At 46.4% G+C, this 142,544-nt stretch overlaps 4 protein-coding genes, 1 long non-coding RNA gene and 1 pseudogene across 12 annotated transcripts; 4 read left to right on the plus strand and 2 right to left on the minus strand.

The window, feature by feature from the left end:
• Positions 1–15,558: 15,558 nt before the first annotated feature.
• On the plus strand, positions 15,559–54,064 carry SYNPO (synaptopodin). Of its 3 annotated transcripts, none has more exons than XM_070793857.1 (3): positions 15,559–15,970; positions 43,673–46,020; positions 51,352–54,064. In XM_070793857.1, the coding sequence occupies exons 1-3, from the start codon at positions 15,574–15,576 to the stop codon at positions 51,982–51,984; spliced, it is 3,378 nt and encodes a 1,125-aa protein (XP_070649958.1). In that variant the 5' UTR covers positions 15,559–15,573; the 3' UTR covers positions 51,985–54,064. The 3 variants fall into 3 exon arrangements, with proteins under 3 accessions (XP_070649958.1, XP_070649959.1, XP_070649961.1); XM_070793858.1 differs by lacking the exon at positions 15,559–15,970 and adding an exon at positions 21,275–21,428; XM_070793860.1 differs by lacking the exon at positions 15,559–15,970 and adding an exon at positions 37,845–37,979.
• Positions 54,065–55,597: 1,533 nt separating this feature from the next.
• Positions 55,598–73,002, plus strand: MYOZ3 (myozenin 3). Of its 4 annotated transcripts, none has more exons than XM_070793864.1 (7): positions 55,598–55,905; positions 57,563–57,641; positions 64,954–65,108; positions 66,240–66,293; positions 66,371–66,506; positions 66,935–67,097; positions 70,280–73,002. In XM_070793864.1, the coding sequence occupies exons 2-7, from the start codon at positions 57,581–57,583 to the stop codon at positions 70,446–70,448; spliced, it is 738 nt and encodes a 245-aa protein (XP_070649965.1). In that variant the 5' UTR covers positions 55,598–55,905; positions 57,563–57,580; the 3' UTR covers positions 70,449–73,002. The 4 variants fall into 4 exon arrangements, with proteins under 4 accessions (XP_070649965.1, XP_070649963.1, XP_070649964.1 ...); XM_070793862.1 differs by having other exon boundaries at positions 55,600–55,905; positions 57,580–57,641; XM_070793863.1 differs by lacking the exon at positions 55,598–55,905 and adding an exon at positions 55,935–56,233.
• Positions 73,003–78,235: 5,233 nt separating this feature from the next.
• RBM22 (RNA binding motif protein 22) lies at positions 78,236–89,732 on the minus strand. Of its 2 annotated transcripts, XR_002181152.2 has the most exons (12): positions 89,596–89,732; positions 89,113–89,166; positions 88,186–88,215; positions 87,301–87,433; positions 86,140–86,240; positions 85,863–86,035; positions 84,507–84,707; positions 83,374–83,538; positions 82,428–82,516; positions 82,099–82,230; positions 80,433–80,615; positions 78,236–78,563 (listed from the first exon to the last, which is right to left on the minus strand). XR_002181152.2 is itself a non-coding variant. In XM_019965253.2 (11 exons), the coding sequence occupies exons 1-11, from the start codon at positions 89,647–89,649 to the stop codon at positions 80,485–80,487; spliced, it is 1,263 nt and encodes a 420-aa protein (XP_019820812.2). In that variant the 5' UTR covers positions 89,650–89,732; the 3' UTR covers positions 78,236–80,484. The 2 variants fall into 2 exon arrangements, 1 of the variants encoding a protein (XP_019820812.2); XM_019965253.2 differs by having other exon boundaries at positions 78,236–80,615.
• A 122-nt stretch (positions 89,733–89,854) lies between these two features.
• LOC139184201 (uncharacterized) lies at positions 89,855–92,227 on the plus strand. The gene is made up of 2 exons (XR_011567754.1): positions 89,855–90,020; positions 90,428–92,227. It is a non-coding gene; the product is annotated as an uncharacterized lncRNA (long non-coding RNA).
• Positions 92,228–99,650: 7,423 nt separating this feature from the next.
• On the minus strand, positions 99,651–132,382 carry DCTN4 (dynactin subunit 4). Of its 2 annotated transcripts, XM_070793861.1 has the most exons (14): positions 132,209–132,382; positions 129,608–129,678; positions 127,307–127,485; positions 122,386–122,429; positions 120,193–120,300; positions 118,994–119,014; positions 118,529–118,602; positions 118,196–118,308; positions 117,785–117,894; positions 113,695–113,768; positions 110,834–110,888; positions 109,710–109,817; positions 105,131–105,228; positions 99,651–102,238 (listed from the first exon to the last, which is right to left on the minus strand). In XM_070793861.1, the coding sequence occupies exons 1-14, from the start codon at positions 132,341–132,343 to the stop codon at positions 102,025–102,027; spliced, it is 1,404 nt and encodes a 467-aa protein (XP_070649962.1). In that variant the 5' UTR covers positions 132,344–132,382; the 3' UTR covers positions 99,651–102,024. The 2 variants fall into 2 exon arrangements, with proteins under 2 accessions (XP_070649962.1, XP_019820813.1); XM_019965254.2 differs by lacking the exon at positions 118,994–119,014 and having other exon boundaries at positions 132,209–132,381.
• On the plus strand, positions 103,203–103,403 carry LOC139184310 (U2 spliceosomal RNA; annotated as a pseudogene).
• Positions 132,383–142,544: the final 10,162 nt, after the last annotated feature.

A 142,544-nucleotide genomic window follows, 5' to 3' on the forward strand; every position in this document is an offset into this window, starting at 1 on the left:
TACAGAGAGATCAGCCCGGCCTGGGAGTGGGAGGTGGCCCTGATTAGCAGGGAGGACATGGGCTTAAAGAGCAACTTCTTCCTAAGGAAACATTCTCATCTGGAAAATGAAACTGTTTATATGACCACCTTGTGCTTAAACATATTCCCATGGTGGACTCAGCCATGGATTCGGATGGAAGGAGAGAATTGTAGTTAAACTTGTTGTAGCTTATCTACCCACAGGGATGCCCGAGAGCCCTGCTTCCTTAGATTTCATCTTGTTTTTCCTGGGTTTGCTGCACACAGGGTATGAAGCAGTGACAAAGCAGTCAAACCCAGATCTACTGATAATATTGACAGAAGGCAAAAGAAAGCTCAAGTTTGTTCTTGGGTGAGGAAAAAAAGAAAGGGATCAGGTGACCCTGAGCTCTTCTACCACAGCAGAAGTCCAGGCCCCTGCATCTCTCTCAGCTCGACTTTCCTGATCTGTAACATGGACTGTCACAAGGAGTCGGGGGTGATGGCACAGAAGGCCTGGCACACACTGTACCCAGCACTCAATAAATAGCATCTCCAAGGTATCAGGTCTGACCTAGGGAGGAAATGGCACTGCCACTCCACGGAGGGCAGGGGACACAGGGCGCGAGCAGCGAGACGAGGGAAGAGCACGGGCTCCCCCAGGCCTGGCTCCCTGGCTCTGAACCTTCCGGCACCTTCCTTCACGCTCTGTAAAGCTGGGCCACGGATAACACCTACCAACCTTGTGGGACAGCCATGGCGATTAAACAGGCCAACCTAGAACTCCCAGTGAGTAGCAGGTGCCCAGAGAACACTGCTCTAGCAGAGAAGGAACCTGGAGGCCTGAGGCCAGGTCCCTCAAAATCTTCACTTCAAATTGTCCCACTCATGCCTGGTCAGGGCCAAGGCGCCGGGAGTAGGAAGGCCAGGTGGCCAGAGGCTCCACAGCCCGGGGAAGGCATCCCCCTAGACGGTTTCAGAACCTGCCACGCACACCACCTTCTGGAGCTCTGGCCCGTCCCCGGGCGGAGGGTGGGCAGCAACAGGGCTCCTGTCCCTGCCAGCAGGGCTGTGGGGCAGGCTTCCCACCTGAAGGGTCTCGAGAGAAAGGAGGAAACGGAAAAGTGAGGCTTCAAGAAGGAAAGGGGCCTGTGTGGGGTCCAAGTGGGGCCGAGGCAGGAACTGGAGGGGTGGAGGCGAGAGGGTGGGAACCCTGCGGGGAGAGGGAGCTGGGGAGGCCCTGTGCCGACCCTGCCAGGGCCTCCTTCCAGCTCTGCTGCCTGGAAGCGGGAACCGGTTGAAGGAGAACCGGAAAGGAGAGAAAGAAAGCAAACAGACTCAGAGAAAAGCCTGGAGCTCCGAGCGCTGGGGTTGTTTGGTCTGGCGGAGCCACCTCCCGGGCCACTCCCAGCCGTTCTGCAGACAGACTCCAACAACCCCCGCCACACGGGGTGTGTGCACACTCACGCACACACACACACATACACAGATACGGATATCCAGGCATATAGACACGCACACACACAGACATATTTGTGTGTGCAGACACACACACACACTCACACACACGCATACATACAGACACAGACACACACATATTCACAAACACACACAAGGCACATAGACACATGCACAGATACAGGGCACAGAAGGTCTGAGGGTGAGGGTGGGTGCTGGGGACGGAGGGTTTCCATAGCATCTTCCAGCTTAACCACCTCGCTCCTCTCACCCCACAACATGCACAGCTCAGCCCTTCGCTGCAATTACAGTAACACCTCCCATGCACTTACCCTGAGCTCTAAGCTCCTTACTTGGATAAACTTGTTTAAGCCTCACAGCCACTCCACAAGGCAGGCACTGTAATTAGCCCTGGGGTACAGATGGGAAAGTGGTCTCGGAGCAGCAGGGCCCGGAACATGGTGCCCCTCACTGACTCTGAGGGCACTAAAGCCCTGGCTCTGTGCCAGGCCCTGAGACCAGCACGCTCACCCCCACGGTCCACACCACGTGACTGGCAGTGTGCTGCTGCCCTTTTCTCAGGCCCTGGGAAGAGAGGGCACAGAAGAGTGGAGGCTCGGGGCTGGATGTCTGTGTGCTGAGCAAGGCTTAGCGGGAGGAAAGGCAGGGGGTCGGGGCAACACAGACTCTCACATCATACTCAGTGCCCTCAGGCCTCTTCTACCAGCATCCCTGCCACAGCTCCGTGCAGTCACCTGCCTGACCCCTGACACTCAGTCTGCCTCCTAGACCTTACCATCCCGCATCTCTCACCCTCACATGGTTCAGCCAGCCAGCCACTGCCTCAACAAGTGTGTCCTGAGCTCCCTTAATGATAGCTCTGGATGCCTGTTGACAAAACATGTTTCCTTTCCATTATTTTATTTCATTTTTCGTGTGTGTGTGTGTGTGTGTGTGTGTGTGTGTGTTGGGGGGCTTATTATTTTCTTTCACCTTGGCTCCACCACTCACTGAGAATCCTTTCAGTCGAGAATCAAACTAAGATATATATACATATATCAGAGTCCTCTACTGGGCTCAAAATGCCAACTGCACAGGTCCAGGGTGTGGGAAATGTGGCAGAAAAATAGCAGCAGCTTAGTGACGTCTTTGTGAACCGTATGGATAATATAATCCAGCAGAGATATAACTGTTGAAGGGGGGAAGTTAATCTGATGTTGTTCGGTTGCTCTGATGTTTATGTCTGGCTCTGCGATCCTATGAACAATAGCCTGCCAGGGTCCTCTGTCCTCCAGTATCTCTTGGAGTTTGCTCAGATTCATGTCTATAGAGTCAGTGATGCTCTCTAACCATCTCATTCTCTACCGTTCCTTTCTCCTGTTAGGCTGCATTAATAAAGATAGAATGCCCAGAATGAAGGAGGTAATGGTCTTGCCATAATCTGTGCTGGTTTGATTTTCCTGGTTTATTGTGGTCATGTTAGTTCTGAGAATCTGACAGATAGGCTGACGGTAGAGGAGGGTCAACAGGCTGGAAGGGGTCAGAAATTCTTTCCTGTATGAAACAGTTGAAGGGACTGAAGTTTAGCCTGAGGGAGAGAATAGAAAATACTCAGAGGATGGGGTTAAGCTCAGTAGGATAGAGTGTGGGGAGATTTCACCTCTCTAGAAAAGGGACACTAAAGATGGAATGAATGAGCCGCCCCTCTGGAAAGTGAGGCCTCTGACACTGAAGATGTACAGGCCAAAGTGGGAGGCCTGAGTGAAAGAGGCCAAGATCAGTGTCTCCTGACTCCAGCTCTTTCAACAGGTTGTGCTGAAGGGAAGGGGTCCCCAGGAGTCCTGAGCACACCCGCTCCCCTGGTCTCTCCAGGGCCTCAACTCCTGCCCCTGCCCCATGGACCCCCAGGATGAGGACAGAGTCTCCAACAGGGTAGTCCACAGGGAGGGAGGAACCCCTGGGCAGCACCCTTTATGGAGGGGTGGGTGAATGGAGGCAACGGAGGAGAAAGGGTTTGCCTGAAGTCAGTGGCTTGGACAAGATGGCAGATCATAACCCTAGCTTGAACCCAGACCTCCAGCCCTGGTTCCTGCCTCCCCAGCCTGTGAGATCATTGGTGGACCAACAGTCTGGTTCTCCCCAGGGAAGGCTCCCAAGCAGAACCAGTCCACTCTTTTCCTCCGTCCACAGGGCCTCAGATTTGAGGTCTGCTCAACATGCATTTATTGAGCACCCCCTGGGTGCAGGCGTTACACTGGCACCTAGGGGTGCGATAGCAGCTGCGCTAGAGTAGGGGGTGAACTTCCTCCCTCTGTCCTCTACAGATCACTTCTCATTTTTGAAAATACTTGGTTTATTTATTCATCTGATGGCTTACTGTCTGTCTTCCCTGCGCCACCCTGCCCTGCTCTCGACCTATCCAAGCCCCCACTGTACTCCCAGATCCAACAGCAGTCCAGGCTCATAGGGTGTGTTTAAAAACTGCTTGCCAGGGGTTTCCTGCTTAGGACTCTGCAATTCTACTTCAGGGGGAGCGGGTTCAATCCCTGGTCAAAGAACTAGGATTCCCTATGCCTTGTGGGGCGGCCAAAAATTAAAAAACAAAAAACCCTGCTTGCTGAATAAATGAATGGAGAGTAAAACTCACATGATGCCAGCCCTTGTGGAGCCAGAGTAACAACCAACACTTCCCAAGCCTGTCCATGTGCCAGGCACAGGGCAAAGTGCTTCTCTTGCATCATCTCATTTCATCCTCACAACAGTGCCTAGAAGGTCGTGCTATCATTGACCCCATTTTACAGATGGGGAAACTGAGGCTCAGAGAGATTGAGGCCCTTGTGACCCTTGTCACCTGCCACCTTGTATTATAGCTGTTCACGCCCCTGTCTCATGCCCTTCTGCCCACGCTAGACTCCTGAGTGGCAGGAACCACATCTGCTCTCCCTCTGATATCCCCAGTGTCCTGCACAGGGCTGGCTTTTCATGGCACTTAAAAGCATTTATTACATTCAATTGGGTTGAGTGAAGATTTGTGAAAGGAAAGGAAGACATGTTGAGTAAGAGAGGGTGAACAGAGAGCATTAAGCAAGGGGCATGAGTGTGTTCAGTCGCCTCCAACTCTTTGCGACTCTGTAGCCCGCCAGGCTCCTCTGTCCATGAGATTTTGCAGGCAAGGATACTGGAGTGGGTTGCCATTTCCTCCTCTAGGGAAGCAAGGGGCAGAGAGCAGCATAATGCAGTGTCATGCTGGGAATCATCTTCAAAGATCTTTTCACCAGTGTCTCTCCTACCCACATTCAGCTTGGGGACTCCCTCAAGAGCAGCCTGCCAAGGAGTTTCCAGGCTCTGCTTATTTACCACCAGTGACAGGGAGCTCAGCACCGATGAGGTAAGAGATGACCCAAGGGTATCACTCAGCCCAGGGTCAGGTAGTCCCCCGATAGCTCATTTTTACTGAGTACTTTCTCTGTGCCAGGCATATTAAATCCACAAGAGGCAGGTACTATTATTATCCTAGTTTGACAGATAAGGAAACCGAGGCATGGGGAGTTGTATAACTTGCCAAGTTCTCACAGTTGGTAAGTGGTAGAACACAGAACACAATTCAAAGCCCAGGAGTGTGGCCCTAGAGAGCCTGCCCTCCCAACCTGATACCAGTGCTGTCCATTGAAATAAATGCAAGCACATATGTAACATTTTCTAAAAGCCACACTAAAAAAAAAAAAAAAAAGGTGGGAAAAAAGGAACCTGAGAAATTTATCTTAATAATACACCCACTTGAATCCAAAATAGTATCATTTTAGCATGTAATTAATCTAAAAAAGTCATTCATGAGACACTTTACATTCTTCATTGGGTTCTAAGTCTTGCAAATTTGGTGAATATTAGAGTACAGCTTAATCTGAACTCATCACATTTCCAAAGCTAAGAAGCCCTTGTGACTAGTGGCCACCGTACTGGACCTCACAACCGAATACTAGACTGCCTTTCAAGGTGCTTGCTGTGCTGTATCCTAGAGCATAGGAAGCAGCCAATAAATGTCAGGCACTATGATGATTATTTTTATCATTGCTTGTTGTTGGTGATGGTCCAGGGGGAAGCTGGGCTGAGGCCCCAAGCCCTTGGCATAAGCACTGCTGTTTCTATTCTTAATGTGAGTCCTTCCAGCCAGCAGCTTGATGTCTCCCAGGCTAAGCCAACTTGTGTGAGCCCTTGGCCTGTAGGTCGAGAAGAACCAGCCTCATTCTCTCTAGGATGGGAGGGAAGAACCAGGCTGAGGTCTCCATCTCCCCAGCTGAGAACCACATGAAGTGAGGCCTCCTTGGGGTTTGTAAGCCTGTGGTCCGTCTGCCGTGGTATGTGGGGTAGCCAGGCTCACATCTGGAAGGGAGAGTGCAAAGGCCCCTCTTTCTGGGTCCTTGGAAGGACCACACCTTCTGTAGCACCTCCTGTATGTCTTAGGCAGACTAGGCCTTTACACAGAACAATCAAACAAATCCCCACCATTTTTAAAGTTGTTTTTCCATGAGACCCCATGAGTTAAATGGAATAAGGATAAGGGGTCAGCATGGTCCCCATTCCTCTGAGATCCCTGGATAGTTGCTGAGCACTGGCAGAGTGGTTCCCAAACCTAAATTTCAAAACCTACCAAGCCTCAAAGGTTGTCATCAAATTGGCCTAGGGTGTGGCCAGGGCTCTGGGATATGTAAAAGATCCTATCTGCCTGATCTATCAGGCAGACAAGTTTGGAAACTGTTGTGCTAACCCTTTGGGGCACCAGCTCATCTAATTCTCACAGTAGCTAGGGTGCAGGTGTGGTTATAGTTCCCACTTTACAGACGGAAAGAAGCTCACAGAGGTAAAATAACCAGCCCAAGTTCAGACAGCCAGCAAACAGGCTGTCTAGGGGTTTACCAGCAATGGTCTTAGCCAGTGGTGTACAGTTAAATGTTTAACAAAATCACTGGACAGTGACTGCAGCCATGAAACTAAAAGACACTTGCCTCCTTGAAAGAAAAGTTATGACAAACCTAGACAGTGTATTAAAAAGCAGAGACATTACTTTGCTTACAAAGGTCTGTATAGTCAAAACTATGATTTTTCCAGTAGTCATATATAGATGTGAGAGTTGGACCATAAAGAAGGCTGAGCACTGAAGAGCTGATGCTTTTGAACTATGGTGTTGGAAGAGACTCTTGAGAGTCTCTTGGAAGCAAGGAGATCAATCCAGTCAATCCTAAAGGAAATTAACCCTGAATACTCATTGGAAGGACTGATGCTGAAGCTCCAATACTTTGGCCACCTGAAGAGCCGACTCGCTGGAAAAGACCCTGATGCTGGGAAAGATGGAGGGCAGCAGGAGAAGGGCCGACAGAGGATGAGATGGTTGGATGGCATCACTGACTCAATGGGCATGAGTTTGATCAAACTCAGGGAGACAGTGAAGGACAAGGAAGCCGGGCGTGCTGTGGTCCATGGTGTCACAAAGAGTGGGACACAACTTAGAGACTGAACAACAACTACTCTAGAGGGAAAAAAGCCCTGATTCTTAGCATTTGCCTATATCCATGGTGTAATGACTCCCACCACAGCTCACTTCGAGCTACCAAAGCGATGTCACTGAGCACAGAGTTGGGAAGTGCTTCACACAACTGACTTTTGTGTCAGTAATGAGATCCAGCACATGGCTGGGCCCAGGCGCATGGTGAAACGGAAGTCCTGTTGAGTGGGAGGCAGATATGGTAGCAATTTGCTGAATTTTTAGTCATGGAACACTTCCTCAAATGAAACATTTGAAAGCCCCAATATTTCCAACACATAAAAAACATATGTTATCAAAAGTAGAGGTTTATTTTATGAACTTAAATGATAATATCTTGCTTTTGTTAAACTAGGTGAGCCCCAGGGCAAGGTGAGGACTTGTGAGCCTGGGCAGAGTAGAAGGTGTAAAGAGCAGCCTCTTCTCAGAATCAGGAGCCTTGTGGGCCAGGCCCACTGCTGACCTCACTGTCCGTGTGGCCATGGGCACATCCTTGCCCCTCTGGGCCTCCATCTTCTTGTGTGTCCCGGAGGAGACTTGACTGCTCACAGGACCCCTGGGGTGTGGCCTTCCAGGCTGGCATTGGCTCTGTCGCACCCCCTGCCCAACCCCAGCCAGCCTTGCCCTGTATTTATAGCCATGACTTCAGTCTCTCCGGTTCCACTGAAGCTAGTTCCCAGGCCACATATTTATAAACCCAGCAGGGCAGAAATAGACGTGACGCACAGAGAACTTGGCTGACTTGGTGAGCAGGCTGGATTTGGTGTGTCCGATGGAATGGGCTCAAGCCCCCAGTATCCCGGGTACCAGGACGCACGGGAAATTCAGAGCTGGAAGGGCACTTGGAGACGCCAAGCCAAGCCCTGTGTGTGTATGGCTGGGGGTCACCAAAGCCAAGGATTGAAGGGCTGTGTCCAGGGGTGCAGAGGGCATGGCAGAACCAGGCCCATTATGAAGAGATTTTGGCTTTGTGCAAAATGGCTCTCCTCAAACCCTGGGGGACCTTCCCCCATCAATGAGCATGCCAGGTAACTTTCAGGTACCAGCTTGGTTTTTTTCCTGCTCTGGGACCATGAAAAGAGATTATCCTCTCTCAGCCTCTGTTTCCCCATCTGTTAAATGGGAATAGTAGTAGGTACCTATTTTATAAAGTTGTTATGGGAAATAAACAAGATCATACTTGATATCATATACCTGGATGGTGCCCAGCACACAGTGTTCAGTTAAATATGGCCCTTGTTCTAATTATATCCTCAGTCACCTCTTAACAAACTTAACAGTTATAACAACAGCAACTGCCTCTTCACAAGCATCTACACACATTAACTTATTTAATCCTCACCACAGCCATAGGATATCATTATTATTATCCTCAAAATCATGGGATAACATGTGTTTCACATACAGGAGACCCTCTATCCACTTAATGAACTTGGGAAAGAATTTTCTCAAAGAAATAAAGCTAATATGTGAAATTGCATTTTTATATACTGAACCATAACAATACTCAATCCTAAATGGTAGACAGGTTCTTAGCAGGACATGAAGGTTCTAAAGTGGTGAATGATCGAATAATCAGAATGTTAGCATAAGACATATCTCAGGGGCTTGCAGGATTTGTGTTCCTGAGTTTTCCATCTAATACGGATTGTATGTATTTTTAATTGCATATGAGAATTCAACATAATAGGGAACTTGAGGGACTTCCCTGGCAGTCCAGTTCAAAGCATAGTAAACTTGAAATACATATGCATATAAATAGAAGACAGCTCTACACGTGTGTGTGTGTGTGTGTGTGTACATATGTATGATAGCACTACATATATATGTTTTTGCCACACTGCCACGGTATGTGGGATCTTAGTTTCCCAACTAGGGATCGAAGCCATGCACTCTGCGATGGTACCACAGAGTCCTGACCACTGGGCCGCCAGGGAAGTTCCAAGATAGCATCATATTAATGCCCCTGTTTTTTCTGTCCTAATGATACACACACTCTCCAGTTCCCTTTTCTGCTTAATTATTTTTCCATCACACTTATCACCCTCTGACATATTTATTTATTTTTCGTCAATCTCAACTAACACGTGAGCTTCACGTGGGCAGGGTGCTTTTCTCTCTCTCTCTCTCTCTCTCTCTCTCTCTCACCGTGTACTGCCAGGACTTAAAATAGTGGATGGTGCAGAGCAGGCGTTCAGTAAATATGTGTCAAAAGAATGAATGAGTAAGCGACACTGTGCGTCTCCATCTTACAAGAGGGCGACTGGAATTCAGTTCCAGTTCAGAGTGGCCCAGCTATCATGGGGCTTCACTGGGGCCTGGCTGACACTCCTCTCTCCTGAGACTAGCCAGTGCATCTGGTTCAGGAGTTCTTCCCAGCCCCTCACAGCCACCCCTTGTCAAGGGACAGTTTCCTAATGCTTCTGGAGCTCTCCCACAGGATGCTCATCCAACACCAGCTCCTCATGTCCCAGGAGTAGGATGGGAACCTGGGGAGGAGGGAAATGGGGAGGAAGGAAGAGCAGTCGGAGCAGGCTGGGCAGCTAGAGTAGTGAGAGCTGCAGGTCAGACAGGAAGACAGGAGGCCCTGATTGGTCAGTCTGTCCCACAGGTCTGGAGGGACAGGTCAGTAACATTGGGTCACATTTGCACATCTTTGGGGACTGACTCTGCCCACTGGAAAATGCCTGGAGAGGGCACATCCAGTGAGGATTTGGGGACACCTACAACCTTGCATACTACCATCCCCACCAACCACTCTGCCTTTTTCTGTTGGGAAAACTGAGGCTTATTGAAAGGAAGTTATCCTTCCAGAACACAGAGCAAGATAACTTCAATTGGTGGGCTTCCTCAACCTCACCAGTTCTGGAGGTTGGAGGGGTTTGAGATTCTCCCTTTGGAGTCAATGGGGAAGAGACCCCACTCCAACCTTGGCTCCCACCCTCTCCTGGAGACAGAAGCACTAAGGCAGGAACATACTCTCAGCTCAGACACCTGCAGACCACAACAGCTCTCCTCCTAGTGGCAGAGAGAACTCAGCTCTGGACAGTCCAGACAGTAACCCCCACCTCAGCCCCGATGTGAGGTGCTGCCAGATGGGTGTGGCAGGTAGGTGCACCCTGAGCCATCTGGATCAGTACTGGATTACCCCTTTCCCCAAGGTGACTCCATTTTCATCCCTAGGCTGTACAGTTAGTACCTCAGTCACACTCATTATTACACTTGATAAATATTTATTGAGTGATTCCTGTGTACCAGGCTATGTACCAGGCATTAGAGATAGTCTTTCCCTTCTCCCCCTCCCATCCTTCCATCCTTCCTTCTCATTCATCCATTTGTTTAGTAATTACTTTAACCATTAAGGCAGCACATTCTATGGATATGAGTGATATTTGGAGCTAGACTATCAGGATATGACCCCTGACTCAGTCACTCACTAGCTGCGTGAGCTTGGCCAGTCACGTAAGTTCAATTTCCTTATCTGCAAAATGGGGATAATAATAGCATCTTCCTTACAGGGCTGTGATGAGGGTAACATGAGTTAACGCACACTAAGTGTCTGGAATAGCACCTGACGTAGTAAACACTTCATAAACTGCAGCTATCATCCTTGTCATTGTTATTATGTGCCTGGCCCTGTGCCAGGTGCGGAGGAAGTTCTTCCAAAATGCTGCTCTCACAGGGATGCCTGCACGCCAGCTCTAGTTCCAGCCTCCAGCTTCTGCTCTGGCCTTGCTGCCTCCAGTTCCACCCCCAGAACAGGGCCTTGCACTGGCTCCCCCAGCCCGACAGGGCTACCTCTCCATCACCTCTCAAGACAGCAGGAAAGAGTCCAGGCAGCTGAAGTCTGTCACAGTTTGACCATGTTCTGTCACCTCCCTTGGCCCTGCCACACATGCCTTAGCCTCTACCTATTCAGGCCCTTGTGGTTCTCCAGGTTCATCCTCAAATGGTCCTGCTTTCTGGCCTTCACTGGGTCTTGATGGACGGAGTACTCTCGACTCATCAGAATGCCAAGCACTTCCTGCCAAAGTCCGTCAAATTCAATTGAAACATCATCCTTCATCCCCAGGAAGCCCTCCTTCCTTCCCCTCAGCCAAGAATCATGAGACCTGCCTTTGAATCTGCATTTCCCTTTGTTTGCAACTTTTCTTTATCCCATGATCAATGGGGAGCCACAGAAGGTTCCTGAGTGGGTGAGCAGCACACTCAGAGATGTACTTTAGAAGAATGGACCAGATCCTACAGAGGATAGATGGAGACAGGGAGAGTTTGCAGATGGGGAGGCCAGGGATGGTCTTTCAGAGGAATAAGAGTTTAATCTTCCTAGACTCCTTCTCCCCTTTCTGCCTACTCTAGTCTCTTCCTTACACAACCAGATCCTGTGATTTCCCCAGCATTGACTTAGTAAGTCAGAGGAAAAGTCAAAAGTAGAACCCCAGGCCTGAGCCTGCAATGCATCCACTTAAGCCCTGACCCTCTGGATCCCCTCACTCCGTTTACTTCCTCTGCAGCTGCAAAAGCAGGCTGGGGGCCCTGCAGATGATGGAGAGTCAGGGGAAGCCAGACTGGGCTTTCCATTTACCCAGCCTGTGAGCCAACCATCCCTAGAGCCCCACAGGTGAGCAGCACACAGCCCTGGTCCCTCATCCACTGCCGAGTGAAGAAGGAGCCTGTATTTCCCTCAACGACCCTGGGAATCTGGCTGTGTTTTCATCTGTTTTACAGAAGGGGAAACCAAAGCTCACAAAGAGTCGGGCAGCCAACGAATGGAGGAGACAGAATTCAAACCCAGATCTGATTCCAAGGCCAGTGCCCTTCCCCCATGACACAAGGAACAGCAGAAGGGACTATGAGGCTCCGAGGGCATGTTCCTTGAGCCCATTCATGGCAGAAGCCAGCCACAGGAGGAGCCCAGGGAGATCCCAGCAGCAGACCCTCTACAGCCTTGGACAGAGGCTGTAGAGATCTGATGCTCAGCTTGGCTTCCGGTCCTGGGGGCCCTGCTTGCCCTCATGGGAGGTCAGGGGAAGGAGGACGGGACCACTAGGGAGGCAGCAGGGGTTATGTGAGGGGCCAGAAGCAGGTGACTTGACACCTGGGCTCTAGCACCAGGCCTGCATCTAGACTTTCTCTACAACCTGGGTGGTCCCTTTCCTGTTCTGGGCTCAGAGCCCCCTCTCCGAGGTAAGCACTGTGGGTATGCTGGACTGTCAGCTCTGTGCTAAGGCTGGATGGCCTAGAACCTCGGCCTGCGTCCAGAGCAGGGCTGTGGCTTTTAGCGAAGCTGATATTAGATGACCTCCTCTCTTGTCTGCTGAGACTGGAGTGGGCTGTCTCCTGCCCGTGGTGGAGCCCATACCAACAGTGTGCTATGTCTGAGCGCAACCTCAGGGGCCCTGTGGGGTGTTGCAAACTAGTCTGAATATGTGAGTAAGAGGACAGGGACCCAGCAGCTCTGCCACTCACTGCCCTGTGACTCTGGATGCTGAAGGTACCTCTACGTGCCTCAGTTTCCCCCTCTGTAGACAGCACTCACGCAGCTGACTCAAGGGAGTGTCAGGTCAAAGCCCTGGCCGAGCACCAGCAGATGCTCAGTAAGTGGTGGCTGCCATTATTGTTCTGGGTCCCAACACCCTGTCCCGGCCCCAGGCTCCCGAGTAGGGTGGGTATTCCAGGGCTTGGGCCCACACGGGGCCTGCCCAGACCCCCCAGCTGGGTTGGGAGTCTTCCCTCCTTGGGAGGGAGACTTGAATTGGAGTGCTCCTGCCAGCTCCTCCCCCCAAGCTTGGCAGTGTGAAGACAACGCCGGCCAAAAATATTTGTGTGGGTGGCGGAAAGTTAACTTTTCCGCCTCTCTTTTCTTTCCTGGAAACCGTGGCCACCGTCAAATAGAGCAAAACAGAAGCAGGCGTAGAGTGAGGCGAGGCCCCGTGGGGCGTCAGAGGGAGCCCTGCCCCCCTACACCCACTCCCGCCTCCTGCCATCTGGCTCTCTGGTGGGGCGGTGGCAGTGCTGGTGGGGAGAGCCGAAGACTTAGAATCATGGCATCCCATGATGCCGGCGTTGGATGGACTCTCCAGCATCATCTGGCTTAAGCCCACCATGGTGCCTTTGCAAAATGACTCCAGAGGGCAGAAAGCACCTGCCCAAGGTCTCAGAATTCTCCTGGCCCTGCATGAGATTCTAGATTCTTTGAAACTGTAGTGGCATAAATCTGGCAGCAGCTGGTGAGTGAGAAGGAATTTGGAGGCGAATGAGACTCTGGAGCCTCTATTCTCTGGGTCCATCAGGGCCAAGGTGCCAGATCCAGGTTCAGAGATCAGCCTTACCAGTTGCTAGGTGTGTGACTTAGGCTGGAAGTCACTTGGCCTCTCTGATCCTCAATTTCCTCACCTCTGAAATGGGATAATAAAAACAGTACCTCCCTCACAGGGTTGTTCTGAGGATCTCTTTCGATAACCTAAGAGAATAACCCAGTGTGGGATAGGTGTTGAATATCCTGAGTGCCCATTCTCCTCCGAGCAGAAGGTTGGCTTCTCTGTACTGATTTCCCTGCCACTGAGGCTGCTGTAACAGGTGTCTCTTATCTTTCTGACTGAGGTGCCTGTTGGCCTCTCCCTGGTTGGCACTGATATGCTGCAGCACCTGGGAACATACTTATCTTTCCTCTGGTCTACCACACTCTGCCAGCACAGCTCCAGCCAGAAGCCAAGGCCTTGACCTAGCCTGCTGAGGTGGGGGATGCCTGGCCCTGCCTGTGGACAAAGGCTTGGCCTCCAGGCCCTGCAGCAGCAGAGGTCAGCCCAGGCTCTGAGGTTGCCGATGTCCACAGTCTTTCACGATTCTCAGGATTCTCACCATCCATGGGCGTGCAAGGATTTTCCCCTCCCTGTTTTGCAGTAGGATAAGAGAGTTATAGAGAGTTCAGGTTCTCCCAAGTTCACACAGCTAAGCAGTGGTGGAATACGAGATCTGGTAACCAATATCTATAAACTTCAAGGTTTCCTCCCAATGCAACTGGTCATCGACCCTGTTGTAAGCTCTACCTGCCTGTCCTGGGCCATCCGGCCCATCCCTACCCGGGGCCTCCACAAGTGATTTTCAAATTCTTGTCTCCAAACTGGAACTATCGCCTGCTCTTCAGGCCTCTATGTGGAGCTGACCGTGTGCAGCTCCCCCGGAAATCCCAAACTGAATTCATCTCCCTGCTCCCCTGAACACCTGCTCCTTCCCATTTATCCCTGATCTCTATTAACGAAATCACGCTGTCACCAGAGTGACGAACTGGGCTGCATCCTAGCCTCCTCCCTCTTCCTCCACACCCACTCTCCATCTGCCTCCCAGCCCAGCCAATTCTTCCGCCCAAGTTTCTCTCCCATATCTCCTCCTTGCATCCCTATAGGAAGCCTCCATCCCCTCTCTCCTGGATTATTCTCATTTTTAACATTTATAAATGATCATACTGTTATTATTATTGGCCCTGTTGTCATTCACAGCTCCCCCATCCACAGCTCCATGAGTCAGAGTACCATATCTTCTTTATCCCCATTGGGTTGTCAGGACTTTTTGTGGTGTCTGAAATGTAAATAGGAGCTCAAATTTTTCTGTGTGTGGAATGAAAAGAATAGTTGATATGTATTAAGTTATGACTCTGAAACAGTCTTAAACCCTCTGCAACACATTTTCTCACTTAATCCTCATTGCAACACTGAGATGGAAATATTACAGTTCCTGTTTTACAGATGGGGATGCTGAGGTTCACAAGGTCATGTGGCTTGTTGCCCACCACACAGGTGGGATTCTAGCTCAAAGCCTGGGCAAATCAGGGCACCACATCCCTTGGTGCAGAGCCTCCTCAGGGGGTTGTGCCCCTAGTCTGTACCCTCTGCACCAGCATTCCTGTGATTCCTGTGGCACATGTACCTTTGGGCCACATGAGAGAAATTTTTCTAGGAGGTGCCCAAATAAATATTTTTAAATAACTAGATATTTATTTAATGGGTATTAAGGGGGGAAATGACTTAGCACAACATACTTGTGGTTTTCTGCAATTATTGCTTAAGATAAGCCTAAAATAGTACAAGTTATTTAAAGTTGATTTATGGGAAGATAATAAGCAAATAAAGTGTCAGGTGGCATAAGGGTATAGCAGAAATTGGGGATGTTGAATGACTAAAGCTTGGGACTTTCCTGCAGACACGTGAGACCGAAATCCCAGTCAGTTCTCAGGGTCCCCCTAAAGTGGACTCAGAAATTCCGCCTGTAACACCCAGTGAACCATCTCATGCACTGTTTCTTTTCTCCCTTTGCAGATAGATCGTCTTGAAGGGGAGGCCTCACAGACAAGAGACAGGTTAAGAAGGAAGCCTTGGGGGTCCATCACCAGCCCCCGTCCCAGCCAGGAAGGCTTGCAATTGGACCCCCTTCCAGCTCTGTGAATTGGCTGAGGAAGGAAGGGCAGCCAAGAGCCAGAGAAGGCCCCAAGAAGAGCAGAGACCAACAATCACTCAGGTGCCTCTGCCCAGCCCCAGTGCGGGCACCAGCTTCTTTGTGTCCGTGAGGAGAGGCTGAACCATGCTGGGCCCCCACCTCCCACCCCTGCCCCCGGCACCCAGCGAAGGTGGGTCTACCCCTTGCGCCTTTGGGGTCCCTGATGGCAGCTACAGGTGTCTGGCCTTGGAGGCCGAGGAGAGCGGCGGTGAGGAGGGCCTGCAGGGAGAGGCAGGGCTCACAGACTTGGAGGAAGACCAAGTGGCCAGCAGGAGTGGGGACAAGGCCTGCAGAGCCACCCAAGGGCCACCACAGCTTCCCAGAGCCCTGGGCACCCAGCCACCCAGCTGCTCCAGGGAGGCACGAGGGGTTTCCCAGCTTGACAACAGAGCCAGTCAGGCCGGGGACCCCGTGAAGTTCCGGCAGGTGATGACAGCCAGCCTCAGCCCCAGCCCGGGGCCCAGGGTTGCCCAGAAACCAGGTAAGCTCATGGCCCTTTTCCCCTGAACTGCCAGAGTCATGGAGGACCCCATAGGTGCTCAACATGTACACACACCTCTGGCCATATTTTCCCATGGTACACAAGAGTCCATCCGAGTCCTGTGGGCCTGCACAGACTAATAGCCGTGGAGACACAGGGGAGGCTGTGCCATCCGTGTCATTCCAGCTGGACCACATCTAAGCACACTCTTGGCTCTGCCAAAGACAGCACGTGAGAAGGCTGTGAGAGAAAGCCACGTTATCATGCTTAGTTAAAAAAAGCCCATCGTTCACTCTTGTCTGCCTGTTAATCGTTCGTGGTAACAAATGACCTTGGAGTGGGAACAACCGATGGGATGGGACCATCTCGCTGAACACACTGAGTGCCAGCTAGTTGAGGGTGCTGGGGACGCAGTACTGGGTCACACAGGTGTGGTCCCTGCCCTCATGGGGCTTTTGAGGTAGAGACTGAGCCTCTGGTCTAAACAGACCTCCTGATCTTACAGGTGGGAAACTGAGGCCCAAAGTGAGGAAGAGACAGCTCCTGGTCAGCCTGTGGGTGGTTGAGTTGAGCCTATATTCCTCATCCAGGCTTCAGTTTTCCATCTGTTAGAGGTGACAGAGGCACGTCACTTGGACTGCAGTGAGGACCCAATGACAGTGTGTAGGGGAGAGCTTGGTGAACGTGGCATGAAGGAAGGAAGGAAGGATGATCAATTTCCTATGGCGGCAGGAGACAGCTGAGCAGGGCGGGACAGGGAAACCCACACTGAATCACCTCCACTGCCAGGCCCATGGAAACGCTGAAGTGGGTCCAGATGGGAGGATGTGAGCCGGGCCATGCTCACTCAGGCATGAGATGCTGCTAACAGATGCTGGGGTGCAGGGCATGTGGGGGACCCAGGCCTGGGAGGGCTTGTGCGTCAGGAAACTGAAGGAGCACTTCATTTCTGTGCAGGCGTTGCTGACACCCAACCTGGCATCTCACCAGCCTCCTGCCCACTCTCTTTTCTGAAATAATTCTCTCCAGGGTCTGACCAACCCCCATGGCCACCATTTCCTATTCCCTTCCAACAGGGAGCAGGGAGGAGGGGACTTAAAACCAAGGAGGGGACTTCGATGCATCTAGCGCAGGAAGGGCGGAGGGTCCCAGGAGGATCCAGCAGCCTTGAACTTGGAGACAGGCCTCCAGGTCCCCTAGAGCTGGGAGCCCCAGGATCTGCTCCCTCCCCTCTCATAGACCATGGCTAGGGTCAGGAGACAAGGGTGGCAGTTCTGGACCCCCTCAAATCCTTTCCCAGTTTCTTCATCCATGAAAATAAGAACATGAGCCCCATCTACCTCACAGAACTATCATGAGGTTGCAGGGTAATTTAGATAAGCATGTAAGGGATGTTGATAGCAACTAAAACAATCACCATCAGTTCAACAACACAATAGCTATTATTTGTTGAGCCCTATGTGCCAATTCCACTGTGCTAAGAGCTTCACATGTATCACTTCATTTAATCACATAACAATTCCCTAAGGGACATACTGCTACTATCTCCATTATACAGATGAGAAGACTGAGGCCCAGAGATTATAAGTGACTTGTCCAAAACTCCCAGCTAACAAGCTCTAAGGCCATAATTCAGTCACAGTGTTTTGCATGTGGGCTTTGCTCTTGGCTACCACTGCATTCTGAATCTATATGGGAGAGTGTTGGGGAGAGAGTTGTCTGCTGACATCTTGGAGGGGAAGAGACCGTGTGTGGAGAGACAACGATTAATGGGTCCTGATGGCTTCTCACACGGAGCTGGTCCATTTCATAGTATCTCATTCTTGTTGATCTTACTCTGGCCTTTCATGGTAGGTTTTATTATCCCCATTGTACAGGTGAGGTAATTGAGGCTCAGAGACTTAAGCCCAAGGTCCTAGTCAGCACTGGAGCTGAGACTATGATCTTATTCTTCTTGCTCACAATCTGGTTCATTCTTCTCTTTAACATCCAGCCAGATGGTTATCTAGTTCTGTCCTGAACATTTCCTAGGACAGAAGAGGCAGGAGTGACCTCAGGAGGATGCAGTGGGCAGGGAAGACTTCTCAGAAGTAGAGGCAGAAAGGAAGCTGGGTCTTGCAAGAGAGCAGAAACCTGGGTGGTCTTGGGTTGGAGCCTACACTAGCCTTTCTGCTCCCTTGGGAAAGGGAGTGGCCACAGTCCCTTCTCTCTGCCTGGAGATCCAGAGGGAAGAGGCCTGTGGGGCTGCCAGGTTATTAGTGGATTAGGGCTTCCTTTAAAAGCTTCCTCCCATTATTGCCAAAGGATTATAAGCATCTTCAGACAATTGCATCCATCCTTCCACAATTATACCTGCCTCTCTTGAGTGCTCCCTGAAAGTTTTAAGCATGGGCCAAGGCATCTTCTGCATTGGGCATCCAGCACTTGGGATAGGTGGGACCCAGTGCCATTTCTCTAAGGCCTGGGTACCAACTGAGCAGGGTAGGATGGGGTCCTTAGCAGGCTGGAGGGTCAGGGGATGCAAAGAGATGAAGTGGGCAGCAGACTGCAGCTCATCTTTCTTGCCATCAACTACTGCCAACTTGAGAGAAGAAACGTGGGAAGGAAAGTTACCTAGGGCTCCTGATCAGCGCTGGTTAGTCTATAGCTCACCAGAGAGCCCCCTGCTGTCCTCTCCACAAAGTCTCAGCTGATCATAACTGGCAGGGCTTATTGAAATTATTCTATAGATAATCTTGTGGAGATTCTAAAGTCTAGAGATGGCAAGTAGCTTGTCCAAGGTCACTCAGTAAGCTGGTGGCAAAGCTAGAGCTGGAACCCAGGGTTTCTACCTTCCAGTTCAGCTGCCAGGCCCTGGGCTAAATGCTTTGTGTGGGCTATTTCGTCTTATCTTCTAAACAACCCTAAGAAGTGCACGCTTTTCTTAACTGTTTCACAGATGAGGAAACTAAGGCATAGCAAGTTTAAGTGACAAGTCAAAGTCTTAGGCTGGTGGGTGGAGGAGCTGACATTTGAACCCCGGGAGGTCTGGCCCATGCTTTCAACCACCCTCTGTGCTGCACTGTCTCCATGGAGACAAGGCAGCAGGCTGTTTTTCACCCACGGGGCTGGGGAAGGTTGGGCTCTGGGGGATGGTGGGGGATTCTGCCAAGCCATACCCTCTCCTCCCAGGGAGACCAGGGATCCACTGCCAGTCCAACCCCTCCTCTGCCCAGGGCTTTGGGAGACCCACCTTCCCTCCTCTTCAGGCATTGTTTTTGGGGGCCTGGGGTATCGGGAGGATTTGGAGACCTTCCCAACTCTACTGGACACAGCTCTGAGCCTCTGGGGTGGAGATGGGGGTATGGATCTGGGTTGTCAGGGTAGCCCTGCCCCTGGCCACGTCTATCCTGTTGAGGTAGAGGAGTCAGTGTCCATGATGAGAGCTAACAGTGGTCACTGGGCCAGGGACAAGGCCCTTGCTCCTCAGGCCCGTGGAAGAGAGGCCAGAGGCAAGGCCCCACCTACTCCCCTTCCCTCCCTTCACCAAGGTGACCATAATAGGGGTGATGGTATAGAGACAGGGATCACAGGTTCACGTATACTTCACACATGTACCCACACATACACACTCACACCCCCTGCAAACATAGGTACAAGCAAGTGATGTCTACACACCACGTTCTTATGCAAATACTCACGGGTATATATTCACATCTGCACACATGTGCATACACGTACTTGCTCTCAGATACCAACACACCCGTGCATAGGGTAGGCATTGGAACATACCCTCCCACAGACCCCTGCCTCACTCATGCAGGTCTAACTTTCACATGTGGACACATTCATCAAATTTGTATACATAGCAGTCCCATCAGCAAACATACAACCACACACATTCCTTCCCTTAGATACAGGTTAAAAGCATGTTCTTCTCTCCATTTTCTTTTGCTCACACACCTACACTGTGCAATCTCTCTTGCAGGCACACACGTTTTTTCTACAGGCATATCCACTCTGCACACCCACTGTCACACGCCCACATACAGACCGAACCACTTTCTGTCCTTCCTTTTCTCCATCTTTTTCACTTTCATACCCACCCACGCAGTAATCCTAGCCTCCCTCCCTCTCTCTCTCTGTCTCCCACACAGTTTGTTTCCTGGTTTCTCACAGGCTGGGCTGTAGCGCATGCACTCACAGAGCTGGCAAAATCCTGCCTGATGCCAATCCCCCAACCCCGTCAGTGCCTGCTCCCCCCACCATGCCACCTGGGGCAGCCCTGGCACAAGAGCAGCCACTGGGTCAGAGGAACTCTCTGTGGCCAAGAAGCCAAGCAGAGGGTCAGGAGAAGCTGGGGAGGGCTTGTCCTGTCTGTCAACTGACCCCATGCACTCTAAGTCCATCCGCTGAGGACAGGGGACATCTCAAACCAGGCCACTTGCGGCTCTGCATTTCACAGAACCTCAGGTGGGTGGGCTTACGTCACCACATTTCCAACTTCCTCTAGCAGAAATCTAAACACAGAACCCTGATAGAAAAAACATGCAAGTGGAATCATCCTGGGTAAGGGGGTGGGGTACTTGGAACCCAGGGAAACTTTGGTGAAAACCCAGGACAGCGTTTTCCAAGTGTGGTTTTGTTTCAGAATTGCTGGGGGAATGAGGGTGCTTATTATTCCAAGTCCACCGCCAGCCCTTCCACCACTGGGAGGAGGCACCTGATAGTGAGATCTCAACTTTCCACAGCATCCCTACTTGATCCTGATGCATGATGACCCCGTCATGGGCCTCTGAGCATCACTGCCTCTGTTGTTGCTGGCTCACCAGTTAAGTCAGCGGATGGCCCCAGACAGCCTGGGAGGTGACAACCTTCCTCAATCCCCCTTTGCCTAAGTCCCACTTGGCGGGCTGGTGATATTGGAGGTGCTGTCAGTTATGGGGGACAGGATCACAAAGACAGATTTAAAATGGAGTTAATGGGAAGGACAGAGGAAAGTGGGTGGGGGTGAATAGATGCGAGACAAGAAGAAACTGAGCGAAATAGCAGCAAAATTTAGGGACCGACCAAGAGAGAGAGAAATTGAGGAAACAGAGACACACTCAAGCAGTAGAGAGTGAGGCCAGGGAGAGGAAAGAGAGGAGGAGACCCGCGGGGAGACTGCAGGCCGAGCCCCAGGGGGAGGGAATCGCACCTCCGAGGGCTGGGCGGGGCGGGAGGGGCGGCGCTAGGGCCCCGGGGAGCGGGCGGCTGGAGCTCGGCTCGCCAGCCCGCCCAGCCCTCCCGGCTCCGGGTCCCCACGCAGCCCGCTAGGCGGTGGTGGAGGGGGCCGTGGCGGAGGCTCCGAGGGGCCACCGGTGTGGGGTGGGGGCGGCGGTGGGGGGTCTCGCTCAGGGTGGGGCGCGCTGATGGACGCGGCCAGGTGCGCGGAGGTGGCGGCGCTAGTGAAATCTGGGACCAGGCGCGGAGGCTGGAGGTGAGTGAGGGGCGCTGGCCGGGCAGGGGTGCCGGCGCCCAGCAAGCCTCTCCCCTTCCCACCTGTGTCGGTCCGGGCGCCGCCCAGGTGGAGGTGCAATCTGGGCTCCAGTCCCCACAGGCAGGGTGACCTTGGCCAAGTGGTTGCTACACGCTGGGCCTCAGTTTCCCCACCTGTACAGTGGGGCGGCAGAGGAGGGGGTCTGGGGAAATCTCGAAGCCTCGAAGCAGCTCAGCGGCGGAGGAGGGGGTCGGGGGGAACACCCCCGACGCCGGGCAGCTACTCCCCGAGGCTGCGTGGGAGATCCAGCCCTCGAGCCCCAAGCCGCCAGCAGATCATGGCTGGGATAGCCCCGGGCTCGCAGGTGGGCGACAGCCGGAGGTGTGAGCACCCGTACCAGTTCTGGGGAAGAGGGGAACGGCTGGTCTCGTGAAAGCTGAAAGCGGCGGGTTGGGTTGGGCTCCTTGCTGGGTTGACCAACATGGGCGCCTGTGGGGCAGAGGGAACGGCGTGTGCTGGGCCCGCGCCCCCGCCTCTTCTCGCGGGCCGGGTGCCCACCGCGCTGTGCCCGCTAGGTGCGCAGGATCTGGGCCCCGCAAACCGCAAACCACGCGGGGGGGTGGGGGGGGACCTGCTCAAGCCCCACCTGGGGAAATCGAGGCCTCTCCTGAGTGCCTACGGGGGCGAGGTGGAACTGCCCTCCAGGCTCTACATCACATTCTCACAATTCGCCCTGTGTGCCAAGGTGATTGCTGAGGCCGGACAGCTGAAGGGTGGGGCTCCTATCTAACTAACCACTGCACCGCCGCCTCAGCGGGCTCCGTCCAGATCCCTGACAGGACCTTTTGGAGAACTCGGAAGAGAACTTCTCCCTCCCTCCCCACCTCCACTCCAGGTTATAAGCTAATTCTGGATGGGGACAGGACTTTCTGTGTTCCGTGGGTCTGGGTTGTTCACAAAGGACAAGAGACAGTGGGGAAGCATCATGCGAACCGGTCCCCACCCTACCCCAAGTGGCAGGTGGCACGGGAATACACCATTTTGCTCTGTGATCTTGGGGCAAGCCCCCTGCCCTCTCTGACTCCCAGTGAGAGGGTGGACGGGTGGCCCCTGAGGGGCTACCTGCATTGAAGACAGCAGCCACTGGTAGAGGCTTTAGGGGCAGTCAGAGGTTACCCCACCCTTGTCATGGTGCAAGGATTAGGATGAGATAGGATGCTGTTCAGAGGGACTAGGGTAGGCTAGGTAAGGGACTGGAAGCCTTGCAGGTGCCAGCCTGCCTGTCCCCAACCCCAGGCCTGGGCCCCATCCTGTCTTGGGGGACAGCACCAGAGACAGACTGATGGCCTCTTCCTCCTCCCAGACCTGTTGTGTTAATGTCAGACAGTGGGATGGCACCTTGAGGGAGATGAAAACACTGTGCGTGGGGCGGGAACCCCTGCCTCTGTCTCCCAGTGGGATCTTGCATTGGTTCTTCCTCTCTTCCTTATCTGTACAATGAGGGCAATGGACACAAATCACCCTAGTCTGATATTCAGAGAACTTCCCAAAAGTGAATTGTTTGCTGCTATGCCAACCTTGGCTCCCAATCGCCACTTTGCAGGCTGGCCCTTGGGACCACCTCCCTTCTCTCCAGTCTAGTACCTAAATGAAACTGTGGTTGAAATCAGGATTTACATGGTTAAAATAAGGTCTTTAACTCCTTCCTTCGCTTGTTATCTGTTACTTTTCCCCTAAGGTGAAAAAAAAAAAAAAAACCTAAATAAATAAAGACAAAAAACCCTGTGGCATTTCTAGCCTGGCCTGGTTCCCAACTAATCCCCAGCCTCTTCAGTCAGCATTTTATCTAATCTCTCCATTTTAGAGCTGGGGAGACTGAGACCAGGGAGCAGAAGAGATTGGCTTGGGGGGTTCTGTGAGGAGAAGACAGCAGAGCCCCCTTTCCTTGGGACAGAGCAGCTCCTCGACAAGCAGGAGGGCCAGTGTAGCCGAGGAGCCTCTGGAGAGATAGGAGAAGTACAAGAGGAGCCTCCTTCACGTCTCCTCTCCAGCCCTAGTCATGTCCCATCTCCCTGGGTGACATGCGTTTCCCTGAGCCCACCCCACAGCCTTGGGCGCTGGGCTGGGCAGGGGTCAGCCCACTTTCTCCACCTGCCAGGACAGCCGTGGGCCAGGGAGAACACACCTCCCGGCCTAGGGGCCTGGCCTGGGAGGCACCTTCTCCTTCAGGGCAGCTCCCAGGCTCCCAGACATGAGCTCATCGGAGCTGCTGGTGCCAGAAAGGGAGGGACTGAGGGGGAAGCAGGCCACACTGCCCAGACTGGGGCACTGAAGGCCCCTGGGGCAGTGGAGAGGCACAGCGGCCCAGGCCTGGCAGGCTCTGGCCCCACTGTAGTGTGAAGGCAAGGAAAAGGCAGGTCAGCAGAGGGTCAGCTGGGGTGGGGATGGGGGCGGGCTACGTGCTGCGGGGGGTCCAGTGCAGAGGTGCAGGTGCTAGGCTGACCTCTGCCACTTGCCTGCCACGTGACCTTGGGTAAATCCCTGTATGGACCTCAGGGTCCCTGTCTAATTAGGGGGTGCACGGGTCCTTAGGCACTGGGGTTACAATAGTGATGATAGACAAGTTCCTGCCTTCAAATTGCATTTTAACTGGAGAGAGAGAGAGAAGAAAAAGGAAAGCAAAGAAATCAGCAGGACAGTTTCAGATAGATAAAAGTCATATGAAAAACAACAAAAAGCCATGTTGCAAATTTGGCGAGCACTTAAGAGGGGCTTCTTCGTGTTGGTGCGTAGGGAAGGCCTCTCATCGGAGGTGACACCTGATCGGAAACCTGAATGGTATTTGAGGGTGTGGTCATGGCAGGCTTTGTGGATTTGGCTTGTCCAGAACTTGGATCTAGAAGAATGGTAAGAATTTGGTTGGGAGGAAAGATGTTTCAGAGGATGGTAAATACTCTAAACTAAGAGCTGGGGGTGCGGAGTGGGGTGGGCATGGGCTGTGGGTTATGAAAATGCCTTCATCTCTCAGCGCTTCGGGCTGTGGACCCAAAGGAACCCAGGCCCGTGAGGGTCATGGGGTGGCTGGGCTCTGCTGAGTAAGGCCTGTGAGTGTGAGTGTGAGCTCAGAGTCTTTTGTGAACTGTCATTGGACACTGTGGCTCAATTGCTACCCAGTGCGGCCAGAGGAGGAGTCAGCATGGGGACAGCCTCCAGGCCCTGTAACTCCAGAGGTGCACAAAATCCCTCTCTCCGGAATGAAATCTTCACCAACTGGCCGCTGCCTGTAATTCCACCATCCTAGCTTCATCTTTTCCACTCAGTGAGGCAGTATAGCGTAGGGCTGTGTTGACCCAACCCTACCCTGCCCGGCCTCCCAGGGCTGCTGCAGGTGAAGCAAAATTCTGTCTACTCCTGTGCTAGCCACTTCCTGCATGCCTGATACACAGACCCTGGGGTTGGACCCCTGGACTCTCTCTGGCTTTATGGGAGATCTTGAGCGTGTTACATAACCTCTCTAGGCTTGTGTTTCCTTGTCTATAAAACAGAAACAATAGCAGACCCTATCCTGTACTGTTGTTCTAAAAATTTAATGTGAAGATAAAAATAACTATTACCTTTTAAATAGTATTATCATGTTTTGATCTCTGTTAAAATAGCAAGCCCTGGAGAAGACTGACACTCGCTCAAGACTCGTATCTCAGTGTATGTTACTTTTTGACGTTTAGCCAGAGACAGGTTTTTATAGTGGGAGGATGGGCACAGTATAGTGGCTAGGACCTGGATCGAGCTTCAGGAATAGATACTTGAACACTCTGCCTCAGCTAACAGGCTGGTGGTCTTGGACAAATCATTTGTTCCCTTGGGGCTGCAGGCTTTGGTTCTGAGCTACTATGGAAAGGACTAGGAAGGATGGAAGGGGATTGTGAGTGGGAAAGAGCTCGACAGACACGAAAACCACTGGGCTGGCAGGAGGGGCAGCCACCAGGGTGGGGGAGGTGGGGGCAGGCTGGATGCGCCCCAGAGATAGGAGAGGGGGCTGACGTGAGACTGAATTACGTGAGGCTGCACATAATCCTCTGGAATAAAATCTCTTGGAGACTAAGTGTTTGACAGATAAAAAGCCAAAGTTCTTGGGAAATAGTTATCTTTTAGGGTTACTGTGTGCCAGAGTGTTTTAAGTTCTTTACATGTCAGCAACTCTATGAAGTAAGTACTGTTATAAGTACTATTACTATCAACAGTTTACAGATGTGAAACAGAGGCACAGAGAGGTTAAGTGAGCTTCCCAAGGTCACACAGCTGGTGACCGGCCAGGTTCAAAATCAGGCCTTTGGCCCCAAAGCCTTTGTGCTTAACTCCAGTACAGCATGCTCTCTCCTGTCTTATGGAGTGCCAGAGGCTCAGAGGGGCCAAGCCACGTGCTTGAGAACATAAGTCATTCCCCTCTGACCCTCATCATCCCTGCCCCCTAGGTGCTGGAAGGAGGAGCCTCCCTGGGTCTGGGGTTCTGAGGTGCACCCTTGAGCCAGCTCAGCCTCTTGTCTTCCCCTCTCCCCTCCTCTGGGAGCAGGTTGGGGAGGATCGAGTGCACTGGGAGTGCTGTGGGCACGGGAGGCTCTGCCAGGGCCTGACGAGCGGGCATCCTTAGTGTCGGTCGTGACGCCTGAGTGGATCCCAAAGCTGGAGCTGTAATACACCCCCCCATGGAGTCTGGCATGACTCCCATCACTGGATGGACGGGCGAAACTGAGGTCAGAGAGTCCAGGGACAGGCCCAAGGCCCCAGGCCCCAGGCCTGAGCCTGTCACACAGGATCCCTGAGTCTCCTCTCATACTTTCCAGGCTGCTCAGGACTCGTGGGCTTCATGAGGATGTGGAACTTGGGGACCCTCCCACCGATGGCCAAGGTGGCCCCTGGTCTCAGCCAGGACGTGATTCCTGACATGGCACCTTTGAGGACGGCACATGAAGCTGGGGGATGGGGAGGGTGCTGATTAAAAAATAGACTGTCACGCGCATGAGGAACAGGCCTGCCACCGCCCAGTTCTCGCCAGTTGGCTCCCAATGCCCAGCTGCCAGGCCCCACTCAGGGCTCCTGCAGGAGGCCCCGCCTACCCCAGCACTGGCTCTGGGCCTGAGGCTGGATGCTCCCAGCCACCTCGCCTCTCCTCCTCCACCCCTGCCCCACCTCCAGGCAGATGGTGCCCTCACTGGGCCTGGGTGGGCCTGTTGGCTTTAAGCTGTGCAGTGGGTAGGGGGGGTGGAGGTCTGGCATCCCCACACACTGGCTGTGTGGCCTTGAATGCAGCCCTTTGCCACTCTGGCCTCAAACACGGAGGAGCAGTGTTACCAGCTAAAGCTCTTTCCTGCTTCCAGAGCCTTTCTCAGATTCCCCTGCTCATTTAGACGTGACCACCAGCGCTCCCCATTCAGAGAGGTGATGTGCCCTGTGAAGCCCACTCAGCCGGAGTGTAGCAGGGCAGAGGGTTAGAACCACATCATCTTCCAAGTCCTAGTCCCTTACAGCTTCTCCAGGGTAAGAACAGTCACTGAGAACCACGGAGGTAGATGTGAGCACTGTTTTTATTCATTTGTTCCCTCATTCAGTCAGCAAATGTTTATTCAGCCCAACTATGGCCTAGGCCATAAGTCATGGCCATAAGACTGGAAAAGGTCGATTTTCATTCCAATCCCAAAGAAAGGCAATGCCAAAGAATATTCAAACTACTGTAGAATTGCACTCATTTCACCTGCTAGCAAGGTAATGCTCAAAATCCCTCAAGCTAGGCTTCAGCAGTATGTGAACCAAGAACTTCCAGATGTACAAGCTGGATTTAGAAGAGGCCAAAGAACTAGAGACCAAATTGCCAGCATCCATTGGATCATAGAAAAAGCAATATAATTCCAAAAAATATACCTACTTCTGTTTCATTGACTATGCTAAAGCCTTTGACTGTGTGGATCACAACAAACTGTGGAAAATTCTGAAAGAGATGGGAATGCCAGACCACCTTACCTACCTCCTGAGAAACCTGTGTGCGGGTCAAGAACAACAGTTAGAACCAGACGTGGAACAATGGACTGGCTTAAAATTGGGAAAGGAGTACGTCAAGACTGTATGTTGTCACCCTGCTCATTTAACTTATATGCAGAGTACATCATGCAAAATGTTGGACTGGATGAAGCACAAGCTGGAATCAAGATTGCTGGAAGAAATATTAATTACTTCAGATATGCAGATGATACCACTCTAATAGCAGAAAGCAAAGAGGAATTAAAGAGACTCTTCATGAAGGTGAAAGAGGAGAGTGAAAAAGCTGGTTTAAAACTCAACATTCAAAAGCTAAGATCATGGTATCCGGTCCTATCACTTCATGGCAAATAGATGGAGGGAAAGAGGAAACAGCAACAGATTTTATCTTCTTGGGCTCCAAAATCACTGTAGACGGTGACTGCAGCCATGAAATTAAGAGACATTTGCTCCTTGGAAGAAAAGCTATGACAAACCTAGACAGCATATTAAAAAGCAGAGACATCACTTTGCCAACCAAAGTCCGTATAGTCAAAGCTATGGTTTTTCCAGTAGTCACATACAGATGTGAGAGTTGTACATAAAGAAGGCTGAGCACTGAAGAACTGATGCTTTCAAACTATGGTGCTGAAGAAGACTCTTGAAAGTCCCTTGGACAGCAAGGAGATCAAACCAGTTAATCCTAAAGGAAATCAACCCTGAATATTTACTGGTAGGACTGATGCTGAAGCTCCAATACTTTGGCCACCTGATGCAATGAGCCAACTCACTGGAAAAGACCCTGATGCTGGGAAGGATTGAGGGCAGGAGGAGAAGGGGGTGACAGAGGATGAGTTGGTTGGATGGCATCACCAACTCCATGGACATGAGTTTGAGCAAACTCTGGGCAGTAGGTCAGGGAAGGTCAGGGAAGCCTGGCGTGCTGCAGTCCGTGGGGTCACAATGAGTGGAACATGACTTAGTGACTAAATACCAACAAAAATGGCCTAGGCATGGGGGCAGGGATACAGCAGAGAAATGACAGTCGAGGTCCCTTCCCTGAAGGGGCTCCTGACCATGGGGCAGGACAGACTGACATTAAAACAAATATTGATGGAATTACAAATCTCATGAGAATTTGGAGGAGAGGTAGAAGGTGCTGTGGGAGGAATGTGACCTCCTAGGAAAGGTGCGTCCTCCCTGAGACCTGTCAACAGACCTCAAGGAGAGGTATAACCAGAAAGGGACAACTGAGGGACATGGGGAGAGAGGGTTCTAGGGAGGAGTAGCAGCCAGTGCAAAGGCCCTGAGGTGCAAAGTGCTTGATGCCTGTCTGAGTCCTTGAAGGAAGGCCAGCATGGCTGGAGTGTAGGGAGGGCAGACACCATGAGGGGAGCTGCAGCGCAGCCTGGAGGGGCAGTAAGGCTTGTCTTGCGGGGCCTGGAGCCAGCAAAGGGGCTTGAGGCCGAGCCTAGAAGGGAGGAGCTGTTCCTAGTGCTGGTCTTAGAGGCTGGTCTTGCCTCCTTTCTTTTCTGTTTTCCCTCCCATTCCCATCCTGACTGTGCAGCAGACCCCTGCACGCTCCCCCAACCACTTCACAGGATGACAATGCAGAGTGCTCACACCTGACCTTCCTCTGCCTGGATCTTGTTTGCATTCTAATAGTCCGTATTTTCATCCTGCCTCCCAGGAGGGTTCCAGTCCCTGCGGCCTTGAATGCAAGCTGAGGAGGGCCAGATCTTGGGCTAGAGGCTACTGTCACTCCAGCTGAATGCCTCTGTTCAGGTGGGAGCCTGTGGACCAGGAGGTTCAGCTTTTGGCTGAAGGAAGGCCTGCCGCTGGACCAAAGCCCACTGCCTGAAACTGTGGCCTGTCCCCTGTTCCACTCCAGGCACGTTCATTCAACCCCAAAGCCTTGCTAAGACCCAGCCCTAGGAGGAGTTAGGAGGCCTGCGTTGTGAGCTGAGCTCTGCTGTATGCTTTTGGGCATAATTGTATTCATTTCTGGACCTTGGTTTCTCCATCTATTTTATAGAGAAATACTTGAGTTTTCCTGCACGCAGTGTATGGCCATCATGGATGCAATATCAGCATCACCCAGAAGCTTCTTAGAAATGCAGACTCTGAGGCCCCACTCCAGACCTCCTGAATCAGAATCTGCAACTTAACCACATCCCTGAGTAATTACTATGCACATTAAAGTATGAGAATCACTGTTCTAAGTCAGTCGTTTTTAAACTTAAAAAATGTTTTAATTAAAAGCTATAGGATCTTCCTCCCTCTCCAAAGTCTTACAGATGAAATACATAAGAAGGGAACCACCCACTCTGTACTTATTCATCTCATGAATGAGGGGGGGATCGTGGGGGCTGGGCCTGGGGCACGGGCTTTATTGAGAGGGCATCAGAAGTGGGGAGGAAGAGGAGCAATTCTGGTGGGAGAGGGTGGGTGGTGCCTGACTGCCCAGGCCAGCTCTGACCTCCAGGGTCTTCAGACTAATGGGTTTGGAAAAGTGGGCTTGAAGAAAGGACGCTTGACAGTCCAGAGTCCAGCAATGCCTTTCCCCGCTTGTCCCCATCTTGGTGTCCTACTCTGTTCCCTGAGAAATCCCTGAAAGGGTAGCCGGTGCTATTCTTAGCGTGACAGGATGGTGAGGAGAGATCGTGCTGGTGCATTATTTATGCCTCTGAGTCAACAGGATTGCATTCAGGTCTCCCAGAACACGGCCCTCCCCGGCGGCCTTCATCACTGCCCTACCAGGACCCAGGACCCAGGGCCCCTCCCCCTCTGGCCCTGACCATCCCTGCCCCATGCCTCCAGCTCCCACGCTGGGCAATGGGTCATGAAAGACAATGGCGAGCTGGGAATCAGAAAGAAGTTCGCGATATCATCTCATTTCTCACCCATTCGGCGCATATTAACCGAGCATACGGCACGTGGTAGGCGTGGGTTCCTGCCTTCCAGGAGCTCACACTTAGCCTGCGAGTTAATGGTGCTTTGTCATCGCAAGAGCCTGTGTGCCGGGCCAGATGCTGCAAACTTCACATGGAAGATCTTACCTTCCCAATCACCCGGCAGGATAGGAATTATGAGACCCCTACACCAAGGAGGAAACTGAGGCTTAGCATATACCAGGTAGTGGTTGCTCAGCTGGGATCTGAACTCAGGTTGGCTGGAGCAGAAAGACCATTCCAGATCAAATGGTAGCATTGAGCATTAGGGCTTTGGGAAACCCCTGCATTACCTGGTGAGAAGGGCATTTCTGGCTGAGGTTGTCCCATTGTCAGTGAATCCTGAGCGACAGGAGAAGCACCTGGGGTGAAAGGATTGTGTTTGCTGTGTACACAATACCCACTGTGGGCTAGAAGGCAACGCCTTATGGGATGAGGTGACAAGGCCCCAAGGCGGCACATCTCAGAGGAGCTAAGCCAAGGACCCTGGCTGGGAGCCAAAGACCTGTGTTCTGTGAGATTCCAAACTTTCTCTGCCTCAGTTTTCTGGTCTGTAAAATAGCATCACAATCTCTGCTCTACTTCTTTCTCTGCCGATGTGAAGCTGCTAGGAAAGCTATAAAAGTGTGCACATATTCAATGATAATTACTGCATAGAATTATTTATATAAATATATTTTCTTAAATGTATTTTCTGTTGACATGGGGTCTATTTGCCAGACTCTGTTCCAAGAATTTTCCTATTTGTTAATTTACTTAAAAACATGTTTATAAAATCAGGAGCTCTAGGGACTTCCCTAGTAGTCCACTGATTAAGACTTCACACTGCCACTGAAGGGGGTTCGGGTTCAATCCCTGGTTGGGAAATTAAGATCCCTCATGCCACAGCCAAATTTTTTCTTTAATTAAAAAATAAGATAAAATCATTGCTCTAAAGCCCATTGAGTCCCCAACCTGGCAGTACTTCAGAACCCCTCAGGGAGACTGTTAGCATGAATATTCTGTGGTCCTGGCTCTGGGGCACAGCCCAGGAATCAGCATTTTGGACACACACACCCCCCACCCCAAGAAATTCTGCAGCACCTGTAGGTTTCTGATCTGGGCCAGAGAGGTGAAGGGACTTGCCTGAGGCTTCACAGTGAGTTGGAGACCAGATAGAGACTAAAACCGAGGCCTGAAGTTCCTGGTCTGGCCCTTCCTCCTACTCATCAGCTGCCCCTGAGCACCTTAAAGGGATGAAGCCAGGGATGCAGATGACTTTGATGAGCAATGATGCCAGAGCTGCTGGTACCGTTTACAATGCTGTGCTAGGCATTTTACATGGCTTTTCCATTTAATTGCTGAAGGGATATAAAGGGGGACATTTTCCACAGCAACACGATCCCTTAGGACATTTGAGCATCATGTGGCCGATTTTAATGTTGACCTGGAAATGGGAAACCATGACTGAGATGCAGAGATGCGGAGAAGGGAATTTGAAACCACACATCAGGTCATGTGCCCTCCAGACAAAGGTGGTCTGGTGACCTCGTTACCTGGAGACAGGGCAGGCTGGCAAGAGGGAGACACATGTGTCCGCCCACAGGGTGTGTACCTGTTGTGTCTGTGTCAATCTGTCACCTGAGTGCCTGTGTGTCTCCACGTCATGTGTATGGTTGTTCTGTGTGCACACATTGGTGTGTAGGCTCTGCCACCTCTGTGGGTGCACGTGTGTGTGGAGGAGGATATGCTGTTGCCGGCTAGGCTCTCGCCAGCATTAAGGAGGTATTGAGAACGTGAGTGTTGCAGGGTGTGTGTGTGCGTGTGTGCACGCAAATAGTTGCAATGCAGGGGGGTCCCCGAGACCCTGCAGGGCAGAGGTAGAAAGGCCACTTGAGAAAATGTTTTCCTTATTCATGTCCCACCTCCACATTTCATGCACCATCCTCAAACCTGCAGGGTGTGAGCCTGCCTCCGGACCTTAGCCCTAGCAGTTCCCTCTGCCTGGTCTCCCCTGACATGCACAAGCCTCACTCCCTCACCTTCTTCACTTCTTTGCTCAGACGTGACTCCCAGTGACGTCCACTTCGATTACCTTATGTACCTTTGCACACCACTCCCCACCCCATGCCATCTGTGTATCTCCTTTTCCTGCTTTATTCTTCTCTATAGAATTTACCATGTGACTTAGTTGTACAGTTACTCATACGTTTATTATTTGGCTCCCCTGCTAGAATGCAAGCAGGGATTTGTCTATTTCTCTTCATAGCTATGAACAGTGCCTGACCCTTAGCTGGTGAGCAATAAATATCAGTTGAATGAATGAGTTCATGCACCACCTGTACTTACTTGTTTCCTTTAAATTGTCTAACTTTTGTTACTGAGATATCCACTTTTACCTCCCCCTAAGTACTCTTGCCTGGAAAATCCCATGGGCGGAGGAGTCTAGTAGGCTGCAGTCCATGGGGTCATGAAGAGTTGGACATGAACGAGCGACTTCACTTTCACGTCTCACTTTCATGCATTGGAGAAGGAAATGGCAACCCACTCCAGTGTTCTTGCCTGGAGAATCCCAGGGATGGGGAGCCTGGTAGGCTGCCATCTATGGGGTCGCACAGAGTCGGACACGACTGAAGCGACTTAGCAGCAGCAGCAGCAAGCAGTAATATACCTTTGATGTGTTTATTATACTCCTTTTCCAATATACGCGTGAAATTTACATAACTAGTAAGATGTTAAGTATCAGTTCAGTTCAGTCGCTCAGTCGTGTCCGACTCTTTGCGAACCCATGAATTGCAGCATGTCAGGCCTCCCTGTCCATCACCAACTCCCGGAGTTCACTCAGACTCACGTCCATCGAGTCAGTGATGCCATCCAGCCATCTCATCCTCTGTTGTCCCCTTCTCTTCCTGCCCCCAATCCCTCCCAGCATCAGAGTCTTTTCCAGTGAGTCAACTCTTCGCATGAGGTGGCCAAAGTACTGGAGTTTCAGCTTTAGCATCATTCCTTCCAAAGAAATCTCAGGGCTGATCTCCTTGCAGTCCAAGGGACTCTCAAGAGTCTTCTCCAACACCACAGTTCAAAAGCATCAATTCTTCGGCACTCAGCCTTCTTCACAGTCCAACTCTCACATCCATACATGACCACTGGAAAAACCATAGCCTTGACTAGACGGACCTTTGTTGGCAAAGTAACGTCTCTGCTTTTCGATATGCTATCTAGGTTGGTCATAACTTTTCCTTTTGCTCCCACTCAAGGTATGGAGGTGCCACACTCTGGGGATCACTGCTTTCCCAGTGAAGGGGGTAACTTCACTGGGAATCAGAGAAGTCTGATGTCTTCTCTGAAACGCATGGACAAAATGAAGCTCAAAGAAGATCAGGAACTAGTCCAACATCTAGTCCATACTGTGACAGAACAGACACTAGAACCAAATTTTCTGATCTGCTTTCTGATCTCCAGTCTGCTTTCCTTTTGCAGTGTGAAGGACAAGGGGAGGGTGGGGCTGGATGGTTCAGCCTCTCCTCTGGCTGGAGGGGAGCCAGATACACCCAGTAACTGGCGAATGGCATGGGAGGAATTGGTAGCCTTCTGCCCACTCAGGGCTGCAGGACTACATACTGAGTGGTGGGAGCTTCGACCACACCTTCCCTCCCAGGAGTCTTGGGTCTGGGGGCCACTCCAAGGGGGCCTGGGCACTCAAATCCAGCAAGAAACAGACCTGGGATTCAAACCTGATTCTCCCCTGCCACAGCATGTTAGCTAGAGGTTGACACTAGAGCACCTTTGCTGAGAGGATGCTGGAGTGGGAGGGGTGTCAGGGGGAGGGAAAGGTTGCACTGTGCCTGATTGTGAACAGAAGAGGGAGACCAGACCCAGAGATAGCTGGAAGGGGGAAGGAGACATCCAGCAGCCTAGCCTGGGAGAATTATACAGAGGTAGGTTTGTGCAAAGGCTGAATTTAAATCCCCCTCAGGTATGCACAGTGTTTTATGCTATAGAAATAATTTCTGCATTTCATTTGCTCAGCAGTGACTCTGCAAAGCAGATATAATCAGCTCTAGTTTCCTAATAAGGAAGCTGAGACCCAGAGGTGAAGTGACGTACTAAAGGCAACCCTCACAGGATGCTCTGTTGAGCAGGACATGGGAAGGGAACAGGCTGCACCTCTGGTTGGATTTGGTAAAGGAGGGCTGTCTAAGGGAGGGCGGGCAGGCTGAATAGATACAGCAGTGAGAGGGTAGACCACTTAAGATTCCCAGCGCCTTCCTCAGCAGATATGAGTGAACCTGAGACCAAAAGTGAGTTGACAGGGCTAGGGGAGCTGCAGAAAGGCGAGCTGTCTACCCCAGGCCTGCAGTGAGGATGCCTCCTAGGGAGAGGCAGCAGCGTGCCCACCCTCGTCCCCAGGACAGGCTCTGCTCTACAGGGCGGGCAGGGCAGCAAGCTGGGACTGCTGCGTGCTGGGGCCGTCATTATCATTCCTCCAGGGTTTTTTCTCCTCCTTATTTATTTTTCTGTGAGGAAGGAATGTGGGGAATTTACCACAGGGTGCTGGCCTTGCTTTCGGCAGTGCGGCGGCCTCCTCTATGAGAGGGAAGCAGCACAGACAGATGGCTGGGGAGGTGGAGGCGGAGGAGGGTCCCGGCTGAATCTGTGGCCCCAGCAGTGGGGCGGTTATGTAACCCACCCGGAGGCCCAGGGAAGATACCATGGTGCTTCTGGGCTCTGAGCATGAGCCTGCTCATGTACATAGCTCCCTGGAGCTCAACCTGGACCATCCCAGTCACCATCAGCCTCTGGGCAAGCCTAATGAGTGGGGTGTATCCCCCCGTCAGAGGTGCTTTCCTCTCCAGCTGTCTTGACTTGGGTTATGAGTAGAGGTGGGGTAGGGGAGTCAGGTGGGGATTGTCTTGAGCTTTCCAGCCTCCATAAGGCTGCTCCATTGCTTGGAATGCTTCCACAACTCAATCTTTTCAGAAGGAGGGCATATGCCACTTCCTCCAGGAAGACTTCCCAGGTTGCTTCATCCTCATTCATCTCTCTTTTAGGCTCTATGTTCTCCTGGCACTCAATGGAATATTTTGCCTCTTGGATCTAACACTGCCATTTGAGTTTCATCTCCCTTTTCACCTACGGGCTTGTTACTACCTTTCTCTTTCCTTTCCCTGCTTCCTCCAGAAACCACTCTCTAGATCTGGGATCTAGGATCTCAAGGAATCTGAGACCTAGACAAATCTAGAATTCGTCTCCTGGGATGCCTGGTGGAGTAAAATGGGAGGTGGATTTGGATTGTGGGAGCCCTCCTGGGTGATGACCTCTGCTGAGTCTGGAGAGGATGGGAACAGCTATGGCTACAGGCTGCCACAGAACCAAGAGGAAAGGCTATATTTGGGCTTTCCAGTGGCATCAGTGGTAAAGAACCCTCCCACCAATGCAGGCAGATGCGAGATGTGGGTTCGATCCCTGGGTTGGGAAGATCCCTTGGAAGAGCGCATGGCGACCCACTCCAGTATTCTTGCCTGGAGAATCCATGGACAGAGGTGCCTGGAGGGCTACAGTCCATGGGGTCACACAGAGTTGGACATGACTGAAGCGACTTGGTACACCTGGGCTGGGTACTGGGGACCCTGAGATAGACTGGACCCCGCTCTACTTGTGGGAGAGGCACAGGTTGGGGGAAATTCTCTCTCCTCTGCCCTCGCTCACCACTTGTTTGTCTCCTGGATCAAGTGTTTTCTCTGGAAATGTAGGGTGCTGTAGTCCTTTCTGTACACTCAAGGCTCCCTGAGCAGAGAAGATGGAGGCTGCTGAAAGGAGAGGGCTTGGGGGTGGGAGCAGGCCTGGTTCAGCAGGGCTCGACTGGGAGGGGGAGCCTGGGTCTGAGCTTGGCTCCCTGGGAACCAACCCTTTCCAGTTTGCTGTGCATCTGGGGCTGAGCTTGCCTCTACTAGCTAGTAGAGTAGGTGGAAGAAGGTGATGGCTCCTGGCCTTCAGCAGAGGAGGACCACACAGCATCAACCAGCAGTGATCAGTGCCTGTGGACTACAGGGTTAGCTGCTCACCAAGGCCCATGCCAATCTGACCTGGGGGCCCTTGACTTGGCCCACCCATCCTGTGCTGCCTGATCCCAACCCCCTGCCAGCAGGAGATACAGGAGCTGGACCAGTCCCAGCCTCCTTCTCTTTGGGCCTTGGTTCCTTGGCTTCCTCAGTCTGTTTCCTCTAAACCCCGTCCTCTTGGAGGCCCCTGGGCCAGGTGGAACAGGGCAGGAGCATTGATCTAGGAGTCTGAATGGGTTGATGGGAGCTTCCTGGAGGAAGCAGCAATTGGGCTGGGCCTGGGACAGTAGGTGGGGAGACTGTGCTTTGTGGGCAGAGCTCTTAAGAAGGAGGGGCCCGGGCGTGGAATCAGTCCGCCTCCCAGCTCCAGCTCCACTCTGCCTGTCTCTGGCTGGATGGGAGACCTGGGGTGAGTTTGCCGATTCTCTGGTCTTGTTTTGTTCATCCCTAGAACAGCAGAAAGGGGGCCTCCTTTATGAGTTGCCGTGAGGATTCAACAAGAGCACACAAGCTACACCTTTGGCTTGGCAGTGTCTGGAGCAACTCCCTTGGCTGTGGCATCCTCATCGACTTCATCATTTCTGCAAGCCCCCAGGAAAGGTGCAGGGGACAAGGCAGAAGCAGTTGAGACCCTTGCCCCTAGGCTCTTGCGCTCTCTGGGGGAAATCAGACCCAGACCCTGACTGCTGCAAAGCAAGACGTTGGGAGGAGGCAGCACGGCCCATGTGATGGGTCCTGGGCTGGTGCTGGGCAACCCTAGGTTTGAATCCCACCTCTGCCTCTGACTAGCCATGCCACCTTAAGCAAGTCACTTCACCCCTCCGAGTCCATTTCTTCTCTAATGCAGAGCTGAGGGGACCACTGTCCTCCTGGCTGCTGTAAATGAAGGAAAGGCCTGGCATGGGGCATGTGGTGAGCATGCCCTGGAGGAGAACTCTCACTCAAACGAATAATATGCAAAGTGATGAGGTTGTTAAGTGGTGCAGATAAAACCTGGATGATCTGAGGACTGAAGCTATAGAAAGGACAGGAGACAGAGCAGTGTTCTGGGTGGAGGGGTCTGTGCAGACCCATAGCAGAGGCTGGAACTCACAGGGCAGGTGAGGGACATACGCGCCTTTGGACCCCCTGTGACCCTTGCTGAGGATGCAGGGAGCAGTGAGCAAGCTCTTGGGCAAGCCCTGACTGCCAGGATGAGGCCTGGCTGCTTGACGCCCCACGTCCTGGAGAGGAGGAGAGAGGCCTGACACAAGTGGAGTCAGGAGGGAGAAAGATGAATCTGGCAGCTTGGGGCGGGTAGATTGGCGGGGGAGAGACTGGAGGCGGAGAGGCCATTTAAAAGGCTGTTGCAAAATCGGTTTTCCTGATAAAGAGCTAGGCTGAGTCATCTGTGGAGGAGAGAAGTCAGATCCAGCTCCTCTGCGTTGCCGTCGATGTAGGATTTTCCTCTCTGTCAGCTAGTCGATGGGCTGCCTTTCCAGAAGGCTTTCAGAACCGAGGCCGGCTCGGCATCCAGGGGGGCGCAGGACAGCAGGGAGGACCCTGCCAGAGTGAGTAAAGCGAGTCTCGGTGGTTTGGGGTGTGTGACTCAGGGCATAGGGCATCCTTCTCTGGTCTCAGGTCCCCCCGGGGCATTAAGGGAGAGGCATGCAATGACTTCTGCCAGCCTGTTGATGGCAAGGCTGGAGCTAGGTCTGGGGCTCTCCACTTTCATTCCTATCATCTCCCATCTGGCAGTCCTTCTCACCTTAGTATGAATTATTCGCCTCTGAGAAGAGACCTGGCAGTCTGCCGGGACTCAGTCAGGTTGTGCTCACCAGGACTTTGGCGTGGATGGAGAACTCCCCAGGGAAAGGAGCCTGTGTCATTTCCTCCTTTCAGTAGGGAGGATGTGGGGCAGGGGCTGGCAAGGTAGCCAGGCCATTACTCAGGCCCAGTTCATCTTCCTGCCCCCAGCTGAGGCTGAAGTTGTGCAGCGGCCAGCCATTGGTTCTTTCCTGACCCCACAGGGGGGCAGTTTACCCAGCCTGTTTACCTGTCCCATTGCCAAGACTTCCAGGCAGCCACAATGGGCTGTCTCCAGCCAGTCTCCCTTCCTACCTCTGGCTTCCCGACCCTCTCCACCCTGCTTGGGGCCCAGGCACTCCCATTGACGGCAGCCGTGTGAAGAAGCATTTCCTTGAATTCTCTCCCTGTCCTGACCTTCTGCTCTGGCCTCCGTTCACCTGCCCCGCCTCCCTCCTTTGGATCCTCGGTCAAGAGGCCTGATGGTCAGCAGAACAGACAGCTGCCAACAGAAGTGATGGGGTGAGAGAAAGGGCTTATCGCCGCCTGGGCACAGCTCGAATTCAGGTCTCCTGACTCCCCACAGTGCTCTTTCCACTCCACTAGTTTTTTATGTCCTAACAGTCATTTCCCCCTTAGTAACAATGAGTTTATCAGCTCTTCTCTTGAGACGAAGAAGGGGAAGAAAGCATCAGCCACTTTAGGCAGCTGCATATGCAGAGGAGAGAACATCATGGTGGGTGCCGACTGTCAGATGTGGGAACAGAGGGGCCCGCAGATCAGCATCGGAGAGCACTAGAGCCTCTATCCATTCCCCTCCCACCAGAGTCAGGGTCCGGAAGGCAAGGTGGTTAAGAAATGAGATTCAGCAACCAGGCTTGGGAGTTTTGAATCCCAGCTCTGCTATTTACAAGTCATATGACCCTGGGCAGGTTTCTCTGAGCTCTAGTTTCATTTGCAAACTGGGAAGAATAACAGTACTTATTCCTCGTGATTGTTGGGCGGATCGAAGGAGATGATGGGCATAAAGTGCATGGCGCAGCACATTACAGTGGGCCGCTGAGGGCTCAGTCATTGCAGCAGCCACTGCGAGCTTCACTCTAGGGGTGTACTCAGGGCTTCTTATTCCCCTTCCCCACTTAGGGATTCAACCCTGTCAGACCCAGGTCTCCTGACCCTGGGGCAGCTCTGCCCTCATCCCTGCATCTCCAGAAGGGTCGGTCTTTCAAGGATCACCACTGAAGAGGCTGGGAGAAGAGGGGGGTGTTACGGCTTTTACGGGTGCAAGAAGACTGGGGGCTCAACAAGGGGACTACCCGCTGTGGGCCACAGCCATCTCTTGTGTCTCTGACACTGGGGACCACAATCTTGAACCCAGCTGGCTGGGGCATCACCAGGGGTGGCAGTTCCCTAGTCTGGGGAATTTGGGATGGAGCTGCCGCCCCTGATGCCCTGCAGTGGGGGGACCTGAGGTGCCTGTAGTTGGCCCAGCCCCCCATTCTCTCAGCTTTGTTTGTGCAGGGTGGCAAAAGTCGTCTGGATTGCTGGCTGGGCCTGGTCCAAGCCTCCTGCCAAATTCCTTTTCCATGGAGTCACTGCGGGCTTGGATGGGGGTACGGGAGCTCCCTCGGAGGCAGGGCTGTCTCACCCCCTGGCCTTTTCTGCTGGGTTCCTCTGGTCTGGGAACAGTAGCGGGGGGAAGGGTTCCAGGCTGGCTGGAGGTCAGCAGACCAGGTCCTGGCCCATGGCCTTCTCTCTGACCCTCTCCCTCTCTAAAGCCTCCCAGGCCAGCTTCTCCCTGAGGGCCCTTCATGCTCTGACACTGGAGCATTTTCTAGCCCTGTGACCCTGAGAACCAGCCTTGGGATAGGACTGAAACAGAGAAGCGAAGAGAAAAACAAAACAGAAGCACAGAGGCTTTGGAAGGTCTGAATTATACACACACTGAGGCCCTGTCTAGGAGCTTGGCACTGTGGAAACTGCTGGCTGGAAAGCCTGGTGCTCCCTAGAGTCCTGAGAGCCAGGGGTGAGCCCAGCCCGCCCCTGCTTTCCGGCTCTGTGACCTTGGGCATTATCTCTGAGCCTTGGTTTTCTCGTCACTAAAAAGTGAATCATAGGGGCTTCCCTGGTGGCTCAGTGGTAAAGAATCTGCCTGCCAGTGTAGGAGACACAGGTTTGATCCCTGATCTGGGAAGATCCCACATGCCGAGGAGCAACTGAGCTCATGTGCTACAACTGCCGAGTCTGTGCTCTAGAGCCTGGGAGCCGCAACTGCTGAGCCCAAATGCCACAGCTAGAGAGTAGCCCCCACTCCCCACAACTAGAGAAAACACACATAGCAACAAAGATTCAGCACAGCCAAAAATAAATAAAAAGGTTTTGTTTTTTTTAAGTGAATGATAGTAATTTGTGCTTCATAGAATCGTTTCAGAAATTAAATAAGATAGTATGTGTGAAGTCCATGTCTGGGTACACAGTAAGAGCCCAATCAGTATGCGCTACGATGGCTGCAGCTGTGTCATAAGAGCTGCTGGTGGGCCCAGGGATGTTTACCCTTACTGTGCCCTGTGGGATGGGACTTGTGGCTGAAGTCTCTGCAGGGCTGTAAGTTGGAAAGAGAAAGCTCTTTATCTGTGTGGCGGTGGGGGGCAGAGTCATGTCAAGAGGTGGGAGTTAACATAAGGAGTGACTTTAGAGCTGAAGAATATTAATTAGTAGAAGGCACATCCTTAGGTTAGTGAGCACCCTGCCAGTTGAGTGTGTAAGGTTTAGACACTCAGGGACGTGGTTTCAGGGGTGCAGGAATTGTGTGGGGCGGTGGACACGGTGACAGCCATCCCTGAGATTCTGAGGTTCTGTGACTTGGGGCAGTGATCCCTGCCTGCCGATCACTCTGGAATCCCCTGCTGTGTGACCATTAGAGAGTCATATCCCCTCAGGACTATGATCTGTGGAATGAATCTCTTTTGCTAGAAGCAGCTCTGACCCCTTCCAGGGAGTCACGTGGGGTCACCAACTGCCAGCTCCATTCCAGGGAAGCATGAGGCCTCTGTCCTGTCTACTTGGGCTGAAAGGCAATGACCTCCCTGGCATCTGTGACCTCATCATAGCTTCCAATCCCTAATGTCAGTGCTTTTATTGCCTTCTTCTCAATTAAGGGAACTGTCTCCGAGAGGAGCAGTCACTTGCTAAGGTCACACAGCTAGCAAATAGCAGAGCCTGGATTTGGCCCGGGAGGCCTGGTTTCTAAGCAGAGCAGAGGAGAGGGACATGGCATGAGCTGAGCAACTCCTCCTGTGTGGCTGGCCTGCCCCTACCTAAGTTCCCCCCCGGGAAGCAGCCTGGCTCAACCTTCAAAGCTGTCATCTTTTATCGATGGGGTGATCTAGGCAGGAGAGGAGCCCTACCACGAGCAAAACAGGTATCAGGGGCACATGGGGCAGGCTGTGTTATAGCTGTTCTGCACAGGTGGGCACAGGTGTATATGGTAGGGAGCCAGGTGGTGATGGGAGGAGGGAAGGAGGAGGCTGGGGCCAGAGAGCCTGTGGCCGCTTGAACTGGCTGTTGGCAGTCATTGTGCTCTGTGTGTGCCTCCCCTGGAGTGAGCTCCACCTTGAGTCATCTCCAGACCTTGATTTCTTCATCTATAAAATGGGGCTGATAGTGAAAAAGCTCCTTTGTAAGGGCCCTTCCAGCTCTGAGAGTCCATGAATTCTGAGCCTTGCTGGCAAGATGCCTAGGAAAACTGTCCTGGGAGACCCACTCAGCATGTCACGGCCAGTGCTAATAAGGGCAAGGTAGGAGGGAGGGCCAGGTCAGATTCCTCAAGAACTAATTAGCTTCCTCAGTGGGGAGGGGTGACAAAGGGAGCAACTTTCCCAGCCGCCGACTGAGCTGCTAGCCCTGGCCAGAGCCTGTGCCATCCATCTGTGCACGGGGCCATTTGTTCACGTGTCCATTTCTTCATTCCTTACTCAAGAAACACAAAGTGAACACTGACTTTGTGCCAGCTGGGCACTGGCAATAGAAAGAGGAATGGTGGCCTGTGGTGAATTTACAGATTACTAGGGCCTGACCCCACCTGATCCCTGACCTCAGGCCCCAGACTGAACCCTGACTTCCACCGACTCTGTCCCCTGTAATTCCCAAAAGGGACCTCTGGGACAAGCAGGCGGCTTGAGCCTGTGCTGTGGCCCACACAGAGCTGGTTCTGACTTGAGCCTTGCCACCCTTTGCTGTGTGATCTTGGGTGAGTTACTTACAAGTCTCTGGACCTCATTTTCCATTTCTGTAAAATAGGGGTTTCTAGGGTTCTTGTGAGGATAAGATGAGGTAATGTGCTGTTCTAGTATAGTCACTGCTGAAATTAGCTCAATTTATTACTTTTATAACATTAAAGTGTGAGAATTTTTAAATGATTGTTTAAATGAAAACGGGAAGAAATTTTTTCAAGGACTTGTAAGAAACCATTAACGGTTGCTACCTGATTTGTGACATGGAGCACTTGGAGGGAAAGGAACTTTTTTTCACCATATACCTTTTTATGTGTTTAATTTTTTTTTAGTCCATGTAAATGCATCACCTATTCTAAAAAGGGAAAGCATTAGTATTAACAGATGGCTATACTCTGAGTTTGAAAGTATAAACGGCCCTAAAAGATGCAGAGATGTCCTGCCAGTTCATTCATGCAGATAGTAATGCTTCCTGAGTGCTCACTTTTTGCCAGGCATTATTCTAGGGCCCAGGGTTAGGGGATGAACAAGTCAAAAAAGGTCATTTCCCCCTCAGAGCTTATGTTCTAGGCAGGGAGATGGATAATAGACAAGGAAACTTATAAAGAAGATAATACTGAATTGTGTTGAACGCTATGAAGAAAACAAAGAGATGGGTTAGGAAAGGGTAGGGCTGATTATAGAGGAAGACCCCCCCCCCCCCACCCCAGAGAGGTGAGTCCTGAGTGATAAGAAGGAACATGGAATCCCCCTGGGAAAAGACCATTCCAAGTAGAGGGAACCGCAGGCACAAAGGCCCTGGGTCAGGAGCAAACCTGTCATTTTCAAGGCCCAGAACGTCAACCTGGGCAGAGCCCAGTGAGAGAGAAGGGTGGCATAAGACACGTCCAGGATGTAGTAGGGCCTTGACTGCTGGGGTGAGGTGTACTTGCTGAGTCTGGGAAAGTGCCTTGTCAACAACCTTCAGGGGCAATCCAAACAAGGGGTCGGTGAATACTGAAAGGGTAATCCAGGAAGGTTTTACACAGTGGCATTTGAGCTGGGCCATAGTGGTTGGGTCAGGGATCTTTATGAGGAGAGGAGGTTCTAGGAAACGGTGAGTAAAGATCAAATTCCAGAGGAAAAGGCCACTTGTAGTTGGGCAGCACGGGTGACCATCTGTCTGTCTGTGTACCGCTGTGGCTCTGCAATCCCATATGCTAACTGGGCCTCTGTCCCTCCCGCAGCGCTGGGCCGGAGTACTAGCCTCACCGAGAAGGATCTAAAAGAGGCCAAGGCGAGGAGCCAGCAGATCGCTGCCCAGCTGACCACCCCTCCCAGCTCCAACTCCCGTGGAGTCCAGCTCTTCAACAGGCGCCGGCAGAGGGTGAACGAGTTCACCTTGGAGAGCCACGGCCAGAGGGGACCGAAGTCTAGCCAGGAGCCCCTCAGAGTGCCCCCCGCCAGCCCTACAGGCCATGCCCCGGGGCTCAGCCTGAGTTCCACCTCGCTCCCTGAGCCAGGCCCTCCGAGAAACCCCGCCTGCCAGAGCGCTGACACAGGGGTCCCCAGTCACAGCATGGAGGGCTGCTCGGAGGAAGCCAGCCTGCTCCGGCACCTGGAGAAGATGGCCAGTGAGGAGGAGGAGGTGCCTCTGGTGGTTTATCTAAAGGAGAATGCAGCCCTGCTGACGGCCAACGGGCTCCACCTGTCCCAGAACAGAGAAGCCCAGCAGAGTCCCCCAACCCCACCTCCGGAGGAGGTCCACAGCCCGGCTGCAGATGCCAACCAAAACCTTCCCTCAACCGGCACCACGCTTGTCACGCCAGCTTCTAATGGCAACCACAGCCTGCCAGCCACAGATGTCAATCAGAACCTATCGGCAGCCATCACCCCACAGAGCCTGCCGCTCTCCAGCGTCCAACAGAATTCTTCCGAGGTGCAGCTCCCTCCTAATGACGTGGTGCCAGATTTCAAACCCAGCACCCAGTGTGCTGGCGGGCAACCCCAGGAGCCAGCCGTGGAGGTGAGATCCAGCACGCTCCTAATTGATAAGGTATCAGCTCCACCTACCGCCACCAGCACCTTCTCTAGAGAAGTTACTCCCATCTCCAGCTCCAGGCCCCTGGGCCCAGATTTCATGTCCAGCTCCCTGCTCATTGATGTCCAGCTTGGAGCCCCAGTGGTGTCCACAGAGCAAGAGATGTCCGGGCGGACAACTGCCACCACGCCCACCAAACTGTACAGCGAGGTCCACCTCACGCTGGCCAAGCCTCCATCCGTGGTCAATAGGACGGCCAGGCCCTTTGGGATCCAGGCGCCGGGCAGCACTGGTCAGATGGAGCGAAGCCCCATGGTAGAGAGACGACATCGTGGGGAGAAGACCCCCGTCCCCCAGCCCCCCAGTGTGGCAGACAGGAGCCCCCGGCCACAGAGACACGTAATATCCCACAGCCCCATGCTGGAGAGGAGGCCCGTGGCACAGCGAAGCCCCGCCTTGGAGAGACGCCCCCTGGGAAACTTCACCCCACCACCCACCTATGCTGAGACCTTGTCCACAGCCCCTCTGACTTCCGGGGTTAGGTCTCCCCCATCTTATTCTGCCCTGTACCCCAGCTCCGACTCCAAGCCTTCTCATCTAAAGGGCCAGGCAGTCCCTGCCAGCAAGACGGGCATTTTGGAGGAGTCGATGGCCCGCAGGGGCAGCCGGAAATCCATGTTCACCTTCGTGGAGAAGCCCAAGGTGACCCCGAATCCAGACCTGCTGGACCTGGTACAGACGGCTGATGAGAAGCGCAGGCAGAGGGACCAGGGGGAGGCAGGCCTGGAGGAGGAGCCCTTCGCCCTTGGGGCCGAGGCCTCCAACTTCCAGCAGGAGCCCGCACCCCGGGACAGGGCCAGCCCTGCCGACGCCGAGGAGACCATCCCCGAGTGGGCCTCCTGCCTCAAGTCACCGCGCATCCAGGCCAAGCCGAAGCCCAAACCCAACCAGAACCTCTCGGAGGCCTCGGGGAAGGGGGCTGAGCTCTACGCCCGCCGCCAGTCCCGGATGGAGAAGTATGTCATCGAGTCTTCGGGCCATGCTGAGCTGGCCCGCTGCCCGTCACCCACCATGTCCCTGCCTTCATCCTGGAAGTACTCCACCAACACACCTGGCGGCACCTTCCGAGTAGCCTCCCGGAGCCCGGCTCGGACCCCACCTGCCTCGCTCTTCCACGGATACCTGCCCGAGAATGGGGTCCTGCGTCCAGAGCCCACCAAGCAGCCGCCCTACCAACTGCGGCCCTCGCTCTTCGTCCTCTCACCCATCAAAGAACCTGCCAAGGCTTCGCCTAGAGCCGCCTCGCCTGCCAAGCCCAGCTCCCTGGACCTGGTGCCCAGCCTGCCCAAGGCGGCTCTCCCACCGTCACCTGCCCTGCCTCGGCCCTCCCGCTCCTACACCACCACTGGCCAGGATGGCCTCCAGCCCACCGCAGTGAGCCCCACCTACAGCAGTGATATCTCGCCTGTGTCACCCTCCAGGGCATGGTCTCCCCGAGCCAAGCAAGCCCCCAGGCCCTCCTTCTCCACCCGGAATGCGGGGATCGAGGCTCAGGTGTGGAAGCCATCCTTCTGCTTCAAGTAACGGACCCCGCAGGGATCCCACTGCCTGTCCGAGCCCCTGTCCGGGGACCGGATGGAGAGCAGGAAGTGGCACGGGGCTGAGTCAGGAATACGGGGACTCAGGGCTGACGCTGCCACCAGCTAGGTTTGTGCCGTTTGGGCAAGTCACCTCCCCTCTCTGAGCTATCACAGCCCCTTCCCTCCCGCGAGGTGGCTGGACTCCACGTCTGAGAGATCTGAAGTCTGCTACCAGTGGGGAGAAGGGTCACAGAGAGAGGACCACTTGGCCGGCCCTAGTGAGACTGGGGGCTTCTTCACCTGGCCTTTGTGAGCTGTAGGGCTGCCAGCGTCTTGCTGAGGAAAGGCCTAGAGGGGCCCTAACAGGGGCTTCTGCAGCACACAGAGCTTGCCCTTGCGGTGAGACGGTCCAGCCCAGGGCCCGCCGCCCCAGTGGGCTGTCCTCGCCGTGGCCCTGGCTCCTGCCTCTTTCTGCCTGTTGCTGGATTCTCACCTGCACGGGTCTGTCTCTTCCACCTCTGCCTTCCGGACACTGTTTCCTCTCCGCTGCTTCAGAGACCTCTGCCTCGGCCTCCACACTATCTCCTCTCCCGGGTTCTGCTGGATGAGGACTCAGCCCGCCACTGCTGGCTGACGCTTTTCTTCTGCCCCTCTGCTCAGCTGCCTTCACGCCCTCTTCGAACATCTGGCTCTGCTTTCTAGACAGCTTATGCAGTTCATCCCAGACCTCAGTCCTGGTTCCACCTGGCTTGCCCTCACTGTTCTGGGGTGTGGGAGGTCCCCAGGGATCCCCAAGAGAGAGCCCAGGAGAAGGCTCTGCAGAGGTGGGTGTGCAGCTGGGAGAGAGGTCCCTAGAAATAGATCCATTGGCTATTTTGGTTTCACCCTCAGCCCAGATCTGCACGGCTGAAAGAACTCATCTACATGCCACAGAAAGGGGCCCCAAGGAGAGAGGCATCTCGGCCCCCCATTTGCTGTGTGACTTTGGTCAAGTCACTTTCCCTTCCTGGGCCTCAGCTTTCTCATAAACACAATGAGGGCCCTCCTAGCTGTGACAGTCTGTGAGAAATGAGAGAGCGGGACAGGCTGGTACTTTGGGAGAAAGGTCCTGTAAGTGACAAGAGAGTCCCCTGGGAAGAGAGGGGAAGGAAATTAGGACAAAGGTGTCCTAGGTGTCCAGAGATGTCCTAGATGGGAAGTAGATGTCTGTCAGGGCATCCGGGGAGGGTGTGGCTAGGAGGCCAGGAAATCAGAAGTTTAGGCTCGGGTTCAGGATTGCCTGGAGACAGACCATGGGAGCACAGCAAGGGCCAGGGCGGGAGCACAGCAAGGGCCAGGGCGGGAGCACGGCAGCCCAGGGAGGGGACCGAGGAGACCTTGAGGTCTGGAGGAAAAGGCTGGGACTTAGGAGATCTGGATTCTAAAATATGGCCTCCATGTGTATCTTTGGGTCTTAGTTTCCCCCTTGATACTGTGAGGGCTTTGAGTCAGGTAGCCTGAGATCCTTCCCATCTCTGACACCTTTGATGTGCTGCGGCCCCCAAAAACCACGTTTTGTGGGGGCGAGAAAATATAGACGCAAGAGGCAGAATTCAGATGGAAGCCTCCCAAGACCGGGGGCTGAGCGCCACCCACCCTCTCTTTCCTAGCCCTATTTCTGGGCTCCCCAGCGGATCAAGGGGTGGTGGAGGCGGTGCCTGTGCTGGGCTGAGCCTGCAGTTTTCGTGAGCTCTCCGCTCGTTGCCATGGGAACCGGGGGTGCCTTCCCAGTGAGTTCATTCTGCCCAGAACGTGGGGGCATGTGTGGGGGAGTCATGAGTGAGCTCAGCTCCTTCATGCCAAGCCCCTCCCAGGACAGAGTGAAGGCCGTGCTCCGGACCCCTGCTCCCTTCGACCCCCGAGGGCCAGCAATGGAAGAGCCCACCCTCCATCCTGCAGTTCCTTCGGCCAGGCTGTCTGAGCTCTGCCCTCAACTTTGTTCTCTCTCCTGTTCTCAATACACTCTGCCTCAAATCTGTCTCGCTTCTTCTTTTCTTCCATGCTCACTGGCTGGTGGTCTGGGCCCTCTCCCTCCTCCCCGATTCTGGCCTGGGAAGTGGGGTGGGACTGTCCAGTTACTGTGTGTGAGCCTGTGGTGAGAGTCCGCATGCTGCCTGCATCTGCTGAGTGTCTGGATCTGCTGTGGGTACAGATGTGTGCTGGCTTGGAAGTAAGGGCTCCCTTCTCTCTTCCCCAGGTCAAGCACTCAGGGAACCAAAATCCCTTGGAAGACATGTTCTGTTTCCTCCTTCCTTTGGAGTTTGGCCAAAAAGTCTGTAGATGGGAAAAACCCACACTCCTTATGGTCCAGATTTATTTGAAATCTTTATAAGTGCCTTTAGCCAGAGCATGTACACTTTTTTTTCCCCCTTAGTTTCCCTCAGCATCCCACTCTCCCATTATCTAAATCTGGGAGCTTCCCAGTCATCACTGCATACAATAAGTTTCTTCCCCTTATGGAGCCAAACAAACTGCCATCGAGAGCCAGAAAAAATGGGTTCCAGCCTCATATCTGCACCTGACTCCTTGTGTGACCTTAGACAACCCCTAGGCCCCAGTCTCCCCTTCCACGCAAAGAGAGGATTACAGAAGCTGTGGGCTAGCTGGCTGTCTTTGGTCTCTGATATTCCTCTTTGCTCTACTCATGCCCACCTCACACACATGCCCTGCTTTGGGGCTGGTGCTGGGTTAAGTGGGTGCTCATTTCTGAATTTTCACCCATGTGCATTTCCAGGAAGCTCTGAGGTAGATGATGAATTGAGATCTTTTTCAGAAAGTGAGTAATTCTGATTGCCTGCAGCATTTTTGTATTATGTACTCCCCCCACCCAGGTGCACATGCACACGGACACACACACAGTCAGTACCCAGCCAGGGCAGTCCTGATGAGGTCAGGCCTTGACCCAAAACCAAAAGCTGAGGCCTTGCTCGCCACTGCCCCCAACTTCCAACCCACACATTCTGAGAAGTAAGTTCTGTTACTCCTTCCACTTACTGGCCCTAGCCTTCCCTTGAAGCCACCAAAGGCAAAGGCAGTCCTTAGAGATGTCAGACAGTTATCATAGCTCCTCCTGCCTCAGCCCGCTCTTTTCCTGGCTGAAAGCCCTGGTTCCTCTGCCTTAGTGCTTGTTGATAGGCTTGGATCATGAACTCTTGGGCCCACTTCCCACAGCCCAGCTGATTGAAAGATTCCTGAGATGGCTCACAGACAGCAGCTCGCACTGTCTCTGGCTCATATACACAACTGTGACCCTGGAATAAAAGGGGTGGAGCCCATGCTGAGCTTTAACTTTCCTACTTGATGATTGGAGCCTTGGATGTCCCCAGGAGGTCCCTAATATTACCAATCCCATGAAAACTCTTTAGACTGTGATACATTCCTCTTTAGGTTAAAAGTCTCCATTTCTGAGTCTGGGCCCATCTAGTAGCTGCTGCCTTGTTTGGAGAAGACAAATAATTTACCGTTTCTTTTTAATTGAGAGAAATGAGATTCTGACTAGCTGAGAGGTTGACTGGTTAGGCTGTGAAAGTTTACTGATTGGATGAGAGAATGGAGCTTATGAGTGGTTCTAGATTTTGACTGGGTAGGAGACACTGAACAGACCAGCTAGTTCTGGACTCAGAGATGACTGCTGGTTAGTTTGGATTTGATTGCAGACTGATTGGACTGACTTTTGCTGGAATCTGATTGGCTAAACAGATGGATGGTTTAGTATAGTAGTCCTCAACCTAAACAGATGGATGGTTTAGTATAGTAGTCCTCAACCTTTTTGGTACCAAGGGCTGGTTTTGTGGATGACAATTTTTCCGCCAGGTGGGAAGGGGTGGGAGTGGGATATGGCTTTGGGATGATTCAAGGGCAGTAAGGTTCATACTCTTATGAGAATCTAATGCTTCTGCTGATCTGAGAGGAGGCAGATCTCAAGGGGTAATGTGAGCAATGGGGGGCAGGGGGTGACTGTAAATACAGATGAGGCTGGCTCGCTGGCCACTCATCTCTTGCTGTGTGGCCTAGTTCCTAACAGGCCACAGACCAGTACCAGTCCATGGCTCGGAGGTCAGGGACCCCTAATTTAGCAGATACATGCTGGACATGGGTCCCCAAGATCTGTACTCTCAAACCAGTTCAAACTACTTAAGCCCGCCTGCAGCCTTTGAGCAGCAGTCAGTCACACATACATTTCCTGGTGGGGCAGAACAAAGCTATTTATACCTCTGAACTTCATTTTCATCGCTGTAAAATGGCTTGTGATAATACTGGCTACCTCACCAGGCTGTTGTGAGGATCTGATGAGAGAGGAAGGACGAGAACAAACTTTGTAGGCTGCAAAGTCCCTAAGGAGGTAGGAAGCAGGTATGATTGTGCAGAGCAGACCAGTGCTTTATAACCTCAAAGAGGGTCACCAACTTGGCCTCACCAAATCTGCTGTCCCCTACCCCATGCTGGCAAGAGGTCCAGCGAAGGGAGCAAAGACCCAACTTCCTTTTATGTTTTATCTGTCAGTAGGAACTTACGTGATCAAGGATCCAAGGAGCTACTAGGAGGTGACCATGGCAACACAACAGGGGGATTGGGACTGAGAAGGCCTTTCTCTAAGTCCAGGCTTAGTAATAATGATCAATATTTTTGGTTTTAATTTTTTTAATAGATAGTATATCCATATCTATCCATAATAGATAGTATAACCATGGATATACTTATATGGATAAGTTCAAAACCTTAAACTTATATAAAAAGTAATACATTAAAAGTCTTATTCCCACCCCTGTGGCTGTGTACCCTGCCCAGTTCACCCTACTTCCCAACAGAGACGCACTCTGAAAGGATTTTCAGTGTGTCTTTATGGTAACTAACATCTGTTGCACACTTAACCTCTTCTAGCAAATCTTCTCATACTGTGATATTCTTTTACATAAGTTATCTATTTACTGCTCACAACAACCCTCTGTGGTACAGGTTGACATTATACTCCCATTTCACAGAGGAGGAAACTGAAGCCCAGAGGCTTCCAGTTGTTTTTGTTGCTGAAGCAATTTGACCAAGTTCATTCATTAAACAAAGGGGTCTATCTCCAAAGTGAGGGATCTTAAACCACCCGGCTCTCTGTGACTCACAGGGGCAAGAAGCATGGGCTCTTTCAAGCATCTGAAAGATGAAAGTTGGGCACTTGCATTTTACTGCAGGCACTACTAACTTCAGTCCAAAACCCCGGTATAGAGGAGCCCAGCACTAACGCCTGCCCCCAACCTCTCTGCTCTCTCTTCAGGACCGCCGGGAGAGCTTGCCCACCTCTCCGCCCTGGACGCCCGGCGCATCCCGGCCCCCCAGCAGTCTGGATGGCTGGGTGAGCCCGGGGCCCTGGGAGCCGGGCCGTGGGAGCAGCATGAGCAGCCCCCCGCCGCTGCCACCGCCGCCGCCCATGTCCCCCTCGTGGAGCGAGCGCTCCGTATCCCCGCTGCGATCTGAGACGGAAGTGCGGCCCCCCAGCCGCCAGCTGCAGGCGCTTCTGGCTCGAAACATCATCAACGCGGCCCGGCGCAAGAGCGCCTCCCCGCGGCCAGCGGGCGCCGAGAGCCTCCGGCCCTTCTCCCCGCCGAGGGCGCCGCCGCCGCCGCCACCGCCTCCGCCGCGCATGCGCTCACCGCAGCCTTCCCGTCCCGGTCCAGCCGCGGCCCCCGGGGCCACGTTCGCTCCCATCCCCCGGAGCCCATTGCCTGCACCGCCTAGGCCCTTCCCCTACCGCCGCTCGCCCACAGACTCCGATGTGTCCCTCGACTCCGAGGACTCCGGGGCTAAATCACCCGGCATCCTCGGCTACAACATCTGTCCCCGCGGGTGGAACGGCAGCCTGAGGCTCAAGCGTGGCAACCTCCCCACCGAGGCCTCCTGCACCACCTAATAAGCCTTCCCCGCCCGCACCCCATCCCTGCCCTGGGAGGGCCGAGCGGGAAAAAGTGTCATCGGGCTTGGGAGATCCCAGCACCATGTCCCCAGGGGGTCTGGCTACTTTGACAGCCCCAGAGATCAGGGGTCAGCGGGGGAGAGCTCTGGGCTTGGGGGTGGGGTGATGATCCAAATTTGGGTTCTAGCCCTTGTTCTATCATTCAGTCATTGTGGAAAGACCTTTCCAATGCTCCTCAGCTTTCCCATCTGTTTAACAGAGCTTTGGCCAAGGCGATCTCAAACCTCTAAATTACCCCTTCTATTAATACACACACAAGCAGGGCATTGTATGTATGGCCCCCTAAACTTGCTGCACTGCAGGATTCCATACTCCTCTCCCACCTTTCTGGCTCTGACCTCTGGAGTCTGGCAAATGAGGGGGTGTGTTCCGAGGATCTTATGCCTGAGTTGCCTGTCCAAGTCCTGGCTTGACCATCCACCTCCCTGGCACCAAGTCCCAGGGAGCAGCTGTTTTCCATCCCTTCCCAGACAGGCTCTATTTTTACCATGATGACCTTTAGAGAGGGTCTCCCAGGCCAGCTCAAGGTGTCCGGCTGGCCTCTCTGGAGAGAAGAAGCAGGAAGATTCCTCCTCTCAGATCCCTCTCATGTTTTCCCCGTCCCAGTTCAGACTGCCTGGGACATCTGTAGCCAGAGAAGAGAGTTGTAAAGTGATATTTCCCCCAGGCCCAGAACTTGGGCTTCCAGGAATGCTATAGGTGTCTGCAACTCATCTGTCCCTTCTGGGCCCTTTCATGGCAGACTCTGGGCTCAGAGCTGAGCTAGGGAGAAAACAGTTTGACCTGGAGCTATCTGTTATCCTCTGGCTTTACTTGATAGCCCTGAGTTTGAGGTTGCCCACTTGGAAAGAGGGAGGCAAAGAGTTGTTATGGGCAGTATGCAAGCCATGGCAAGGATGTATAGAAGAGATTCTAGTAGGGAATGATTTGGCTCAGATGACCTCTGAGGGCTCTTCCAGTCCTGAAATGCATTCCATAGTATTAGGAAGGAAGGGAGAGTAAGTAGTAGTGGAGGACTGGCTGGGCAGATGAGTCTGGGTGGGTGAGTGAGGGGTTAGACCAGAGTCTGCCTGTGTTTCTGGTTCCTTAGGAATTACCCCCACTCTTCAGTTTCAGGCTCAGCATCTGTATTGTGCCCAGATGAGTAGGCACTGTTCTGCCTCATCTCCTTCCTGTCACACTCTGGGCTAGCCAGTGTCTGGTGCCCAGTAACACTGGGGAGCCTGGCTGCAGGCCCTAGCCTGCCCCTTAAGCTGTAGTGACTCTGGTTGGGAAGCCTGGAAGGGACACAGGGAGGAATGTGCCTCAGTCCTATAGTTTCCAGAGCTGGCTCGTGGTGCCCTCTAGAGGTTTAAAATATCAGTTTCAGGATCCTAAGTGTGGGGGTGGGGGCTGGAATTGGCTGAGGATCAGAGGTATGTATGTAAGTGAAAGGTTACCAGGATGTTGCCAAAGGTGAGGGACAGAGGGTGATTTTGGGGGTTAGGGGTAGACTTACCCCACCCCTCAAGTTGATACTAGACCTGGAACCCCTTAGTGAGGCTAGGGCAATCTGGGGTCAGGATGGGAGAGAGAATCAGGGTGAGGTGCTTTGGAATAAAGGACTGATCCCAGAGGATTCCTCAGGCCTAAAGACTGGGAACATAGGCTCTGGTGGTAGGAAGTTGAGAGGGTGCTCCAGCTTGTCAGTGATGAGTGATCACATTACTGAAGTCCCCTCCTGCTTCAGGGACCCTTGTAGCATGGGAGGCTGGGGCTAAGGGCCCTTTTTAGAGAAAAGACACCATCAGGTTACGGTTAATGCAATGGCACAGAAAAAGCCACTTCTACCTGCATTTCCCACAGAGAGCCAGCAGGAGGCAGCCTTGGGAAGCTGCAGTTCTGTCTGGCTGTTCTCTCCCTGTCACCGCCTTCTCCCCTAGTCCTCTTCTCTAACCCACTAGAAATTGCCTGGTCCTGCCTTTTGCCTCCTGTAGAATTCAGCTCTGGCCCTCAATAAATGCTTCTTGCATTCTTCTGTCCCTTGTGTCATTTTCAGCTACGTCTAAAGCTCTTCTCTTTCCCCAACCATGGAACAGTCCATGGGCTGTGGGGTGGATGAGAATGTTTGATACACAAGGGATGGGTGCTTGGAGAGTAGCAACCCTGAGGAGAGATGGGGGACAAAGATAACACTCTGGGCCACAGACGAAGTCCCTGGGTTGAAGTTCTCATCTTATCACCTACTAGCTGGGTGACCCTGGGTAAACCCACTCCTTCTCCAGGTCCCAGCATCCCTATCTGTATAATGAATGAGTCAGTTGAGGGGATGTCTCAAGGTGGTATTGCCTGGGCCCTGACCACAAGACACTGTCACTGCAGTGGTCAGGGCCAGGCTGCATCAGGGCCCAGCACTCTAGGGCTGCTTCCTGATGACGGGCTTCAGGCAGGAGGAGGAGCTCCTACAAGAGGTAACATCAGAGTCCAGGCAACCCTAGAGAGCTCAGGACCCACACCATTAGCAGTGCTCCTCTTCTGATGGGGGCGTCCTTTGCAGAGAAGGGCATCATGGCTCTACTCACAGGTGAAGCCAAGCCTGCCCTAGGAACATCCCTCACCTTCCTCTAGCAGAGACAGAGCAAAGGACTCTGAGGATCAGGAAGCTGAGTTCAGGTGATCCAAAGCAGAGTCCAGGCTTCTTAAGAGAGATGCCCTTGGACAATCTATCTGGCACACAGGTACAGGAGATCACTTCCCTGGACCCAGCACATCCCTGCCCGTCCCACCTTTCCCTGGCAGCAGTTAATGCACCTCTGACACAATCTTTATCTTCAGCAGAAACCTCTCCTGAGCGGTGTCCCCATGCCTACTGGTGACTCTGGTGCCCAGACACCTCAAACCAATTTCATTCCAAACTTAACTAAGTATCTGCCCCCCAACCACCGTTGTTTTCCTTGAACGACTCAAGCCAGAAGTGGAAGTGGCTCTTTCCTCATCTCCTGCAGCCAGTCTATCACCACGACCTGATAATTCCCCGAACCCCTCAAGCCCCTCTCCTCCTCTCCATGCCCTCTGTCACCGCCCTGGTCCAGCTACCCACTGGCTCTCGCTTGACCACAGTGAAATCCTCCTGCCTCCAGTCTCGCTCCCGCCAACCCACTTTCCACAGGGCAGCCAGAGATATCTTTGGAAAATGCCATCTGACTGCTCCATTCCACTGCTTTAAACTCCAACAGCCCTTTATAAAACTTTGCTTTTGAAAAGCCTGCTGTGATCTAGCCCCTGCCCACCTGTCTGGCCTCATCTCTCAGCACCACCCCAGCCCCCAGTCCTAGCTGGCCCCTAATATCCTTATACATGATGCAGCCTCGGCCTGCAATTACCCGTGCCCCTCTCTGCCCCGTGAACTCCCACTCATGCCTCGAGGCCCAGCTCAAATGTCTCCTTCTCTGGGAGGCCTTCCCCACCCCCAGGCTGAGCGAGTGGCACCCTCCCCTGGGGCCCTCCCAGAGCATTTCCCATGATGCGCTGCAGAAGCTGTTTACGGGGCTGACACGGGCCTGGCTGAGCTCCTTGAGGACAGAGCCCTGCCTTATTTATTTTCAGTCCATAGAGAGAAGCTCAGAGAATGTGAGAAGGTAGAGGGAGAGAGAGAAGAAGGGAAGAAGGCAGCAGAAGGAAGAAAGGAAGGCAGGAAAGAAGGAAAGGAAAGAACGAGTCAAGCAAAGACATTGGGGGATAATTCATTCAATCACCTACCCACCCATTCCATCACTCATTCAACAAATATCCACCAAGTTCCTACCAGGCCCCACTCTAGGCACTAAGGATATCGTTAGCAAGCTCAGGATACCGGTGACTCACTCTCGGCATTTCCAGGTGACTTTGGTGTGTGCGTGTGTATGTGTGCTGTACGTGTGCATGCAAGGCCTTCTGTGTGCGAGGGCTTGCTGCCGGGGCACCTGTCTTCTCTGGGGCCTGGTGCTTTTAGCATCTGTCCCTGGATCCTATTGCAGCCCGAAATAAGGCTGTGAGCCACCACAAGGCAGGGGCGACTCTCGTCAGCTGAGGCCGGAGCTGGCTGCAAGGCACACCCAGCTCGCCGACCCCCTGCACAGACACTGACCATCGACTCTCAGCTTCCCGAAAGAGGTGTTAATCTGAGGGTCTGACACCCCCTCCTGCCCACTGTGCTTCCGTCTCTCAGGTACCAGGATCCAAGGGGAGCTTGAGGGCTGTGGGGAGTGGGTGGTGGAGAAGAGTAATTCCAGAGCCCCTTCCCCCCACAGCAAAGCAAGGACCCTGCAGAAGGGCCGGGAGTGTGGGGCCTTGTGGAAGCCTGGATCCTAAATTGGGAAGGGAGGGATCCTAACCTCTCAGTTAAACGGGGAGGGGTGGCTAGGATTCCAGCTGGAGGGTAGGTTATGACTCTGCTCAGACTTCAAGATCTTTCAGCAACAGAGGGAACAGGGTCCCTGTCTGTCAAATGAGGGGTCCTTCCCGATGTCTGTAAATTTCTGTAAGGAGAGTATTTGTCAAGAAACAGATTTGGAACTGTGGAATCCTAAGTGGTCACAGTGGAGCATGCTTCACAAGCTCATAGGCCTCACCCCAAATGCATGCACGTGTGCTCATGTTTGCATGCAGCTTTAGGTGGCACAGAGAGACACGGAGCTGGAGAGCTGCTTGCTCACACTTACCAAGGGAGTCAGAGAGACTGATTAGAATCCAGGTTGCCAAGCTCAGCACCCAATGACCTGGGGCCAGGTATGGGTACGGGAGGGGAGATAATGGATGGAGGCAGATTGTTTTTCTAAAAGAAAGAATATAGAAAAACCTGGCAGCAAAGCAGAGGGGCATAGAAGTGGGTAAGGCTGTCAGGAGGCCCAAGGGCTCTGCCTTCTCTCCTGAGGGCAAGATAGGGACTCTCGACTTGGGGCCTACAGGGCTTCTCTGGGGCTTTGGGCCTCATTTTATTTTAAATCACCTCCAAGATTCCTGGGACACACCATAGATGCAAATGGGGGACTGGTGGAGGAGGGAGAGAAGCAGAGCACCATGGAAGGGAGCCGAAGGATGGGGGCTACGAAGGGGCTGATGGCTCTTTCAGCTTCCTTGCACCAGCCTGTGCCCTCAAGCTTCAGAGCTGAATACTGGGGACATGAGAGGCACACCTTGAAGACCCCAGTGCAGCCCCAGCCTAACCGGCCATGCTCCTCTCCCCCAGACTTCAACCTTCAACCTCTTTAAGCCTCTGAGTAGAGCTCACCCGAGTCAGTGGACAACAACAGTCAGACACCCCCACCTCCCCTTCTAATGTCCCAGAAACTACTCTCGATGAGCCTTGTGCTTCCTTAGCAACCTGGAAGCAGATCTGCATGACCTTGAGCATCTCCCTTGCCCTGCATGGACCTCAGCCTCCTCTTTCCCACTTGGACAGCCCTTGCTTGAGACTGGAGTGAGATATGGCTATGTGGGGCTGAGGCTGGGTGGATCAAGGACTAGGAGGAACGGAGGCAGCTGGACCCATCTGTAGGGGTGTCTCCTCCACAGGATGATCCCCAAGGAGCAGAAGGGGCCAGTGATGACTACCACGGGGGACCTCACTGAACCAGGTAAGGCTGCCCCAGCCACTGGGCATCCCTCAGATCCCATCCTTTCTTGGTCCCAGGCTATAGCCACTCAGCCTGCTGGCCTCAGGCCTGGGCAAACAGGTGTGAGTTCCAGGCCAGCCTGTGGAATCTGCCGCCTGGGCTGGGAAGTTTCCCGAAGCATTGGGAGGGGCCTGGCCCTGATTTCGGGGCACACGAGAGCTGAGGTTGAGTGCCATAGACTAGGCCCTGGCCCCACCTGAGTCATTCCCTCAGCCCCAGATTGAGCTCTGAGGGTCCCAGATCGAACCCTACCAATGGCCCAAGCTTCCCACATAATTGCCTGTGCTTTAACTGGGGGTCTCACTGAGCAGCCACAGCACGAGACAAGGGGTCAGGGGAGAGTGGGGCAGTGGGGCAAGAGCAGGCTGCCCAATCTGAGACAAACCATTTCACGTAAAAGCTGATTCATCCAGTGGATAAATCATCTAAAATACATATTTATTAATTTTATAAGACCTCTTCCAGAACTCTTGGCAAAATTTTGGAGTCTTTATTTGGCCTACTTCAGAGCATTTTATGTATTTTAAAAAGAAATTCAGCTAAGTCAGAAGTCTCACACTTTTCTGTGAATCATAGTGACATGGCGCTGTTGCTTAAAAGTACAGATTACTGAGGGAGCGCACAGTTACTGAGGGAGTCAGGGGGCCGATCAGAATCCAGGTTGCCCAGCTCAGTGCCCACCGACCTGGGGCTGGGTATGGGAGGTACAGATAGAAGCAGGTTATTTATCTAAAAGAAGGACTATAGAGAAACCTGGCGGCAAAGCAGAGGGGCACGGAAGTGGGTGAGGCTGTCAGGAGGCTCATCCCAATATCCCCACCCAGGAGTTCTGATCCAGGGGACCTAGGGAGGAGGCCAAGCATTAGCCACTTAGACAAGTACCCGGATGGTTCCCATGCAGGAGAGCAGTGAACCAAGCTCTGATAAATCCCTGCCTAAGGACTTTGCTGCAGTTTTGCCTCCTTAGGTGAGGTGTTCTAAGAACTGTTTCATCATGTGTACAGCTTTATCTGTGAGGCATACTTTTAATCCATTTTGTGTGTTCTTGCCTCCTTTTGATGGTTTCATTTTTTTTTCATTCCATGATTTTCATGCTGAAATATGTAAGCTTTGTGAGATATCGAGGCTCTAAATAGAAGAACCAGGCAAAGCATTTTCTTTTCTTGTCTAATTAGTTACAGACCCCCCAATGTTGATGCACATCATTTATGCCAGACTGGAAATAAGTTTTTTGTTGTTGTTGTTGTTGTTGATTATTGCTAGAGTATTAATTAAGGACAATTTTGAAACTAAAGAAAAGTAGAAAGGGAGAAAAATCGCATGAGCTCATCACCAAAAGACAGCCATTGTAAAATAATAATAAAACACTGTTCTTGTGCACTTACTGTGTCTCAGATATGGTGCTAAGAGCATTTGAACTTTTTGTTATGTATATAACCCTCACAACAACTCTGTAAATTAGATACGATTATGCCCATTTTTTAGATGAGAAAACAGAGACTCAGGAAAGCCAGGAAATCACATCCTCTGTAGATGCAGAACAGATTTGACCCCAGATCTCTTTGTCTCCAAAACTGCTCCTTTACCACATGGTTACATAAATAAAACATTCATTTTATAAAATATTCAGACAAAACAGATATGAATGACTTTGAAAGCGAAAGTTCCTTATAATGAAACCATCTGGAGATAACCATTGTTAACAGATTTGTGTAAATCCTTCTTCTGTTCATATATAAACATTTATATAAGCACATACACACGTGGGCTGAATACTATACATTGTGTTCGTCATCTTAAATTTTTTTTCACTTTGCAGCACACCACATCTTAAATTTTTTTCACTCAGCTACATACCACATCTTAAATTTTTTTCACTTAGCAGCATACCACAGACTTCTTCCCATCTTAGTATAATTTATTTCACCCCTCCCCTCCCCCAGCATATAAGATATTATATATATTTATACACCCTCCCCTGACAAGGAGGCCATGAAGGCTTGACTAAGGTTAGGGGTAGAGCCTGAGGATTCCTGAACAAGTGACTTGTTGAGATTGCACTCCTAGGAGAAGGGAAGTGACAAAAGCAGGACTGGGCAGAGGAAATTGCTAAGGAAGGAAGTGGGTTCCAGAGCATAAATTAATTGCCCTATAGAAATCATCTCAGCTAAAAAAAAAAAGAAAGAAATCATCTCAGCTTTAGCAGGGGGGCTGTTGCAGCCTCTACTCACCGGAGCAGTTCTCTGCAGAGGTGGCCGTTGTGAGCTGTTAGTCACTGATAAAGGGTGTCCAGGCAGCATCCCCTGTAAGACTGATTCCCCGTTTTCATAATCTGACACCTCACTGCAGCAAACATCCTCGTACGTATATCCTTGGGTGTATTTATTCAACTTTTCTCCCCAGGGATGAATGCCTAGAATTAGAATTGCTTAGTCAAAATAGGTTTCATCTATAGCTTTTTTTTTTTTTGTCTTTAAATATTGAGTTCAGTTCATCTGAACAGCAGTTGAGAATATATGTCAGGGGACTTTTATTACATATTTTAGGTATGTATTTAGGTATTACATATTTAGGTCTTTCATCTGTTTAAGACAGAGTGCATTGTCTCGTTTGAAAGAAAACAAAAACAGTGCAAACAATTTCCAGCCCTCCTCCTTTGTATATCCCATAAATAGTCACTGCTCATATTTGGCATGTCTCCTTGCAGATTCAATACATGCATAAGCATATACTTATTTTTTTAAACATATGAGTGGGATCTTAGAATACAAATTCTTCAGAAATTTGCTTTTTTCCCCCCTCTTAATCTATAGTGGATTTCTTTCTGATTCTAATGTGTAGAAGTTTCTTTCTCTACATTTGCTGAAAGAATGAAAAAACCATCAGCCTCCTTTTCCAAAGGCCATTTAGGATTCCGCTGAGTGGGATGAAGCGCCACACTTGCACGGCCCTCAGAGCTGACTGCTGACCACATCCGTCTTCCTCCCCCAGTCACTCTCTCTACTGTTCTCTGGGACAATTTCAGCAACCGCTCTTCTCAAACCTAAAGTACCTCCTCCCCGACTTCCATTCTCAGCTGGTGACCTTGCTTCTTATTTCACTAGAAAAGGAGCCAAAGGAGACTTCTGCAGGCTCCCGCCTCCACATCTGTCCGCTTGTTTGCCTCTGTGTCCCTGTCTCGGTTTTCCTAGCGTGAGAGGTGAACTCTCCGTGCACCTGTCCGAAGCCAACGCTTCTAGCTGGGCGCCAGACACACTCCCTGCTCTCTCCCCCGCTCTAGGACATTCCTTCAGTAATTCTCCTCTTTAAAAACAAGCAAGCAAACAAATCCCTCTTGTTTCCATAGCTGCATCCAGCCGTGGTCCTTCAGAGCACAGCTCCTCAAAGCTGCTATCTTTACTTCCCTCCTCTCTCTCTTTTCAACATTTTATTTAACCAACTTATACACACACACACACCAAAGTAGAGAGTTCAGACCCCCGAGGTCCCCCTTTTATTCTTGGAGTCCAGAACAAATCCCAAGAAACATGTCATTCCACCCCCCCAACCCAAACACTTCACTATGCATCAAAAGTAATAAAAAGCACATTTCCTTACATGTAAAGGTATTAACACACTGACCAAAATGAGCAATACTGATTTAATACTATCTAATAACCAGTCCTGTAGTCAACTTTCTCCAATTTTCTTGTTTGTTCACGGATATCTAAATAAGAGCCACTTTGGATTCTAACATTATCTAGTTTCATGTGTACAACATTATATTTCTACTTCTGTACACACTAGAGCATGAAAAGTGAAAGTGTTAGTCCTGTCCAACTATTTGAGACCCTGTGGGCTGTAGCCCACCAGGCTCCTCTGTCCACAGAATTCTCCAGGCAAGAATACTGAAGTTGATAGCCATTCCCATCTCCAAGGGATCGCCCCAACCCACGAATCACTCTGGTCTCCTTTATTACAGGTAGATTCTTTACCATCTAAGCCACCAGGGAAGCCCATACACTATAGCATGCTCACCACCAAAAGTATGGTTTCTACCTTTCACCACAGTTGACCCCTTTACTCATCTCGTCCTCCCTCTTGGCCCCATTCCCTTCTAGCAACCACTACTCTGTTCTCTGTATCTGCATGTTTGTTGATGTTTGGTTTGATCATTCATGTTGGCTTTTGTTTATGTTTGTTTTTATATTCTGCATGTGAGTGAAATCATATGGTTGTCCTTATCTGACTTATTTCACTTAGCACAGCACCTTCAAGGGCCCTTGTTTTTATTTGGTAGCTATGTCTCTTAAATCTCCCTTAATCTAAATCACCGTCACCCCCTCCTTTTTTTTCCATGTCATTCACTCCTTTGAAGAAACTGGGCCAGATGCTCTGTCCAAGTCCCACATCCTAGATTTGGCTCATTGCTTCCTCACGGTATGGTTAAACTGTTCCTCAGTCCCTTTTCTCTTGAACCTTTTCCAATAAGGCTTTCACACCCAAGTACACCACAGGGACTGCTTTTGTGGAGATTACCAATAATAACCCCGTGTTACTAAATATAATGGTCAATTTTCAGCCCTCCTCTGACTCGACACGTCAGCAACATTTGACTCTGTTGATCAGTTCATTGTCCCTGAAACACTTTCAGCCTTTGGTCCTAGGACACCACAGTCTTTAGATTTCCTCCTGCTTCTCCCCAGGCTCAGGCTGTTTTCATCTCCTCGATCTAAATGTTGGAGGCTCTGAGGCTCAGTCTGTAGATGTTGGAGGCCCCGGGGCTCAGTCTGTAGAGCTCTTATGCATCCTCATAACCTTGGTGATCTCAGCCAGCCTCCAGGCTCAGAATGTCATTTAGAGAGCTGGAACATGAACCCACGTGGATCTGATTTTAGAGATGACACTGCCTACGCTGTCCATACGCATCCCGCTCCTACCAGCGTCCTCATCATCTCCAACACTCCTCTGTTCCCAAAGTCCCCCTTTGTTGGGCCAGCATGAAATGTGCATTTTGCTGGTGGGGAAGCACAAAGGATATGGATAGGCCCCCAAATTACTGACAGTCATCAGCCCCGAAATCCTCCTACATGGCTGTAATGACTGGTCCTAACCATGAGGAAAGAAATCAACAGAAAACTCTTCACTGAAAAACGACGATAGCAAATACCATTTGTATACTCCCAATGTCCCAGTTTTTACATCCAAGTCAGTTTTCTCCCACAAACATTGGACTCATAAATCCAGCTCCCTCCTCAGCATCTCCAATGGGATGCCTACAAGACTCTTCACACCTTATTCTCAGTTTTGGAGACCATTAGAGGAGTTTGAATATGGGTTAGGCATTATATTGATATAAAACAAAAATTCATTCACTTGAAAAGGAAGAGAGCTTTGAATAAAAGCAAGTTACAAAGAAGCTATGTTATGATTTCATTTTGGTTAAAAAATAACATGAATATATGGTCAATTAAGAAGATGGGGGGCTTCCCTTGTGGTTCAGTTGGTAAAGAATCTGCCCGCAATGTGGGAGACCTGGGTTCAATCCCTGGGTTGGGAAGATTCCCTGGAGAAGGGAAAGGCTCCCCACTCCAGTATTCTGGCCTGGAGAATCCCAAGGACAGAGGAACCTAGCAGGCTACAGTCCTGCTAGGACTATACTCTGGACTGTATAGTCCATGGGGTCGCAAAGAGTCGGACACGACCGAGTGACCCTCACTTCACTTCACGAAGACAGGAAAGGCATACACACTAACGGGTTAGGGGTGGTAATCTCTGGATGGTAGAAAATGGTGTTCTTCTTTCCTTTTTCTCTTATGTCTATATTTTCTAACTCTCTTCAATGTACACATATGCTGTTTTGGTGGCGCTAATGGTAAAGAATCCACCTGCGAGTGCAGGAGATGTAAGAGATGCGAATTCGATCCCTGGGCTGGGAAGGTCCCCTGGAGGAAGGCATGGCAACCTACTCTAGTATTCTTGCCTGGAGAATCCAATGGAGAGAGGAGCCTAGCAGGCTACAGTCCATATAGTCGCAAAGAGTTGGACACTACTAAGCAACTTAGCATGTACACACAGCACATCATGATAAAAGGCTATTTTAAAATGAAAAGAAGACATGTCTAGACCTGAATGCTTGAGAGCGGCTGCTGCATCCTCCCAGCAGCTCAGGCCAGAAACCTTGCCATCACCTCCACTCCTCTGTCTCTCTCTCACATCCCACCCCAAGGGCCTTCCTTCAGAAGATACCTAGAATCTGATAATTTCTCATCACTTCCACAATTATGGGCACAGAGCTGCACAGGAAATTCAGGGACTAAATACACCTGGCAAAAGAATATCTGAAATGATGCTTGATTTCAGCATCAGTTCAGTTCAGTCGCTCAGTCATGACTCTTTGCGACCTCACGAATCGCAGCACGCCAGGCCTCTCTGTCCATCACCAACTCCCGGAGTTCACTCAGACTCACGTCCATCGAGTCAGTGATGCCATCCAGCCATCTCATCCTCTGTCGTCCCCTTCTCCTCCTGCCCCCAATCCCTCCCAGCATCAGAGTCTTTTCCAATGAGTCAACTCTTCGCATGAGGTGGCCAAAGTACTGGAGTTTCAGCTTTAGCATCATTCCTTCCAAAGAAATCCCAGGGCTGATCTCCTTCAGAATGGACTGGTTGGATCTCCTTGCAGTCCAAGGGACTCTCAAGAGTCTTCTCCAACACCACAGTTCAAAAGCATCAATTTTTCGGCACTCAGCCTTCTTCACAGTCCAACTCTCACATCCATACATGACCACAGGAAAAATCATAGCCTTGACTAGATGGACCTTTGTTGGCAAAGTAACGTCTCTGCTTTTCAATATGCTATCTAGGTTGGTCATAACTTTCCTTCCAAGGAGTAAGCGTCTTTTAATTTCATGGCTGTAGTCACCATCTGCAGTGATTTTGGAGCCCCCCAAAATAAAGTCTGACACTGTTTCCACTGTTTCCCCATCTATTTCCCATGAAGTGATGGGACCAGATGCCATGATCTTAGTTTTCTGAATGTTGAGCTTTAAGCCAACTTTTTCAATCTCCACTTTCACCTTCATCAAACACAGGCAAATCACACTCAGAGGAGTCATCTCAGCCCATTGGCTGGGCAAAGAATCCACAGAATGACACCCAGTGTCAGCAAGCATAGGGAGAAACTGACATACTTGTACATAACGGACAGTGCTGTGAAGAGGTCCCCTTAGAGCCAGCAGCCAGAGTATCCTGAAGGTTTGGTGGTAAGAGCTCTCTCTCTCCTCTCCTGCAGTTCCTTTGCTGGACCTGGGCAAGAAACTGAGCGTGCCCCAGGACTTGATGATGGAGGAGCTATCGCTTCGTAACAACAGAGGGTCCCTCCTCTTCCAGAAGAGACAGCGCCGCGTGCAGAAATTCACCTTTGAGTTTGCAGCCAGCCCTCGTGCTGTAAGCTCCCACTGCACTCACAGGGAAACTGAGGGCCAGTCATTAGCCTAGAGCCAAACGACAAGCCAAGTGAGAACATCTGGCCTCTACAGGGGCCCCTCAAGTCCAACTAGGGGATGACTGTGGCGTCGCCATCAGACTGACGCCTGCCCTGCTCTGTGATCTTAGAAGAGTTAGCTCTTCAGGCATGTCTCCCCAGACACGAAACATAAAGTGGGTTGGACAGGGTGAGCCATGGAGTGAAGGGACCCTGGCTCCTGTGAAAAGTGCCGAAGGACAGTCAGGTGTTCTGGGCTGAATGTGCAGCAAGCAGGATTTAGATTAGACTTGAGCTTGATTTAAGATGGAAAATACAGAACACCTCTCTCTTCTTCCCACTGGAAGAAGGTAAAGTCATCTAAAGAATGGGGCTTCCCTGGTGGCTCAGTGGTAAAGAGCCCACCTGCCCATGTAGGTAACAGTTCGATCTCTGGATCAGGAAGATCCCTTGGAGAGGGAAATGGCAACCCACTCCAGTATTCTTGCCTGGGAAATCGCATGGACAGAGGAACCTGGTGGGCTACAGTCCATGGCTCGCAAGAGAGTTAAGACATGACTTAGTGACTAAACAACAGCAAAGAAAGGAAACAAGAATGACCTGCCCTTAGACTTCAGAGAGACAGCAGGCAGTCTCAAGTACTTCTGATGAACTCAGGGCCTGCCATCCTGCTCCACTCAATTTCTGGATAAAACAGGAGGGGGCACCATGTGGCAGAATAACAAAAATGACAAAACATCTACCTTTGCTATGTGCTTACGACAGTGCTAGCTAAGCCGTGTGCACGTGTCGTCTCGTTTAATGATCAGAGAGTGACAGTATCATCATCATGCCCACTCTATACAGAGAAGGAAACTGAGGCTCAGGGAGGTTAACAGAAGTCCAGGGGCAATACAACAATAGCCGCTAACATATATAAGAGCACTTCTCTGTTCCAGGGTCTAGAGCTCTACATTATGAACTCATTACCCCAACATCCCTGGGAGGTGGGCTCTAGGATTATGCCCCTCCCCACCCCCTGCCTTTTTCAGGGGAGGCAGAACCCTGGTGAGCCTACCTGTGGTTTACTTGCCGCCCACCTCCCAACCCCACAGGTCGTGGCAGGAAGTGCAAAGGAGAAGGTGACAGGAACAGCAGAACCTGGGATGGTGAGTGTGGACAGAGATTCCCCCAAGGAGGGAAAGCCCGGGGGAAGGGGTTTCTGAGCTTTTACTCCTGTGCCCAGGTTGCCAACAGCCATGAGGGGCAGAACTACCGCTCTGAGCTCCACATCTATCCAGCCTCTCACGGGGGCCCTGGGGATGCTGAGTCCATGGCCTCCCGGCTGGTGAGCACCTACAACCCCAGCGCCCTGGCACCAGGTAAGTGGCCTCCCCACGTCCCAGGACCAGGACTGGAGGATCAGAACATGGGTGTGTTCCCTGTTGGGGCAGGAATAGCACCCAGAGAGTATCTAGTCCATCTCCTTACACACACACACACCCCTCTCTGCAGATAGAGCACAAGCCCAGAGAGGCGCAGCTGTGTCAGGCCACAGAGCGTGCCAGAGATGAGCCAAGACTAGAGTCTCTGCCCCAACTTGCACTTCCCCTGCTCCATCCTCCCCATTTCCAGGGATGGGAAAGGGTCCTCTTTTCTGCAGCGAGTTTGGCATCACATTCCACTCCCTCCCTTGACTTCCCTTTCTAGGTCCTTCCTTCCCATCCCCAGGTGGGGTGTGGGGGCCAAAGGAGAAGGGAACTCAGGCAGCCCACTCGCCTGCCTCCCACATGCCATACTCCACCCCTAGGTTATGCTGAGCCACTGAAGGGCATTCCACCCGAGAAGTTCAACCACACAGCCATCCCCAAGGGCTACCGCTGCCCGTGGCAGGAGTTCATCAGCTACCGGGACTACCTGGGCGAGGGCGGAAGTCACACCCCCAGTCTGGCGGAGTATCGAAATTTCAACAAGTAAGACAAGGTGGGGCTGCTCAGGGAGAGACCTGGGAGGAGGATGCACTGGAGCCAGTCACAACCACAGCAGCAGCTGCATTTCCTGAGCACTTTCTACATGCCAGGCTCTACCCCAATGCCTTGTATACATTTATTGAGTTCTGCTAAAACACAATATAACTCTTGTGCCTTAGCACTTAGTAGGTGCTCAGTAAATGCACAGGGAATGAATGGGTGTATGTGGTACACATCTTGTTGGATCCTGCTTCACAACAGGGTGGAGCAGGTGCTACAATTTTTCCCATTCTGCTGGAGAAGAGGATTATCAACAATCTGCCCAAAGTCACACGGCAAGAAAGCAATGGCAGGGCTGGGATCCACATCGGGTTTGTCAGACTCCAGAGCCCAGTTTCTTGTTCTTCATCACTGCTGTGTGCCGCCTCCTCAATGGATGTGGAAGTGAGAGTCCTTCCCTGGGTGGGGGCCCCAGATCTCACCAGTCCTAGGCCACTTCAGCCTTTCCCTTTCATCAGTGGTCTGGAAGAGGCCTAGAAAGTGACCTTGAGGTTGCACCACTGTGGGAAGTGGCAGTGAAATGTTGGACACCAGAGGTGAGAACAATAGTAAGTGGCTCATAGTGTTTAGAGCGTGGGGCTTCATCAAGGGCTTAATGCAATCTCTACCCCTGGCTGTGTGACCTTGGGCGAATGGCTTAACCTCTCTGGGTCTCCAATTCCCACCTGTAAAAGGAGACTCTTATAGTATTAATACCTACTTCATAAAATGGTTGTGAGGGTTGCATGAGAGGCCATGGGTAAAGTTTCTGGAAAGTGAGAATCTCTCAAAAAATGGTAGCTTCTATTATTACTATTTACAGGTTATTATTATTTTCAGGGGAGAATTTGAAAGGGATAAATTTAATGTTCCACTCTAGGGGCCTGAAAACAAATTCCAGCAGGCAGGATGGGAGCCTGGCGCTGGAGGAAGGCGTGGGGCTGGGGGATGCATTTCAAATGCAATTGGCTTCCTTACTCTGCTGCTATTTATGAGAAATTCTCTGCTGGCTTGGGCTGCATTAAGTGAGAAAGTGGAGGGTCCACAGAGAGGAGGCCACAGCCCAGCTCTTCTGGCACCTGCTCAGACCACATGTGGAGACTATCTGCCTGGCTTGGCCTTGAGACCAGGTCCCCTAAGGAAGGGTTGAAGGAACCGGGGTGATGGGCCTTGAGAAGAGAGTGCTCTGGAGGGATGTGACTGCCCTCAAACAGCTGAGAGCATGGGAGGACCATGATGGGAAGAACAGGGTCCAACAGGCATCGTGTGAATCACAAGCTATTGGCAGAGGATTGGGGATTTCCTGCCAGGAAGGACTGGGCTGCTGCTTCTCCCGGGGCCCTCCAGCCCTGCCTGTCTAGCTATTTAAAACCCTCAGCAGACATCAGTGCTAGCAGGCAGCTTCCAGGCTGGCCAGGGCAGGCTGTGGCCCCACCGATCTCACGCTATGACGAGCTGAGGCATGTTCCCACCAAAAGAAGGGGGGTTCTTAAGGAGCCTCAAGGCCAGACCCTTCCTGGCGCAGAAGAGGCAACTGAGGTAGAGAGGGAAGGGACAGCAGTGTTGGCAGTCAAGCTGTGCTCAGCATCCACGGCCCAACCGTGAGCTCTGCGCAGCTTGGAAGCGGCCTGGCCTGCTCCTGTGGGGCCCGGCTGTTGCCACCACCGCTGGGGTGGTCCAGGCAGAAACACTGTCCTGGCTGGAACCTGGCTCCTGGCTCAGGAATGGTCCCAAGCTGCAGGGAAAACACTACATGAGCAATGCTCTTTGTTCTCTTAAAAGTAAAAAATAGTTTGAAAATCATGTATTTATATTATCTTAAAAAAAAACACACACACAACCCTGCTGCTGCTAAGTCGCTTCAGTCGTGTCCGACTCATTCTGTGCGATCCCATAGACGGCAGCCCACCAGGCTCCGCCGACCCTGGGATTCTCCCATCAAGAACACTGGAGTGGGTTGCCATTTCCTTCTCCAGTGCATGAAAGTGAAACGTGAAAGTGAAGTCGCTCGGTCGTGTGCGACTCTTAGCAGCCCCATGGACTGCAGCCCACCAGGCTCCTCCGTCCATGGGATTTTCCAGGCAAGAGTACTGGAGTGGGGTGCCATCGCCTTCTCACGTACAACCCTAGGCAACTACAAATGAAAGTAGGGCCCTTTGTTCCCCATCCTCCAATCCCGAGTCTCTTCCCAAAAGTAGCACTGTTGTCAGGTCGGTGTGTGTTCTCAGAGCATCTACATACCTATGGGGATGTAGCGTTGTTTGGTTTGCATGTGTATGTGTGTCTTTTGATATTTTGAATCTCATCCTATAACTTGCTTTTTTCACTCAACATTATGCTTTTGAAATCTCTTAGTATCTATAGCTCTGTTCATTCCTTTTAAGCTGTTACATAGTACTCTGCCATGAATATATCGATCTTATCCATTGTTCTGCCAGTGGGCATATGGCTTGTCTCTGGTTTGTCACTAATCACTGCTCATATCTGCTTCCTTGTGCATATGTGCATGCACTTCCTAAGCCATATGCTTATAGGTAGAGTTGCTGGTTGACAGAATTTGCACATTCTCAGGTTTAAAGGATCCTGCCAAATTGCCCTGCAAGGTAGCTGCACCAGTTCACCCTCCAGCCAGCAGTATATGAGTGAGAATCTCTCCACCATTCACTAACTTTGGCCCGTTACCAAATCACTTATTCTTGTCAGTATTGTGGGTGAGAAATGGCATGTCCTGGTTGTAATCTGCATTCTCTGATTCTGAATGTTCTTTCTAACTCTCCTTTCTCTCTCCAGTTTGTGATATATTTTTGTAAGGGGAGATGTCAAAAGGAAGGAAAAACCAGATTCCAATTCTTCCCCCTTCTGGACTTTACTTAAGGGGAGCTGAGAGTTTTGCTAGGACAGGCCAATTTTCACTCTGAAAACATCATTCTTATTAATATTTACAAACAACGAGCCATCCTGACTAGGGGCAGATTTGGGACTGGGCAAAGCTGGAGAAACCTGTTAAAGATAGTATAAAATCTTTTGCTGAGTAACAGAGAAACGGAGGCCCAGAGAGGCGGGGAGGGGGCCACACGCGGTGACCCCTATGTCTGTTCTGCCACCCCGCTCCCACTCAGCCTCTCCTGCCGCTCTTCTCTCCCCAGGACCCCGATGCCCTTTGGAGGACCCCTGGTGGGAGAAACCCTTCCGAGGGCAGGCACTCCCTTCGTTCCGGAGCTCACCAGTGGTTTGGAACTCCTTCGCCTCAGGCCCAGCTTCAACAGAGTGGCCCAGGGCTGGGTCCGCAACCTCCCAGAGTCTGAGGAGCTGTAGCTCCAGCACCTTCACTTCCCTCATCTCAGAGTTCGAATAACACCTGGAGCCAAGATTTGTGGCCAGCACTTCAGTTTACAAAGGGCCATCGCACACAAAACCTTACTGCAAATGGCCTCAAAGTCACAAAGTTCAGCAGTTCCCAATGTGGCATGCTTCAAAATCACCTGGGGGTATTTTCCTACAGGTTTCTGACCTGCCCAAACCTGCAGCATCAGAATCCCCTGAGCAGAGGATCTCTATTAGTAACTCGCACTCCGAGCTGATTCCAAGAAAACTGGTCCCTGGTTTGTGTCTTTAGGAATCGAAGCCTCCAGTGACTTCACATCCAGCCTCCACTCTCTCCTGCTCCTGTACTCTAGCTTAGTTTCCCCCAGTGACAGGGAGCCCACTAGCTGCCTATTTACCTGTGAAGCACTCTGATAATTTGTTTTTCCTTTTACTGAGACACAGATGGTCTTTATCTATTCACGCTGCTAACATTTACTAGCACCAACTGTGTGTTAGTTGCTGTGCCAGCCATAGGGAGAAGGTGGGGAATAAGCCCAGGCCCTAGCCTAGAAAGAGGGAGGAAAAGACAGTAGCGAAGACAGATTTGTAAAGTGGTAAATCACCTTAATGCTCCCTAAAGCACACTGACAACTGAGGAACCATGTGAAGCAGAGGGGGGGGTCTCTAACCCTGGATGTGGGGTGGGGACTCTGGAAGGTGTCCCAGAGGATTTGAGTAGGGCCTTGAAGGACTGAAGGGAGGGGGTGTGACAGGGAGATTGTGGAGATGAAGGCATTTCTGGCAAGTGGGTGGTGAGTGCAAGGGTGCGGAATTGTCACGAGTACCGGTGTGAAGAAGGGGGACGGCACTGTCAGAGAAGGCGGTGAGTCCTCAGCGGGGCGGAGTGGGGTGGGCTGCACTAAGGAGATGGGGAAGTTATTAAGCTGGGGAGTGAGGGGTCTCGCTGGTTGCTGTGTGGGGCACAGACTGGAGAGGAGCAAGGCCAGATGCCGGGAACCCTTCAAGGAACGAGGCCTATGGGGCCTAGGGAGACAGCCATGGGGTCAAAGGAAGGAGCACCCCTCAGCACCCTCCAGGGCAGATGCAGAGTGGGGTGCTTACAAGGACGACTCCCTTCCACCCGCTTCCACTCACCATTTGGAGCAGACCCCAGGCTTGATCTCGTTGTAATGCCCACCAGGCGTAGTTCGGCCTCTGCGCAGGCTCCTTGGAAAGACGGGAAGGGAGCGCCTCCCTGCGGGTGTGGGTGGTGGTGCTGATGGTGGTTGCTTTTTACTGGGTGCCTCGGTACTCGTGCTGGTAGCAGGCGTTCTGGATCCCCCATTTCTAATTTTCAGTACAACCTTGAGACAAAGGCGTGGTCTCGCCTTACAGATGTGGCTATCCAGACCTAAGAAGGGGAAGTGACTTGTCTGGGGACAAAGCCAAAGTGGGGATCTGTCCAATTCCAGTGAATATCACTCCACTGGGTGGCCAAGTCAGTGCCCGTTCAGTCTGGAATCACCTAATCCTGGTGTCATGCTTTTAGAGCTTAAGAGTGCAGGCTGGGCATCAGACTGGATGGGGTGGGTTCTAGTGCCACCACTAGCTGTGGGAACTCGAGCAAGTCATTTCTCACCTGTGGGCCTCTGTTTCTCCACTTGTAAGATGAGGACAAGAGTACAAGACCCTGCATAGGGTTTTGTGACCATAGTGATGGACACACAGGTAATAAGCAGTCAGATTTTAGGCAACTACTGCTCTTGGCTGGATACGATGTTCCTGCAGTGAATGCACCTTGACAAGTAGGCTCATGGAAATGTCACTGGAGGTCAGTTAGGCTGAAACCTGAAGGAGAGCCTCCGATGACCATAGGGCTCCCTTTGGACATGACTTACTCCTTTCCCCGCTGCCTCCCTCTGCCTCCTCCCTGACTCCCTCTCCTGGGGAGAGGAGAAGGCCACAAATCTAGCTGATTCCCAGGTGTGCATGCTAGAAATCTAGCTGGTTTCCAGAAATAGAAAGAAAATGGCTGCATCTTCCTTCTGCTCCGGAGGAGTTTCTCTGTGCCCCACCCAGTCTTAAGGGGCCAACAGCTGATTTAGATTTACTTGCAATTGATGTGCTGTCTTGAATGTGGGGGCTGCCATTTAAAGCTGTGTTTCTATGAACTGAAAGCCAACCGTTAAAGTGTCTGAAACAAGGAAGAGAGGATATAGACTGTCTTGGGTTGGCTCTGCTGTGCTCTGAGGGTAATGTTAGCCAGCGGGTATGAAAGAGAAGCTTGCTGCACCCCAGAGTAAATCCTCATTCCTTGTTTTTTCTGAGGTGTTAAAAAAAAAAAAAGGACTGCTTATTGTAAAAGTAAATAAATAAATGAAGTAGTAAAATGTGAAGGTATCGGTCCATAGAGCTTCTCCCATACACAAACGGAGCCCTTCCCTCCTTCCTGCTTTCTGCCCCATTCCCATACATACACCAGAGGTAACCACTGCTAATTGTTTGGTCCCCTTAGAATTCTAGACTTAACTGAATAAAGACGTACATGTATATAGATGCATAAGTACAGAGACATGTCTTTCTTTTAATGGGATCATACAGTATTTGTTGTTCTGTATTTTGCTTCTTTATTCAACAAGTAAAATTTGGATCCTGAAAAAGCAGGCCATTAACCTTTCATGTAATTTGGGAGCCTAGTATGCCCTTCCCATAAATTCTGTACTTTTGCCTGCTTTTGTTCTTTACGTGAATGAAGTCGTACAGTGATATAGAAATGAAAGGGGCTGACAGTAACCCAAACACTGGGACAACGGGCAGCAGACATGGCAGCAGTGGCCATGAATGCACTGCGGTGACACGACACGGAGGCGTCTCAGCAACAAAACTGAGCAAAGGCAGGCAGGCGCGCAAAACATGTTTACTGACGCAAGGAGGGGTTTAATATGAAATCAGGACTTTTGTGATTGTGAAGGGACATAATGCCCCTTCTGGGGAAAGCTGGACAGTTTCTATTTCCAGATATATGTGATTGTTATACAGATATCCACTTAAAACATTTAATTTAGTTGTGCATCTGTTGTTTACGCACTTTTTTGGTACATGAGTTACATTTTACCAAAACGATCCCTCCTTTTAAAAAAGTTAGTGGACACGGGAATCCCCTGGCGGTCCAGTGTTAGCACTCAGCGCTGTCACTGCTGAGGGCCCAGGTTCCCTCCCTGGTCAGGGGACTAAGACCCTACAACTGTGGAGTGTGGCCAAAATAAATAAATGATAAAATAAATTAAAAAGTTAATGGGTAGATTGATTGTCCAGCATTACTAACAAGAGTTCCAGAAGGAGTTTTGAATGACTTGGGATTCTCCGGATTTGATCAGAGACATAAACTCACATAATCTTCACCCCGTCATGAGAAGGATAAACTAAAGCCACACTTAGGAACCATGGCAGTGAACACTCACAGAACCCCAAAGTCACAAAGATACTTTGGAGGCTCCAGACAAAAAAGGTCGACAGCAATAATGGAAAAACATCTTCAAGAAGTGAGAGCAGAGACTTTCCTGGTGGTTCAGTGGTTACGACTCTGTGCTTCCACTGCGTGGGGCGAGGGTTCGACCCCTGGTGGGAAACTAAGATCCTGCAAGCTGTGTGCCACAGCAAAAAAAAAAAAAAGTTAACTTTCAGAGAAATAAATAGGAAGAGAGTTTTCATTAATCTCCAAGATAACTATAAAAGAACATTTTTTGGGCAAGATCCATAGAGAAAGCATAGAATGTAAGGAGCAATGATGAGCAGAGAAATCAATTCAACAGAGAGCAGGAAGAGTTAAAAAAAAAAGCGAAGGCACATAAAGTGGTATAAATACATTTAAATATATCAGTTATCACAATAAATACACATAGATAAGACTCACCAGTTTAAAGACAGAAACTCACAAATTGGATAAAAAGTAATTCTAGCTCTATGCTGTTCACAAAGCAGCACTCCTGAAAATATGACACAAAAATAAAATAAATGGAAAAGGATAATCCAGTTAAATATTATCCCAAAGAAATGTGCTCTAGCCATATTAACATCAGACAAAGGAGACTTCTGGCAAAAAAAAAAAAAGGATTATTGTGATAAATACCCTTATATAATACACTAAACCCATAATCACAGTGGAAGGTTTAACACATTTCTTTCAATTGTTGACTGCTTGGCAGACAAATAATGGATATGGATATAAAAATTTTGAACAATAAAATGAAGTGTAGAATCCTGCCTCATTAAATTAGACAATACTCATTATTTTCAACTACCTATGAAACACTTTAAAAAGTGAATACATAAAATTAAAACTTTTGTGCATCAAAAAACAGTCAAGAGAGTGAAGACAACCCATAGGAGATTATAACTGAAAGAATAAGGTAAATATTCGTGAATTCAGTGATATAATGAAGTGACTGAATAAACAAATACATGAGGGGAAAGGACAGATCTTCCTTCCCTACAAAAGACTTACAAATAATACATGTGGGTACCACCCCCTCCAGGAGGTGGAACGTATTTCCCCTCCTACTCGTTACGGACTGGACTTACTGACTTGCTTCCAAAGGGCAAAGGAAGGAAAAATAGTAACTTTACAAAGACACCACTTTAACCAAGTGATCAAGGTTAACATCATCAACTCAACTTCCTGATGTAAACGGATGAGAAGGGCACTCCCACCTTGTGGTATTTCCCCCAAGTTCATAAGCCCAGTCTAAACAAATACAAACTCAGAGACATTTACAAAATACCTGACCAGTTAGTTCTCTTTAAATCTATCAATTTCATGAAAAACAAGGAAAGACTGAGAAATTGCCACTGCATTCTCTATTCGGGAGAAGGCATCTTTCCACCCAGTTGACTAAACCAGGCACTTGACGGGTTAGTGGTGAGGGAAGAAGGGTCACCCTAGAACCCTCTGATTTCACCTCCATTTACTTCAGGTCCCCATGGACTTTTGATTTGGCTTTCCAACATTCACTCTTTGCCCCATGGGCCTTTACTGCCTTTATCCAGCTGTCATGAGGCTATACCTTCTGAGCCTTCTCCAAGAGGGGAGGAGCTCAAAATACTACAGGCAGTGAGAATGGTTAGGAGGTAAGGCACTGTGACCACTAGACAGAGGTTAGGTAGTGTGCGAGCTGGGAGTGCTGAAGTGAGGATTTGATCTCAGGTAATCTGGCTCCAGAATCTGTTTAAATCATCATTACTCTCACCCAAGTACTAACCAGGTCTTACCCTGCTTAGCTTCCAAGATCAGATGAGATCTGATGTGTTCAAGTGACATGGCTGTAGCAAGGTGGCAGGATACAAGATTAACATACAGAAATCAGTTGCATTTCTTTACACTAACAATGAAAGAGCAGAAAGAGAATATAAAAAGAATACCTTTTAAAATCATGCCAAATAAAATACTTAGGAATAAATCTGACCAAGGAGGCCGAAGAGTTATATGCTGAGGACTTGCTTTTGAATTGGAAGAAGACTCTTGAGAGTCCTGTGGTCTGCAAGGAGATCAAACCAGTCAATCCTAAGGAAATCAACCCTGAATATTCATTGGAAGGACTGATGCCAAAGCTCCAATACTTTGACCACATGATGCAAAGAGCCAACTCAGTGGAAAAGACCCTGAAGCTGAGAAAGACTGAAGGCAAAAGGAAAAGGGGGCTGCAGAGGATGAGATGGTTAGACAGGATCACTGACTCAGTGGACATGAATTTGGGCAAATTCTGTGAGACAGTGAAGGACAGGGGAGCCTTGCATGCTGCAGTCTGTGGGGTCACAAAAGTGGGATATGACTTCGCGACTGAACAACAACAACAAATAAAATGTTAATAAAAGACATTAAAGAAGATTCAATAAACAGAAAGACATCCCATGCTCTTGGATTAGAGGAATATTGGTGAATTGGCCATAGTACCCAAAACAATCTACAGTAATGTGATCTATATCAAATTACCCATGACATTTTTCACAGAACTAGAACAAATAATCCTAAAATTTATATGGAAACATAAGACTCAGAATTGTCTAGGCAAATCCTGAGGAAAAAGAACAAAGCAGGAGGTATAACCCTCCCAGAATTCAGACACTACTACAAAGCTACAGTAACTGAAACTGTGGTATTGGTACAAAAACAGACACACAGATCAACAGGACAGAATAGAGAACCCAGAAATAAACCCATACACCTACGAACAATTGACCTTCAACAGAGGCGGCAAGGTATAAAATGGAAAAAAGGCTCTTCAACAAGTGGTGCTGGGAAAATTGGACAGTTGAATGTAAATCAATGAAGTTAGAATACATTCTCACACAATGCACAAAAATAAACTCAAAATGGCTTAATAACTTAAATATAAGAAAAGACACCATAAAATTTCTAGAAGAGATCATTGGCAAAACATTCTGACATAAATCGTACCAATGTCAGTCTCCCAAGGTAAGAGAAATAGAAATAAGCAAATGGGACCAAATCAAACTTACAAGCTTTTGCATAGCAAAGGAAACTATAAAAACAAAGACAACAGAATGGGGGAAAATATTTGCAAATGATGGGGCTGATAAGGGCTCAATTTCCAAAACAATACGGAGCCCACACAACTCGACAACAAACAAATCCAATTGAAAAATGGGTAGAAGACCTAAATAGACCTTTCTCCAAAGAGGACATACAGATGGCTGACAGGCACATAAAAAGATGCTCAATATCACTATTAGAGAAGTGCACATCAAAACCGCCATGGGGTACGACCTCACATCCGTCAGAACGGCCACCACTAAAAAGTCTGCAAATAGCAAATGCTGAGGAGGGTGTGGAGAAAAGGGGACTCTTATACTGTCAGTGGGCATGTAAGTTGGTGCAGCCACTATTGGAAACAGTATGGAGGTTCCTGAGAAAACTAGAATTACCATATGATCCAGCAATCCCACTCCTGGGCACATATCTGAACAAAACTGTAATTCAAAAATACACATGCGCCCCAATGTTAATAGCAGCCAAGACATGCAAACAACCTAAATGTCTATCAACAGATAAACGGATGAAGATGTGGTACATATATACAATGGACTACTACTCACCCACAAAACAGAATGGAACAATGCCATTTGTAGCAACATGAATGCCACTAGAGGTTATTATACCAAGTGAAGTAAGTCAGAAAGACAAACATCCCATGATATCACTTATATGTGGAATCTAAAATATGGCACAAATCAACCTATCTACGAAACAGACTCACAGACATGAAGAACAGACTTGTGGTTCTCAAATGGAGGGAGAGGGATAGACTGGGAGTTTGGGATTGGTAGACGTCAACTATCACATACAGACTGGATAAACAAGGTCCTACTGTATAGCACAGGGAAATACAGTCAGCATCCTGGGATAAACTATAATGGAAAAGAATATTAAAAAGTATGTATGCTGCTGCTGCTAAGTCACTTCAGTCATGTCTGACTGTGTGACCCCATAGACGGCAGCCCACCAGGCTCCCCCGTCCGTGGGACAAGAACGCTGGAGTGGGTTGCCATTTCCTTCTCCAATGCGTAAAGTGAAGTCGCTCAGTCGTGTCTGACTCTTAGCAACCCCATGGACTGCAGCCTACCAGGCTCCTCCGTCCATGGATTTTCCAGGCAAGAGTACTGAAGTGGGGTAGTATACATGTGTGTAACTGAGTCACTTTGCTGTACATTAGAAATTAACACATGTAAATCAACTATGCTTCAATTTTTTAAAAAGTAAAAATCTCCATTACTCAGTGTAAATAAAAAATGAGTTTTCTTTATTTTTTGTGATCAGATCTGACATCTTTTATGAGAGTAACACTAGCTGCTGTTACAGATAGATCCTCAGGACTCAATGGCTTACTCTAACAAAAATTCCTATCATAATGCTCTCCTTTTAGCAGTGATAGAGGAACCCAGCCTCCTTCCATTGTGTGACTGCCATCTTCCAGAGATCATCCTCCTGTGCATTCAGCCAGCAGATGGGACAGAGTTCATAGCTCTGAGTGGGTGAGGTGTTTCTACAGCCGAGGTCTGGGAATGGCAAAGTTTACTTTTCGCCAAGTGAACCCCTGGCTATGTTCTCTAGAGGAAAAAGAAATAGAGTTTGGTAAGCACCTCTGAGTTTTTGCCAAAATCTAATTGCTCATAATTCTGATTTACTTAAGGCTAATCAAGTACTTACTTTATACTTTTGTTTGCTTATACTTTTTAAAAAACACTTATCCATAGCCAGCTAGTAAACAAACATTTAGAATGTTTTCAAAAAGGCAGGAATACATAATTGGATAGTCAAGATTACATATATATATACATATACATACACAGATATAATTGAATTCGGAGATAAAAAACACTGCTTACATTACCAGACTGGCTAAAAATCTCTTACATGCTCAAAAGTAACCCTCCCTCCACCATCACAAAAAACCCTACCCGAAGGGTGTCAGAATATTTGGAAGTATCCCTACATTGCTTCACATCTGATACTACTAGAATTAAATTGTCTAAGTGCTTCTAAATTAATTTTAAATCTTAAAAAAAAGAGGCAAGATAAAGTTCTCCAGAGGAAAACAACAAAAATTCTTGAGCTAAAACGGAGTAAAAAGAGGTATATTCATTCTATAAGTAGGTACCTTTGAGATAAAAGTGACGTGGGAATTGGCTTCTAGAAAAATGGGCTTGTATCAATTTTTCCTGATTCCTTTTAAAACGACTTATATAATACTAAGATGACATTTTAAAGCTACCATGTATCCATAACCACATGGCAGGCTCTGTGTTGACTGCCTTCTGTGTATTATCTCATTTCAACCCCACAAGTAACCTTTGACATAAGTACTAAAAGGGCCTGGGTCTTTTAGACTAGATAAAGATCAGAATCAAAACAAAAACATATCTAAAGCAAAAACATATCTTTATATATAACTTGTTTCTAACTCCCACTGACCTCAACTTCAGCTACCAAGGATAAAGAAAACAGAAATAAACCTATGACAACATTTGGAAAATTGACCCGTTTTAATTTTTCAAAACAAAAATACAACACAACATCAATTTTTCTTTTTTTTTTGCCATCTACAATTCAATTATTTCCAAATATTCTAAGACCAAACAGAATCCCCTGCCTAGAACAGGGGATTAAAATGAGACGCTGAAGTCACACAAAGGTGAATGCTGAAAATCGACATTCCAGCCATAGGCCACAAGTCTTCCATTTAAACACACTCTTAATTCTTTTCCTTTCACAGTTTGTTAAAGTGTTTTACAGGAAGTTCTTTAAAATAATTTCATCTCAAATACCAGGTTTCTTCAATGATACACAGCTCCATGAAATCTGTGTCTCCATCTGACTGATAGGAATAAAAAGTAATTTTTGTCTTTTTTGGTAGCGTGAAGAAGTAAAACTATCAGCCAGATTCCTTTAGTAATAAATCAGGAAAGGAGAGATAAGATCTGGGTTGTGCTGGGTGCTGTTTCTATTTGTCTTTCAAGAGTGTGACTATAGAAGCATTAAATCACACTCTTGCCACTACAATGATTAGTACTAGTAATCTTTTTTTAGATGATAAAAAGGAAAATATCCAATGGACATAAAAATGGTCAAAAATCGTTTGCTTGTTTTTCTTACTGCAGGTCATTTCCCACCCCCCACCCACCAAAAGAAGATACAAAATGAACATATGGTTGGGATGGCAACTCCAGTTGGACATTCCAATTCACCCAGTTACTTGTTCCCCATACAGATGAGGGGAAGAGGCATTAAGTTTTATTAGTAATGTTATAGCAGTAACCAGATGTGTTAATGGCAGCTTATTTCAGGTCCATCAATCCTTTGAGAACACACAGAGGAAATCATGGCTGTTGTTCTCCAACTGCCCACATCTGAATACATTCTACTACCATGGAAACTACAAAGGAAGGAAAAATATATTTATTCCGGGATTCATTTACTAGGATTTTTAAGCGCCCTCTCTTCTGTAGAGCCCCAGAGCGGTGATGAGTGCTAGGGGCTGCTGTGCTTCCCGGCATGTGCTCCCATCCTCTGAGGGTCCTGAGAAGGATAATGGATTGGTCCTGGAGCCCTCATGAAAGGAGGGGGTGGTCCCATGGGGTGGAACATGTGTGGTCCAAAACCTACAGATGGGAGAGAACAAATCTGTTAGGTTTGCAATTCTCTTGATAACCTTTCAAACCATGAATCTTTCTAATGTCCAAACCAGCTACACATAAATCAAACTGACATGGTGCTTTAGAAAATGCTGGCTTACAAGACTTGCTTAGGAATGTCTACCTGCATGACTTCTTTGGTTTTAGAAACTTTTCCCCTCAGGACGGCTAAAAACAACTCCATAGGTCTCAAGGTATTGCTAGTATGTCACCTGAGCCTTTGCTATCTCTCAAACATGCCAATCCTACCAGATAGGATTTGATCAGAATTTGGGAGGTGAGGGAGAAATCAGGCAAGACCCTGTCATCGTTAATCTCAATGCTTTATACTAGAATGAAGGTTGTTCAGAAACCAGGACTTACTCCAGCAAGTATGGGAACTCTGCCCAGGCGAACCGGTTACTTGTGATTTACTCACACAGTTCACGCTGGCACTGACAGTGCTGTACAAAGTGCTGATCCCTGAACTGTTTATTACTTGTCACGGACAAGATAAAGAGCTAGAGTCAAACTGTAACTTCATTACACAATTAAGCACACTGTTTAGTTCATCTAACAATTTTATGTTAACACAACTTCCTTAGGAGCTTCCCTGGTGGTTTAGTGGCTAAGACTCCACACTTCCAATGCAGGGGGCCCAGGTTCCACCTCTGGTCAGGGAACTAGATCCTGCATGCCACAACTAAGAGTTCCATGCCACAACTAAAGATCGTGCAAGCCCCAAGTAAAGATCCCTCATACTGCAACAAAAACCTACGATTCTGTGTGCGGCAACTAAGACCTGGTGCAGCCAAATAAATAAATAAAAAGATTAAGGAAAAAAAAGACTTCCTTAACGAATTTACATTCTGGTGCAAACTCCTTGTCTTGCTGCAAGCAGATGACACCCACAGCCTACCCTTTAAGCAATGATGCTCTAGGGCATCAGTTAAGATATAGAACAGAGAACAAACTGATGATGTTAAGTTGCTTTACAACTTAAGTTTAAACTTAAGTTTGTCCAACTCTTTGTTATGCTATGGACCGTACCCTGCCAGCCTCTTCTGTCCATGGGATTTCCCAGGCAACAATACTGGAGTAGGTTGCCATTTCCTCCTCCAAGGATCTTCCCAACCCAGGGATCCTCCTTATGTCTCTTGGATTGGCAGGCAGGTTCTTTACCACTAGTGCTACCTGGGAAGTCCTAAACTGGTGATAGATCGTTGTAATCACAGTAACTCCCATTCTGATGATACATATACTTAGATCTTTAGAAAACTGGTGACTTCCTTCTTAGCAAGCCAGTAAAAAATGAAAATACCCGGAATGACAACAGATTTACTTGCAGACATCTATGGAGCAGACCCGAAGGCTTAGATATGTTAGACATGACGGTACAGGGTCTGGACAGACTTCAGGAGGATTTTCCTGAGTTAAGTCTAACCCATATCCCTACTTCCTAAGAAGTTACCTGGGGGTGGAGGCGGGGCAATACCAGGTGGGGGTGGCAGGGCAATGTTCACCACGGCCGGAGGACCACTCGGGGGTAGGTTGAAGTAGTTGGCAGAGGCTTCTTCTTCTGCGGCAGGAGGAGGAGGAAGCGCTAGAGAAGAGAAGAGAGCTAGTTAGAGCAGAGACCACTGTGCAACAGTTCCACTACCCTGAAATCCTGAGGGGTCCTGCTGGGAGAACCCAGCTGCTGGGAGCCAGAGGCTGGTCTCCTCTAACATTCGAGGAAGGTCAGGGCAGTATGAGTATCTGAAGTTAGCAAGCTACTGGGTAGGCAGAATCTGCACTCACCTCCTGGGAGCCCTGGAACGGGCTCGAGCTTGATTCCAGAGTCTGTGGTTCCGTCCTTCTCCTTTTCTTTCCCTCTGGCTGCCTGGGACCTGGGAGACACAAACATTCACGCTATCAGCACTTGGTTCCACCTTCTCTCACACCTCTGTTTCTCACGTTTCCTAGTCCAGCAGAGTTCCTTCACTCCTGCCTCCTCTTCAGCACTCACTTTTTCCTCATAAATGCCACAGTGCACAGTGAATAGGAGCAAAGGTTTTGAAGACAGAAATACTTGGTTTCAAAATTTGCTAGCATCGCTTTAGGGGATGCAGGAGGCAACAACACTGTGCTGAGCCCAGTGTTCAGGAAGCACTCTATGAGGCCTGCTGCTGCTCTGAGAGGTCTCCCTGGCTCCAAGCCAGAAACTTGTTCCACTTTTGAACGTTCAGGGCATTTTACCTGTCTCTCTCTTATGCAATAAACACTTTCAGGCTTAAATTAGCTGTTCTTCTTCACTAAACAATTGGCCTTTAAGGACAGAATCCAGGTCTATTTAATTCATGTGTAAACTCGCATGCCCTAGTATTATCCTTGACCTATAATATCTGGTCACAAAACACATGAACCTTCAAAGCATCAGATTACTACACAAAAACCCTGAAGAAATTTCCAAAGTAGCATCTTCCTGATATCCACAGGAACGAGCATCAGACATAATGAAAAGTTCTTTTTAAATGTCCTACTGATTTAAGGCCGTTCACCAAAAGCTTACTAGCCCCCAGATAATGAAAAGGTTTCTTGAAAATTTCAATAATGCTTTTTCTTTTTTGGTGTGTCATGCAGCATATGGGATCTTAGTTCCCTGACCAGGGATCGAACCCACACCACCTGCAGTGGAAGCACAGAGTCTTAACCACTGGCTGGCCAGGGAAGTCCCAATGCTATTTTAATATAGTCTCACGCTCACCTTCCCCATTTCACGTTGAGCCTGCGGCCATTGACAATCAACTTATTAAAGGACTTCTCGGCAGCCACTTCTGCAGCCTGCCTTGTAGCAAACTGGATGAAAGCACACTGCTGTCTTTGTACAACAGTGATGGTCCGGATCTCTCCAAACTGATAGAAGTGATTCCTGAAGGAATACAGGTAGAGAAAAACGAGAGCTGACAACACAGACATTCCCAGGAGGCTGAATATGGATTTAATAAAAAAGAAAAAAGAGTTAATACTCTTTCACTGATTCACCACGAGGCAAGTGGCCTCACGGTGATCTGCCTAATTACCTGTAGGTGGTCTCCCCTATGCCTACTGTGGTTGCCCCTACTGTGGGCACTGTGTACTGAAGAAGGGAAAGAAAAAAAATGAGTAAAGGCTATCAAACATCTCAGGGCTTTTCCTATGGAGGAAAGGGGGCTCCAGTAGGTTCCCTAAGGATGTTAAATCCTAGATAAGAGGTTAGCAAAGTATTGTGTCCAGGGCTGATGAGCCAAGAATGTTTAAATAAAAAATGTCAGAAGGTTGCAAAAAAGAAGAGAAAGAGGCGGTGGAAGAAAGTCTGCCATCCCTGGGGAACTGTCTAGCTCTCTTAGTTTAATGTAGATAGGCTAACAAGGGCAGGTTCTACACCTGGAAGAGTTTCTTCTCCATGATCTTTGCAAGAAGTAATTTCCACCACTATCTGCCCAGATGTCTTATCTAGCCAAGCAAAATACAAGAATAACACAAAATTACCAAATACCAATCTCTTTAAAAAAAATCAACAAGTTAAATCATCTATTTTTTTATAACTGCAAATCTCTCTTTCTTCTGTGTAATTAATCATTCTTGGTTATGTGCCATCTTTAGAAATTCTAATGGTTATTAGGTCAAATAGAATCTCATGTAATTATTATCCTAAGCAAGCATGGAATAAGCACTGTTGAAGACTATTATCTGTCATCATAAAGAACTTTATAAAAATTCCAGTCAGTACGATACTATAGAGCAACTAAAAAAAATGTACTCAGTACAGAATTATCATGTTTTCTCAAGTTTTTGCCAAAAAATATTATTCCAGGGCAGGTGAAAGTAAAGATAACTCATAAAATTATACTCACAAACCTTAGATCGGTCTCAGTAATGGTATCGCCCAGACCACCAACATACAGTGTGGTGATAGTCTTGTCCTCTGGTGGGTCTAGACGTGGCATTGTTGAAGCCCGCTTCAAGAGTTTATCTGCCACAGGGTCATTGATTCCATAATATCGGTCTTTAATGTTCTGATCAGCAAGGGGGTCATCTGGATCTGTTGGTTTTTCATGTCTATGGTTCAAGAAAGAACAATGCATAAAGGTGAAACAAAGGAAAAAATTTTACAGGTATCAAACAACAGCAGCTATATAAAGACCCCTGAAATGTTTTTTGAACCAGATACCATGGCCATACCAAAACATAATTATTAAAACAGAGCTAATATCAAGGAACTTACTGTATCACACAAGGATGTGCTAGCCTCCTAAAAGTCACTTAAATGGCCATAGGGTGGAAGTTTCCTTATAAACAAATGCTTTCTGGGCTTCTCTGGTGGTACAGTGGATGGGAGTCTGCCTGCCAATGTAGGGGACACAGGTTCAGACTTCACATGCCGTGCAGCAGCTAAGCTGGTGCACCACAACTACCGGAGCTCGCATGTTCTAGGGCCCGTGAGCCACAAATAATGAGCCTGTGTGTCACAACTACTGCAGCCCAAATACCTAGAGCCTGTGCTCTGCAACAAGAGAAGCCACCACAATGAGAAGCCTGTGCACCATAACAAAGAGCAGCCTCCACTCACTCCAAGCAGAGAAAAGTTCACACACAGTGACAAGGACCCAGAGCAAGCAACAAATAAATAAATGTGAAAGAAATGCTTCTCGCACAATTCACTTCAAAACCAAAGGTAACCACAACACGGTTACCCCTCTCTAGGGCAACGGTTCTTAATGTATCTGAGGTCTTGCATTCCACTCAAGACCTTGATTAATCTATGGACCCAACCCCAGAAACAGGGAGAGCTAATTTTTTGTCGGGGTGGGGTTTACCAACTCCAAGGTAAAAACTCCTAATCCAGATGACTGGCAGTCTTGACTCAAACATACTCACATTTTAGAAGTCTGGCTTTAATCTGATTTCAACTATACACTGAGATTCAAGCCAGTCGTACCATGAGAGCCAAGACTGACATCGTAGGTAGGAACCTGAGGTCAACACTGATATTTTATGGCAGAGCAATTTAGTCTCCCAAGGCTTGCTTATAGGTAAAGGTTCCATTATACGTAAAAACAACAATTCAATCTCTGCTCCTAAGATATAAGATACATGACACTAGCTGAATAAACTTTAACATTTTGAAGCATAAATAGTTTAGTCTAGCACTTTCCCCTTCATAGATAACTAGTCATCTGAAAGCAAACACTGAAAAAGCACTTCAGCTCTTGCCTGTATGGACACTCCTCTCCTCTCTTACATTCTCCTTTCACCCAGAAGGAGCAAATGTGCGGTCGATTCCTTTTGTAGTAGGGTGTGGTCCGGGCCAGTTTGAGCAGCATGTCACTGGTGGATGTGGCTTTCCCCAACATGCCAACTGGCCGCGTTCCATCAGAGTTGGAAATCTACAGAGGAATGACACATTCCAAAGGTAAATTACACAGACTATGTCAATCCCCTAGGATTCTTTCATCAAATATAAAACTATATCAGGCAAGTGACAGCACACCTCTCTCTCCATATTTTGTGTGTAGTACTCTTTGTTGACGTCGGACTTTGGCATGTCATCCTTAAAAGACAATCCTGCATCACGAACCTGGATGGGCAGACCTAGAACAAAGGAAAGGAAGAAAAAACTCAAGATACATTTTAAACCGTATCCAAACTGAGTACGTAGACAGAATAATATAACATCATTCTTCCTTTCTCCACTTTATTTGGTAATAGAAGCTTTATTTTAATTCAGAATCTGTAGCACTGTCAAGCTAATACTACTACAGAGCATTCTAAGAAATTATCCAAATTCCTAAGTTTTCATGAAATGAATGTTTAAATATTTTAGATGAACAAGCTCTTACTGTAGTCAGATTTGACCTGCAATTAATAACGCATCTAGCTTTTACTATATCATGATTTAAAACAAATGTAAAAACTGTATTATTTTTAGTCCTGTCCTGCAGATCCTCTGAATAGTCATAATCATGTAAGGATCACTGTACTGCAGAACTAGAACACTCCCTTAACAAACATACAAATAATATTAAACGGTATGTGACCAGGACTCTGATTAGCAGAGTTAACTTTCTGAACTTAACATAAATAAACTCAGATTTTCCTTTTTCATTTTATTGTATAGCAGAAACTTGCTGAAAGGATGTTTTTCTGAAAAACAAAAAGTCACCTGCAGTTAAAAAGTCACTGCCGAAAGAAGTTACTTTGAAACAGTAGCAATACAGCGTATCTCAGTCCTAACAACATAGTTGAATCAAAAACCCAAAGCACAATTAGCCTGAACTTTGGTAGGGATTGTGGAAGAAATGTTCTGGATCTAGACAGGAGTCTAAGGCAAAGAAATTACCTGTCATAGCAACAATGTCTCTAACTTACCTTGGCTATAAAGGTATACAGAAGGCCTTAAACCTCCCTTCTGTATAAATAGTATTTAGTATAGTTGTGTTGATTAATTACCAACCTTTCTTAAATCACTATTGTTGTTCAGAACTCTAGAATAACCTAGTATGGTTCTTTTCTTCTTGGGAAAAGCAGAGCACAACAGAAATTTCAAAGTGGGTCAGAAAGAGAGACAGGGTGAGAAGAGGGAGACAGGAAGACCGCTCTGTTGTTTAGAGCAGCTGCACACTTTCAGAACTATGGGACAAGTCAAACATACCATATTCTAGGTCTAAGAGGCAGGTCTGACAGACATTCTTCAATTTACTGCAGGTCTGGCACACTTCAGTCTTCTTGAAACGCATGCGGACCCCAGGGCACCAGCGAAACACTGTGAATGGCCTGGCACAGATCTGGAACACAAGATAAAGCCACAGAGTGTTAACGGTCCTGATCTGGACAATTAATCCAGGAGATTTAGTAACATCAGGAGATTCAAAGAAAGGATCCCCAAATCTAGGGTTAGAGGAGATCTTAGCAACCATCTAGTCTAAACAGGATCTGATGTTTCAATCCTTTACAACACTCTTCTTCAGTAGTTTAAAAACTCAAAAATCAAAGTCCTCCCACTCTAGAGGTCACCAGCATTAACAATGTAATTCTTAATCTTTTATGGGGTAAGTAGGGAGTGTCCTATACTTCTTTAAGAATCTTGTATCTATGACCTTCCCCCTCAGCTTAAAAATGTTCATAGGCATAATCACAGAGGATGAGATGGCTGGATGGCATCACTGACTCGATGGACGAGAGTCTGGGTGAACTCTGGGAGTTGGTGATGGACAGGGAGGCCTGGTGTGCTGCAATTCATGGGGTCGCAAAGAGTCAGACACGACTGAGCGACAGAACTGAACTGAACTGATAATCACAGAACATTTGGTATATGCAATCCCAGGGGGTTCAAAGACCAACCAAAGACATCAAGTTAAGAATCCCTGCGTTAAATGGCTCATTTTCTTACCCCTACCCTAAATAGTTAACAGCCAAAGAGTACATAAATGATACACGAATGCATGTGTCACACTCACTTTTATAAAGGACTTCAAACCTCAGGGAGTCAAAGAAAAAAGGAAAATAAAACTAAATCATTACTCTTTAACACACTTACTTTGCATTCCTTCCCATACTTTTCTTTGGTCTGAAATAGAAAAAATAGAGGAGTTACAGACACGGGGAAAAAAAGCTGATGCCTGTTCCTTCTCTACACAGTTTCCAAGAAAAGTATCTGGAAATCCCTGGCATCTTAAGGGGTGGGAGAGGGAAATGGGACCCTACCCTTTTTGGGGAGGAGGGCAAGGAAGGGGCTGGGATATAATCTAATCACATACAAACTATGACCTCTTAAGAATTTTATGGATCTAATTCTTAGATTCACCTCTGGCTCCCAAGTTTTCTTCCAAGAACAATTTCCTAATGGTTTCCACAGTCCCTAAAGCACAGAGGATGCAGCCAGGGCCAGTCCATTTTCCAAAGTTTAGTCAGAGGTAACTACTCTAGACTCATCCTGTGATGGTACTCTGTATATAGTGAATCAATACCTCCGAGATTGATCACAACACAGCCCTAATTATTAAATATAAACTGCTGCTAAGTTTACTCTTATTTATAAGGAGAGAAAGTACCTTACACTCAACACATTATAAGGTGTGGAAGCTAAAAGGCACTTGAGTTCAGTCCTGGTTCTCCTAATTTGCTGAGGCCCCTGGAATCAGAATATCTGAACTTAAATCCCAGTTCCACACCTTACTTGCTGTATTGAAAAGACATAAACTTTCTTTGCCTCTGGTTAACAGATCTGACTCCTAAGTAAATGTTCAATGGATATTAACTATTATTATGACTCCTAGATCACAGACCGTCGCCGAGTTCCAAAGTGAGAGAGCATGACAGTCCTTTGCAAATTCTTCCTACGCTTCGGGTTAGTAAAGAAGCATCATTACTTCTTCGTGGCTAAAAGAACTACATGACCGACAGTGTGCGAGTACCACAACATTGACAGAACATATACAGTAGGTCCCGTTTTACACTCACTCACCATTCGGATATATGGGTTTTCTCCAAGACACGTCTGGCACAGAATAGGGAAGTCCTGGTGAAAATGGGAAAGCTGGTTGAACGCCAAGCTCCAAAGGCCTTGCCGTCTCAGCCACTGTCGTGCGGCGCGGGGGAGGGGGCGAGGAGCGAGGCTGGGGAACAGGGGGAACCCGTGGTCCAGCACGGGCCGGGTCGCGGGAGGGGACGCTGTATGCACTTCCGGGAGGCGGCGGGAGTAAAGACCCGCTCGAAAAGAGTGGAGGGAGTAGGCACAGAAAGGGAGCTGGTCCCAGACCCTGGCTAAACCCCCTCCATCCAAACCCTCAGGAGGGCCTCCCTCCAGCCTTCAGCCGTAGCCGAGTTAGGCCGCGGTGCTGGCTTCTTCTTGGAATTCCCTCGGCCGCACCGCAGCCACGTCCCTGCCCGCCCGCTGGAGCCCTGACTTCGCTGCCTCTTTCTGTCCTCCTCCGGCAGGCTCACTCACCGCATCCTCCCAATTCTGCCTGTTGTAGGTGTTGGAACCTAGAGAGGTCGCCATCTTGAGAGCGTCTGGAGGCAGCCGCAGCTTCCGAGTTGGGAGAGGACCGCCACAATCCCGTCAGGCCCCGCGGCTGCCTCTCGGCACGTCTACGTCTTATTTACGCGTCTTGCGCGCTCTTGAGGGCGACACCTTGTGTAATGGCATCGCTTGCTTGGAATTTCTTAATAATTGGCCTCCAGTTACTTCCTTCCAGTGGTGACAGCCAGGAATGAAGAGTCACAAGTTCAACTGGTTTATTTAAAAACTGAAAGAATAAAGGAACTATAATGAACGAGGGCCTGGAATCAAAGCAGCGTCGACACCAATGAACGCTTATTATGCTAAAAAATGGGAACGTCTTGCGGTGACTATCTCATTTAATTCCCACAGTGAGTCCGCTTTAGGGTGGCCAGATTTAGCAAAAATGCATAACGTCTAGTAAAATTTGAATTTCAGATAAACAACGAAAGTTATTTTAGTATAAATTTGTTCCAAACATGCTTACACTGAATAATGACTCGTTTTTCTGAAAGTGAAATTTAGGAGGATGTCCTGTACTTTTCTGGCGATCACTGCCCTCTAGGCAAGTGTGACTGTACCTCGTTTACAGAAGGAAACCGAGGTTTAGAGAGATTAACTTGCTTCTGATCGTGTAGCTAAAAACTGGTGAAGCCACAAATCCAAAGACAACAGTACTTTTCTCCAACTTCTTAAATGAAAAGCCTTATGGATCAACACATGTATTGTTAAATCATTTTTGGATCAACTATCCTTTTGGGTTTGACTTCTCTTGCAGATGGTGATTGCAGCCATGAAATTAAAAGACGCTTACTCCTTGGAAGGGCTTCCCTGTGGCTCAGATAGTAAAGCATCTGCCTCACAATGCAGGAGACCGGGGTTCCATCCCCGGGTCAGGAAGATCCCCTGGAGAAGGAAATGGCAACCCATTCCAGTACTCTTGCCTGGAAAATTCCATGGACCGAGCCTGGTGGGCTACAGTCCATGGAGTCGCAAAGAGTTGGACACGACTGAGAGACTTTAAACTCCTTGGAAGGAAATTTATGACCAACCTAGACAGCATATTAAAAAGCAGAGACACTGCAAATCAAAACTACTATGAGATACCATTTCACACCAGTCAGAATGGCTGAGATCCAAAAGTCTACAAATAATAAATGCTGGAGAGGGTGTGGAGAAAAGGGAACCCTCTTACACTGTTGGTGGTAATGCAAACTAGTACAGCCACTATGGAGAACAGTGTGGAGATTCCTTAAAAAACTGGAAATAGAACTGCCTTATGATCCAGCAATCCCACTGCTGGGCATACACACTGAGGAAACCAGAAGGGAAAGAGACACGTGTACCCCAATGTTCATTGCAGCACTGTTTATAATAGCCAGGACATGGAAGCAACCTAGATGTCCATCAGCAGATGAATGGATAAGAAAGCTGTGGTACATATACACAATGGAGTATTACTCAGCCATTAAAAAGAATACATTTTAATCAGTTCTAATGAGGTGGATGAAACTGGAGCCTATTATACAGAGTGAAGTAAGCCAGAAGGAAAAACACCAATACAGTATACTAACGCATATATATGGAATATAGAAAGATGGTAACGATAACCCTGTATACGAGACAGCAAAAGAGACACTGATGTATAGAACAGGCTTATGGACTCTGTGGGAGAGGGAGAGGGTGGGAAGATTTGGGAGAATGGCATTGAAACATGTGAAATGTCATGTATGAAACGAGATGCCAGTCCAGGTTCAATGCACGATGCTGGATGCTTGGGGCTGGTGCACTGGGACGACCCAGAGGTATGGTATGGGGAGGGAGGAGGGAGGAGGGTCCAGGATGGGGAACACATGAGAAATAAAGGAATAAAAAAATAAATAAAATTTAAAAAAAAGAGACAAAAAAATAAAAAGCAGAGACATTACTTTGTCAACAAAGGTCCCTCTAGTCAAGGCTGTGGTTTTCCAGTAGTCATGTATGGATGTAGAGTTGGACTATAAAGAAAGCTGAGTGCAGAAGAATGGATGCTTTTGAACTGTGGTGTTGGAGAAGACTCTTGAGAGTCCCTTGGACTGCAAGGAGATCCAACCAGTCCATCCTAAAGGAGATCAATCCTGGGTGTTCACTGGAAGGACTGATGTTGAAGCTGAAACTCCCAATACTTTGGCAACTTGATGCGAAGAGCTGACTCATTTGAAAAGACCCTGATACTGGGAAAGATTGAGGGCAGGAGAAGAGGACAGCAGAGGACAAGATGGTTGGATGGCATCACCGACTCAATGGATGTGAGTCTGAGTGAGCTCCGGGAGTTGGTGCTGGACAGGGAGGCCTGGTGAGCTGTGGTTCATGGGGTGGCAAAGAGTCATACATGACTGAGCGACTGAACTGAACTTGGCATACTGTATTTGAAATTCATCCATATTGTTACATATACCAGTAATTTGTACCGTTTTATTGCCGAGAATTTCACTGTATGGATGTATTTGGGGTTAAAACACACACACATTTGCCAATTAATGAACACTTGAGTTATCCAGATTTCAGTGAAAACAAATAAAGGGATTATAAACATTCACATACAGGTTGTTGTATAGACATAGGTTTTCATTTTGCATGTGGATTGGGATTGCTTGATCATATGGTCTATTTTTTCCTGTATAGGAAAGTGCTTGGGTTTATCTGAGCTTAACACATTTGTGATTTGTTTTCCTTCATTGTATTTTGAAAATTCTTAACAGTTATTTCTTTAAATATTCTGCTCAGTTTCTTCTCCGTCTGGGACTCCGACGATATATTAAACTATATGATATCATCCCATAGACCTTGAGAGCTTCCCTGGTAGCTCAGACAGTAAAGAATCTGCCTGTAATGTAGGAGACCCGGGTTCAATCCCTAGATTGGAGAGATCCCCTGGAGAAGGGAATGATAACCCCCTCCAGTATTCTTGCCAGATAATTTCATGAACAGAGGAGCCTGGCAGGCTACAGTCCATAGGCTCACCAAGAGTCAGGAACAACTGAACAACTACTATATATTATTATTCTTCATAGACCTTGAGTACTGTTTTCTTTTTGGGAGTTTCAGTTTGGATAATTTCTGTTGACCTGTTTCTGAGTTTCCTGATTATTTCCTCAGGTATGATAAGGTATTCTGATGAGCCCAGAGAAGATATTCCTCATCTCTGATCTTGTGCTTTTCATTTCAGTTTGTCCCTTTCTTATAGTTTCTGTTTGCTGAAATCTACTCATGTATATTATCCCAATTTTCAACTAGATCTTCAACATGTTAATCAGAGTTAAGTCCCTGACCAACAGTTCCAATATCTAGATCATATGTGAATATAGTCTTATTGTCTATCACAAATGGGTTGGTTTTTTTCTTGATTGTGTATCTCAAAATTTTTATTGAATGCCAGTTTTTACTTATATATCAGTAGAGACTGAAGTCAATAGTATTAATGTCTGGAAATAATCAAGTCTCTTATTCTGTCAGGCCATTTGTTTGGGGTTTGGTCAATCTAGGCAGGAACTGGGCTAGGTTTGCGCTTTGTTGTTGCTATGCTTGCCTTTAGTGTATCACAGATTTCGAAGATATTAAGAAGAGGTGGCAAGAATACACAGAAGAACTGTACAAAAAAGATCTTCATGACCCAGATAATCACGATGATGTGATCACTGACCTAGAGCCAGACATCCTGGAATGTGAAGTCAAGTGGGCCTTAGAAAGCATCACTACGAACAAAACTAGTGGAGGTGATGGAATTCCAGATGAGCTAGTTCAAATCCTGAAAGATGATGCTGTGAAAGTGCTGCACTCAATATGCCAGCAAATTTGGAAAACTCGGCAGTGGCCACAGGACTGGAAAAGGGCAGTTTTCATTCCAATCCCAAAGAAAGGCAATGCCAAAGAATGCTCAAACTACCACACAATTGCATTCATCTCACATGCTAGTAAAGTAATGCTCAAAATTCTCCAAGCCAGACTTCAGCAATATGTGAACTGTGAACTTCCTCATGTTCAGGCTGGTTCAGGGGCAGAGGAACCAGAGATAAAATTGCCAACATCCACTGGATCATCAAAAAAGCAAGAGAGTTCCAGAAAAACATCTATTTCTGCTTTATTGACTATGCCAAAGTCTTTGACTGTGTGAATCACAATAAACTGTGGAAAATTCTTCAAGAGATGGGAATACCAGACCACCTGACCTGCCTCTTGAGAAATTTGTATGCAGGTCAGGAAGCAACAGGTAGAACTGGACATGGAACAACAGACTGGTTCCAGATAGGAAAAGGAGTATGTCAAGGCTGTATATTGTCATCCTGCTTATTTAACTTATATGCAGAGTACATCATGAGAAATGCTGATCTGGAAGAAGCACAAGCTGGAATCAAGATTGCCGGAAGAAATATCAATAACTTCAGATATGCAGATGACACCACCCTTATGGCAGAAAGTGAAGAGGAACTAAAAAGCCTCTTGATGAAAGTGAAAGAGGAGAGTGAAAAAGTTGGCTTAAAGCTCAACATTCAGAAAACGAAGATCATGGCATCTGGTCCCATCACTTCGTGGGAAATAGATGGAGAAACAGTGGAAACAGTGTTAGACTTTATTTTTGGGGGCTCCAAAGTCACTGCAGATGGTGACTGCAGCCATGAAATTAAAAGATGCTTACTCCTTGGAAGGAAAGTTATGACCAACCTAGATAGCATATTCAAAAGCAGAGACATTACTTTGCCAACAAAGGTCCGTCTAGTCAAGGCTATGGTTTTTCCTGTGGTCATGTCTGGATGTGAGAGTTGGACTGTGATGAAGGCTGAGCGCTGAAGAATTGATGCTTTTGAACTGTGGTGTTGGAGAAGACTCTTGAGAGTCCCTTGGACTGCAAGGAGATCCAACCAGTCCATTCTGAAGGAGATCAGCCCTGGGATTTCTTTGGAAGGAATGATGCTAAAGCTGAAACTCCAGTACTTTGGCCACCTCATGCGAAGAGTTGACTCACTGGAAAAGACTCTGATGCTGGGAGGGATTGGGGGCAGGAGGAGAAGGGGATGACAGAGGATGAGATGGCTGGATGGCATCACTGACTTGATGGACGTGAGTCTGAGTGAACTCCGGGAGTTGGTGATGGACAGGGAGGCCTGGCGTGCTGCGATTCATGGGGCTGCAAAGAGTCGGACACAACTGAGCGACTGAACCGAAGTGAATGTTATTTTGTCTTTTGGTTGGGACTGTAGAATTTTTCTCAAGTGTTCATCCTTAGCTTTCCGCTGTTGTGCATACCTGCACCATAACGACAGGTCTTTATGCCCTTTGCCCATGCCCCCAGCAACTGCTTGCTGGGTTGGTAGTCAGAGAGAAGTCAGGGTTCTTTGTTCTAATTCAGCCTCAGTCTTAAGTCCTTTGTGCCCAGACTTGGGAATGAGTCTCTTCTCAGCATTCTTGTCCCTCCGTTCTGTGGCAGCCAAACCCCAACTTGTATCTGTGGTTGGTCTTGAAGGGGGAGTTTCCTGCCCCTCTTGCATTTGCAGGAGGCCTTTAATGGTATTGGTATAAAATCCTGGGGCTCAGGATTGAATCCTGTCCCTTCCAAGAGCAGAGGTTTTTTTCTTACCTTGGCCCAGCAGCAATGAGTCTTTACCTGTGCCCTATGTAGACAGGGTTTTCTGCTCCCCTTTCTCCCCGGTGGCTTAGGCCTTTTTGCTCTCATTGAGGTAAGGACCTAGGCAGGGAGAAGCAAGGTCTCACGACTTTGCTATGCCTCCTTCCTTTGCACGTCTCCAAACCCAGGGAGGCTCTACAGAGGTCCAGCACCCCTACTCCTCCCAAGTCTTCCTCACGAACATGGGGTAGAGTTTTTGGAAAGAGCTGGTCCATGCATCCATGGTCCCTCTATATCTTAGGCTCCCAGGGGTTTTATACTATCATCTTAGCTTCAGTTTGGTCTTTAGCAATTCTTTAATATTTTAGTCGATTTTCTCTTATCTGCGTATATGGTGGTCAACACTTCTCCCATGCTCTGCTACAGGTGAGCAAGTCTACATCCTGTCTCCTTGGAGGGGTTTGTCCATCCTTGAAATTAAGGCTAGTTGACTGCCGTGCCACATCGGCCATCTGACAGACCCAATAAAATGCATGATTTTGTCATCTATCCAGTTTTCTGTTTGAGTCAGGGTGATACCCTTTCCAGATATCTACATCACAGGCATAAGAGGAACTTCTGAGTCTCCTTTTACTTAATATATTTTAAGAGGAACACTTTTAAAATCACTTTGGTAATGTTAAATCGTATCACGTGTGTAGATGTAGCCTTAAGAACAGATAAAATGAAAACGAAACAGTACTTTTCAGTAAGCTACTGTTGTCTGCCAAAGGCTGAGCCAGAAGCCCGTTTTTTTTCGTTGTTGTTGTTGTTTTTTAAGTGTTACATAGGACTTCCCAGGGGGCCCAGTAGATAAGAATCTGCAAGCCAATGTAGAGAACATGGGTTCCATCCCTCGTCCCGGAAGATTCCACATGCTGTGGAGCTGTGTGCCACAACTCCTGAAATCTGTGTGCTCTAGGGGCCTCAACAAAGAGTAGCCCCCACTCTCCAAAACTAGAGAAAGCCCTGGAGCACCAATCAAGACTCAGAACAGCCATGAATAAATACAATAATATATATATATATATATATATATATGTATGTGTGTGTGTGTGTGTGTGTGTGTGTGTTACATAAAAGAACTGATACTTTACCTTTGATGTAACAGAAAGATGGGTGGGGAGGGGAGCAGGCCATGAAAATGAAACAACTTTTTGACTGTTTGAGTCCATGTTATTTAATGTTACTTTTGCTTCACTGTCTTGTGTAGACAGTTTATACTGTAAAATAAATTTCACTATAGATGTCCCTGGGGATAGATAAAGGGGGATAGATAAAGGTTGACCCTTGAACAACACAGGTTTGAACTGCATGGGTCCACTCATACACACTCCCTGCCCCCTGTCCAATAAACACATACTACAGTACTACACAATCTGCAACTTGGTTTTATCCATGGATGCAGAGCCCAACTATAAACTTACACACAGGTTTTACCCCAGTGGCAGTGTTCTTAACCCCTGCACTGTGCACTACTCAAGTATCAACTATATTGCAATTGAGCAAGTGATTTAGCTCTTGAGTTTTTTAATTTACTCCAGTCTACCCTTTGACTGGAATATACTGGGTTGGTTCAAAAGTTCGTTTGAGTTTTTCCTTAACAATTTATGGGAAAAGCCTAACAAACTTTTTGGTCAATCCAGTGGAAGAAACATTACAAAAGGGCCTGGATTTGGCTCTGTAGGGGTGTGCAATACAGCAAAGGAGCGATACACATACAAAACCCAGTATTAGGAAGCGGCAAATGCCCTGGAAAGGTTAGGTGCTAAAGATTAAGACCACATCTAAATGGGATGGAGAGAGAGGTGAGAGCAGGAAATTAACTCTGGAGAAGGCACAGAGAGGAAAAAGTATCCTAGGCAGAGGTGACACCAGCACAAGAGAGGTCAAAGCAAGTAAGATATTTGGCTTATGACCAAAAAAAGCATATATGTATGATACATATTATATATCTATAAAAGATACATATTATATATACATTTTAAAGATAAAAGGTCAACAGCTATGTAAACAAGAAAAAGGCAGATGGTATTATTTAACAAATACTAGTTGCCTGCTACTTGCCAGGCATTGCTCTATGCTCTCGGAGAAGGCAATGGCACCCCACTCCAGTACTCTTGCCTGGACAATCCCACGGATGGAGGAGCCTGGTAGGCTGCAGTCCATGGGGTCGCTAAGAGTCGGACACGACCGAGCGACTTCACTTTCACTTTTCACTTTTGTGCACTGGAGAAGGAAATGGCACCCCACTCCAGTGTTCTTGCCTGGAGAATCCCAGGGACAGGGGAGCCTGGTGGGCTGCCATGTATGGGGTCACACAGAGTCGGACACGACTGAAGCGAAGCAGCAGCAGCTCTATGCTCTGCAGATCTATCAGTTAAAAAAAAAGAAACACTATGGAGCTTATATTCTAGTACAATGAATCAATAAAGTAGTATATACTGCTGGATGGTGATTAGTGCTACTGGGGAAAAAAGCAGCAAAAAAGGTGGATATGTGTCTATTAGCAGAGGGCAGTTTACATGATTATCTAGAGAGGTCATAGAAAGCATAAGGAGGAAGCAATTAAACATAGATCTGACTGGTGGGGGTTTGGGTCGTACAGAAGTCTAGGAGAAGAGTTCTCCAGGCAGAGGGAATAGCCAGTGCAGAGACCCTGAGAGGGTGCCTCCTGGGGTGACTCAGGAACAGGAGACCCCTGTGGCTGGGATGCAGTGAACACAGGGATGTACTTGATGAATTCAGGGAAGTAGTGGGAGGCAGTGGGGTTCAGTTCCTATAGGTCCTCCTAAGTTATTGTAAGGACTTTGTTTTGCTCTTGAGCAAGCTAAGAAGCCTAAGGATTTTAAGCAGCAAAATGATTCTGGCTGCTATGCTGAGAACTGACTAAAGAGTGGGGCAGGGACCAGGATGGCTTCAAGATCAATTTAGACCTTACCGGATTAATCATCTAGGGGTCTATGTGGATGACTCTGACTTAGCCCAGAATAGTAACACTGGAGAGGCTGTGGAGTGGTCACAGTTTGAAGACAGAACTGAAAGGGGTTCTTGCTGACTTACCAGGTGTGGCATGTAAGAGGAGTCACTGGTGATGTGTGATGATGTGAGCAACTGAAGGTACACAACTGCCACCTGCTCATTCGCTTCAGTCATGTCTGACTCTTTGTGACCCCATGGACGACAGCTTGCCAGTCTCCTCTGTTCATGGGATTTTCCTGGCAAGAATACTGGTGGGGGTTGCCATTTCTTCCTCCAGGGGATCTTCCCCACCCAGGGATTGAATCGGTGTCTCCTGCCTTGCAGGCAGATTCTTTACTACTGAGCCACCTACTGGAAGACATCTAGTTAGGGATGAATGTGCTAGAGAGGCAGATGCGGCAACAGAACATCCAGACTGTGGTTCTGGACTTTCACGGACCAGGGCTGGTACGTAAATTGGGAATGGCTTGGAAAATGGGTGAGGTCACTCACAGTGAGTATAGAAATAAGACCTGGCGTATGCTCCAAGGTCAGGAAGATGGGCCACAACTAGCAAAGGGCACAGAAGCAACGCTGCCAGAAGGGCACAAGGAAAACCCGGAGAGCTGTGTTCCAGAAACCAAGAGAATTAATTCTTTCAAGCAGGGAGGCATCCACTGGTAGATGCTACCCACGCACTAAAGAGGTAAGACTGACAACTGACCATTGTATTTAACGGTGTGGACTGCTGGGGACCTTCACAAGGACTGCTTTGGTGATGTGGTGGTGGCGGCAGCCTAAGTGGAATGGGTTCAGATGAAAATGGGAGGAGGAATTAGAAGGTAAAGCTGGCAGCTTTGCTGAAAAGGGAATAGAAAAATGGAGTGGTGGTTGAAGAGGGGTGTTAGATCAATTTTTTAAGATAAATCACAGCATGCCAATGGAAATGATGCAAGAGAGGGAGGGGGAGAAACTGCTGAAGTGCATTCCTTGAATAGGTAAGAAGGTGAGACTGAGCGCAGTAAGTGGTGGCACTGGCTTTAGACAAGAGGAACATGAACAATTCACTACAATAAGAGGAGGGAAAAGCTGAGTACAAATGAAAGTGGATGAGTGGCTACTTGTACATTTAAAAGGTATCTTTGCAAGCAATGATCCAGGAGAAAAGTTGGTAGAGTCCTAACAATGTAACATTTACACAACAGTTCTGGGATAGGGAGCTCAAGCAACATCTACCTATATAATGTTACAGTGAACTAAGTTGAGGTTTTACCTTAGTTCATTTTAAGAAATGAGAAGGGAGCATGCCCCACTGACTCTCAGGCTAACTGCGGACTCCACCCTCCCCAAGCACTGGCATGCTACTCCAATCAGCCATCATGAAACCAAACAAGACACATTCAAGCTTTGTCTGCTTTATTTCACTACATGAAGTTAAGCAATAAGGCAAAATAGTAACCTGTCATTCATAAAGACCAAGGAGTGCCTCTCATTCCCAAAATGGACCAAAAAGTCTATTTCTTTACAAATATGCGTGACATTTAGCTCATTAAGTCTATAAACAGTCTGAACAAAAGAAAACTCTAGTGGGCCCATCAAATCACAAATTCAGATTAAGTTCCCCAAATTGCAGTTTCTAGTGCTAATGACATCTAATTTGCTTGCAGTGGTACACACTCACCATACTTTAAAAATCTTGCACCTGATCTAATATAAAAAATGAACAAATAAAAGTCCAAATTCACCAGCTGCAGATATTGAACCATTTCTCCTAACACACAGAATTACCAGCCTGTAGTGAAAACTATCTCGAGCAAACAGTAAATCAAGAGCTCTGTTATTCTGCAAGCTAATTTGGCTTCTGAGGAAACAATTCTATGATCAAAAGTGTTTTTGTGTTTCTGTGTCACATGGGGGTGATGAGACCCATTACTTCAACACTGTTATTTCTGGGAACAAACACCAGCTATATGCCATAAATGCCTAACAGTGTGTAGTCTGTGCAAACGTGTAAACACAGGACGTTATTCTCTACCTTGAGGCTTATCTCCTCCACTGGCAAATATGCGGCACTGGCGTCACGGCAGGCTGTAGCGGGCAGTGAAATAGAAATTAGACACTTTGTACAGTCACAAAAACTTGAACTATTTCTACAGTTTGCAAATTTGTCATTATACAACACGCTGCCCCAACTCCTAAGAGACTAAGCCTTACTACTGTCATAATATTAGAGATATGAGTTCTTTTTTTCTTACACTGCAGCATATATATTACTCTGTGGAATATTGTTTCATAATATTGGTTTGATCTTAAGAGTACTATTTAGTGTCTTTCAAAGGTTTCCTAAATATTTCTACTTTCCAAGGGGAGCTGAAAAGTTACTGTGTCCTATATTTTAAATTGCTATATACATTTTTTTTAAACTAAAGGCTTGAACTTAGAAACAAAACCAGGGTATAAACAGGAAATTTCTTTCCCCCAAAAGTCTGTTGGCCACTTGCTAACAATACATTTATGGAAACATGGTGCAGCTGGTGGTCTACTTTGTCAAGTCTCATTTTAGAAAACATCACAGAAACTAAGGTTGGCAAGCCAACTCCAGGATACCAAGTGAAAACAGCATGTGTGTTGTTAGGCAAGTATTCTGGGCTGCTTGTTGAACTATTTTATGGTTTACGATCAAAATGGTCTTATTTGACAAACCTACGATAAAAGTCATAAACTCAGGAAGGAGGAAGGTTTTTTCTTAATATCCAGTTTTGGATTCAAGAGATTACAAATGTTACTTTCCTCTTCAATCACTGGAAAGAACATTAGCTCAGATCATGATAAAAATCTAACCCTTAAGATATTTTCTGCATTCCAGAAGTGAACTTGCCCACCAAGTTTTCTTTGGGCTCTTTCCGGGTCCCAAATACTCAACAACTTACTGAGTTAAAGAGGCAGAGAGGAGAAGGGGTATGGAGTAAGACATATAAAGCATGCCTCCCTGTGGCAGCATCAATCCCTGGATATTGTGGCAACAGTTAAAATGAATAGAATTTGCCACCCCAGTGACATGACATGCAATTGCTTCCTTCTCAAATTTTCCCTAAGAGAAAAAGTTCCATATTCTGCTGGGAAAAAGATTTTTAAAGCAACTAATACATAAGTATCCTACATTCACTTAAAGAGGTCAAATGAAGGTGCCTTAACTATTTCACAGGTCCTTCCAATCATCGCAAAACTAAAGACAACGTGACAATTCTATTTTCCTGTCAAATGGATGGAAGCCAGGAGGCAAGGGAAGGGATATATATTTAGAGTGCTAGAGTATATCCAGTGGAATGCAAAAAGCAGTTGGTACAACACTGAGACCAGTGCCAGGTCATCAATAGCAGGTCTAACTTTTGGTTATTTTACGTTTTCATCTGTGAGACTGATCCTTTATGAGATCCGGTCGGGAGATAGGATGGAGTTTCTCAAGTGGTCAATTGAATGCCACTCCAAGGAACAGCCACATCCTTTCTTGAGATGGAACTATGCTGTTTTGAGTCAACGTGCAGGGTTCAGTGAGGGAGACACAGACTTACGGGTGTGAACAGAGGAGAGAGCCAGAGGTACAGCAGTCGCTGTACCTAACGCCTTGCCTACACGCCCACCCTCCTAGGAACAGGACTCAGTAGTGCATGGTACATCATTATAAACAAGGTCTAACGAAGCAGCGGCTTCCACATTTTAACGCAGGTTCGTGGTGATACTGTCCTTGGGGATCTGCCCGCCAGTGGAACATTTTAAGGAAGAAGCGGGCCCAAGCTGAGTTCCACATGCTGGGTGAGCCAGATGACTTCTGTGCCTTGGTCAGTTTCTTCGATGGGGCGGATGGGAGTGGCCAGGTTTTTAAAATCATGCTTCATCTTAAAGCACACGGTCACTTCGCCCTCCTCACGTTGTGGGGTCACTTTGATGAAAATACCCACTTTGTTGGCCTTTCTGAAGGCTATAATGCTATGAAAGGAAATAAGCACAGATTAGGCAGGTCACAGGTCAGCCAAGCCAGTTAGACTCACAGTCATTTTATGGCCCACAGGAAATCTCCGACGACAAAATATGACCAGAATCCCGTTTGTCAACAATGAAGAGTTTCTTCAGCAAAATGCCGATCTCCTTATTTTATTACAAAAGTAAAATACAGTCATAAAACTTAAGATATGAAAAAGTGAATCTTTCTTCTTATTTTCTTCTTCAGTACACAGAGAAAAACTGTCAACAGTTTGGCTCTTAACCTACTACGTATTTTTCCACGCACTTACTCTTCTATGCTTTTTTAACCAAGACAAAAGGGACACACTATTCTGTAACAAGTTTTTTCCCCACTGTTTATCACAAACACCTGTCCATATTGGTGCACATAGATCTCCTCCATTTTACTTAATGGGTGCATAGCAACCATAATTTGTTTACACCGATTTCCTGTTACAAACGTATCTTCACATTAACTTTTATAAACATGTGGTAATATTTCTACAGGATACAGACTAATGCTAACTCAGAGTTTTGAACAATTTCTAGAATATCATAAATCAGTGTGTCTTGTAAATAGCCTCTGTGAATTAGGAATTTTTAGAAGAGAAAAAAATCTCTAGTTCAAGTTTCCATCTCAGTTTTTTGATATGCACTTGAAGTTTGTGTTTAAACAGTTTAGCTTCAAAAGTAAAAAACAATGAAATAAACAGAACTTGATCTACTATCCAAATGATACTCAACTACTCTAAGAAAAGTAACTGAAACTAAACATTTACATATTATCCACTATTATGTACTATTAATTTCCAGACATCTGGAAGTCCTAAAAAGTACAATAATGTGAAATATAATTAAGCATTATACTAGCACAACCATTTTGAACCAACTAAATCTTTTATTTATATTAGATTCATTTAAAAAATTCAATTAAAAATAGTTTAAAAAAATTCTTTCTAGCCTTAATTTCCCAGGCAACCACTGATCAAGTGTAGTATCTGTTCTTGTCAGTTTAATATCTGATACGTCCTCTGTCCGAGGACAATATATTAAATGGATTTTTGGGATTAGGAGTTGGAATAGGAGCTTGCTCCGTCCACTCCACGCATCGACCTGGTATTGCAGTACTTCCAGGAACGGTGCACCAAAGAAAAAAAAAAGAAAAAAAAAAAAAATTCAGATTCTTGGTGCCTACCTAGACCTGCTGAAGAGAAGCTGTGGGGATTGGTACTCTATATGGAATTAAAAAAAAAAAAAAAATTTAAACACCCAACCTGGTGCTTTCTGAAGTTAACCCAAGTGTTGCAATCACTGTACTAACCTCATCTTTGCAGTCACTTGGTTTTTCTAATTTGGCCCATGTTATTATATTTGTTCTCTCCAGTATCTTGGTGAGGAAGCTTTTAATCATTTTGTTAAAAAGCCTTAAATATGCCCTATACTAGTGTACTAAATGCTATTGCTTTTCAGCTCAAAGCACATTCTTTGTTTTCTTATTTTCTTGGCTGCACCACACACCTTGTGGGATCTTAGTTCTCCGAACAGGGATGGAACCTGGGCCCTCTGAAGTGGAGGTGTGCAGTCTTAACCACTGGACTGCCCGGGAATTCCCTAAGCCCACTTTCTGTATCTTGCTTTGTGACACAGGATTCTGCTAACCACACTCCTGCTTTTTAGGCTGGCTCCCTGTCAGGCTCCCTTCAGGGGCTCTAACAGAGACCAGTAGCCTGTGGGAAGAAGGGCTGCTCCTCCGGGGGAGCCTCCTATCTCTGTGCAGCTCCAGCGGGCAGCACTCCAGCGATGCATCTCCACTCAGGAAGTGGCATCTCCAGGTGCAGTTTTCCAACTGCATAACCAGCTTCAGCACGCCACTCCTCCTCTGCCAGCCTGCCATGCCAGCACTAGTCAGGCAGTGTCCCCTCCCTCCCCCATTTCCCAGAGGTCTGAGCTGCAGCTCCACGGGACTCCTCCTTCCTTCAAGCTTCTAAATTCTAATCATTTTAACCATTTCTCTTTATCCTCTTAGCCCTAGGGATGGTAAATGCTTCACTGAATTGCCATCTCTGGGATATTTCAGATTTCTTTTTAACTTTTAAAGTTACCCAGTTAAGTCTTCATATTAAATTTTCTCTGTTCAAATAACAGATGTGATTTCTGTTTTTTAGACTGAAAGCTAACCAAAGTATTCCTCATCTGGGAAAGGTTTCGCTTTTACTTCTCAGTTAATAACTGAGAAGTATTAGGTATGAGAGAATAAAATCTATTACTCACTCAGAGGGAAAGGTGGTGGGCAAGTCGACAAATCTAACGATAAATCTCTGGGGACAGAATACTGTACCCTGTACACAACCATTAAAAAACACACACCTGAAAATTTTTTACCATGGGAAACACAGGTTAAAAAAACTGTGCTTACAGAATGATCCTAATTATGGAAATGTTACTGGTGTTTATCTCTGGTGGTGAGATTTTATTTTCTTCTTCATATATATGATTTAATATATCATATAAAAATGGGCTTCCTTGTGGCTCAGCTGGTAAAGAATCCACCTGCAATGTGGGAGACCTGAGTTCGATCCCTGGGTTGGGAAGATCCCCTGGAGAAGGGAAAGGCTACCGACTCCAGTATTCTGGCCTGGAGAATTCCATGGACTCTATAGTCCATGGGGTCACAAAGGGTTGGACACGACTGAGCAACTTTCACTTTCACTTCACTAATATATCTTCATATATATCAGTTAATAATAATAAATAGGAAGAAAATATTACTTAAATTCAGGTAAGAAAACTGAGATCTATCAGTGGGCCTCCTGTAAACCAGCCAACTGTGGTATGTGGGTGGGTGGGTCGGGGGCGAGTCACAGAAAGATCACTTACTCAGGATCGTCCTGAAAGTCCTGGGGTTCTGCCAACTCGTCATACTCTGCTGCTGCATCCTTGCCGGCTAAAACGAGCTCTTTGGGAGGCACCACCACCTGGAGAGCAGCACAGAGAGGCTGGTCTCAGAAGGGGTCAATGCACTGCACAACATTCATCCAACAGAATACAGCAAAGTACTGCCCTGACCCAGACATACAGAAGAAAGCAGCAAGTTTCAAGAAACATACAACATTATTTCACTTACAAAAAGTTTAAAAACATATTGTTTGGGAATACAGACATTTATGATAAAAGATTAAGAACAAATAAATTTAAGGGAATGAAAAAGTCAAGAGAGTGCTTAGTTCACTGGGGTTGCCATGGGTAATTCAAGTGGGAGGACACGGGGGCTTCAATTGTGCCTTCACTGGAGAAGGTCTATACAGTCAGCAAAAACAAGACCGGGAGCTGACTGTGACTCAGATCATGAACTCCTTACTGCAAAATTCAGACGTAAGTTGATGAAAGTAGGGAAAACCACTAGACCATTCAGGTATGACCTAAATCAAATCCTTTTTGATTATACAGTGGAAGTGACAGACTCAAGGAATTAGATCTGATAGACAGAGTGCCTGAAGAACTATGGACGGAGGTTCATGACGTTGTACAGGAGGCAGTGATCAAGACAATCCCCAAGAAAAAGAAATGCAAAAAGGCAAAATGGTTGTCTGAGGGTGCCTTACAAATAGCTGAGAAAAGAAGATAAGCTAAAGGAGAGAAAAGGGAAGATACACCCATCTGAATGCAGAGTTCCAAAGAATAGCAAGGAGAGATAAGAAAGCCTTCCTCAGTGATCAATGGAAAGAAATAGAGGAAAAACAATAGAATGGGAAAGACTAGAGATCTCTTCGAGAAAATCAGAGATACCAAGGTAACATTTCATGCAACGATGGGCACAATAAAGGACAGAAATGGTAATGGACCTGACAGAAGCAGAAGAGATTAAGAAGAGGTGGCCAGAATACACAGAAGAACTATACAAAAAAGATCTTAATGACCCAGATAACCACAACGGTGTGATCACTCACCTAGAGGCAGACATCCTGGAATGTGAAGTCAAATGGGCCGTAGGAAGCATCACTACAAAGCTAGTGGAGGTGATGGAATTCCAGCTGAGCTATTTCAAATCCTAAAAGATGATGCTGTTAAAGTGCTGCACTCAATACGCCAAAAATTTGGAAAACTCAGCAGCGGCCACAGGACTGGAAAAGGTCAGTTTTCATTCCAATCCCAAAGAATGTCCAAACTACTGCACAACTGCACTCATCTCACACGCTAGCAAAGTAATGCTCAAAATTCTCTAAGCCAGGCTTCAACAGTACGTGAACTGTGAACTTCCAGATGTTCAAGCTGGATTTAGAAAAGGCAGAGGAACCAGAGATCAAACTGTCAACATCTGTTAGATTATAGAAAAAGCAAGAAAGTTCCAGAAAAACATCTACTTCTGTTTTATTGACTATGCCAAAGCCTTTGACTGTGTGGCTGTTTCCACCACAAACTGTGGAAAATTTTTCAAGAGATGGGAATACCAGACCACCTTACCTGCCTCCTGAGAAATCTGCATGCAGGTCAAGAAGCAACAGTTAGAACCAGACATGGAACAACAGACTGGTTCCAAATTGGGAAAGGAGTTCATCAGTCAAGGCTGTATATTGTCACCCTGCTTATTTAACTTATATGCAGAGTACATCATGTGAAATGCCAGGCTGGATGAAGCACAATCTGGAATCAAGACTGCCAGGAGAAATATCAAAAACCTTAGATACATAGATGACACCACTTTTATGGTAGAAAGGGAAAAAGAACTAAAGAGCCTCTTGATAAGAATGAAAGAAGATAGTGAAAAAGCTGGCTTAAAACTCAACATATAAAAAACGAAGATCATGGCATCTGGTCCCATCACTTCATGACAAATAGATGGGGAAACGGTGGGAATAGTAACATTTTATTTTGGGGGGCTCTAAAATCACTGCAGATGGTGACTACAGCCATGAAATAAAAAGATGCTAGCTCCTTGGAAGAAAAGCTATGACAAACCTAGACAGCATGTTAAAAATCAGAGACATTACTTTTCTGACAAAGGTCTGTCTAGTCAAAGCTATGGTTTTTCCAGCAGACATGTATGGATATGAGAGTTGGACTATAAAGAAGGCTGAGGGCTGAAGAATTGATGCTTTTGAACTGCAGTGTTGGAGAAGACTCTTAAGAGCCTTGGACTGCAAGGAGATCAAACCAGTACATCCTAAAGGAAATCAGTCCTGAACATTCTATTGATGGGATTGATGTGGAAGCTGAAATTCCAATACTTTGGCCACCTAATGCAAAGAACTGACTCCTTGGAAACGACCTGGATGCTGGGAAAGATCGAAGGCGGGAGGAGAAGGGGACAACAGAGGATGAGATGGTTGGATGGCATCACCAACTTACTGGACATGAGTTTGAGCAAGCAAGCCCCGTGAGTTAGTGATGGACTGGAGTTAGTGATGGACTGCCTGGAGTCCTGCAGTCCATGGGGTTGCCAAGAGTCAGACACGACTGAGCGACTAAACTGAAGTGAAAGGAGAAACAGTGGTTCCAACATATTTTTTGAAATGGGAATACTGGCTATGTTTATGGCCATGAAAAACAGTTTTCTTCACACTTAGCCTTTGGTTGTAACTAGGCTTCAACTTTGCTCTGTTAGAGGTTAACAAATAACAATGTTAATAACATTTCTAATTATGGAAATAAATGTGGCTGGGGAGCTGAAAGAGAGAGAAAAGCAGCAAATTCATAAGCTGGGTATATTTATCAGGTACTTATTTCTATCTGGATAGAGACACTGGATAGACAGCTCATTAGTGTTATTTTAAAAAGGAGCAAGGACAGATGAGTGTCATCTCTCTTTGGAAGTGATGCCGGGAAATGATTCCATTAAAAAGCAGAAGGAAAAATAAAGAGATAAATTCTCTACTAATAAGCATAACTCGAATAACTAATTAAAGATATAGGCATCCTTTCTGCTGATTTGTTATGAATACCATGCTGAATTATGAGACAATAAAATGGCCTATTACAGAGAAAAGTTCTTGTTCTAAAATTTCAAGTACTAAATGAATCATGAAATAAAATGTAGAAAGGTCTCAGTTCATTCATTCAAGTAATACTGAGAGTCAGAATCGCCTATTTTAATATTTAGTGCCACATATACTCTCACCGACTCGATGGACCTGAGTTTGAGTGAACTCCGGGAGTTGGTGATGGACAGGGAGGCCTGCTGTGCTGCAATTCATGGGGTCGCAAAGAGTCAGACACGACTGAGCGACTGAACTGAACTGATACTCTATGTAGGCCTTCCCAGGTGGCGCTAGTGGTAAAGAACGCACTTGCCAATGCTGGAGACATGAGACGCGGGTTCAATCCCTGGGTCGGGAAGATCCCCTGGAGGAGGGCAAGACTACCCACTCCATTACTGTTGCCTGGAGAATCCCATGGACAGAGGAGCCTGGCAGACTATGGTCCACAGGGTTGCAAAGAGTTGGACATGACTGAGGTGACTTAGCATGCACACACACATGCATACTCTATGTAAGCAGAGGGCATCTAGCTGAGGCACATCAGCTTTTAAAAGGAAATGTCATTTCCTTTGCTTCTTGAAGAATGAGTATGCCTCAGGCAGAAAGAGAGGTATGGGCATGTCTGTCAGAAGAGTGGGATGGGAATTAAGAATTCTAGGTAAAATGAGTAGCATATATAATTCTCCAGGAACATTAGAGTTTATGACCCATTGGATCTGCTTGGATATCAACCATTAATGTGCATGATCTAGAGAACGCTAGATTTAGTTGTTCTAGGGAAGATCGTAATGGAAGAAAAGAGATGAGGATATTAAGGAGCTCTTAAGCTTTGCCACGGAGAAGGCGATGGCACCCCACTCCAGTACTCTTGCCTGGAAAATCCCATGGATGGAGGAGCCTGGTAGGCTGCAGTCCATGGGGTCGCTAAGAGTCGGACACGACTGAGCGACTTCACTTTCACTTTTCACTTTCATGCATTGGAGAAGGAAATGGCAACCCACTCCAGTGTTCTTGCCTGGAGAATCCCAGGGACGGCGGGACCCAGTGGGCTGCTGTCTATGGGGTCACACAGAGTCAGACACGACTGAAGCAACTTAGCAGCAGCAGCAGCAAGCTTTGCCAAGGAATTTAGTTTATTCCAATGTCAGAGAGACACCAAACAAGCAGCCTGCCATGATCAAAGCTAAATCTTAGAAAGATCATCCTAATGGTGAGAGAGAAGATGGGCTGGAGTGGAAATGGGGGTGAACTAAAAACAGGGAGTTACAAAGTTACTGTCCTAGTCCATGTGAGAAATGATGAAACCCTCAAAAAGGGCAGTGGCAGCGTGCCTGCGGATGAAGTAGAAAACCCTAGAGGTGAAATCAAGGGAACCTGAAGACTGGATGTGAAAATAATGAGTGTGGAATCCTTTAAAGCAGGTCAAATGAGGCCACTCTAGGGAAGTCAGAGTCACTCAGAATGAAGCAAAACACTCCTACCTTAGCAGTGCTGTTGATATTATCAGGGTCCCCCTCCTCGCACTCCAAAAGAGTCACGTGGGTAAGGTTCTCCACTGGATTCGTGAGAGTCAGGAGGACCTGGCTCTCCTGGGGAAAAGGAAAGGTATCTTTCAGACATGCTCCCCTGCTGCCACCTAGGTCCACCTTCTCTCATGATTACATCACAAAATCATCACCCTGTGTGCCCCTGCCTCCCACCATCACTCTTGAGCACCCCACCTGTACCTCTGCATCACTGCATTCTTAAATGCTCATCAACTCCTATATTACTTATACACTAGACTACATACTCTCTAGAGTTGCTATTTCACTGAGGAAATGAATCAGATTCCATAAAAAGGGCCAGTTACTCGATCCAGAAATTCTGAGAAATATACATTATCTAAGTGACTGTTTAAAGTTTGTAACTCTTACCCTACCCAGGATGTCACTAGGACTTAAAAGGAAGCCCTCATAAATAAAATATAGAAGCCACAGGCCAGCCAGATGTATTAATATAGCAAAAAAAAAAAAAAAGGCATATCAAGACTATAGAGGACTTTTAAGATTTCTTGAACTTTTTTGGCATGCTCTAGCAAAAAAAAAAAAAATCTTTGAAATGAACAAGGACTATAAAAGTGTCTTTATTGCTGCAGAACATTCTGTAATTTGTTGGGAGGCATGTGTGGGAGTTAAGGACTCAAAGAACAGAGGGGCTGCGGTAATGAAATCTATGACAATACACACACACAGACACAGATGGTGGAGAATCACACACACACACACAGATGTTAGAGAATCATACACACACACGGTGTACACACACACACACAGGAGGAGAGCTGAAGCTGCCTGTGGGGTCTAACATCTTTTTTACCAGCCATGATTCTACCACCATGTAATGTGCACCCTGCTCCTTCTGCATATATTTCAAAGATGCTATAATCAAGAATCCCAGCTTAAGGACACTTAAAATCTCAGTCCCTTTATTATTTCAAACTTTCTTCTTTTCTATCTCTTGCTCATTGAATCCCCTGTCAAATATGCACAGCCACCACATACACTAAGCACACCTCCTCGATCAATTAACTCTTTCTCTTCCCATTAATATACATGGTACTAACCTTCATGTAGCGAAGGTTGGGAATTGACATGATTCTCACTTCTGGGATATAATTGCTGTAAGTGAATAAAAAATGCATTAATGTTCACTGCAGTCTCTTGTAAGAAATGATTACTTCTTGTTAATTAGAACAAGTCAGAGAAAATTTTAAAGATTCTTCCTATCACTACAATAAGAATTTAAGACGTGAAATCAAACCGGTAACGAGTTCTTTCTGAAATCTCACGAGAACCTCTATATATCCATGCATCAAGGTGGATATCTCCCTTATGTATTTATTAGATATGTCTTTTGAGATTTTTATTAATTCATTTCTGTAAATCTATAAGGCAACTGGCGATAAGATCCAACACTGATTTAATAATACATTACAGGGGTACAAAAACAATACCACATACTAACCAAACACTTTTACGTAGCATTTACTATGTGCCAGGCAATATTTGAAGTTTGTTAAAAATATTAACTCATGTAATCCTCATTGCAACTGCATTAAACAGGTATTACTATTATCCCCATTATAAAGATGAAGATGGAGAAGCAGCCTGCTGGAAGCGGCCAGGATTCAAACCTAGGCAGTCTGGCTGCAGGGTCTTGCTCTTAACCGCTCTGTATGCTACCTCTCTGAATAAGACAACAGAGTATTGTACTTATGTGTGCTTGTTCTGGACTCAAAACCATTGGGGTTCAAATTCCAACTTAGTATTTATATACTAAGATATTCCTTTGTAAAGAGCAGGGCAAGATATTTAGCTCTTTGTGTCTTGGTTTCTTCAATCATAAAATGAGAACATCGAAAGTTCCTTTTTATTGTGAAGAATAAACAGTATGTACAAAAAGTACTTGGAACAAAGCACACATAAATGTTATCATGCAAATATTAACTGAAGATAAAATCTTTTGCAGAAACACTTCAAGAGGGTGCGTGTAGGAGGGCATCTTAGCATTACGGTATTTTAACTTCCGACTAGGTATTTTTCATGATGGTCATCACGATTATCTGAGTAACTTGATATAAAATTCAAGGGCCCCCACTATCAAAGATTTGGATTTAGCTGGTCTGATTTGTGGCCAGAACATATGTATTAAGATTCCTTGGTGACTCTGCCATGATGCCAGGAAAGAAAAAAAAAAAAACACTTTTTTCCCCAAAGAACTCTTAAGAAACTGATGTGAAGCACATCTGGCCATTCGGGATTTCTGCAAGGAGTGTAATTCTTAATTAGGAAAGGAGTTCATACCACATGTCACTTCTGTAGTCCTAATCAGTCATGCATTAAATAACAGTAGTGAGGAAAACAGAACATACTGTATGGGGATTTACAGTTACAAAGCATTTGCAAACGTAATAGCTCATTTGATCCTTCTTAACAAACCCAAGTGGAGAAGGAAATGGCAACCCACTCCAGTGTTCTTGCCTGAAGAATCCCAGGGACGGGGGAGCCTGGTGGGCTGCCATCTATGGGGTCGCACAGAGTTGGACACGACTGAAGCGACTTAGAAGCAGCAGCAGCAGCAACAAACATAAGAGGATGGCAGGACTGGTGTTATGCCCGTTCAGAGATGAGGAAAATCAGTTTAGACTAATTCTGTGACAGAACCCATATCTGGCCCTCCTAGTTCCTTCCTCCTAAGTTACCAGACCAGCACTTACCTGCCATTTGACTGCCAATGATTTCTTTTTAATTGTTGTATAATACTCTACATGCATGTATCTCAATTTAATCAACTATTTCTTTGTTAATGGTTAATCAGTTTGACATTAAAACTGTTTCCAGCTTTTTACCATTAAAATGTTACAACACACATCTTTTAAAAATGTATCTTTATATATTACCGGTCTTTATATATTGCTTTTATTTCTATAGAATAGATTCCTGAGATAGTACTACCTGGTTAAAATGTGTATGTCATTTTGTCTTGATATTTCAAGTCACTCTCCAGAAAGACTCTAGCAATTCACTCTACCAACAATATGTACAAGTATGTTTACCCACATTCCCATGAGCACTCTGAACTAATATTTAAAATTTTCCTAAAAAAATTAAAAAATAAAAAATAAAATTTTCCTATCAAGTCCCAGCATCTTTCCATGTATTTACCAGCCATTTGGAATTTCTGTGAGCTACATATTCAAATCCTTTGCTCCACCTCATCTCCCCATCCCACCCATTCCAGGGATATTCAAGTTTTATTTATCATGCAGTAGCAAATATTCTTTCTTACTCGACTGTCTCAGGACTTTGTTGTCAATTTTGTTTTTTATAACTCATATTTTTCTGCTAAGGTCAAAGCTGGCTATCTTCCTTACTAGCTTCTGGGCTTCCTGCCTTATTCAGGAAGGGCTCTCTCACCCTAAAGTCAAGACAATAATTTACTAATTATTCTTTTTGATAAATGATTTTCATACACAAAATTCCCTTCTACTGACAAGTCCCAGTGAGTTAACATGAATTTAATTATTTTCATCCCATGCAACAAAGCACTATCAGAACATAGTTCAATAATAGTGTTATGTGATACTCTTCCATCTGCTATACTTCTATTTTTTTACTTTATTTTTTAAAGAGATCATTCCCAAACTTAGGTACTTTATCATCTGGAATGAATGACTCTCCAACCAACAACATACCACATTGCCAGAGACCATACTACTACATGTCCCTGATATAAACACCTTGGATTCTGTGTCTGTAGACTTGCCTTAAACTTCCTGTTATGTATTTCAAAACCAAAACAAGAACAGAATAGCAAGATTACTCTGATGTAGCTTGTCTCTTCTTTTTTAAGCCAAGAGTAAGCACATTTCATAGTGGGGGAAAAACAAAACAGTAATCTGAAACATCAATCCCAAATACTCACACAGCAACCATCTGGATTTTGAATTTGATAGATGTTGGATTAAATTCTGGCTTGCTCAGATTATGTTCACATTTCTAAAAAGAAAAAAAATACATAATATGTATCAGAGGAAAACAAGAATAAAATCTGCTGATCTACACAGCTGCTAAATTCAAAAGCACAGCATTTAATACAGTTTGATTTTGCTGCAAGATCACATATATTTTAAAACAGTGTATATTAACTGATAACCAAAATATAGGAAAGATGATGTTTTGGACTTTTGGAAATAAGCAACCACACTATCAAATATTATAACCTTTAGTGCTTCAAATTGAAATAAAAACTAACAAATACTTTAAAAATTTTTTTAATTTTTAAATTTATTTTTGGCTATGCTGGGTCTTCACTGCCATGCACAGGCTTTCTCTAGTTGTGGTTAGAGGGCTTCTCATTGTGGTGAGTTCTCTTGTTGCAGAGTACAGGCTCTTGGAGAAGGCAATGGCACCCCACTCCAGTACTCTTGCCTGGAAAATCCCATGGAAGTAGGCTGCAAGTCCATGGGGTCGTTAAGAGTCGGACACGACTGAGCGACTTCACTTTCACTTTTCACTTTCATGCACTGGAGAAGGAAATGGCAACTCACTCCAGTGTTCTTGCCTGGAGAATCCCAGGGGCAGGGGAGCCTGGTGGGCTGCCGTCTATGGGGTCACACATTGTCGGACACGACTGAAGCGACTTAGCAGCAGCAGCACAGGCTCTAGGTTCGAGGGCCTCAGTAGTTGCAGCTCGAGGGCTTAGTTGCTTCACAGCATGCAGGATCTTCACGGATCAGAGAGCAAACCTGTGTCCCCTGCATTGGCAGGTGGACTCAAAACCACTGAACCACCAGTGAAGTCCCTAACACACACTTCTAATTAAGTGTGAACAATGTGAATTTTGCTGAGTTTTCCTCTTTCCCGTTTTCTTTTCTTTTTGGCTGTGGCTTGCAGTGGCATGTGGGATCTTCCCCAATCAGGGATTGAACCCATTACCCCTGCAGTGAAAGCATGGTGTCCTAACCACCGGACTGTCAGGGAATTCCCTTCTTTGTTTTATGTTATTTTTATTAGTCCTTTTTAATTTCCTCTCTACTAGTCTAAAAGATACCCATTCTTGGTTTAAGTGAACTTAAACACCACACTGACTTGTAGGAGGTAGGTGTAGGTACTGTAAATATTGTCTGTATTTCACAGATGATAAAAATGGGGAAAGGTAAATAATCTGAGCAAACGTCACAGAGCCAGTAAGACTTGGAGCTGGGATTTAAATCCAAGTGCTGTGATTCCAGATCTCATGCTTTAGAATAAACAATTACTTGCTTACTGTCTTGAATTGGCTCCACCTATATCCAGTTAAAAATTTTTTTAACTCTAGAAAAAACAGAGCAGTGTAAAGATACCAGTTACTGATCCTACTGTTCCTCTCCTCAGAGCCAACTAGTTTCTCATGCATAGCTGATGAGCATAAAAAGTATACACATACATCATCTTTCTTTTTCACAGTAACACAAAAGAGAACATTTTATATTCTTTTGCCTTTTCCACCAAATCTATCTCGCAAATTATATACCAACACACACAGAGGTATCTCTGTGTCCTATTTAATAATTCTGTAACTTATTTAACCAGACCCAAATTGATAAATGCTTCCACAATTTTGCTACTACAAATAACACAGCAATGAGTAATCTTGTATGGAAATCACTTCCCACATGCATATATATATCTGTAGGATAATTTCCTAAAAGTGCATTTGTTATTTTGATGGATATTGCCAAATTGCTAACTTCTGCCAATCTGATGATTATGAAATGGTTTCTCATTGCAGTTTTAATGTACACTTCCCGATTACTGTACATGTTTGAGTATCTCTCCTCTTTACTGGGAACTGGGATTCCGTCTGCCATAACTGGCACATTAGTATCTACTTGTCAATTTTATAATGGGGTATTATCTTTTCCTTACTGATTTGTTATACTTCTTCATATATTCTGGATACTAATTCTCTGTCAATTACATACTTTACAAATTACTCTTCTCAGTCTGTGATCTCTCTTTTCATTTCTTTATGGGTTTTCCTTGTAATGGGGGTACAAATTTTAATGTGTCAAATATGTAATTTTATCCTTTATGGTTTATCTTACTTATGGACTACTTACTTCCTTAACCAGAAGCCATAAAGCCATATTTCCTTCTAGAAATATTGCTCTTCATATTTACTCTTTAAAGTTTTCAAGGTTCCTAAAATTGACTTCTGTGTATCATGTAAGTTAGAGGCCCCATTTTTTTTTTTTTTTCACAGAATCATTTGAGATGGTTTCACAAGCTATTCTTTCCCCAGTGACTTGAAAGGCCATTACTTGGTAAAATCAAGTTTCCTGACATGCATAAGTCTATTTCTGCTTTCTCTATTCTGTTTCAACAGTCTATAAATCTAACATAAACAAATATTTTTTGTATGTGTGTATATATGTATATATTCCCTCTTTTCTTACATAAAAAGTTATGTGCCTGTTATACACCCTGTTTTTTTGCATTTATAAATACATCCCATGTTATGACATTATTTCTTATAGATCTACAGTACTCATTGGGTAGATATATCCTAATCTCGGTCGGAGAAGGCAATGGCACCCCACTCCAGTACTCTTGCCTGGAAAATCCCATGGGCGGAGGAGCCTGGTAGGCTGCAGTCCATGGGGTCACTAAGAGTCAGGCACGACTGAGTGACTTCACTTTCATTTTTCACTTTCATGCACTGGAGAAGGAAATGGCAACCCACTCCAGTGATCTTGCCTGGAGAATCCCAGAGACGGGGGAGCCTGGTGGGCTGCCGTCTATGGGGTCGCATAGAGTCGGACACGACTGAAGTGACTTAGCAGCAGTAGCAGCATCCTAATCTCGACATATTTTGGTTTGTATTTGTAGAGGTGTATCTCCAGGGAGGTTGATGGGTCAATACAATATTGATTTTTTGCCTGCTGGATCTGTCCATTTCTGACAGACAGGTGTTGAAGTCTCCAACTATGATGGTGGATTCATCTATTTCTCCTTATAGCTCTATCAGATTTTGCCTCACATGGTTTGACACACGATTGTGGGGCAAATGTACATTAAGAATAGTTATATCTTCTTGGAGAACTGACCTCTTTATCATTATGTAATATCCTTCTTTAGCCCTGGTAACTGTCCTTACTTTGGAGTCTGCTCTGTCTAAAATGAATATGGCTACTCTTGCTTTTGATTAGTATTAGCATGGTATATTTTCTTCTTTCCTCTGATCCCTTCCTTCCTCTATCTCTCCCTTCTTTCTTTCTTTCTATGCTTTGTTTGAATCAGGAATTAAAGTCTATATACTGTATTTGTTTGATTGACAGGCCTGTCTCTTCTAATCTAATGCTGTGTTATTTGATAATAGCAGCTATTAGTCACATGTCATTATTTAAATGAATTTCATCTTAGAAAGACTCAGGACCCACAGCTGCACTACCATATTTCAAGTGCTCAGTAGGCTACATACGACTTGTGGCTAACATGCTGGACTGTAGAGATAAGGGACATTTCCATCACTACAAAAAGTTCTGTTGGATGGTATTCATCTAAAATGTTTCCTTTCCCTTTTTTGGGTATTTTTCCTTTTACAGTATTTTTTCTATTAACTGAAGAGACTGATGTTTCATAGATTCCCAGAGCCTAGATTTGCTTATTTTTCTTTCTTGCTTTTCTTTTAAATTGATTTTTAAAAATCAGTCCTTTTTGTTTCCTCCCTACTCTCCTAAAAGCTTTATATTCTTTCAGTATTCTTTTAGGGGTTAGCAGTATGAACTTAACCTTCAGATACCCCAGCTTCCACTTTTGTAAAATAAGGCTAACAACAGTACTTACCTCACTGAGTTAGGGGCTTTAAGCTTATCTTGAAAGCTTTAAAACAGTGCCTGCACACTGGAACATTCTCTATAAACATTTTCTAGTTACTACTTTCCAGAGGTTTTGATACTGACCAGATCCCAAGTGCATTTATTTTTGCTTTTCTCTTACAAAATAACAACTCTACAGAGAGGAATACTTACTCGGCAGCGCAGGGACCGTTTGATCAGAAGATGCTTATGACGAGGATAGAGCTGTGAAGCACAGACTGGCTGGAAGTCAGGCTGTAAGAGGCGCTGCTGAAGGGTGGTCACTAGCATGAAAGGCAGAAACCACGCTTAGTTTAAGTGACTCGCTCAAAATCAGATGTATATGTGATAACTACACAAAATAACACTGCCTTTGTGACTAGCACTCTTCAAAGAAAATATGGAAATTTGACAGACATTTCTTCAAATGATTACCTCTATCTTATTTTTTATATGATTCATTTTAGTACTAACAACTATACCATTAAAAATCTCAAATCAAAAATAAAAATCACAAGGCATAGAAGTAACAAAAACAGAATTAGATGTAAAATAGAAACAAAGTAGAATCATGTATAAAATTACCCTCTGTTAAATTTACTGGTCTCGTATAATAGTCTTCAGGTAGAGGTTCCACTTCATCTACAGCCTGAGCTGGCTCAATCTTTATCTCCTTTTGGTCCTCTCCTTCTTTAAGGCTAAAAGATAAAAGCAGTCATTTCTCAAGGGTCCACCTAAAAGTCCATGATACCGCTAACTGAAGTACTCCTCTATTGTAGAATATTCTTTCTGGCTAGGTTTTTCCTAAATATGAGCATCTTCTTCCCCACTGGCAACTGTTACTTTAAAACCACATTCCTTCAACATTCATTCTGATACTAGCTTTTTCCCTCAAAGCCATTTAATGTCCAAACTTACGAAAGTCCAGCAAGGGTACTGATGGTTGTACCAGCTCGTGGTCGCTGAAGCCTGGTTCCAAGACCGTATTTGTCCTAAACAGAGTTAAGAAATTTCTCTTAGAAATTCTATTTGTATAAACATTATGTATCAAATAAAGAATTTGGGGAGGGACAGCATGAGAAGCTCAGGGAATAAGCAAAAAATAAAAAAAGCTAATTTAATAAATGCTTCTTTTAAAGAGAGTAAGTGTAGCCCTACATCATCTTATTCTTAAAATGACAACAAAAGCACCAAACATGGAGACTGAAACTACATTAATACAGTGAAAATGAGCAAAATGTGATTTTTAATCTAAAAATACCTAACCAATGGCTTAGACCAGAAAACTATGTGAACTATCTAAGACACACGACGAATGTCTTCTTGGAACACCAGTGATCATCTGCTAACTTTAGGGTCAGCAAGAATCATAAAAGAACTTACCACTACATGAATAGTATGTTGCTGTAGGCACCAAAATAGCAGCAGGTTGCAACAGAGACAAAAAAATGCAGGATAAGATACAAGCAAACTCATACAGCAGGCAGGTCATAGGGGAAAGTTGGAAGAGTAACACATTTAATTCCAATTCCTCCCTAAATACACTACTACACATACTGATTATACCACTGGATTGTTCAAAAAAATTCACGGAGATGTCATAAAAATCTCTGGCAAATGTGGATGCTTTGCAAGTTGTAATGTTTTATTAAATTCTAAGACATTTTTATATGACTCTTACCAATTCTTAGGGTTTTAATGGCTTAACTAATTCTCAGGCAGAAGCAGTACAAGAATTTATTTAACCATTACAATTCTCATTCCCTTCAGTGTAAAATGGGAATATACCACCTACTACACAGGACTGTTGTGAGGATTAAGCACAGTAATATGTATAAAGAACTCAGCACTGAGTTTGATACATCACTGCCATTCAAGAAACATTATTTATTAAATGCCAACCTGCTTGGCTCCAAGCAAACACACAAAAAGTAAATTATTCTGGGAGCAAATAAAACTTGGGGGGACAACGGCAAAAACTTCAAACCCTAATTTCTCATTTCTAATTGGTAGTCTACAAACTAGTAGAGAATAACTTTGATCAGTAATTTCTATCAAAATTACACCTGTATATATTACTACTTATTTAACCATAAAAAAGCTCAGTATAAAAGTCAGTATTTTTCACATTGGAAAAATACTGGAAGGTGCCAAAAAATTATGATAACTGAAGTCCAGAAATCACTACTACCAGGATGCCAGAGGTGGGTGGACTACATGTGTAACATGAGTAAAATCTACCATTTGTTCATATTCTTCTGACTTTCTGTAATATGCAAAAGCTGTAAATGTGGGTGCCTACAAAACTAATAGTAACCTCTTTAGGAAATAAGAAGATATAGAGGGGAGTGATGGAGAAAGAAACACAAATGTACTTAAAACTCAAAGAACTCAAACAGACCTAATGATATGGCAAAAGCATACCCGTTGGACTTAGACACCTATCACCTAAGGGACCTTTTTTTGCTAGCCATCATTCAGGAATCCAGGGACAATGGCCACTTTCTTAAATGTTCACCACTCTTATGCCATACTGGTCTTGATCAGTGAATTGGAAACTCCTCTTTATACCAAGTTCTCACCGAAAAAGCCAAAGGCATATAGTTTCTACGCCGTGCCAGTTTCTTGCGATCTCGCTCAACCTTCTCCTTCTGAGCAAGCTGCTGGTAATATTCAATCAGTTTGTTCATCTGTAAGAAATCAAAGTATTTGAAACAGCTAACAAGAAGCTTAGGAAATACATCAAGTAAACTGACTAGAGATATAATGAATAGAAAAGACACATTAAAGTGGGCAAGTGTCTCCTCCCAGAAAAGAATCGGTCTTCCTTACATAATCTATTTTCAGAATTGAAATGGAACTTTCAAGTTCAACAACAGAAGAAATGAGCAATGAAAAGGCTTGAAAATTCCATGTTCTCTTTTCACTGCTCTTATTACTTCACTGCTTAATTCCCCTCACAACCAATCCTATTTTCCTGGCATGGCCACGGGACCATCTATTTCCAAGTGTGACATTTCATACTCTATTTTCTCGACTCCAACATATATTTTCATTTCAAAAATATAGTTTAATCATAAAAGACATACAACTGTGAAAAGTTCAAGCAATATAGAAATATAAAGAATAGAAAAGAAAATTTCTCTTTTATGTCTCATGCCCATGTTCATTCTTCTCCTCACCACAGGTATCCACTACTACAGGTTAGAAATCTTTCTTACACACAGGCACAGGTATGATATATTCTGTATACATTAAAAAATGCAGGCATAGACATAGAATTTTTATATGTGCAAAATAAATATAGATCTTTATATTTTTCATATAAGGGGAAAAAAACTTGCTCTTTTAAAACTTTTTTACTTTATGTGTGAATTTTCCACTCAGTACATATATTAATAGATTCACCTCATTCTTTTTAAAGGTTGCATCTTATTAAATGGTACAGGTGTCCTAAAGGTATTTAACCATTTCCTCTGAGAGCACTTAAATGGTCTCCTGATACCCACTCTTGTTCTATCAAGTCAACAGTAATTATCTTTTAGAAACACTTATCTGATCCTGTCAGCTCTTCTGCTTTAAAGGCTTCTCAAATGCCTTAACTTGGTCCACATAGTTCTGCACAGTTTGACTCCAAATCCTTTTCTCTATTCACCTACCGCAACGCTCCACTATGGCACACTTGCCCACTGGTCTACAACTTGCTCCTTCCACTTACAAGCCCTTTGCCTTGGGTGTTCCTCCACCCTAAATTCTTTCCCTTCTCTGCCTGTTGTCCTCAGATCCTAGTGCAATCCTCAGATGTAGACTTATCTAATTCAAATTCCCTACAATAAATGCTCACACGCACAGCTTCTCTCTCCTTCACATTACTTTGAGTTTTTCCTTTACCTGGGGATTAACTGATTTTGTTTTCCCATCAGTCTTAAACTCTGTGAGAGGAAAGGTCATATATTCCTATTGCTCAGCATGGTCCCTGACACACAGAATGGAGCATATGCTTGATAACTGCTTGGTAACTGAATATACATATTTTCGTGCATAAGTACAAGTATTTCTGTATGTCAGAGTCCAGGAAGTAGATACTGCTGAGAGACCAAGAAAACTGTACTAGTTCACACTGACAATAGTATATGAAAAGGTCCAACTGGATACACTCCCATCCAGGATATTTTCAGTATTTCTAATTTTAGCTGAGGTCATAGGTGAATAATTATTAATTATTATTTAATTTCCAGTTTGACTGTACAACTTCATTTCAATCACATTTCACCATCTTTCTAATACTCTGCTTCCGAGGCAACAAAATCAGTCCTAATTTACACGGCAGAGATCAATTCACTGTGAACTATTAAAGGATGTCTACATCATGATTGCTACTGATTTCAAGAGCATCTTCTAAATTAGTGGTGTTTCCAAGACTTAAGATGTTTATATGCTGATATGTTTACATGTTGATGATATGATATTTCTGAGAACAAATGGACCTTTAACTTAGTTCATGGGTATATGGAAAACAGAAACATATTATTTCCTTTTTCCAATTCACAAGCGTACAGAAATAAAATTACTCTTAGGTTTCTCTATTAACTTAAGTCAGGCTGGAAAAAAACTGTCATTATGATTTAATGTCTTACACGAGAAGCACTTTCTAAGTGTAAAAGACACCAAAACACACACCATGGATTTATAAGCCTAAGCCATATTCACTGATAAAATGGTCTTTTTCCTCATCTTTCCTCATGTCATCCTCTCTCTGATGACCCTTTACTCACCCGTTGCGTGTGAGGATTTTCAGGTTCCTGCCAACCACCACTAGCTGAAAAATAAAGGAATATTAAACAAGGCTTACATAATCTGATTTTATTTTCACAAAAACAGGTCATCTGCAGGCCACAGACTTAAACTTAAAAACATAAAATCACAGAATTTTCAAGAAAGAGTCCTAGAAATTACATAGGCCAGAGTGCTTAGAATTAAATTCTTTCTTTAAATATAATGATGGTGATAATAATAACCACCACTAGGACCACCTCTACAACTAATACATGTATAATTTCTCTGCCAGGTATTTGAAATGTATCAAACTTCATTTTATTCTCATAATAACCCTCTGAGGTAGGGACTTTCATTATTAGTCTCATTTTACAAATGAGGAAATTGAAGCTCAGAGAGTTAAATAACTTGCCCAAAGTCAAGGAGATAGTAAGTAATAAAGCCACAGTTCAAACGCAGGCAGTCTGACTCCAGAGAATTTGCCCTTACCTATAATATTGTGCAATTTCTATGACCTTGGTTTAGAGAAGAGTTTCTTAACATAAGAAACAAAAGCACAAACAAATCATAAAGGAAAAAATTATTCCAGAAAGCTGAAAGTAAAACCGTAACGAATACTTTCAACAAATGGTACTGTAACAATTTACACAAATTTATAAAAAATTAACCTCAACCCTTAACCTCACAACATTTACAAAATTTGCCATGAAATGGTAATAAACTCACACTTAAAAGCTAAAACATAATATTCCTGGAAGAAAACAAAAGTGAAAATCTTAACAACCTTGGGTTAAGCTCAAGTTTCTCCACTAGGACACAAAAGGACAAATTATATATAAAAAAAATTGATAAACTGAACCTCATCAAAATTAAAAATTTGTGTTTTTCAAAAGATGCTGTTGAGAAAATAAAAAGGCAACCCACAGACTGGGAGATAATATCTGTGAAACATATATGCAACAAAGGGCTTGTATCCACAATATAGAACTCTCATAACTCAACAAAAAGATAAAAGCTCAGTTTAAAAACAGGCAAATAGGCAAAAGATTTGTACAAACACTTCACCAAAAAAAATACATAGATGGCAAATAAGCATATTAAGAAAATGCAACTTAAAACCACAATGAAGTATCACTATACTCACTAGAATGGCCAAAATGAAAAAGACCAACAGTACTAATGGTTATTGAGAAAATGGAACTCTCCTCCTTTGCTGGTGAGGACGTGAAACTGTACAGCTTGACTGTACTTAGAGAAACAGTACTCTAACTGTACTTAGAGAAACAGTTTTCAGTCAAGGTAAACAAACACTTAACCCCATGACTCAGCAATTCAATTCCTCGGTAAACACTTGTGAAAAATGAAAATACATATTTACAGTAAAATTTGTAAGCAAATGTTCATAACCAGTTTTATTCATATGAGCCTCAAACTGGAAAAAATTTCAGTGTCTATCCACTCCAGAATGAATAAACAAAATATGGTATACCCATACAATAGAATACAACTCAAAAAAACCCCAGCAAAAACATGAAAGAATCTCAGAAGCACTATACTAAGAGAAAGAAGCCAGACACAAAAGATTAAAACACTCCAACTATGTAAACTTCTAAAAAAGGCAAAATTACAGTGAAAGAAAGCAAATTAGTTGTAGTCAAGGGCCAGGAGGTGCGGGGAAGGAACTGACTGGGGCATGAGAAAACTTTTTTGGGGTGACAGAAATATTCTATATCACTACTGTGGAGGTGGCTATGTGGCTATACATATTTGTCCAAAATCAAAGCATTCTACACTTAAAATTGCTGAGTTTCATTATATGTAAATTATATCTCAATAAAGCTAAGCCAAAAAAGGGAAAAAAAGTAGGAAGTGCCATTTCACAACCATGAGTTTGGAAAAACTTGAAAGAAGTCAACAGTACCAAGAGCTGCCAAGGATGTGGAGCAGTGAATAGTTCACTCATATATTTGTGGGAGCAAAAATTGGTAAACACGTTTTGGAGAGCTAATGATGTACACATCTTACAACCAGCAATTTTACTTTAAGTTATGCAGAGAAATCCTTGCTCCTGTGACAGGAAACACATGTAAGAATGATTCTAACAGCACTGTTGTTAGAGGCAAAAAATTGAAAGCAACCTAAACGTCCATTCGGAAGAGACTAAAGAAGTAAACTGTGGTTAAGCCAGGCATGAATCACTGACCATCACTACCATCACACCACAAACAAACTGGATAGAGAGAAGTTGTAGCAGGATACATAAAACAAGGTTCTGTTTGTTTCAAGTTGAGAAACACACTTGCTAATAGCTACATATGTTATGTGGAGAACTGCAAAAATATGTAAAGAACTGATGAAAACATGAATTCAAGACTGATGACCATCTCTCTCTAGGAAACAGAAGGCAGATGGAATGGGAGGAAGGTTATACTGGGCTGACACTGTTTTAGTTCTGTTTAATTTCTTAAGCTGAGTGGTAAGTTGATGAATGTGTATTATTTTTACAAAAATAATTTTTTTCCCAAATAAAAACGACTCCTGTTGAAGGTGATACTGTAACTCCTTGCAGGAAATGGCAGCAGTACCAACCTTTAGTACAATATTTATATTTTAAAAGCTGTTTTACTTAGGGCAAACATGAAAAATAATTATGTGAAAAAAATGTTTCAGTAATTAAAAAAATCTTAAGTTTTACCTAATTGCATTTTTAGAACTGCTGATTGATTCTAAACACAAATTTGAGAGCCATTATGATCTCATTATAAGTTTTTGCACATTACTGACACAAAGGCTTACTTATAAATAAACAAATAGTTGTAACTAAAGTGGTTTCAGGGCTTCTCAGATACCAATGACATCATGGAAGAAATGAAATTATTTGTACTTCTTAAAAGCTCCGAGTATTCAATTATCACTGTCAAGATACCCTTACAGAAGCTAGATTTCTAGAAATAAGCACAGGCTTTAAATTCTAAAAAATAAATTATCCAATCCTAATGGTTTATAGTTCAAAAAGTATCAAAAAAAGACTTACGGAGTAACAAACTGAGAAATCTATTTGGATTTCTAGGTTTTGTTTAATCTGATAAAAACAAACAAAATACAAACATGGAAAAAATACACTTGAATTCACTGAACTAAGTGCCACTTTGAGGTTGTTTTTTACGTTTAACTTAAATTCATAAACAAATTTAAACAATTTACTTGCTACACTGACATTAAGACACAAATATTTACTGACAATCTAAAAAGATGGTACAGAAACTTTCCAATATAAATATCATATTTCAGGAAATACCTACCCGCCAACAAACACTTTAAGAAACTTGTTTGTTAAATTTTTGTTTTTGAAGAATGTTTTATCAATATAATGTATGAAATTAGGAAAACAACCAAGAGCTCAGGCTTTCTACACCAAAGCGCAAACTCAAGAAAATCAAGAATGAAGTTTTAAGAACAGAGTTGAATCTGAAAGAACTTCACCCATTTTTACTACCAAGTTATATAAGAAACTATAGGAAATTTTTACCTAATGTCCATCTTTATTTGAGTTACATCAAGTAACATAGTAGCTTTTTAATTGGCTTCCTCATGTATTAGTAAGCTGACTATTTTTCAAACTTTAAACATCTTGTATTGGGGTACAGCCGACTAACAGTGCTGTGGCAGTTTCAGGTGAACAGCGAAGTGACTCAGCCATACATACACATGGACTCATCCTCCTCCAAACCTCCCTCTTATCCAGGCTAGCACGTAACACTGAGTTCCATGTGCTATACAACAGGTCCTTCTTGGTAAGCTGACATTTTTAATGAAAACCTAAAAATGGTAATTTTTAGTAAGTCTAAAAAATTTTTAGAAACTTAATGAAATTTCAGAAAGAAAAAAGACAATGGAGAGTTAGCAGTGCTGTTTATATAAAAAACAAAGAGCAACTCAAGATTCTGAACTGACTGTAATAAAGAGTGTGTCTCTGTTATTAACCATGGAGTACAGAAAATGAAAAAATAAAGGAAGTTTCCTAGTAAAGATTAAGTGCAACCTCTGCTTTGAAACACAAAAATGATGGAAAGGTAATTAACATTTTAGACTGTCTTTAGGTCCAAACACACATAACTTTTCTGTATCACTTATGATATATATAGATGTCTCTTTAAGCATGTGTTTGAATGTTCCAGGACATGGAATTTTTGGGTAAAAGAATAAAAGCAATTTAAAAGTTTAATAAATGTCAAACTGCTATCTAAGGTGGTAGCAGACAAACGATTTTCCTATATTTCTGTCATACTACCAGATTTTAAAAATTTTGCCCAATCAATGGATTAAGTTTTAATATGCATTTTCCTGATTACTAGTAAAACTGAAACATATCCTTTTGCATATTTATTGACTTAAAAGAAATCATCTCACCAAGTTGTGTGCAAAAAAATAAATTCCAATGATTTCTGCACATTCTGGTTATTGAACATTTTTATTTCCATTTCTGAGGGCTGCTGTTCATATTGATAATTTTTTTTTTCTCTTGGGTAGCTTCCCTATTGATTTATAAGGGTTCCTTATTTTTGGTTATTTATCTGTAGTCTGTTAAATATGATATACGATTGGCCACTTTAATCTTTTAAGTTTGTTCATGGTGTATTTCACCATCAGCAGCAATTATTTTTTATGAAGAACATTAATCTTTTGATTGTAAAAAAACATGTTAGATATATAAATGCTATTTTACCAACCTTAAGAATACCCAGTTTCCAATGAAATATCATGGTCATAAATATGAGAATTTGGGAACATAGAAGATTTAGTGGCAAAATACTCTGAATTTATCACCTACCTCCCAACAAGTAACAGAATTCATGATTTGTGTGCAATTACAACTCTGCTGATTTCACAAAATCTCATGCTAAAGTCCACCTCACTCACCCACAGATTTATCTGCCATGCCCACATCTCTAGATGTCCAGCGACAAAATCCACAGGCCAAATAGTAGGCTTTCTTCATGGTGGTCTTGGCTGGGTCATCTGGAAGCTGTGTAGAGATGCTTGTTGCCCGAGTGGAGAGGGTGTGCATACAGCCAGGACAGTCAAAGCAGTTGGCACATCTAGAATACAACAAACAACCACTGATTCATTCAACAAATATTTACCAAGCATCTACTATGTCAAGACATTGTTCTGTATGTCAGGAATTTAAGAGAGAAATATAAGGGTGGCTCCCAAACAAAAAGAAATCAAAAAGCACTCTGTAGAGACTTTTATAAACTGTTTTAAAATTTCAAAAACATTACATGCTAATTATTTTTTAAAACGTGCCATCATCACCAAAGTTCCTGATAACTACAGCATGACCCAAGCCTATTTCACAGAGGGAATCACTGTTAGCAGTCTGGAGTTAACTTTTAGACTCTTCTTACGCTCGCACAGACCACAAAGATTCTGTGGACAAAGAAACGTCACAGCTTATGACTTTAGACAGGAGAGACCAATTGAACAATGGAAAACTGAGAGGCAACAATTCAATAAGCTGTGAAATTGGGTTTGGAAAATAACTGCTTGTTTGCTGTGCCAGAGAGCTGAAACAGAAACCAAATAATGCTACCAAGGTGAAATGGTTCAGAAGGGTGGCATTTTCAGGGCCTTCTGCTCTCTTCAGGCATTACTTTTCCTAGTGAACCAGTCAACATTCCCCTACAGTGGCCCCCATGCCTTTTTGTTTTTCTAGTAGAAAGTTTTCTACTTTTCTACCATCTGAGATGATCAAGACTGTACCTTCAGTCATAGACTTGCTCTAAAGTTCCATAACTCCAATTTTCTGTGATATTTTGCTACTGGACAATATTCTCAAGTAAGAATAATAATAGTACCTACCTTAAAGGGATACTTTGAGGATTAAATGATAAAATAAAGGTATGGATGGCATACAAAGCTGGTTTATATGGACCTGTTTCTCCAGGACAGGAAGGACAAATAGTGGTTTATACCCATGGAGGTACAAGGTGTGACTGGTTGCAAAGGACTTCCACACCATGCTAAAAACCAAAATGGCACCAGTAACAATGAGCATATCTACTACTCAGATCTTGATTTTTAATACCAATCTCTAGTAAAAGGCACAAGGGTTCCTTGGAGAAATGGCTCTGGGACAGAAAATATAGGTAAGCCTGGGGTAAGTAGGAAATTTCTCAAACAACTGAATACCGCTTCACTCCCCCTCAATGCCATAAAATGATGGGGGTACGCCAAAGGGAGACAGAAGTCTACTAAAAGGGGGTTATAATGGCCAAAGCTGGAACAACCTGAGTTAAAAAAAAATAGTAGTATTGGAGTATAACCTGAAGTATACAAAAATATTCACAAGTCCACACTGCTTTAACTAAATGATTAAATAAATAAAAAAGAAAAAAGAGAAAAATCTTCCATGTAAAAGAATTCCAAATAATTCATGGAGATAGCTCTTATGGAAGGGAAGCATAGCTCGCTACTAGTTAAATGTGGGCTGTATTAGTACATTTCCTTCCCGAGTATGGTATGGAAAACGAAAAGGGGATTTAAAAAAAGGTAACTTTACATCAGAATAATCTGACAAACAATAGCTCAAGCCAAGTAATCAAGGTTAACATCTACAGTGAAAAGTCATATTGGTGGTATACACCCCTGATATGATGTGGTGAGAGATACACTTTACCTATGTGATCCTTGTCCCCATAACACATTCTCTCAGATGATGACAAAAGCATCAGACAACTTCCAATCAAGGGACATTCTACAAAATATCTTACCAGTACTCCTCAAAACCAAGGAAAGTCTAACAGAACTTCACAGCAAGAGGGGCCTAAAGAGATATGACTATTAAATACAATGTGGGTATCCTGAATAGGATCCTAGAACAAAAAAATGAGATTAGGAGAAAAATTGAGGAAATCTAAATTTAATAATAATGCTACCAATAATATTCATTAATTGAGACAAATAATACCATACTAATATATGACATTTACAACAGGGGAGACACGGTGAGGATTAAAGGGAATTCTCTGTATCATCTTCACAATAATCTTAAGTCCAAAACTGTTATAAAATACAATTTCTTTTTTTTTAAATGCAAAAGTCACCTTTGGCAAAAAAAATGATGCTAAAAAAAGAAAAACAGCTAATTTCATGTGTTTTCTTACCAGCTATTAAAATATAGCTGTGGAAAATAGGAAAAATGGATCCCAGTCTTACCTGTTCTTTTTTAGTTTGGCTTCAGCCGATGGCATATTTTCTAAACAACTGGGACAATAATGGGAGTCCACCTAGAATGAAACAAGAAATCAAAAAATCATCTTGGCTTGTGTATATACCTGTAACAAATAGTGAAATTTAAAATAAATTATTCTGCAGCAGCAGGTAGAGACCATCGTTGTGGCAAAGAACTTGGACTGTTTCCAGCATAGGGTTTATTCTTATAAAAATCACCTGTTTTTTTTCTTAACCTCTGAATTTCCTGAAATCCTTTTATTTTTCTTTTCTGAATTTTCCTATTCCCTTTCACCAGGGTTTTATGTATTAGACATGTTAAACTATGTTTATGTTAAAGAAGACTCTATGATAATCTAAATAGATTAACACATAATCCAATTTATGAAGCTGTGATCAAATATCCTTTTATCTAATCTAGCTTTATGGGACTGCAATAACTGGACTGCACTTTAATAGTTAAGAGAGATTTTAAAAGTTCTCTAGTTACTGATATATTTACTACATGTTCACTGAAGAAAAGCACAAACTAACAGTTACAAAGTCACCTATAGCCAACCAACTAGAGATTTTTAAATGGCAAATTAAACTACTAAGTTAACAAGATAGTCTTATTGTATTTAGCTCGAAAACATAGTATAAAAATTAAATTCACTGATAAAGTTGCTGCTCAAATAGTCACCAGGAACACAAATACAGTACTGTTAACTTATATTTGCACTTACTTATCATAAAAGGCAAAATGTAATTCATTTCTTTTTGTTCCTTTCTGAATTATGCTCCTCCCTTCAAGTGCAGCTCCAATTTTAGGCTCCCCATTAGAACTTTCTGGACTGCTTCAGCCCTCATTGGCATCATCCTTCCCCAAACCCTAATGGCTTCTGTTTCACAGGTGCACACCAGTCCATAAAAGATACAGTCACAGACTGAATGTCCTAGCTGATGGTGTCCTTACAGATTATGAAAACTAGCTCCCTACTGATCACCAAATGAGAATCTAATCAGTAAATTCTGGAGGTGAAGCTGGACAGGGAGGCATCATAGAGACAAAGGACCTGCCAAAGGGATAAGCATACAAAGTGCTAATAGAGAAAAACAAATGCTGTATATAATACAGCATTGATTTTTCTTTTTCCCTTGTGTTATTTAACTGCTTTTTCTGACTATTCTGAAGAGTATGAAAAATATTCTCAATAAAATTGTAATTAATAATGTGTAAAATGGCTTATAGTATAGGACATATTCTCATAAGCATTTTTAACAGTCCAGGGATCCTGACTGAAGTCCACTGAATCAGGCTGCTTGGTTTCAAATCCTGGTCCTTCCTTCCTTCCTCAAATTTCTGGCTGTGTGACATAATGCAAACATTATGTGTGTTTCTTTAACTGTGAAGTACAAGAGTCATCAGTCACTTCTGTCCTGTCCGACCCTTTGCGACCCCTGGGCTGTAACCCACCAGGCTCCTCTGTCCATGGGATTCTCCAGGTAAGAATACTTAAGTCGGTTGTCATGCCCTCCGCTAGAGGATCTTCCCCATCCGGGTATCGAACTAGCGTCTCCTGCACTGCAGGCGGATTCTTTACAGACTGAGCCACCATGAAACCCCTTATAACGGTAAAGTGGTTTTTTAAAAAAGGTATTTATTCTGTTGGTTTGTAGAATGATTAAAGAAGATTATGTAAAGCACATGGCATACAGAAAGTACTGAATAAGCAGAAACTATGTATTATTAATACTAATCAGCTTTTCCTTCAGGAGCCTGCAAGTAACTCAAGAGCAGGATTTATGTCTTAACCCGTCTTTTAATCCCCAAAGCTTACTGAATGAACACGTGCCAAGTGCTGCAGACGTTTTGGGGCTTTGTTATTCGTTGATGATTTTTCCCTCCCCAGGGTGGGGTCTTCTACATTCTGAGCAATCCCACCTCCAAAGCCCACTTGTATCAGTGAAGGACAGGAATGTACCTCCAGGAGGAGCGCCATAAATATAATACTTTGAGCTTCTTAAACAAGAGATCCGATTCTAAACGCTTTTCTCTCAGCTCACTCCATCCCAACCCTCTTCTCTGCAGCAGGCCGTGGGCTGGGCCAGGAAACAGAACAAGGCAGTCAGAAGGCGGGGTTTCTGCCCAAGGAGGGACAGGCAGAACTTCCAGGATAGGAGGCGCTTGGATGAGAACGACCGCACTTTCCCACTACCTCAATCAATCCTGGGAAGACCGTATCTCGCCCCTCAAGGGGCCTTAACTAAGCACCCCCATATCTTTCCCCCCCACAACCTGCCCAATTACCAAACCCCCTAGCAGATGGCCAGGGTCCCCAAAGTCTAGTTTGTCCAATCAGAAGACGCGCTAGAACAGAAAGGCCGCTCAGCCCCACCCAAGGCCGGTCCTCCTTTCCAAGTGACAAATTATAAGCAAATTAAATCACAGACAAAACTGAGTGACGGAAGACAAAGCCAATCAGCATGCCAGGAAAATGACTACCCGCCTCCAACTGCCAGAACTTCCCCGCTGGTCGCGGTGACTAGGGGGAACGCCTCCCCCATCCCCCAACACACACACTCTTCACGGGACGACTGCATTACCTCGTGAGACACACATTCCAGCGACCGCAGATCGCTACAATAGCGGCAGAAGTAAAGCTGCGACAGCGGGGCCCGAACCTTCTTTTCTCCCTGGACTAGATAGAGAACCCGCTCCGATTGCAGTAAGGACGCCATCTTGTGGGGGAGGAGTCAACGACGCTCCCGTCGCATCACGTGACCCGAGGGCCGGCGTTTTCCTAGCTTCCTTCCTTACGTATTTCAACGTAGACTTTGACGTAAGCTTTCCGAGCAAGTGGGGCTTTGCGCAGGACGAAAGTCAAAATGCGCATGCTCAGCTGGGATACCAGCTTTCTACCCTAGGTTGGGGCCTGTCCTCCAAACTTCGGCTCCCCAAGCTCGTCCCCCTCCGGCATTTTTGTGAGTGTCAACCGCCCGGACGGAGCTCAGAACGTTGTTTTGCTAGATGTGGAATCGCAGATCAAATCCAGACAGACTCAGTACTGTTCTTTCCTTCATTTCTAACAGGAAGGTTGCTCTTTTATTTAAAACTCTCCCGCTCTCACTTTCCAAACAAATCTCCAGAAGTTAGATGGAGGGTTTCTGAGACAGAGTTTCTTGGAAACTAGAAACTTAAGAGTGCACACCAGCACTTCCCCTCCGACAATCTTACTACTGACCTATAGGAAACTTTCACAGATACTATCTCCTTTGTAGTTTCTTAGCTCAAGCTCTTGCATGCAGAAGCTGTATCTCATTTCCTGGTTTTCCATATTTAGCATTAGAACCAAGTCTATATTGTGGATGTTAATGAAGCAATGAAATCAATGAATAGTGTTGCTAGGTGTCATTTACATTTTTCCAGTGCATGCATTAAGGCTTAGACATGTAAAATGACCACTTACAGCTAGGCTGGCAGAGACTGGAACCCATGTTACCTGCTTCAGTTTATTGCTTTTCTCTTTGTACTAGAATTGAAAGTGAAAGTCGCTCAGTAGGGTCCAGCTCTTTGCAACCCCATGGACTATACCCATGAAATTCTCCAGGCCAGAATACTGGAATGGGTAGCCTTTTCCTTCTCCAGGGGATCTTCCCAATCCAGGGATTGAACCCAGATCTCCTGCATTGCAGGTGGATTCTTTACCAGCTAAGCCACAAGGGAAGCCCAGTGTATTACTATCTGTCTGATATTAGAGTTGGTGACTGAGAAGAAATAGAACTGAACAGTAATAATAGTTAACGTTTATTGAGCACTTACTGAATGCAGGACACTGTGTCAAAACTACGTAGTCTCATTTAATTTTCACCAGAACTCCAGAAGGCAGGTGCTATCATTATTTTTATCTCACAATGCAGGACAGTGAGATCCCAGTGCTCTTCTCTTCTCCCTGGAAAGCCTGGCCATAACTGGGGCAGACTGAGATTCCTCTGCTCTGTGACTAGTAGTCACCAGTAGCAGAATCCCTAATGCATAGGATAGTTACCAGCCTGGGCCCTGAGAAGCAGCAAGGCCCAGGCACTGGCATGGGAGGCAGGCACTGGGAACAGAAGGGGAAAGTGAGTCACAGGAGGATACCCGGCTTGATTTCTGAGGCTCACAGGGCCAGCCTGCGTCAGTGGTGCTGGCAGGTTTTTACCAAAACAGACAACAGCCACAGGTTGGAGTTTGCTGATGCGTGCTATTGCTTCCTGGTGTAGTAGACCGGGTAACTGACAATTATCATATACTAGAAAGATCCTAGTTCAATCCTTGTAACTTTCAAATAGAGAAAATGAAGTCCTGAGAGTCAAAGGAACATGCCCCAGGGTTTCTCACTCCTGGTAAAGTAGTATTCTGTGTTCTGATTCCACAAATGCAGTTCCTTGCACACTATGTCAGTTCATTCATATTTACAGTTGAGTAGGAAACCAGTTGCTGTCCTAAAAAGAGAAGAAAGAGAAAAAAGTGGAACATTAATGAATAGCCTACTCATTTTTGCCCTGGAAGTTTGCTGGGATTGCATCATTCCCATTTGGGACACATGAGTTTCACATCTCTAGAATGCTCTCTGCTTGGCTTCAACAGGAATTTCCCAAGCATACCTCAAGCCTAACCAAGGCTTGTCCCCTTCCCCCCACTTCCTCTGCTTGGTGGACTAACCATTTCAGTTCAGTTCAGTCACTCAGTCACGCCTGACTCTTTGTGACCCCATGGACTGCAGCATTCCAGGCTTCCCTGTCCATCACCAACTCCCAGATCTTGCTCTAACTCATGTCCATTGAGTTGGTGATGCCATCCTACCTTCTCATCCTCTGTCATCCCTTTCCCCTCCTGCCTTCAGTCTGTCCCAGCATCGGGGTCGTTTCCAAGGAGTCAGTTCTTTGCATCAGGTGGCCAAAGTATTGGAGTTTCAGTTTCAGCATCAGTCCTTCCAGTGAATATTCAGGACTGATTTCCTTTAGGATTGACTGGTTTGATCTCTTTGCAGTCCAAGGGACTCTCAAGAGTCATCTCCAGCACCACACAAAAGCATCAATTCTTCAGTGCTAAGCTTTCTTTATAGTCCAACTCTCACAGCCATACGTGACTGCTGGGAAAACCATAACTTTGACTATTTGGACCTTTGTCAGTAAAGTAATCTTCCTGCTTTTTAATATGATGTCTAGGTTTGTCATAGCTTTTCTTCCAAGGAGCCAGTGTCTTTTAATTCCGTGGCTGCAGTCACCATCTGCAGTGATTTTGGAGCCCAAGAAAATAAAGTCTGTCACTATTTCCATTGTTTCCCCATCTATTTACCATGAAGTGATGGAACCAGATGCCATGATCTTAGTTTTTTGAATGCTGAGTTTTAAGCCAGCTTTTTCACTCTCCTCTTTCACACTCATCAAGAGGCTTTTTAGGTCCTCTTCACTTTCTGCCATAAGGGTGGTATCATCTGCATATCTGAGGCTATTGATATTTCTCCCTGCAATCTCGATTCCAGCTTGTGCTTCATCCAGCCCAGCATTTCGCATGATGTACTCTGCATAGAAGTTAAATAAGCAGGGTGACAATATACAGCCTTAATGTACCTCTTTCCCCATTTGGAACCAGTCCATTGTTCTATGTCTGGTTCTAACTGTTGCTTCTTGACCTGCATACAGATTTCTCAGGAGGCAGGTAAGGTGGTCTGGTATTCCTGTCTCTCAGAAGTAGGTGTTTTTCTGGAATTCTCTCACTTTTTCTTTGATCCAACGGATGTTGGCAATTTGATCTCTGGTTCTTCTGCCTTTTCTAAATCTAGCTTGAACATCTGGAATTTCTCAGTTCACATACTGTTGAAGCCTAGCTTACAGAATGTTGAGCATTACTTTGCTAGTGTGTGAGATGAGTGCAATTGTGCAGTAGTTTGAACATTCTTTGGCATTGCCTCTCTTTGGGATTGGTATGAAAATTCACCTTTTCCAGTCCTGCAGCCACTGCTGAGTTTTCCAAATTTCCGAATGCTACTCTGTGGCAGCAGGGAACACTTCCTCTGTGCTCTGGTGAGGATACAGGGAGCTGAGATGGCATCCTCTTTTGGCTAAAGTTTGCAGAGGTGACTTCAGGTTAAACACTGCAGCCATTGCCCAGTTGCTGCTGGTGCTGAAGGCAGACCGCAGGCCCCTCAGGTGCTGGCTCATAAGAGATACTTCATGGCCATGCACTCTCTGTGCCACTGATCCCTTACTCCCGCTTGTTTGTCCACTCACCCCTGAGAACTCGAAACTGACACAAGAAGTTCATAGCTCTCAGTGAGAGTGAGATAAGGGCACAGTCATGGAACTACAGAGCCAAAAGTGACCTTCCGTTCAGTTCAGTTCAGTTCAGTTGCTCAGTTATGTCCGACTCTTTGCAACCCCGTGAGTTGCAGCATGCCAGGCCTCCCTGTCCATCACCAACTCCTAGAGTTCACTCAAACTCACGTCCATCGAGTCAGTGATGCCATCCAGCCATCTCATCCTCTGTCATCCCCTTCTCCTCCTGCCCCCAATCCCTCCCAGCATCAGAGTCTTTTCTAATGAATCAGCTCTTCACATGAGGTGACCAAAGTACTGGAGTTTCAGCTTTAGCATCATTCCTTCCAAAGAACACCCAGGACTGATCTCCTTTAGAATGGACTGGTTGGATCTCCTTGCAGTCCAAGGGACTCTCAAGAGTCTTCTCCAACACCACAGTTCAAAAGCATCAATTCTTCGGCGCTCAGGTTTCTTCACAGTCCAACTCTCACATCCATACATGACTACTGGAAAAACCATAGCCTTGACTAGACGGACCTTTGTTGGCAAAGTAACGTCTCTGCTTTTGAATATGCTATCTAGGTTGGTCATAACTTTTCTTCCAAGGAGTAAGCGTCTTTTAATTTCATGGCTGCAATCACCATCTGCCTTGATTTTGGAGCCCCAAAAAATAAAGTCTGACACTATTTCCACTGTTTCCCCATCTATTTCCCATGAATTGATGGGACCAGATGCTGTGATCTTAGTTTTCTGAACGTGGTCCACTGGAGAAGGGAATGGCAAACCACTTCAGTATTCTTGCCTTGAGAACCCCATGAACAGTATGAAAAGGCAAAATGATAGGATACTGAAAGAGGAACTGCCCAGGTCAGTAGGTGCCCAATATGCTACTGGAGATCAGTGGAGAAATAACTCCAGAAAGAATAAAGGGATGGAGCCAAAGCAAAAACAATACCCAGTTTTGGATGTGACTGGTGATAGAAGCAAGATCTGATGCTGTAAAGAGCAATATTGCATAGGAACCTGGAATGTTAGGTCCATGAATCAAGGCAAATTGGAAGTCGTCAAACAGGAGATGGCAAGAGTGAACGTCGACATTCTAGGAATCAGCGAACTAAAACGGACTGGAATGGTCCATTATAGTTCCATTATATCTACTACTGTGGGCAGGAATGACCATTATATCTACTACTGTGGGCAGGAATCTCTTAGAAGAAATGGAGTAGCCGTCATGGTCAACAAAAGTGTCCGAAATGCAGTACTTGGACACAATCTCAAAAACGACAGAATGATCTGTTTGTTTCCAAGGCAAACCATTCACTATCTCAGTAATCCAAGTCTATGCCCCAACCAGTAATGCTGAAGAAGCTGAAGTTGAATGATTCTATGAAGACCTTCAAGACCTTTTGGAACTAACACCCAAAAAAGATGTCCTTTTCATTATAGGGGACTGGAATGCAAAAGTAGGAAGTCAAGAAACACCTGGAGTAACAGGCAATTTGGCCTTGGAATATGGAATGAAGCAGGGCAAAGGCTAATAGAATTTTGCCAAGAGAACGCACTGGTCATAGCAAACACCGTCTTCCAACAACACAAGAGAAAACTCTACACATGACATCACCAGATGGTCAACACCAAAATCAGATTGATTATATTCTTTGGAGCCAAAGATGGAGAAGCTCTATACAGTCAGCAAAAACAAGACCAGGAGCTGACTGTGGCTCAGATCATGAACTCCTTATTGCCAAATTCAGACTTAAAATTGAAGAAAGTAGGGGAAACCACTAGACCATTCAGGTATGACCGAAATCAAATCCCTTATGATTTTACAGTGGAAGTGAGAAATAGATTTAAGGGACTAGATCTGATAGAGTGCCTGATGAACTATGGACAGAGCTTTGTGACATTGTACAGGAGACAGGGATCAAGACCATCCCCATGGAAAAGAAATGCAAAAAAGCAAAATGGCTGTCTAGGGAAGCCTTACAAATAGCTGTGAAAAGAAGTGAAGCGAAAAGCAAAGGAGAAAAGGAAAGTGACCTTAGAGATTAATTAATCCTCTCCCCCTATTTTCAAGATGGAGAGCTGAAGCCCAGAGAAGGGAAGAGATCCACCCCAGATTCCCAAAGGACGTTAGAGGTGAAGCTAGGGCTCAAATGCAGATCCCTGTTTCAACTTTATACCCTTTCCACATTTAGCTGGACTTCCATCTCTCTACAGTTCACCTTCCAACCCTAAAGCTTGCTTCTAGGAGACTGCCAGTGTATTGCTTGAATTGAATAAAAGAGAATTGAAAATTAGATTCCAGCCTAAATCAGTAATACAATCTTCAACTATCTGAAACCCCTAAATTTAAAAAAAAAAATTTTTTTTTTTTTTTTGGTCTTTAAGTAACTTCTTTAAGAAGGTAAAGGAAGAAAGAGGAGAAGGAGGCTGGTCACAATTTTAAATAGGGTGGTCAGGGTTGGGCTCGTGAAAAGGTAAGATGGGAGCGAAGATTTGAAGGAGGTGGGGAGTGGACCAGGTGGCCATCTGGGGAAAGAGGTTTCCAAGCAGTCTGAGCAAAGTTTCTAAGGCCTAACTGAGGAACAGCAGGGAGGCAGCGGGGCTGAGAAGGAGGAGCAAGGGGGAGAGGTATAGGGGTGCAGCTCATGTAGGACCTTGAAGGCATTTTAATGACGTTGGATTTTGCTTTGAAAGATGTAGGGGGCCAGTACAGAATTTCAAACAGAGCAGTGATATGATCTAAAGTACATTTAACAAGTGTCACTCTGGATGCTGTTTTGGGAATGGACTTCAGAGGAACAAGGATAGAAGCGGGGGTTCAGTCTGGAGATTACTGCAGTGACCCAAGCAACAGGCAACAGTGTTATGGACCAGGGATTCTGACTATATTTTGAAGTAGAGCTCACAGGATTTCCTGATGCCAAACTCTGGAAAGACGTGTATAGAGACTGGCATATGAAGGGTAGTTTGGAGTCTCATCAGAGATGTCCTTGTTGGGCTGGGGGAAAATCCATTTCATGGTTTGGCCAAACTCAGCTGCTGGGAGATTATTTCCTCAGAAATTATCAAGACTCTCTGTTTCTTGTGCCGGAGATCAAAACAAAAAAGCATCACGGAAAGGATTAGACAGTTTTATGTTTAAAGGAAGCGGATGAAGCTAGTTTGTTTGGTCTCTAGTTAACTGTGTTCCAAGTCACAAAATACGATGATTGCCACACAGGAAAGCATATTTCACAAGAGGCCCAGAGAAGGAGCCAGCCCATTACCAAACTCATGAATCAGATCTTTAGAGCTGCAGCTCAGGCTGAGAATGGGAAGCTGGTGTGGGAGCACCCAACCCATTAGCAATGGTGCCAAGAGCTCTTCCAAACAAGTTTTGCCCTTCATCGTGCAAGTAAAGTGTGTTGAAAGTTAAAGCGACATGACAGAACATGATAAATTGCTACCTTAGCATTTGTTCTGAGGCCACAGAGTTTAGCCCAGTCTCTTCATTTACAAGTGAGAAAATAGTTCCAGAGGGAGGAAGAGTTTGTCTGAAGTTACACGCATCTCCGGCTTACTCAGTGAACACTGAGCTGCTTTCCTTTATTATGTTTGGACGATTGGGATCTCCAGGCTTTCCCACCCTCTCTCTCATCTGTGCCTCTTGAGTGCCTCTTACAGCTCATTTCTGGGAAGCTCTTTTAGACTTCTGAGCTGTTGCTTTGCATCAGAGACTCTTTCTGCCCTCCCAGGGAAGCTCAATGGGATATTTTGTTACTTTTGACTACCTGTAGAAGCCAGCCTGCAGCTTGTCCTTCAGTGGTATTATACCCTTGTATATCCCCTTCCTCCCTGTACCAGGTTTGGTCTGTGCGACCAACAGCATACAACCAAAGTGGCGGTGACACTTGTGAGATTACATTATGAAATTTCTATGCGGGTGCCCTCTTGCTGGGTACAGTGCTCTCTTATCTCTTGTTTGGGATAAGCAAGCTGCTGTTTTGTGAGCAGCCCTATGAAGAGGCTTGTGTGGTAAGGAACTGAAGCCTCTGCCAAGAGCCAGTGAGGAGCAAGGCCTGCCAACAACTAGTGTGTGAGCTTGGAACTGGATTCTCCTGTTCTAGTCAAGTATTGAGATGACTACAAACCCAGCTGATAGCCTGACTGCAGTCTCCTGAGAGACCCTGAGTTAGAACGGCCTATCTAAGCAGCTCCTGGACTTCTGACACTCAAAACTGTGAGATAATAAATGGTTGTTTTAAGCTGCTAATTTTTTTTTTTTTTGAGATGGGGTTCACTATCAATTTTATTTTGACTCTTTCATTTTTGAAAAATGTAAATGTTAAGAAGTTTTGTTCACATGAATAGGTAGGAAAAAATGAAGTTTTTCTCACAGCACTGTCACACAATTCTTTATGTACCAAAAATTGCTTTCCTCTGAGTTATGTACCAAAAATTCCATCATGATCCTCAGAAATTAATTTTCATGATTCATTAACTGACAATTCCATTAGTCACTTAAGCAATTTTGTTGAAAGCAAAGAATTAGCAACCACTTGTGTTGCAAAAGTTCCTGTAAGGCAGAGATTGGAGTCATTCATTTTTCTGTATCAACACCCTTGTTTTGGCTGGCCCAGTTTTTTAGTGCTCAGAGGTTTCTGCCCCCTGGGGCAATGCACCAAGTTCAGCCACATTGGGGGTAAAGGGGAAAGAGGATTGTGTTTCTTCTATAAAATGAGAGAAGGGCTGTTGAGAAAGAGGAGATGGGGAAGGAGAACCTACCTGTCAGAAACTCAGGTACGTCATTTAAAGAAGTCAGTTCAGTTCGATTCAGTCATTCAGTCATGTCTGACTCTGCGACCCCCGTGGACTGCAGCACACCAGGCTTCCCTATCCATCACCAACTCCCAGAGCTTGCTCTAACTCATATCCATTGAGTCAGTGATGCCATTCAACCATCTCGTCCTCTGTCATCCCCTTCTCCTCCTGCCTTCAATCTTTCCTAGCATCGGGGTCTTTTCCAATGAGTCAGTTCTTTGCATCAGGTGGCCAAAGTATTGGAGCTTCAGCTTCAGCATCAGTCTTTCCAATGAATATTCATGACTGATTTCCTTTAGGATTGACTGGTTTGATCTCCTTGCTGTCCAAGGGACTCTCAAGAGTCTTCTTCAACACCACAGTTCAAAAGCATCAATTCTTTGGTAGTTAGCTTTCCTTATGGTCCAACGCTCACATCCATACATGACTAATGGAAAAACCATAGCTTTGATTATTTGGACCTTTGTCGGTAAAGTAATGTTTCTGCTTTTTAATATGCTGTCTAGGGTAGGAATTCAAGAGTCTAGAAATTGTTTTCTTTACAACTGAATGTGCCAAAGGACTCGTGACAACTCTTCATGTTGCCATGAAGAACATACATACATATCTATCACAATTTTCTCATCCTTTCCTTCATGGCTGGATACTTGTTTTGGCTACCATAAATAATGCTGTAATGAACACAGGGGTGCAGATCTCTTTTCAAGTTAGTGCCTTCTTTTTCTTCTGATAAGCTGCTACATTTACAGATACTTTGTCACACAGGAATAGATAACATAACCAGCTTCCTTTCCCACTACAACAGTTAGTCTTTTTTGCACTGCGACTTGTTCCATCTCTGTCCTGTTCACCATCCTTGTCTCATCACCTTGTGCCTTCACATGTATCCTCATCACAAACACTCCTGAGGTCAAACTCAGACCTCATCAAACCTGCTAGACTACACGTGGTACCAGTTGGAGCAGATTGTGGACTTCACTTGGAATTTGAGAAAAGCTGAATAAAGCAACTACTTGCAAAAGTGTGAGTAGGGCAGAAGGTAAGGAATATTGTAGTACCCCAGGGCTAGTAGAGGTAGGCAGCTGTTTACAGCCTGATGCCTGATGAAATAAGGTGAGGGAGCACTAGTTGGCACCTCGAGACAGAGAGAACTCTGTGAAGAAGGCCCCCTGACAGGAGTTGGACCTGTCGGTCCAGGACCCAGCCAGGCATTGACATGCCAGCTGGGAGGGTAGAATGCAAAACACCTCAGTTCCTGCTGGTGCTTCTCTCTCAGCTAAATCCAGCAGGAAGACATCAGGGAAACCTATGTTAGTTTGGCTTCCCTTAGAAAACTATGCAATAAAGGCATAAGTAAAAGTCATTCATTTGAGAGGTTCAGGGAAAACTAGTAGAGAAGGGAGGAAGTGACGCAGGGAAGAGAAAGTAGCCAGGAAGTCTGTGTTATACTAAACCAACTATCAGAGTGGGTGCCTGGAGCTGAGTCCCACAGAGCAACTCAGGGAAACAACATAAATGCATGCCTCATAAGGGTCTCATCATTTCTGCTGTTACAGAACTTCACCAAAGGGTGAGGGAGTGGGGGTGTTTATACCTCTAAAGTCTTTGGTTGAGAGCTGTTCCTGGGGATGACTATTAATTCCTGGGTATGTATAGAATGCCAGGCCAGCAGATTGGCCTTGTGTGGTTCTGGGAAAAGCCCTCAGACACAAAGATGCAGATACAGTAGCAGTTGGAAGTCTGCAGAGAACAGAAGAGGGTGAAGTCTGAAGGTTTTGGGCAGGGCATCAACAGGGTCTGCCACAGGGCCCAGTGATGTGGGCTGGATGCAGTA

This window comes from Bos indicus, chromosome 7, assembly GCF_029378745.1.
Source record: "Bos indicus isolate NIAB-ARS_2022 breed Sahiwal x Tharparkar chromosome 7, NIAB-ARS_B.indTharparkar_mat_pri_1.0, whole genome shotgun sequence".
NCBI classification, from domain to species: Eukaryota; Metazoa; Chordata; class Mammalia; order Artiodactyla; family Bovidae; genus Bos; species Bos indicus.

Coding starts and splice junctions, on each gene's coding strand:
- SYNPO (XM_070793857.1), top strand. CDS start 15,574: ATGCTGGGCCCCCACCTCCCACCCCTGCCCCCGGCACCCAGCGAAGGT. Junction 15,971..43,672: donor CAGGGTTGCCCAGAAACCAG/GTAAGCTCATGG, acceptor TCCCTCCCGCAG/CGCTGGGCCGGAGTACTAGC. Junction 46,021..51,351: donor ATGCGGGGATCGAGGCTCAG/GTGTGGAAGCCA, acceptor CTCTCTCTTCAG/GACCGCCGGGAGAGCTTGCC.
- MYOZ3 (XM_070793864.1), top strand. CDS start 57,581: ATGATCCCCAAGGAGCAGAAGGGGCCAGTGATGACTACCACGGGGGAC. Junction 65,109..66,239: donor TTGCAGCCAGCCCTCGTGCT/GTAAGCTCCCAC, acceptor CCAACCCCACAG/GTCGTGGCAGGAAGTGCAAA. Junction 66,507..66,934: donor CCCCAGCGCCCTGGCACCAG/GTAAGTGGCCTC, acceptor CTCCACCCCTAG/GTTATGCTGAGCCACTGAAG.
- RBM22 (XM_019965253.2), bottom strand. CDS start 89,649: ATGGCGACCTCTCTAGGTTCCAACACCTACAACAGGCAGAATTGGGAG. Junction 87,434..88,185: donor AGTATGGGAAGGAATGCAAA/GTAAGTGTGTTA, acceptor CTTGTGTTCCAG/ATCTGTGCCAGGCCATTCAC. Junction 82,517..83,373: donor CTCAACGTGAAATGGGGAAG/GTGAGCGTGAGA, acceptor TGTGTCTCCCAG/GTCCCAGGCAGCCAGAGGGA.
- DCTN4 (XM_070793861.1), bottom strand. CDS start 132,343: ATGGCGTCCTTACTGCAATCGGAGCGGGTTCTCTATCTAGTCCAGGGA. Junction 113,769..117,784: donor AACGGTCCCTGCGCTGCCGA/GTAAGTATTCCT, acceptor TTTTCTTTTTAG/AAATGTGAACATAATCTGAG. Junction 109,818..110,833: donor CCAACCTTCGCTACATGAAG/GTTAGTACCATG, acceptor CCTTTTCCCCAG/GAGAGCCAGGTCCTCCTGAC.